A 144,179-nucleotide genomic window follows, 5' to 3' on the forward strand; every position below is an offset into this window, starting at 1 on the left:
TAACTGGTGTGAAACCTATGGTTTTTTCAGTGAATTTCATAGGTTTTTTAAATGCTAATTCCTAACTATATATAAGGCCCCAAACCTATGTTTTTTTCTTTGAATTTCAAAATTTGGTTAATAGCAAATGTCTATAGCTATGAAATGTAATATTTTTGAAAATGATTGAATCCTATATTTTATTTGTATTTTAAAAAAAATATATATTTTTTTTGACCCTGGAGCACTCCCGGGGCGCGCCCCGGTGAGCGCCCCGGAGAGCGTAGTCGTTTGAAGCGCCCCGGTGCGCGAACCGGGAAGCGTCCCGTTAGTGCCAATGTCGTGAACAAAAACATGATCGTGACGTATCGCGTAGCCGCGTCCGCGTGATACGCACGGCGTAAGCGCACCCGGAAGCACTCGAGCGAATACGCTCGCGCAGTGTAAACATCCGGCGCGCTTACGCGACGCCACCCGGGGCGCGCCCCGGGGTCGCGTCGCGTAAGCGCATTGGTCATGTGACCTGAAAATAACACTTTTAATTGGTGCAGAACAGTTTTAGTTTCATAATGATGAAATCCCTGGTCTTGTGACCTGAAAATAACACTTCTCATTGGTTCAGGCCTTTTTTTTTTCCAAATGATGAAAGACCCCACCTTTTTTCCTTATTCTGACTTTGTCCTTTGACTGAGGAAGACCTGATTGTACCTCTCTGTACCTTTTTGATATATATAATGGCTTCAGTAGCAGCAGCAGCTGGTGCATCTGCACCACAACCACAAAGAGGACCACCACAAAATTACATTGGTGGTCAACAAGAGGAGGAAGAGGAGGAGGAGGAGGAGGTGAGGAGAAGATGGCTTGAAGAACACAATACCTCATACCAGCCAAGACCACACATTATATGGGAGTTTTTTTCGATCCCAGAGGGGAAGAAAAAAGTAAATGCAGCCAAGGTGACTTGCCTAATCTGTGGCATGGAACATTCTAGGGGGAACCCTAATAAAAAATATTAATTCGGAAACAACACAATGATTAGACACATGCAGTGCAAGCATCCAATAAACTATTCTGCTGCAGAGATGAGGGAACTGGCCAGAAACCCTCCCCAAACTACAAGCACCACCTCGAAAAGAAAGCAACGCACTCCGTCGGGACAAGAGGCAAGAGAGACGATGCCTTGCATTCAGCCACGGTTTGCGGATTTCCGAATAAACTGTAAATATTGTGGGAAGACCATCTCCTAGGGAGAACAGAGCGTAAAGCTCACGTCCTTGCTGGGGACAACCACAAATGCCCCAATAAACCCTAATTATTTCTTTTCTTTTTTTTTTTGCTCCAGTTGAGCCATTTTCAATTCCCTGTTTTTTCGTTTCTCCCCATGAAAAATACAAAAAAATATAAAACTGTTCAGAAAACCCCATAAAAGTTAAAAATGTTCAAAAAAACAATAAAAAAATATAAAACAATAAAAAGAAGAAAAAAAACAGTTCTTTTTAGAACTACCTCCAATTTATAAAAAAAGGCTACATTTTTTTAAAAACTCTGTCATTCTTATTTCCCCATGGTCCGCTCCCCGGTGCGCCTACCGGGCGCTCCCCCCATGCAAAATTTTTTTTTGCCCCGCTGGGCCCTTTTATGGCCCCCACATCAAACCTAGGGGGTCGGGGGGGTCTATCCCTGCCCCCTTATGGTCATTTCCCCCTTTTTTTTTTCCACCTCTTGTGTCTCGATCCTACCGAGACACAAGATGGCGGCCGCTCCGGACTGTTTTGAATGTTTACAGACACCCGAGAGCCAATCAGCTTTCCGTGCGCACCTCGCGTGGCGCGCCCGGAGAGCTCCCCGGTGCGCGTACCGGGGCGCTGCCATAGATATATATATATTTTTTAACCTAAATTACTCAAAATCCACTGGAGCACATATCTTGAGACATAGCAAAGGCACATCGGGCTACCAGTCCCTACAATTTTGCCAAGTTTGGTGGTAATCCATTCAGCCGTTCGGGCTAAAAGTGAGTTTGACCGCCCTATGGAAATTAACATGGGGAAAACACGTTTTGGAACCCCCCTTTTATCTCGGCCCCCGCTTGAGGAATCCCCCCCAAACTTTCAAGGAAGGACCGGAGCTCCGTGAGGCAAGTTTGAGGCAATTTTCAGGCAGATTCGTCAACCGGCATCAGTGGAGCACCAGACCAAGAGGCGTGCCGGATATGCAGCGCCGACAGCTGCTTAACATCCACCTCCAGTCCTGCCCTCTTAATAAAGGAACAGGTCCGACACATGCATTAGGAGCAATCCAGGAAACTTTATTGGCACCATCAAGAAGACACTGGTAAGTAACACGTGGCAGACGCGTTTCGGCGTTTTGCCTTAATCATTGCCATTTAAGTGTTCGCTGCAGTACTTAGCGTTAGGGGTCCAGGCTGCTTAGTCACACTCCCATAGGAGCCTGGTTTAATCCAGTTCTCGAGGCATCTCTTTTTCACCACCTCCTTTGTAGTCCTCGCAATGCTTGATGGTCTTTGTGGTCCCCACACCACTGTGTAGATTTAAAACATCCGCCAGCAGAGTCTTTTGTGGAAATTCTCGGACCTAGATCCCATATCGAGTCTGGGCACTGACTTTGACACAGATATTCCAGCTCACGAATTCCACCACATACTGAGTGGAGAAGTGTGGCTCAGGGGTTAGAGGCGGCAGACCTGGAGTTTGAGTTCGGCCCTAGACCAGGGTTCAATTCCCCGCCTCGGCGGGTCTTGGGCTCAATAATTCCACGGACTTGTTAATTCTTACTCCGGTGCCTTCTCGACTCACGGGTTCACACTCTGCGACTCTGGGCAATAGCTTGCTTAATCTCCACATCGACCCCTCGCGGTGGGATGCCTGGCTTTCACCTTGTGGATACCCTGCCAGGGTTATCTCACAGGGGAATACCAGGACGGGTTCCCTAAGCAAGCGCGGAGATGCCCCAGGGTAAGTCATGCGCTATATAAGCTTCATACATTTACATCATACATTACTGCTGTGGGATTTCTTCCATGGCGTCAATCGTCTCCTGGATTTAGTCCCAGTCCAGCACAGATTGTGCTGCACTCTCCCCAATACGAAAATTCAATCCTGGGCGGGGGGCGCCACTGTGTGCATTCAGCACGCAACACCACAAAATGATGCCGGCATCAGTGGAGCACCAGACCGAGAGGCGTGCCGGATATGCAGCGCCGACAGCTGCTTAACATCCACCTCCAGTCCTGCCCTCTTAATAAAGGAACAGGTCCGACACATGCACTAGGAGCAATCCAGGAAACTTTATTGGCACCATCAAAAAGACACTGGTAAGTAACACGTGGCAGACGTGTTTCGGCGTTTTGCCTTAATCATTGCCATTTAAGTGTTCTCTGCAGTACTTAGCGTTAGGGGTCCATGCTGCTTAGTCACACTCCCATTGGAGCCTGGTTTAATCCAGTTCTCGAGGCATCTCTTTTTCACCACCTCCTTTGTAGTCCTCGCAATGCTTGATGGTCTTTGTGGTCCCCACACCACTGTGTAGATTTAAAACATCCGCCAGCAGAGTCTTTTGTGGAAATTCGCGGACTTAGATCCCATATCGAGTCCGGGCACTGACTTTGCCCCAAATATTCCAGCTCACGAATTCCACCACATACTGCTGCGGGATTTCTTCCATGGCGTCAATCGTCTCCCGGATTTAGTCCCAGTCCAGCACAGATTGTGCTGCTCTCTCCCCGATACCAAAATTCAATCTTGGGCGGGGGGGCGCCACTGTGTGCATTCAGCACGCAACACCACAAAATGATGCCGGCATCAGTGGAGCACCAGACCGAGAGGCGTGCCGGATATGCAGCGCCGACAGCTGCTTAACATCCACCTCCAGTCCTGCCCTCTTAATAAAGGAACAGGTCCGACACATGCACTAGGAGCAATCCAGAAACTTTATTGGCACCATCAAGAAGACACTGGTAAGTAACACGTGGCAGACGCGTTTCGGCATTTTGCCTTAATCATTGCCATATATATATATGGATCTCGGTCAGCCTCGAAAAGACAAAGTATCCCAGTTCCGAAGCATCGTAGTGGCCACTACGATGCACGCACGGAACCGAACTTCGGAACTGGGATACTTTGCCTTTCCATGAGATGGATTGTGGACAATAATATGGAAATCCTTAACCAATGGAGATAAAATACTTTTACTGGAAATCCAAACTTTTCTTACCTATCTATACATCTGATGAACAACACAATTTAGAAACTTGTCTTCCTACATATTATCAGCCCTGAAGAAGTCCCTGGATGGGACGAAACGCGTTGGGGGTTTCAAAAGCTTTTTAACAAGGAATGATTAAAGGTTTCATCTGAATACAACATCGACTCATCTTTGAAATAACTCTGCTCTTTGATTATCATATCATTGTAATATTTCATGTACAAAAGTGTGCTGAACCATTAAAAGAATACAAGCTTTGTTGTGGTGTGCGGCTAATCTCTCGCTGAAAGGAGGATGTCTGGTGAATATATATATATATATGTATATATAAAGTTTCACAAATGCCCAATGCTGGATTGTTTTAAATAATTGAGAGACATCGCTGCTATATTTCTGAACTGTGAGCAGCACGAATTATGAACTGCGAAGCGGTTCAAGGATTGCTGATACCAGAATGCTTTGTGCCTTATCAGGAAGCCCACTGGGGTAATAAATTCTGGTGTGATTAATCAGCAGTCTGGCTTTACTTTAGCGATGTCCCTGCCTGTGAACAAGGACTGAGAAAGTCGGAAACGCGTCAGGCATCAGTGATTGAAGAACTTGAGTCTGCGGTTTGTGTTGCAGCCTGATGTGAGCTGTTGGACGAGTGCTTCCTATTGCATGGGCATTTGTGAAACTTTATCTGTATGCAGCAGTCCAGCCGCGAGGAAGCACCTCCGCTCTGACAGAAGCGGGCCTGGGGCCTTGTGAGTACGAGGCTCGTTTTGGACCAGCAGCACGGCGTAAGATGTTTTTGCACGCAAGCTACAACTCAAAGTTAGCCCATTAATGGCTGGATTGTTTTAAATAATTGAGAGACATCGCTGCTATATTTCTGAACTGTGAGCAGCACAAATTATGAACTACGAAGCGGTTCAAGGACTGCTGATACCAGAATGCTTTGTGCCTTATCAGGAAGCCCACTGGGGTAATAAATTCAGGTGTGATTAATCAGCAGTCTGGCTTTACTTTAGCGATGTCCCTGCCAGTGAACAAGGACTGAGAAAGTCGGAAACACGTCAGGCATCAGTGATTGAAGAACTTGAGTCTGCGGTTTGTGTTGCAGCCTGATGTGAGCTGTTGGACGAGTGCTTCCTAGTGCATGGGCATTTGTGAAACTTTATATATGTATATATATATAAATCCAACGGTTTAAGAGTCTAGAAACACGCTCTCAGAGTCCCGGAAAACACCACACAATTCAGCAGAGTCCAAGGGTGTTTATTAACACCTACTACATGTTTCGGCTTCCACGAAGCCGTGATCACGTACGTGCAGTGCAAGCATGCAAAACATAAATACATTTCAAAGTGCTGTGAACATAAACAATGGACATAGGACAATAGTCTCAGTCAGAAATGTGGCAGCAATTTTGGAATGGTCAAAATGATCAGTATAAACAGTTGCAAAGATATGCAGATAGCCAGAGGACATATTATGTTGCATGGACCACAGTGAGTATAGAAAATCAGGGCTCAAGTGCTCATAGCGCTGGGAATGGAAAACCTGCTGACCAAGAGATGGTAATCATGGTGTTAATCAGAGCAGGACCCTGTGTCTGGGGGCGCCGCGCAGTGGATGTACGTCAAGGATCGGGTGCTGGATGCAATGAGATCGAACGCGCTGGTGAGGTAGTGGTTGCCATGGTGATGACAAGGGCAGAACGCCGTGTCTCGGAACGCCCCGCAATCGACTGGCTGGCGAGAGAAAGGAAAGAAGAATGTCTCTCTGCGCAAAGGCTAGCCCTCAAATGCCCACACACTTTACCTGTGGAAAGCATTGCGGAATGCAATGGTGTCAAACTCTGGGAAAAGACTTGCATGATGACATTGATGTCAGGTTGGTCCAGTTACTAGGTAAAATACCTCGGGGTGGACCAAACAATTGGAAAGTGGCTGAGACCCGGAAACCAAAGCCATGCTAATGTCTGAAAGTTTAAGGTGTGAAGATACAAAGTGTTACCCGTGATGGGCGTGGTCTTAAGGTGCTAGCAGGAACGTGGTGGACGCTTGGCCTGGCGCAAAGTGCAGAGTGGGGCCATTGTTCCTGAAGTGCTCCTGTAAAATCAAATTACAGAACTTTAAAATCAGACATGACAACATAGTATGCACACTATTAATAAACAAGATTGCTCGACATGACAGAAGAGGTCATATTGCGGAGACGATATTGAGATTGGCAAACAAATCACAAATTAATGTAAATCAGAAAAAATCATCTTTCAAATGAACTGCCAATTCTTCATCGTGGTTCAAGCCCCTGGGGGTCTTGGTTTGAAAATTAATAATGTATCTGAACTCAGTTTGTCTCATCTTGAGCACTCTGTTTCCTCCCCTGGGATTTCTATTTACCTGTTCTAGGATAAAGAATCTCATGAGTGCTGGATCAGAGAAATGATTATCACTAAAGTGCCTGGCCACAGGATACTTAGCATCCTTGTGGATGATGGCATGGTAGTGTTCCAGTATACGCTTTTTGGCATGGGCCGTGGTACTGCCAATGTACCATAGTCCACAGGGGCAGACTATTACATTAACAACGAACATGGTGTTGCAGGTGAGAAAATGAGTGATCTCTTTGGTAATGCCATTATATTCTGCCTTTTTGACCAGGGTGCTGTTTTTACAGGTTTTGCAGTGGCCGCACAGAAAATATCCCTTCAGTCCCAAATTTTGGCTGTTGGAGTATTCCGTAATGTCACTGTGAACACAGAAATCTCTGATGTTTCTCCCTTTCCTGTAGGTAATGTTGGGTCTGTCGGGAATGAGATTGCCTATGATACCATCACTCTTCAGGATGTTCCAGTTTCTGGTTACAATTTTTTGGATCTGTTTAGACTCCTTGTTGTAAGTTAAAATGAGTCATGTGATGCTGTCTTCAGGAGTGCTGTCATCCAAAACTCTCTCAGTTAGAGTGTCTTTGCGATTTACAGCATCCGCCTTGGCTTTGGCTTTTTTGAACACCCATACTGGGTAGTCACGGTGTTTGAAACGATCCAACATTTCCCTGGCGATCTGCTGGTTACTGGCATCTGTGTTACAATTTCTCCTCGCCCTCAGCAGTTCGCCGAAAGGGATGCTCTACTTGAGCGGTTCCGGGTGGCTGCTGAGGGCATGTAGAATGGTGTTACCAGCAGTCTCCTTCCTGAAAAGTGATGTATGTATCTTGTTATCTATTATGTCAATCCTGACATCTAGATATTCAGCCTTGGTTTTACTGATGGTACTGGTCAATTTGATGTCACTATCATTGGTGTTGAGAAGATCAATAAACGAGGAGGCTTCTTCCTCCGATCCCCTCCAAACCAAAAAGAGATCATCAATATATCTCCACCAGGTGGCGATATGACTCACCTGGGCAGCCAACGATGGGTCCGCGAATATCTTTTGCTCCCAATACCCCATAAAGAGGTTAGCGAAACTTGGGGCAAAACACAAACCCATCGCTGTACCAGTCTCCTGTTTGTAGATGATACCATCGAAGAGGAAAAAGTTATTTAGAAGACAAAATTCCATCATTTCAAGGAGTATTTTGCTGTGCTCCCTGAAACGTAATGGTCGTTTGTCCAGGAAAAACTGGCATGCTTCCAGGCCCTGTTGATGATTGATGATGGTATAGAGGGCCTGAACATCCATGGTTATGAGAAGAAAGCCTTCCTCCCATTCGAGATTCTGGAGTATGGCCAGGAAATCTTTGGTGTCTTTGATGTAGCTCGCTAAGACATGGACCCAGTCTCGTAAATAATGATCTACGTACTTAGATACATGTTCAGCAACACTACCTCTCGAGGAGACAATGGGTCTGCCTGGAGGATTTTCTTTGCACTTGTGTATTTTGGGTAATAGATATAGGACTGGGAGGGTTGGGTTGTTGTTCTTTGAATACCTGTACTCCTCCCACTCCAATATCCCCTTCTCCTTCCAAACCTCCAATTTGTCCCATAAATTGACTACACTCTTGTTGTGGGTGCCAAAGGTTTTCATGGTATAAAATTTATCATCAGACAATTGTCTCAAGGCTTCAGCTACATATTGCTCTCTGGCCAGGATGACAATGTTGCCCCCTTTGTCGGCAGGGCATATAACGAGAGATTCTAATGCCTTTCTCTGGGTCATGGAGAGATTGTCCCGCCCAAACTTGTGTTTTTTGGTCTTGGCCCTGTAAGGGCTAAATTGTATATATATATATATATATATTCACTGAAAAAACCATAGGTTTCAGACCAGTTATAGTTAGGAATTAGCATTTAAAAAACCTATTAAATTCACTGAAAAAACCATAGGTTTCACACCAGTTATAGTTAGCTGGAAATTTTACTGACATAAAACCATTGAAATTCCACGTTATAGTTAGTTGGACTTACTATAACTTGCGCGTGTAATGCACTGCTGATGACGTCACATATTACATCACATGATCTTCAAGAAGAGGAAGAGGAGGAGGAGGAGGAGGAGGGTAGTTCAAGATGGCTGGAAGAACACAATACCCCATACCAGCCAAGACCACACATTATTTGGGAGTTTTTTACTCTCCCAGAGGGGAAAAAAAAAGTAAATGCACCCAAGGTCAGTTGCAAAATTTGTGGCATGGAACTTTCCAGGGGAAACCCAAATAAAAAATATTCATTTGGGAACCACACAATGATACGCCACATGCAGCGCAAACATCCTATAAACTATTCTGCTGCAGAAATGAGGGAACTGGCCAGTAACCATCCCCGATCAACAAGAACCAGCTCAAAAAGGAAACAACCCACTGTGTCTGCACCAGAGGAAAGTGAGACGATGCTGTGCATTCAGCCCCGATTTGCAGATTTCAGAATTATCTGTAAATATTGTGGGAAGACCATCTCCTACGGAGAACAGAGCGTAAAGCTCATCGTCCTTGCTGGGGACAACCATAAATGCCCCAATCAACGCTATTTTTTTCTTTTCTTTTAGTTTTTTGCTCCAGTTGAGCCATTTTCAATTCCCTGTTTTTTCGTTTTTCCCCTTGAAAAATACAAAAAAAATCTAAAACTGTTCAGAAAATCAAAAAAAAAAGTACAAAATGTTCAAAAAAACAATATAAAAAATATAAAACAACAAAAAGAAGAAAAAAAACAGTTCTTTTTAGAACTACCTCCAATTTCTAAAAAAAGGCTACATTTTTTAAAAACTCTATCATTCATTTTTCCTCTTGGTACGCTCCCCGGTCCGCTCCCTGGTGCGCGTACCGGGCACTCCCATCGCGCCAAACAAAAAAAAATTTTTTTTTGCCCCGTGGGGCCCTTTTTAAGCCCCCACATCAAACCTAAGGGGTCAGGGGGGTCTACCCTGCCCCCTTATGGTCATTTCCCCCTTTCTTTTGGCCACCTCTTGTGTCTCGATACTACCGAGACACAAGATGGCGGCCGCTCCGGACTGTTTCGAATGTTTACAGACATCCAAGCGCCAATCAGATTTCCGTGCGCACCTCGCGTGTCGCGCCCGGGGCGCTCCCCGGAGCGCGTACCGAGGCGCTGCCATAGATATATATATTTTTTTGAACCTAAATTACTCAAAATCCACTGGAGCACATATCTTGAGACATAGCAAAGGCACATCGGGCTACCAGTCCCTACAATTTTGCCAAGTTTGGTGTAAATCCATTCAGCCGTTCAGGCTAAAAGTGAGGTTGACCGCCCTATGGAAATTAACATGGGGAAAACGCGTTTTGGGACCCCCCTTTTATCTCAGCCCCCGCTTGACGAATCCCCCCCAAACTTTTAGGGAAGGACTGGAGCTCGAAGAGGCCATTTTGAGGAAATTTTCAGGCAGATTCGTCAACCGGCGCCAAAGTATTCCAAACAGAATTTTGAGATTTAACATTGAAAAAAATCCTAACTATAACTACCCACTGGCGACCGCCAGTAGGTAATATATATATATATGTCTACTTTGTTGGAAGGAAGACTGTTTGTGGCATATTAGCGCGGAGCCATGTCGCGCAAGGGAGGCCCTTTCTGAAGCATCTTGCGGAAAATGGCACTTACCCGGACCGCCTTGCATCCCAGAGGCACAGAGACTCCGCTGTCACAAGATGGTCCATGACCACATGGAGAGACACTGCTACTTTAGCGATGTCCCGGAACCTGCTACCTACGGTGGCGACAAGGCTGAAAGCGCGGACTTACAAGCTTCATTGATGCCCAGGATTACACTACGATCCTTACCTGACTTTGTTGTTTAGCCAGCCGCTACTAGAGGTATCAAGAGAATCTGGCTAAGTGGATCGCCTATCGCAACATGGTGAGGAAAACAAACTGCACTCTGGGAGTTGTAGTTTCTACGTGCTGAACTACTGAATCGACCACTCCCCAACGAAGCCCAGGTGTGCAATATTCTCCTTCAGATAAGCCAGAACACTAATACACTTAGAATCGCAGTGGCAGTGGTAACATAGAAGGGTTTGCATCTGAGGAAAGCGAAAGCTGAAACGCGTTATGCCATTCCCGTCAATAAAAGGAATCTTGCTTTTAATCCGTTGTGCCCCCTGGTCTACTTTGTTGGAAGGAAGACTGTTTGTGGCATATTAGCGCGGAGCCATGTCGCGCAAGGGAGGCCCTTTCTGAAGCATCTTGCGGAAAATGGCACTTACCCGGACCGCCTTGCATCCCAGAGGCACAGAGACTCCGCTGTCACCAGATAGTCCATGACCACATGGAGAGACACTGCTACTTTAGCGATGTCCCGGAACCTGCTACCTACGGTGACGACAAGGCTGAAAGCGCGGACTTACAAGCTTCATTGATGCCCAGGATTACACTACGATCCTTACCTGACTTCGTTGTTTAGCCAGCCTCTGCTAGAGGTATCAAGAGAAACTGGCTAAGTGGATCGCCTATCGCAACACGGTGAGGGAAACAAACTGCACTCTGCGAGTTGTAGTTTCTACGTGCTGAACTACTGAAGTGACCACTCCCCAATGAAGCCCAGGTGTGCAATATTCTATTTCAGATAACCCAGAACACTAATACACTTAGAATCGCAGTGGCAGTGGTAACATAGAAGGGTGTGCATCCGAGAAAAGCGAAAGTTGAAACGCGCCATGCCATTCCTTTCAATAAAAGGAATCTTGCTTTTAATCCGTTGTGCCCCCTGGTCTACTTTGTTGGAAGGAAGACTGTTTGTGGCATATTAGCGCGAAGCCATGTCGCGCAAAGAAAGCCCTTTCTGAAGTGTCTTGCGGTAAATGGCACTTACCCGGACCGCCTTGCATCCCAGAGGCACAGAGACTCCGCTGTCACCAGATAGTCCATGACCACATGGAGAGACACTGCTACTTTAGCGATGTCCCGGAAACTGCTACCTACGGTGGTGACAAGGCTGAAAGCGCAGACTTACAAGCTTCATTGATGCCCAGGATTACACTACGATCCTTACCTGACTTTGTTGTTTAGCCAGCCGCTACTAGAGGTATCAAGAGAATCTGGCTAAGTGGATCGCCTATCGCAACATGGTGAGGAAAACAAACTGCACTCTGGGAGTTGTAGTTTCTACGTGCTGAACTACTGAATCGACCACTCCCCAACGAAGCCCAGGTGTGCAATATTCTCCTTCAGATAAGCCAGAACACTAATACACTTAGAATCGCAGTGGCAGTGGTAACATAGAAGGGTTTGCATCTGAGGAAAGCAAAAGCTGAAACGCGTTATGCCCTTCCCTTCAATAAAAGGAATCTTGCTTTTAATCCTCTGTGCCCCCTGGTCTACTTTGTTGGAAGGAAGACTGTTTGTGGCATATAAGCACGGAGCCATGTCGCGCAAGGGAGGCCCTTTCTGAAGCGTCTTTGGGAAAATGGCACTTACCCGGACAGCCTTGCATCCCAGAGGCACAGAGACTCCGCTGTCACCAGATAGTCCATGACCACATGGAGAGACACTGCTACTTTAGCGATGTCCCGGAACCTGCTACCTACGGTGGCGACAAGGCTGAAAGCGCGGACTTACAAGCTTCATTGATGCCTAGGATTACACTACGATCCTTACCTGACTTCGGTGTTTAGCCAGCCTCTTCTAGAGGTATCAAGAGAAACTGGCTAAGTGGATCGCCTATCGCAACACGGTGTGGAAAACAAACTGCACTCTGCGAGTTGTAGTTTCTACGTGCTGAACTACCGAAGCGACCACTCCCCAACGAAGCCCAGGTGTGCAATATTCTACTTCAGATAAGCCAGAACACTAATAGACTTAGAATCGCAGTGGCATTGGTAACATAGAAGGGTGTGCATCTGAGGAAAGCGAAAGCTGAAAAGCGCCATGCCATTCCCTTCAATAAAAGGAATCTCGCTTTTAATCCGTTGTGCCCCCTAGTCTACTTTGTTGGAAGGAAGACTGTTTGTGGCATATTAGCGCGGAGCCATGTCGCGCAAGGGAGGCCCTTTCTGAAGCATCTTGCGGAAAATGGCACTTTCCTGGACCGCCTAGCATCCCAGAGGCACAGAGACTCCGCTGTCACCAGATAGTCCATGACCACATGGAGAGACACTGCTACTTTAGCGATGTCCCGGAACCTGCTACCTACGGTGGCGACAAGGCTGAAAGCGGGGACTTACAAGCTTCATTGATGCCCAGGATTACACTACGATCCTTACCTGACTTTGTTGTTTAGCCAGCCGCTACTAGAGGTATCAAGAGAATCTGGCTAAGTGGATCGCCTATCGCAACATGGTGAGGAAAACAAACTGCACTCTGGGAGTTGTAGTTTCTACGTGCTGAACTACTGAATCGACCACTCCCCAACGAAGCCCAGGTGTGCAATATTCTACTTCAGATAAGCCAGAACACTAATACACTTAGAATCGCAGTGGCATTGGTAACATAGAAGGGTGTGCATCTGAGGAAAGCGAAAGCTGAAAAGCGCCATGCCATTCCCTTCAATAAAAGGAATCTCGCTTTTAATCCGTTGTGCCCCCTAGTCTACTTTGTTGGAAGGAAGACTGTTTGTGGCATATAAGCGCGGAGCCATGTCGCGCAAGGGAGGCCCTTTCTGAAGCATCTTGCGGAAAATGGCACTTTCCTGGACCGCCTAGCATCCCAGAGGCACAGAGACTCCGCTGTCACCAGATAGTCCATGACCACATGGAGAGACACTGCTAATTTAGCGATGTCCCGGAACCTGCTACCTACGGTGGCGACAAGGCTGAAAGCGCGGACTTACAAGCTTCATTGATGCCCAGGATTACACTACGATCCTTACCTGACTTTGTTGTTTAGCCAGCCGCTACTAGAGGTATCAAGAGAATCTGGCTAAGTGGATCGCCTATCGCAACATGGTGAGGAAAACAAACTGCACTCTGGGAGTTGTAGTTTCTACGTGCTGAACTACTGAATCGACCACTCCCCAACGAAGCCCAGGTGTGCAATATTCTCCTTCAGATAAGCCAGAACACTAATACACTTAGAATCGCAGTGGCAGTGGTAACATAGAAGGGTTTGCATCTGAGGAAAGCGAAAGCTGAAACGCGTTATGCCATTCCCTTCAATAAAAGGAATCTTGCTTTTAATACTCTGTGCCCCCTGGTCTACTTTGTTGGAAGGAAGACTGTTTGTGGCATATAAGCACGGAGCCATGTCGCGCAAGGGAGGCCCTTTCTGAAGCGTCTTGGGGAAAATGGCACTTACCCGGACCGCCTTGCATCCCAGAGGCACAGAGACTCCGCTGTCACCAGATAGTCCATGACCACATGGAGAGACACTGCTACTTTAGCGATGTCCCGGAAACTGCTACCTACGGTGGTGACAAGGCTGAAAGCGCAGACTTACAAGCTTCATTGATGCCCAGGATTACACTACGATCCTTACCTGACTTTGTTGTTTAGCCAGCCGCTACTAGAGGTATCAAGAGAATCTGGCTAAGTGGATCGCCTATCGCAACATGGTGAGGAAAACAAACTGCACTCTGGGAGTTGTAGTTTCTACGTGCTGAACTACTGAATCGACCACTCCCCAACGAAGCCCAGGTGTGCAATATTCTCCTTCAGATAAGCCAGAACACTAATACACTTAGAATCGCAGTGGCAGTGGTAACATAGAAGGGTTTGCATCTGAGGAAAGCGAAAGCTGAAACGCGTTATGCCCTTCCCTTCAATAAAAGGAATCTTGCTTTTAATCCTCTGTGCCCCCTGGTCTACTTTGTTGGAAGGAAGACTGTTTGTGGCATATAAGCACGGAGCCATGTCGCGCAAGGGAGGCCCTTTCTGAAGCGTCTTTGGGAAAATGGCACTTACCCGGACAGCCTTGCATCCCAGAGGCACAGAGACTCCGCTGTCACCAGATAGTCCATGACCACATGGAGAGACACTGCTACTTTAGCGATGTCCCGGAACCTGCTACCTACGGTGGCGACAAGGCTGAAAGTGCGGACTTACAAGCTTCATTGAAGCCTAGGATTACACTACGATCCTTACCTGACTTCGGTGTTTAGCCAGCCTCTTCTAGAGGTATCAAGAGAAACTGGCTAAGTGGATCGCCTATCGCAACACGGTGTGGAAAACAAACTGCACTCTGCGAGTTGTAGTTTCTACGTGCTGAACTACCGAAGCGACCACTCCCCAACGAAGCCCAGGTGTGCAATATTCTACTTCAGATAAGCCAGAACACTAATAGACTTAGAATCGCAGTGGCATTGGTAACATAGAAGGGTGTGCATCTGAGGAAAGCGAAAGCTGAAAAGCGCCATGCCATTCCCTTCAATAAAAGGAATCTCGCTTTTAATCCGTTGTGCCCCCTAGTCTACTTTGTTGGAAGGAAGACTGTTTGTGGCATATTAGCGCGGAGCCATGTCGCGCAAGGGAGGCCCTTTCTGAAGCATCTTGCGGAAAATGGCACTTTCCTGGACCGCCTTGCATCCCAGAGGCACAGAGACTCCGCTGTCACCAGATAGTCCATGACCACATGGAGAGACACTGCTACTTTAGCGATGTCCCGGAACCTGCTACCTACGGTGGCGACAAGGCTGAAAGCGCGGACTTACAAGCTTCATTGATGCCCAGGATTACACTACGATCCTTACCTGACTTTGTTGTTTAGCCAGCCGCTACTAGAGGTATCAAGAGAATCTGGCTAAGTAGATCGCCTATCGCAACATGGTGAGGAAAACAAACTGCACTCTGGGAGTTGTAGTTTCTACGTGCTGAACTACTGAATTGACCACTCCCCAACGAAGCCCAGGTGTGCAATATTCTCCTTCAGATAAGCCAGAACACTAATACACTTAGAATCGCAGTGGCAGTGGTAACATAGAAGGGTTTGCATCTGAGGAAAGCGAAAGCTGAAACGCGTTATGCCATTCCCTTCAATAAAAGGAATCTTGCTTTTAATACTCTGTGCCCCCTGGTCTACTTTGTTGGAAGGAAGACTGTTTGTGGCGAAGTGTGGCTCACTGGTTAGAGCAGGCAGACCCTGAAGCAGAGGTCAGACCCGGGACCAGGGTTCAATTCCCGACGCGGCAGGGTCTTGAGCTCAAATGTCCATGGACTTGATAATTCTCGCTTCGGTGCCTGACCTAATCATGGGTTCACACTCTGCAACTCTGGGCATTAAGCTTGCTTAATCTCCACAACGGCCCCCCGCGGCAGGATGCCTGGCTTTCACCTTGGGGATGCCCTGTAGGGGCTATCTCACAGGGAAAAGCCAGGACGGGTTCCCAAGGCAAGCGCGGAGATACCCCTTCGGGGGTCGATTCAGGCGCTATATAAGAAATATAATAATAATAATAATATAATAATAAGCACGGAGCCATGTCGCGCAAGGGAGGCCCTTTCTGAAGCGTCTTGGGGAAAATGGCACTTATCCGGACCGCCTTGCATCCCAGAGGCACAGAGACTCCGCTGTCACCAGATAGTCCATGACCACATGGAGAGACACTGCTACTTTAGCGATGTCCCGGAACCTGCTACCTACGGTGGCGACAAGGCTGAAAGCGCGTACTTTCAAGCTTCATTGATGCCCAGGATTACACTACGATCCTTACATGACTTTGTTGTTTAGCCAGCCTCTGCTAGAGGTATCAAGAGAAACTGGCTAAGTGGATCGCCTATCGCAACACGGTGAGGAAAACAAACTGCACTTTAGGAGTTGTAGTTTCTACGTGCTGAACTACCGAAGCGACCACTCCCAACGAAGCCCAGGTGTGCAATATTCTACTTCAGATAAGCCAGAACACTAATAGACCTAGAATCGCAGTGGCATTGGTAACATAGAAGGGTGTGCATCTGAGGAAAGCGAAAGCTGAAAAGCGCCATGCCATTCCCTTCAATAAAAGGAATCTCGCTTTTAATCCGTTGTGCCCCCTAGTCTACTTTGTTGGAAGGTAGACTGTTTGTGGCATATTAGCGCGGAGCCATGCCGCGCAAGGGAGGCCCTTTCTGAAGCATCTTGCGGAAAATGGCACTTTCCTGGACCGCCTTGCATCCCAGAGGCACAGAGACTCCGCTGTCACCAGATAGTCTATGACCACATGGAGAGACACTGCTACTTTAGCGATGTCCCAGAACCTGCTACCTACGGTGGTGACAAGGCTAAAAGCGCGGACTTACAAGCTTCATTGATGCCCAGGATTACACTACGATCCTTACCTGACTTCATTGTTTATCCAGCCTCTACTAGAGGTATCAAGAGAAACTGGCTAAGTGGTTCGCCTATCGCAACACAGTGAGAAAAACAAACTGCACTCTGCGAGTTGTAGTTTCTACGTGCTGAACTACCGAAGCGACCACTCCCCAACGAAGCCCAGGTGTGCAATATTCTACTTCAGATAAGCCAGAACACTAATACACTTAGAATCACAGTGGCAGTGGTAGCATAGAAGGGTTTGCATCTGAGGAAAGCGAAGCTGAAACGCGCCATGCCATTCCCTTCAGTAAAAGGAATCTTGCTTTTAATCTGTTGTGCCCCCTGGTCTACTTTGTTGGAAGGAAGACTGTTTGTGGCATATTAGCGCGGAGCCATGTCGTGCAAGGGAGGCCCTTTCTGAAGCGTCTTGCGGAAAATGGCACTTACCCGGACCGCCTTGCATCCCAGAGGCACAGAGACTCCGCTGTCACCAGATAGTCCATGACCACATGGAGAGACACTGCTACTTTAGCAATGTCCCGGAAACTGCTACCTACGGTGGTGACAAGTCTGAAAGCGCGGACTTACAAGCTTCATTGATGCCCAGGATTACACTACGATCCTTACCTGAGTTCGTTGTTTAGCCAGACGCTACTAGAGGTATCAAGAGAATCTGGCTAAGTGGATCGCCTATCGCAACATGGTGAGGAAAACAAGCTGCACTCTGGGAGTTGTAGTTTCTACGTGCTGAACTACTGAATCAACCACTCCCCAACGAAGCCCAGGTGTGCAATATTCTACTTCAGATAAGCCAGAACACTAATACACTTAGAATCGCAGTGGTAGTGGTAACATAGAAGGGTGTGCATCTGAGGAAAGCGAAAGCTGAAACGCGTCATGCCCTTCCCTTCAATCCTTCAATAAAAGGAATCTTGCATTTAATCCGTTGTGCCCCCTGGTCTACTTTGTTGGAAGGAAGACTGTTTGTGGCATATATATATATATATATATATATATATATATATATATATATATATATATATATATATATATATATATATTTTTATTCTTTCATACCATGATTCACGATAAAAAACTGTGCTGACTCCGTGAATCTTAATCCAAACTTTTATTCTTGATCAGTTTCTGCTTAGACGCGTTTCGGCGTTACCGCCTTGTTCACTATATATATATATATATATATATATATATATATATATATATATATATATATATATATAGAGATATATATATATATATATATATATATATATATAGATATATATATTACCTACTGGCCGTCGCCAGTAGGTAGTTATAGTTAGAATTCTTTTGAATAGGGAAATCGCAACATTCTATTGGGAATAACTTTGGCGCCGGTTGAGGAATCTGCCTGAAAATTTCCTTAAATTTGCCTCGCGGCGCGCTGGTCCTTCCCTGAAAGTTTGGGGTTGGATTCGTCAAGCGGGGGCCGAGAAAAAAGGGGGGTCCCAAAACGTGTTTTCCCCATGTTAATTTCCAAAGGGCGATCAACCTCACTTTTAGCCCGAACGGCTGAATGGATTTCCACCAAACTTGGCAAAATTGTAGGGACTGGTAGCCCGATGTGCCTTTGCTATGTCTCAAGATATGTGCTCCAGTGGATTTTGAGTAATTTAGGTTAAAAAAAATATATATATCTATAAGCGCGCCCCGGTACGCGCACCGGGGAGCGAACCAATGCGCTATGCGAGTTCGCGCCCGGAAACCTGATTGGCTCTCGGGTGTCCATTAACATTCCAAACAGTCCGGTGCAGCCGCCATCTTGTGTCTCGGGAGGATCGAGACACAAGAGGTGGAAAAAAACAAAGGGGGAAATGACCAAAAGGGGGAAGAGTAGACCCCCCCTGACCCCATAGGTTTGATGTGGGGGGCATAAAAGGGCCCTGCGGTGCAAAAAAAATAAAAATCTTCGATTTGCGCGGTGGGAGCGACCGGTACGCACACCGGGGAGCGTACCGGGGAGCGTACCATGGGGGAAAAAGAATGACAGAGTTTTTAAAAAATGTAGCCTTTTTTTATAAATTGGAGGTAGTTCTAAAAAGAACTGTTTTTTTCTTCTTTTTGTTGTTTTATATTTTTTTAATGTTTTTTTGAACATTTTGTACTTTTTTTGTTATTTTTATGGGGAGAAACAAAAAACAGGGAATTGTAAACGGCTCAACTGGAGCAAAAAAAAATCAGGAAAAAATTATTGTTTTTTGGGGCAATTGTCGTTGTTACCAGCACGGTTGATGAGCTTTATGCTTTGCTCACCATAGGTGATGGTCTTACCACAAAATAAACAAGTGATCTTGTATTGCCCAAACTGGGGTTGTATGTTTGGGACCATCTCCCTTGTCTCTGGTCCCGATGGAATGGGTTGCTTTCTTTTGGAGGTGCTGGGTGAAGATTCAGGAGGGTTTTTGGCCAGTTCTCGGAGCTCTGCTGCATCATAGTTGTTGGGATGCCTGTGCTGCATGTGGCGAATCATGGTGTTATTGCCAAATGAGTATTTCTTGTTAGGGTTCCCCCTTGAAAGTTCCATGTTACAGATTAGGCAAGTCACCTTTGGCGCATTCACCTTTTTGAGGCCACTTGGGATGGAAAAAAACTCCCATACAATGTGATGCTTTGGCCTATATGGGGTATTGTCTTCTGGCAGGAATGTCCTCCTCCCCTCCTCCTCCTCCTCCTCCTCCTCCTCCTCTTCTTCATCTCCACCACTGTGGTGTTGTGGTGGTCCTCTTGGTGGTGGTGGTGGTGGCTGAGATGCTCCTGCTGCTGCTGCTACTGAAGCCATTTTTCAGTCCAAAAAATTACAGAGGTCTTGCAACAGCTCTTCTTCATTCAAAGTACAAAGTGAGAATGAGGAAAAAAGGTGGGGGCTTTTATCATTAAAAAAAAAAAACTGTCCTGAACCAAGGAAAAGTGTTAATTTCAGGTCACATGACCAGGGCTTTCATCATTTGGAAACCAAGACTGTCCTGCACCAATAAAAAGTGTTATTTTTAGGTCACATGACCCGACGCGCTTACGCTACACGCCCCCGGGCGCGCCCCGGGACGGGCCCAGGGGCGCATCGCATAAGCGCATCAGATGCTTACGTTGCACGATCGTATGCGCTGAGTGCTTCCGGGTGCGTTTACACCGTGCGTATCACACGGACGCGGCTACGCAATACGTCACGATGATGTTTTCGTTCGCGGCAAAACGCTAAAGGGACGCTCACCGGTACGCGCCCTAGGGCGCGCTGCAAGACTGCGCTTTCCGGTGCGCTCACCGGGACGCGCACCGGGAGCGATCCAGGGCAAAAAAAAAAAACCATGAACAATATACATAAAAAAATAGTATTACATTAATATACAATATAGGATTCATTTAAAAAAATATTACATTTCATAGCTATAGAAATTTGCTATTAAAAAACCTTTGAAATTCACTGAAACATAGGTTTCACGCCAGTTATAGTTAGGAATTAGCATTTTAAAAACCTATGAAATTCACTGAAAAAACCATAGGTTTCACACCAGTTATAGTTAGGAATTAGCAGTTAAAAAACCTATTAAATTCACTGAAAAAACCATAGGTTTCACACCAGTTACAGTTGGCTGGAAATGTTACTGACATAAAACCATTGAAATTCCCACGTTATAGTTAGTTGGACTCACTATAACTTGCGCGCCTGCAATGCACTGCTGATGACGTCACATATTACATCACTCATGACATGGTCAGTGACCAGTGAAGCTGCTTCACTTCTGGCAGCCACCCAGCAGCATTAAAAGAAATCCTTGGAGGCGCCCTCCCTATAATAGGGGCACCACCAGGCAAAAAATATTATAAACAAAAAAGTCCTTGCCTGGCATTAAGGGGCGTCCATGTCAGATTAGTAAATAGTAAATGAGTGGCTCCTTCTGCTCATTTATTATTCGCTTTGGTATCCCGGTGCCCACCTGGACATCCTTTTCTTAAAACACTACTGGGGAAGGGGAGTACAACCCACCTCCGGGACCTCTATTTTTAAATAAGGGGAGGGGGCGGGTGGCCCCCTCTCTCCTATTCTACTTATGCCCCTGGGATTAAATCCCTTGGGGCTTATTTTATAAATTAACGGGAGGGGGCATGCAGCCCCTCTCTTCAAGTGTGCTTGGGACTGGGGCCATTTTTCATAAAGTAAGGGGAGGGGTCATGTGGCCATCCCCACAAGCACAAGCCTACCTGAGACTCGGATACTCCATCCCCCATGGGCCTATTTTACAAATGAAAAGTAGGAAACACACAGCCCCCTCCCTCACTATCCATGGTCCCTAGGTACCCCATTTCCATGGCCGATTTGACAAATTAAGGGTAGGGGGCACTCAGGCCCTCTCCCGCGCCTTTACAGCCCTGCGGACCAAATCCCATGGGGCACCCACAAACCACTAGTTGGGGTTGCAGGAGAAGCCATAGGTCGCAGGGGCCTATTAACTCTTGGAGATTGGGGCCACGTGCAGCCTCCCTTGAGAGAATTCAGTCACAGGGGAGGGAGTTCCCGGTGCCTTTTAAGGCTCAAGGAGGGGAAACGTGTGCCTCCTCTCATCAATTTATAGAATGGTCCTGGGGGTGGGGTTCCTGGGGCCCCCTGAAGGCTCAGCGAGGGAAGCCATGCAACTCCTGCTCAAAAAGATTATTTTGCGCCACACCTCTGGCCCTGGTACGGTGGCCCATGTTTCTTTAAAACAAAGATTGCCACAGATCGTTGGATCTCCAGCAATTTGCAGCAAAAAAGCCAAATAATTTTTGCCCGCAGGCTGGGCCCCTCTGTAATCCCAACAACAGACCTAGGGGATCAGGATATCCCTACCCTTCCCCCTTATCTTGATTTAAAAAAAAAAGTTTTAGGACTCTGGATTGTGTCCCGATTCCTAAGTTGGCTGCTGCCACTTCCTTGTTGATGTGTTGGCAGCCCATCAGATCTCTCCATGAGTGTGTGATATACACATTGAGGCTTATTTATAAGCCCCTTGTGCCACCCATACATCTCTTTTTCCTATGTTAAATTTGACACACTGGCGGCGTGCAGAAGGAGCCACTCATATATTACAATGACACTTTATTATTAAGAAAAATGTTTTTTGTTAAAATTTCATTGTACACCAAATAAAAACTTCTAAAGGCTAAACAAATAACCTCTTCCATAAAAAACATATAATTAAGATAAAAAACTTCCTATTACTTAGAAATTATGACCAGCATAATTGGGACAGACATAAATGTAAGACACAAAACGTGCCAAATCCTAATATGCATCATGAATCGTAAACAAAAACACTCTGGTTAATACAATGATTCAATCTGTATTTAACACATTTGTGTTGATCCTTTATATTGCACCCTCAATAACGTTGACGAGTTTCAATGGTTTTTCCGTTTACCGCACCATCTTTTTCAAGACAACCAATTTCTCTGTCTCCGTGTACTTTAATAAATTACTCCCTTGTATTTCCGGAGTATTACGTTTCTCCTTCACTCTTTAGCCGTCTCACCAATTGGACATGTTTATTTCTATGTCAGGTAGAGCGTTGCCTTTTCTTATTTTTATTAGAAAAGAGTGTTAGTTCAAGCCGTGCCATAGTCTTTAGCGAATAATCACGCTACTGAGATCTGGCTTCTGTGTACACATTTCCCACTTGTGGCTCCTGCTCTGTATCACTCTCATTTCTGGTATCCGTGTGTTTTCGGCATGCGCTACTTCTAGGAAAAATCTCCTGCACTCGTGCCTCCCAATGGATCCACTAGAAGTTGCTGAATTTTTATTTTCAGTCGTACCCCTTAGGAATGACGATACAAGGCTCCAGCATTCGGGTGTCTGGTATCGATAAAAGCCGCCAATGTATGTATTAAAGTACACGGAGACAGAGAAATTGGTTGTCTTGAAAAAGATGGTGCCGTAAACGGAAAAACCATTGAAACGCGTCAACGCTATTGAGGGTGCAATCTAAAGGATCTACACAATGTGTTAAATACAGAATGAATCATTGTATTAACCAGAGCGTTTTTGATTACGATTCATGATGGACATTAGGATTTGACAAGTCTTGTGTCTTACATTTATGTCTGTCCCAATTATGCTGGTCATAATTTCTATGTAATAGGAAATATTTTTATGTGAATTATTTGTTTTTTATGAATTAGGTTATTTGTTTAGCCTTTAGAAGTATTTATTTGGTGTAAAATGAAATTTTAACAATAATTTTATTTTCTTAATAATAAAGTGTCATTGTAATATATGATGTGGTTTTTATAATTTTGTGCACTGTTAATCATTGTATTTTATTTCCATTTGATTGTTGGGTCAGAGGAATCTTGCTTTAAATTTGGTGTAATTCCATTCAGCAGTTTTTGCTGTAGTCCTGCCTAAAGAAGTCTATGGAAAATGCATGCGGATTTTGCATTTTTGGACAGCCCCTTTTTCCTCGGTCGCAGGTTCATGGATCACCCTGAAACTTTCCATGCACAAACTAGTCAAAGTGTTGCACTTTTTATTTTTTTAATTTCGTGGAGATTTGCCAAACGGGACCAAAGCTATTAGCAACAGAATAATTTTCCTTTTGAACAGCTGACCTAACTGTAACTGCCCAGTGGCAACCAATATATATATATATATTCGCTAAAAAAACAAATTCAGTACATAAAGAAGGATTTTATTGCCATATATGACAATGCTAGCCTCCTGGCATGTGGATGGCTGCAGGGCCTGACTACTAACAATCCCTGGTGGCCAAGTAACCTCCGACCAGTCCCTGTTCCGAATGGCCTTTGACTGTGGGCCGCATCAGGGTGCTAGCAGGGCCAAGTCACTGTAGCGTTCCCCTAACTCGGGAGCATGCAAAACAATACACCACACACAGAGCTCTGGATTGTATGTCTTCATTCCACAGAATACTGAAAAGATTCTTTGTGGGACTCTCTTGTGAGCACGGACAGGGGCCATGCTATCTCCCTTGAGAGTCCAAAAGGATTGCAGCACCGCAAAAAAATATAAAAAATTATTTTGCCACAGCGGAACCACAAGGTCCAGTCCCAAAGTCCTGTAATGGAGGCTGCAACATGTTTCACCATGTTACTGCCAGCTAATCAGAGCGCCAGCTCCTGTGGGATTAGCAGGAGCTTCTTGCTTCTATGAGAGCGAGTCGGCAGATGGCTCAGTTTGCTTTAATATTTGAAGTTGCAAATTTTGGAAAGTTTTATAAAGATTCGTTAAAAGCCTTAAAAATTATAAACAAAATATTAAACACTCTGCTTATGGAAACTGATTTACGTATAAATACACAGTAATAAAACAATCATTTTTACACAATATTGAGTTGTGTTTTTTTGGTATTATGAAGGGAAGTACTTTCTATTTAAATTAATTTTAATATTTCATTTATTTAATCTTTCATTTTGTTATTTTTTTATAAAAAGGTGTTTTTTAAATGTATATAATGTCTTTTTTAAGTTGTTTTTTTATTTATATGCTTTTAGGTGTTGAAATGCTTTTTACACAATAAATATGAGTTGGAATGGGTATATGTAACCCCTCCAGATTACAACACTTTTCCTACTGCTGTGAAGACTGGAGTGAGAATAGTAAATATAAACCCTCTGAACCCCAACACTTTCCCTACTTTTGGTTATACTGGAGTAAGACCAGCAAATGTAAGTTCTTCAAAGTCCAACACTAGACAAAATTATGACACGTATGAGCATGGCACCAGCTACACAATGTTTGAAAAAATTTACATCATCCTAATGGTGAATAAGAATTCCATGTTTTGCAGTTAGAGAAGGGCTAGTTTGTCTTAATTCATGATATTAAGTTCTTAGTTCCAGGTGTACACATAGGTAGCACATCTGAACATGAGGAGACCCATGAACATTTGTCTTAATATATATGCTATACGTTAGTACAGGATTTGGGCATACGGAGCATCCATGTGTACTTTTCTATAAGGATTAAAAAGTTAGGTATATCTGGACCCTTGGTGCAGGATATGCTCTAGTTGGCTAATTTAAAAGGGACTGATTGACTGGCCACAACAAGAACAATGGGTTGTGGCACCCATTACCCTAGTTAGGAACATGAAATTAATGAAAATATATTTATATAGCGCATGGCTACCCGGAAGTGTCCTAGCGCTAAGAGCCAACACGGAATGGGGAAAGCTAGGGAAACAGAAGAGTTTTGAGTTGTTTACAGAAGTTCTGGTGATTGGGAATTGTGCGCAGATGGGGTGGCAAGGAGTTCCAGAGTTTGGCGGCATTGTAGGAGAAGAACCGACTGCCACTTCTTGCCTACTTTATTCTAGGGACCTCGGCCAGTCGCAGTTCATCTGACCAAAGTTTCCTGTTCGCTTTGTAAGGGTGGATCAAGGCTGAGTTAATGGAGGGGCCTGTCCCTGCAGCCTCAAAACCACACAGGGTATGGTGAGCACAAGGGGAATGTGGGTGGGTCCCGAAGGGCACTCTCACCCCTTGATTGGCTGGACAAAATGTTGTGGCAGCTATTACAGGAAGGACTATGTAGTCCTCATTAAAATGTATTGTAGTGCATGCCAGGGTTTGAGGGTCACAAAAAGGAGCACATATAAATTGTAATGAAAGTACATTTTCTATAAGTTCAAAGTGTCCTCCTCAGTCATCCGTAAATAAAATCTGATACGCTGAGAATACATTTTCTCCCAACAGCAGCAGCCTATCAGATGATTCCCCGGGGTATTTTTGTAATCTTACCACAGTGATCTGATGAGGTAGCCGAGAGCTAATATTCAGTTTTTATGACAATAAACTAGACGCCTGAATACCATCTTGATTGCATCAAAGCTACAAAACTGATAGCATTTCCTTTAGAAATTAGCAAAATGAGGGTGCTCATGTCATAGAAATTATGGTGAGTGTCTAGAGAGCTAAACCGAGGGCACATTTTCTAGAAGTTCTCAAATATCTTTCTCACCCATGACAGTAAAGCATTGTGACTTGCAGACTGAAACATGTACTTTCAACACCATGAGCAGTTTGTCAGTTATCTCACGAGTGAACACCTACAGCTTCACCACAGAGTTCTAATGGGCAACTAGAACGCTAACATTCTCTATTTAGGACCAAAGTGTGCCACATCTGAAAGCCACTAAATAGAATCAAAGCTGTAAAACTGAATGCAGATGTACAGAGAAGACTTCAGTAAAATAACAAAGAAGGCTTGTTTTTGTGCTATAAATTATAGTTAGTGGTCTAGAAAGATAAAATGAGAACACAAATTGCTATGAGCTCTAAATGTCTTTTAAGCCCGGGCGTAAAACTGCTCCGCTCACGGAGTTTGAAAATTTTTGGGAACTCTGAATTTCGCGTAGAACGCGGAGTTACCGAAAACTCTGCGCTCCGCAGAGGAGTGGAGTTTGTTTGTGTTTACGCGCTCAAAATGTATGTTTGCGAGCACAGGAGTGACTTACCAGGATGCCTACGATCGCCCAGCAGATTTCCCATCCATTCACGAGCACCACGAGATTTAGTAGTCGGCCTCTCGGTTCCGCGAAAGTATACGATCGCGAACATGTCATTCGGGTACGCTATCAGACTTCCGGCGGAAGTTTTGTGAAGATCACGATCCAAAACACGCAAAATTTCCAATCTGGAGAAGAATATCTCCCAAGCAGCATCAACACCTTCTCAAAATGATGATTTGGATAAAAAAACTGTTCAAATTGACATTTGGCTGTACTTTTTTGTACAAGGAGTCCTTTTTTGTTTTTAAATTTTTCTCCAACTTCCTGTTCATGTTCAGTAGTCACCACCCCGTGCTTTGTCCATCTCCTGTTCACTTTTCATTTGAATTTGGAGCTGGAAGGATCCCTTTTTTTGTCTGCTGCATCACATATCATTGGATTTGAGATTTCACAAGTAAGTTGGAAAATTGGTGTTGTTTGTTTGATTGGGGTATTGCACCTACATCATTTTTTTGTACTTTTCATTGGTTTTTTAAATGTATTGTGGTGGGTGGCCTGTAGTTTAAGTAGGGGCAGAGTTATTTCTTTGTATGTAATTTTTCTTCTAGTTTTCGTTTATAAAGGAAGAATGATGCAGAGTTCACTACATTTTCTCCAACTTTTGAAATCAATTTGCAATATTTATTTAATTCACTAGCCCAGTAGTCTGCCAATAGGCCTTTCAGCCAGTAGGCCCAGAGCTACTCATGATTTGCATGAAACAACTGTTTCTGTGGCGTCTATTGAACTTAAACATCATTTAGGGCAGGGATTGCAATGGGTTGAAATGCAAAATATGTTTTTTGGGGGGTTTACACTTATTTTCATGTGTGTTAAATAAATGCCTTTGTTTGATACGTGTGGTGGTTGTTGTGTAACTTGGCATTGCAATTTGCAAAACTCTTTTAGCCCTGTGGATTTTTCGTTTTTGGCATTGTTGTCAAGCTGAGTTGTTTAGCATTCCTCCTTTGTCTGGCCAGTGTGCGAGTGTGTTTGTTTATAATAGTAGGCCAGCATTTGCCTTGGCTGAGCCTCTCCGTGTGGCCAGAGGTCATTTAGTAAAGTCTGTGCCCATAATAGGCCTGCTTGAGTTCATTGTTTTCCAGGCCTCCCACTTAATATTATAGCTGGCAGCTATTTTGTGAAGGAGGCCAGTGTGCTTTTGCCATAGGCCCACATAGCCTGTCTTCCCTTTCTTGTTGTTGTTGCCTGGCAATGTGGCTGGCGGCCATTTTGTGAAGGCCACCCCGAAACGCACCCAAGGACCCTTCTCCTGCCACACCTGCAACTTCACCTGCAACAGAACCACCAAACCCCCAAGGATTGGACCCAATCACCTCCGCTGCATACTCCTCAACACCCGCCCCGCACGCAAACACGCTGTTGAGCTCTGGGACCTGCTCGTCACCTCCGCCCCAGACGTTGCCTTCCTGACCGAGACCTGGTGGAACGACTCCTCGGCACCTGGCATCGACATAGCCATCCTGGACGGCTACAAGATCTCCCGCAGAGACCATACCAATGGAATGGGAGGAGGAATAGCCATCGTCCACAAGTCCAACCTCCAGGTCCACACCCTCGCAGACGACTCCCTCATCTCCGCCCAACACCTTCACTTCCGGATCCCGACCAACCCAAACACCACCCTCGGAGGAACACTCATCTACAGACCTCCTGGACCCCGGGCCCTATTCAGCGGCTCCATCGCCAGAACCCAACCACGGACCCCACTGATACAGACGCCGCTGCCCGAAATTTCAGACAGTGGATAGACGACTGCGCCAACACCGTCGCCCCGATCAAGAAACCCTCCAGCAACCACCCCAGCAAGAAAGCCGCCTGGTTCACCGAAGAACTCCAGATCTCCAAACGAACATGCCGGAAGCTGGAGAAGAAATGGCTCCACGTCCGCACACCAGACAGCCACGCAGCCCACAAGGACGCCACTCACAGACATCACCACCTCATCAGAACAGCCAAAAGATCGTCCTTCAAAACCAGACTGGACAACAACGCACACGACAGCAAAGAGCTCTTCAACATAGTGAAGGAACTCTCCAACCCCAGCTCCAACACCAACGACATCCAGTCCTCGCAAGATCTGTGCGACTCACTGGCCACCTTCTTCCATCGCAAGATCATTGACATTCACGACAGCTTCAACTCCTCTTCCACCACGACCACAACAAACTACACCCTGAGCCACTCCACATCAACGACGAAGAGACACGCAAGGTCATGGACTCCATCCTCTCAGGATCACCATCAGACCCCTGCCCACACCACGTTTTCAACAAAGTCGAAGTAACCATCGCACCCCAATTGCGGAGGATCATCAACATCTCCTTCAACACAGCGACTTTCCCGGAAAGCTGGAAGCACGCCAAAATCAACGCCCTCCTCAAGAAACCCAAGGTGGACCTTAAAGACCTCAAGAACTTCCGGCCCATCTCCCTGCTCCCCTTCCCGGTAAACGTATTCGAGAAAATAGCCAAAATGCAGCTGAACTGCCACCTCGAGGACAACAACATCCTAGACCCATCCCAGTTCGGATTCGATGCAACCACAGCACCGAGACTGCCCTCATCGCCGCCACAGACAACATCAGGCGCCAGCTAGACAATGGCGAAACTTCAGCCCTCATCCTCCTGGACCTGTCAGCCGCTTTCGACACAGTCTACCACCGCACACTAAGAACACGCCTACAAGAAGCCGGCATCCAGAAGAAGGCCCTGGACTGGACCACGTCCTTCCTCTCATGCAGAACCCAGAGAGTCCGACTCCCGCCCTTCCGATCCGAACCCACCGAAATCATCTGCGGCGTTCCCCAGAGCTCCTCCCTCAGCCCTACCCTGTTCAATGTCTACATGGCCCCCCTGGCACAAGTGGCCCGCCAGCACGATCTGAACATCATCTCCTATGCCGACGACACACAGCTCATTCTCTCTCTCACCAAGGACCCGCACACCGCCAAAACTAACCTCCACGAAGAAATGAAGGCCATCGCCGTGTGGATGAGGAGCAGCCGTCTGAAACTGAACTCGGGCAAGATGGAGGTCCTCATCCTCGGCCCCACCCCTTCGGCCTGTAATGACTCCTGGTGGCCGACAACACTGGGAGCAGCTCCAACACCCACAGACCACGCACGCAACCTAGGATTCATCCTGGACTCCTCCCTCTCCATGTCAAAGCAGGTCAACGCCATCTCCTCCTTGTACAACACCTTCCGGATGCTTCGCTGGATCTACAAGTGGATCCCAACTGAAACAAGAAGAACAGTGGCCCAAGCCCTCGTCAGCAGCAGGTTGGACTATGGCAACACACTCTACACAGGAATCCCAGCCAAACACCTTCGACGATTACAACGCATCCAGAACGCCTCAGCCCGACTGATCCTCAACATACCCCCTGCAGCCACATCACCCCCCCACCAAAGAGACCTGCACTGGCTCCCCGTCAACAAGAGGATCACCTTCAAACTCCTCACCCACGCACATAAAGCTCTCCACAACATCGGACCAGCCTACCTGAACAGCAGACTCAACTTCTACACCCCTGCCCGCCAGCTCCGCTCCACCAGCCTCGTCCTTGCTGCCATCCCGCGCATCCAATGAACGACCTCCGGCCGTAGATCATTCTCCTTCTTCGCCGCCAAGACCTGGAACACCCTCCCCACCCATCTACTACAGACCCAGGACCTGCTCACCTTCAGGAGGCTCCTCGAGACCTGGCTCATTGAGTTATTTCTTTGCGGAGCGCATTGCTGGCTCCAGAAATAATTCAAAGAAAATCTTTACCATTGTTCAGAGTTTCCTTAATCCTAATGCGGAGCGTACGGACCTGCCTGTTTCGGCAGAGTGGTGCGAGAAATTGTCAGGCTTTTTTATCGACAAAATCCAGGCAATGCAGGATAGCAGAACCCCCCCCCCCGCAGCGCCTTGAGACCCTCGCGGGTAAGTAGCGCGCTTTACAAAAAATCTCAGATTGATTGATTGATTGATTTAAGGAAGCCAGTGTGATCTGCATTATTCCTGCATGTCTTTCTCTTTCCTTTCTTCCTCTTGGCTTATTGCTTCTATCCATGGTCATCTGCATCTCCCTGAATGACGTGATGCACAATGAAAAACAGGGTCCGTTACATTTGTATTTTATTGTTGTACTTCTTCTTTCCTATCCTCCCTCAGTGTATTGTACAGTACACTAGTAGTAATACACCAGCCATGAAATCCCTTGTTTTTGTCAGTCTCACAAATGTCTACACTGTATTGTTATGTTTTTTTATTTTAATAACTGAGGTAATACATTTAATAATAATGTTAATAAGTGTGACGACACACAAACTTATATATTATATTTGTTTGTTTGTACTAGTAGTAATTGAACCACAACAATGAATACAACATTGACGTTTCACTGATATTCTTCTTGCTTCTTTGCTTTTAGGTGCATAAAAGAGGAGGAGTAGTCATCTGCCATTGTAATGGCAGACAGAAGTCCTGCTGGGCATGACATCACATGGTGTGTGACCACATACATCTCTTCAACTTGTGCCACTGTGTGCTGCTGACATCTGAAGAAGATGGCCCCAAAGAAAGGTACCAGGTCCTCCAGTACCAAGAAAGTTGCCAGTGAGAAAAAGGAACTGCCTCTTACTGACTGGTGTGCCGCCCAAGATATTTTTTGGGAAAACCAAAATTGCGTCTACAACAGCGGTGTCCGGTGAGAAAGGTGGGAGCAGCACCCCCGCATCAGTGGACTGACCCCACTGACCTAGGTCCAAGCCCATGTCTGTCACAGAGGCAGTCAGTCTAATAACGACAACGCCGACGAGCAGTGATGTTTGAAATTGACTTATCATTATTGCTAAATAGTACCCAATCAATGCAGGGAACTGAGATAAGTGGGCAACAGCCGTAACTGGCCCCAATAGTAGTTGTTCCTCCTGAAGTAGAGGTAGTTCAGGAGATAGACCTTCCTGCAGAGGAAGAAGAGGAAACCATTCTGTAAGAACTGGGGTCTCCAATTCCACTGCGGTAGCTTGGCGCGAGCGGGAAGGCACCCGAAAGCTAGGTGTAAACTTGCAGTGCAGCACACACTCACACTGAGACAGGAAACGCACACAATAAAGTGACACCACACCAGCTAGTCGTGTTCAAACACAATGCTTTTATCTAGATTCATCTCATTGCAGGTAAGTAGTTCATTATGATACACCCAGCATCATTTCATCAGGCAACATTTCATTGTAGAAGCATAAGTAAAACCATTCCTTTAAAACACAGGCAACATTTCATTACGTAGACATAGCATTTTCAGGGGATTAGGCATATGAAGTAACATTCCTCATTCACTGAGTCATCATGGGCAACATGGCATAAGACCTCTTCAATGGAAAGCCTTCCTTATGCATAAAGCGTCTCAAAATAGATCAACCTCTGGTTGAAATGACATAGCCAACCAGGAACACAGTCCCCTGCTGCAGGGCAGGTTATAAAGAACAGTCCCCTAGCCAGGGGTTAACTTCCAGCACCAAAACAGTTAATAAGTGAGGCTAAGGCCCAGTTCCAGGGACCTGTGGCACTTTCCCCCCTCTCACCTCAGCGATGGTGGGCCATCACGGGGTTAATCAGGGCCAACAGGGCCCAGTTGCAGTCTCCGGCGGGGGAGGAGTGGTCACGGGGCTGCCTCTCGGGGTTCTGGGGGCTCCTTGGCAGCCCCGCTCTCCCTCAGTGTTGGGGCCCTCCCCCGGGGGAATATCCACTTTAGTTCGGGCCCCTGCGTCAGGTGCGCTAGTCAGGGGAGGCCCGCAGGGCTCTGGCGCTCTTCCCGGGGCCTTCCGGCTGACCCAGCATGGCTCCAGGTCTTCCGGGACTCCTCACGGCCCGGCAGCTAATCAGGGCGCGCCTATGGCGGGCGTGGCAGCAGCAGCCAATCTGTGTGCGGCGGGCAGGGGGGCGCGGCTGGTGACGTGGCCCGCGCCCCAGCCACGTGATACCGCACTCCTTAGCTTAGTTAGGCCCGGCGTGTGCCTACCGGGCAATCCTGCAGCAGCCGTCCCCAGGCTCAGGGGGCCGCATGGTGGAATCAGGAGGAGCGCAGGTGGTCGGACGGCCCCGACAGCGCACCCGAGGCGCCACGCAGCGGACTTTTCAGGCGTGGCACCCAGGCTGTGGCGGTGTTCTCCGGCCCCAGCGCGTTTAGCACACAGCGCTTCAGGACAGATGACACCGGGCGGCGGCGGTGACGGGGGCAACAGAAGGTGAGCTCTCTGGTCTCCACAGCACCTTGTGGGCACCGCGCTTAAGCGGCAATATCGCTTTACAAGGCAACAGCACCTAGAAGCAACAGGGATGCAATGGGGCAAGGCAAGCAGCGCTTTAGGAATGCAGCGCTTTGGAGTTCCCAGCGCTCGTACAGGCACAGTCTCTTAGCTTCAGGTCAGGCACAGTTCTGGGCAGGACAGCGCATAGAGGTTTTAGCGCTGAGAAGTGGAAGCGCTTAGATGGCAGACAGGGCCGGCAGCAAGCAGTTCTGGCAGTTCAGGGCAAGATAGCTGCGGCAGGACTGCACAGGGGGGCACAGGTCGAGCACGAAAGCGCTTGGATGATGCAGCGCTGTTACCAGGTTGATCCCCCAGCAGTCCACACTGTAGGTAAGTGGTGTCTTGCGGCGCTTGATGGTTTCTGCGCCCTTCTTTGGTAGTTTTTGGGGGGCAAAAGAAGGGGGGGTTGAGTTGGAGGCACAGAGGTAGGATGGTTCCCTTGGCTCACTAGTGGTGGTTTCCTGGGGTCCCCAACGCTGGGCCAGATCAGTGGGTTTGGTAGAGTCCCTCACTCAACTTAGAAAGCAGTGCCTAGGCCCAGTCACTTCCAGTGGTGTAGGTTCCTCCCCTAGGCCTTACCGCCTAAACTCCTGCAGAGGTTCCCCCAGGTCCAGTGATACCCCAACTGGCAAGCAGATTTCCCTCCTTTCCCTAAATACCCCTAGGTCAGGTGACCACTCTCTCAAGGCGGCAAAGTGTAACCCCTCCCCAATTCCGGAAGGTTCCAGGAGCTTCTAAAGTCTAGGGTATGGGCAGAAAAGGCGGGATGGCAGTGCTACAGTATCCTAATGTCCCAGCCTGCTCCTGACTACTAGTGTGGGTTTAAAGAGGCCACTCCGCAGTAGCAGGGGCCTGTGGCAGCCATGTTGGTAGGAGAGAGCACCTGCACCTTAGCACTGATTGGCAGTGGTAAGGCACCCAGAGACCTAGGTCCAACGAAAAAGGTGGTGGAAAAAACAAGGCAAAGGGCGAAAAAAATGGGGTAAAACCACCCTAGGGCTGACAGGTCTAACACATTCTTTCAGAAGATCCATTGTATTCCACATCCCCAGCAAGGAAAAGGAGGGTTAGTCCATCAACTTCTTCAGCAAGCCCCCCTTCTGAAGATCTAGGCACCACTTGGATCCCACCACCTCAGTCTGAGAGTGAGACACGCCACGGGACAATGCTAGGGGAAAGGAAGGTTTCAGAAAGCCTTATAGTTATGGAGGTAGATGTAGAAGAGGAGGATGATGAAGAGCCAGTCATCATCATGGACATTAGTTCAGCCCCAGTGGAGACTGACATTACCCCATCCCAAATTGCTGTGAGGGATGTGGCACAGATACCAACAACATAGAGCATACCTTCAACACCCCCTCCAGCTTCCATATTTCGCCGGCAGCCACGTACATCCACCACAATTACCACCTCAGTAGAAGTAGGTACTGCAGAGTGACAAACTTCATGGCCACCTACCAGTTCAACCAGCATTGCAAGTGGCATAAGCAGCAGCGCCAGAAAGTTGACCTCCCCAACTTGGGACTTCTTTTCTGTTAGCATGAAGGAGGTGAGCATTGCTATATGCTCCAAATGTGGACTAGGTGTTAATTTGGGTAATCTTGGTACAAACTATGGTACCGGAGGCCAAACAACACATCTGAAAAAGCACAACTTGTACCAGTGGGAAGCACACCTTAGTGGCCAGAAAGCTGCACCCATTGCTGTTGGTGGGGATGAAGAAGTAGAAGATACGATAGTGGTGGAAAGTGAACACGAGGGATACATTTTCTCTGGTACACAAAATAGCCCTGACCCCAGCAGTGCAGTGGTATCACCAACATCCTCATCAGCAACATTGCAGTGGCACAAGAGTAAGAGTCAGGCTGAGAAACCAAGGGGTCCCAGGCAAGTGAGTACCGCAATGAAAAAACATGTGTTGAGCCTAACAACATCTGGTGTCAAGAAGTCACCTGCATCAGTGGCACCAGAAAAGAAAAAAATCCAGCCTACCATTTCAGCTTGTTTAGGTCAGAGGGGCAGTACGAATGCAACCACCCTACAGCAAATTTGTACAATGCGAAGCTGACTAAAATGTTAGTGCTGGACCTCCTCCCTTTTTCTTTTGTGGAAGGGGTGGGCTTTTTGAATTCATGACAGCCATTTGCCCAAATTGGAAGTTTTCCCAGACGGTCCTATTTTGCCAGAGTTGCTGTTCCAGCACTACATCACGCATTTCTGGAATTGCTTGGGCTGCTTTGCAGCAGAGTGCTGTTCACTAGCCACCTGACAAGAGACATGTGGACCAATTGCCAAGCCACTGATTACATGTGCATCACTGCACACTGGATCTCTTTTGTGGGGGTTAGAGAAAAGATATCTGCAGCAGGTGTTGTTGACATTTCTGAGATTTTTAATGCCACTTGGAATGATGCAACTGTAGCCATGTTCGCCATGGAGAAATATCATACTGCTGCAAACATTTTGGAAGACTTTGACAGCAAGGTATTTAAATGGCTGCGCACAAGACATTGTTTTTGTTGCCATGGACAATGGCAGTAACATAGTTGAGGCCATGTTCAATGGTGGCTATTTCAGGGTCCTGTGTTTGGCGTACTGCATTAACATCATTGTTCAAGACTTTCAGAGAAAAGAAGAGTCAGCAACTTATGCCACCTGCAGAGGACCCTGCCCACATTGTAGCCATTCTTTTACAGCCCTGAAGCAGCTGAAGATCATTCAACATGAGCATAGAATGCCAGTTAAAGCAATCAGTCAGGAGGTGCCAACACGTTGGAACTCAACTTATTACATGCTTGAGCATCTGTTTGAGCAGTACAGACCAATCAATGAATATGTCATGCAAAGAGGGGAAGTTTCTGTGAAAGGCAATATCATTGAGATGGACCAAAGGGGCCTAGTTAAATGCCTGACAGAGATGCTAATTCCTGTCGAGCTCTTCACATGTGGAGTCAGCAAGGAGGACTGTACTATGGGCCAAGCTATCCCATTGTTGCACCTGCTACAGGAACAGCTGAAGGGTGCCTGAAAGGCACGCAGGTGTGGAGGAACAAAAAGAAGCATATGAGTTGGTGGAGAACCTAACCCTTTGCTTATCTGAAAATACAAGGTGCAAACAGGCATTGTGTCATCCAACCATTACATTTCTGCCACAATTCGGGATCCACAGTACAAACAAGCACTAAACACACTGATTCTTTTTTTAGAAGGGGATGTTGCCAAGTATAAAACTTGGATAGCTGCGGAAGCCAGTTGCTTAGAGCAAGAACGGCAAGGAATTAGAGGCCTGCTACTCCAGGCCACAATAAGCACTGCGGTGCAGCCGGCGTCAAGTTCCACTTCAGAGTCTGAGGGCAGTGCAGTTGGCTCATAGCAGTCAAAACCACCAACAATACCAAGAACAACGTCAACAAGAACAGGAGCATCAGCCCCACCAAAATTGGCACAGGAATGGTTTCTACAGCAAGGGCTTGTTAGGTCTAGTGTTGAGGCAAAGGCAAAAGAGGCTGAGCAAAGGGGAGCACTCCTGAGCAGTGAGCAAATGGTCCAGGCCTATCTGCATAACCAAACAGAGGTCTTCATTGATCAAACCCCATTGCTCTGTTGGTATGGGAAAAGGCACCTATGGCCAGTGCTTATCAGGCTTAGCGATAAACTATCTGGCTTGCCCTGTCGCAAGTGTCTCTTCTGAACGTGTTTTAAGTGCTGCTGGTGCCCTTCTGACAGTGAGAAGGAGCAGTCTATCGCCCCAAAACGTGGAGAGGGTAACCTGATCGAAATGAATCAGCACTTTATATCACCGGATTACACCATACCAGAAGTAGCACAGAAGGAAAATGTTGACGGCAAGTTAGGTCATGGAAGTAGTGTGCTAGATGACCTACGTCTGGGTGAACCAACAGAGTTTGAGAACGAGCTCTACTTACCTGACTACAACTAGGCTTTCCACTTGTTACTTTCTTCGTTGCTTATTTACTTTAATTATTTGTTTGTGTCTCTGTCTTTCTGGTTCAAATTAGAACAAATCCATCACCACCGTCTTACTCTTTCATTGCCGAATTGGAGTTGCAACTGTGTGCAGTCAGTGAAGAAGTAAGTCCACTCCTCCGAGTCCTGCTCCAGTCCACTCCTGAGTCCTGACTCACCCTAAATCCATTTCCCTCAAGTCAGACATTGGATGCAGAATACTAGTACAAGTGCCATGTGTGCCTGCCTCGTCGAGTCCCTCCAAAGAACCTGACTATAGCTATTCTTCTTTCCGAGCCAAGACGGCATGCATTGTACGCTGACTCTGAGTGATTGGAGTTTGTGTTGTTGTTGTGCATGATGTCTACTAGTATTTAACGCATTAACCGCGGTGGCAATTCCACCGCGGTGCAGGCGTTCTAAAAAAGGGGCAGGGCTCCGACAGCTGTTGGCCATTCGCAGAACCAGGGATGGTTAATCTACACACAAAAAAGTGACTCAAGTCAATGTGTCCCGTCTTGTTGTTCAACAACAAATTTGTACTACTGCAGGCCGATCCATTGCATTTTTGATTCTGGACTCACTCGGTACACTACAGAGTTGGACACCAAAATGACTCATAGCCAGTCAGTAGGATCGGAGATTATTGATGGAAGAACTCGGGGTGTTTCATGAAGTGGCCTAAAAGGTAAACAAGTCAACAACAACCAGACCTACATTTCTGTGTAGTGGTGGAGGCGAGTGTAGTGGTATGACTGACAGCAGTGCACTGATTTAGTTACTTAATTTGGAAAATGCTATGTTGCTTCGTATGTGTGCTCAGTGCTGTCTGGCTCAAAAGATCTAAGCTCAGTGGAGGTTGGGTGGGTGCCGCTAGCCTGCTCTGTCCCTTTGTTTTTTAGGTTAATGCTGGAAATAGAGTACACATGGTTTAGCTATGCCGCCTCTGAAAGTGTTCTTGTTGAACTCCTCCATAATTTATGCATTTTTACTTTTCTCCTTGATTTTTCAATATCTCTTTTGTTTTTCTATGTACACTTACAGGCCGGCCTTTACCCTGTGCTATACTGGAAAAAACAACTCACACTTACCTTATCAATCTGCATCTGCCAGGCAGGCAGTGGCACCTAAGATTGAGGGACCATGGAAGGAAGGACTAAGACGAATGCCGAGATGCAACTCCCAATTTGACCATAACATACATTATCATCTTTTATTTTTCATTTGATTTATATTTTGTCTGCAATAATTACGACTGTGTGTTGTTGTTTATTATGTTTGCTTATATATTTGAACCCTACAGCTATTTTTTAAATTTCTTTGCTATCTTTAAAACTTAAGGAAGCCTGGTACAACAGAACACAAAATGTTTGTAATTTGGGACTCTCGACTCTCTCTGGGGGCAGACAGGGAAGGCAATTGCATATTAATAATAATAATATTCTGCTGCCCTGTACTACTAGTCTAGTACTACTCTTCACCATCAAGTCATCATCATCATGCATGCATTTCCTTTTTCTCCCTTAACAGATTTATGATGCTCGTCTGACAAGATTGGGTGTTGTCCATGTTGTAGTGTTTGTCTTTGTGAAACCAATCACTCAAATACCCCTTCCCAACCATTCATCAAACCCGAACCCTCTTCCCCTGGGCTGTGTGATTTATAATATTGATGTGTGACTGAATTAAATTTACACCAATAATTGATCACACACTTGCTGGGGCGGATGTGGTGAAAGCAACACTAACTCAATGCAGAGAGAGGATCTTCTTCTGCTGTAAGTTATACATATATACTGGCACTAGCAACATATAGAATAGATTAAATTGCCCACCCATGCTCAGTATGCGCTATTCAATTTTTTTTCCAGAGGAACATAACTAACCCATCATAATTATTAATTGCCAGCATTAATTTACTGTACTTCCAGCACTAAAGGTTACGCTTGTCTACTTCATAGGTCAAATCAACTTCAGTTTGTAACTTGTACAAGGCTATTCCTGCCACCAATATGAAACCCACAATACCTGACCCACCCCTCTCCCTAACCCCAACCAATGTCCAGTAAATTTGTCCATGATTGTCCAAGTCAAGAAGTTCAAGAAAGCCCAACTTTCCTCAACTCCCAACATCCCACTCACCAAAAACATATAAAAATGGGGCAAGGGAAGAAGACTGAGGTCTAGCGGCGAGGGTGCCGGCTAGTGCGTTCCAGGACCTCCTCCAGCCCGGAAGAAAACAGCCACAGGGTTGGCTCAGTGGAAGTAAAGGCTTCCGGCGTTGTCACAAATGCAAGGCATGTAAGTTTGGGGTAACTACTCTCTGAACCAAACCTGCTCAGGTTCCGGAAACATCTTAAAACTTATCTATTTCCAGAATAATTCCAGATCTGTTCTGCTCCACACAGGTAGCTTGCTCTGATTCTCTATAAGCGCTGGGATGCCTCTGGGTAACCGTGCGCGGTACAAAATTCGTTAATAATAATAATAATAAATACAACTGAGGTATCTCTGCCATTTACAAATACAAAATGGCAGATCCTAAAACCATTGACCTGCAGAAGTGACTATGCCATCTATGCGTTGAGATGCACCTGTCACAAGCACTATCTTAAAAGTACACCAAGGTATTGTGCAGCATATTTGTGCTATTAAGCACAAGGACCAATCATATCCTGTTGCTAGACACTTTGAGCAGGTCCACAATAGTGATGTCAGCAATTTAGACTACTTTGTGTTGGATCAAGTGTTGACAAGACACAGAGGAGGCAACAGAGAGAGGTTTCTGAGGTAATTAGAATCAGAATATATCTTGAGATTTAACCTGAAAAAGCCTCCGAGCCTCAATACTGAGGAAGACCTATATATTAATCTGTAACATAGTGAAGTTTGGTTGCTTATAAGTCAACATTAGAATTAACGATGTCCCACAGTTGCCTGAAAATAGCCCCCGGTGATAATTTATATCAGTAGTTTTTATGAATTTGATATTGATATAACTCTATTTCCTAGAGCAATCCAGACCATGATAAACACATTATAGGTAAATGCTTTCAGATGGTTACATATTAATTTTATGTTTTTTATAAATGTGATTATTGTAAGTTATTTGTATTTTTTGCAGTGAGTTAAAATTTGACATGACATATCTGAGCAATATTTAAATGATTAACGGGTGTACTATACTGGAGATGGTATAACCACTAAAGAGCACTAGTCCTGTTAAGAGTGGGATTCAATGGGCACTTGTCTGGGATTAGCTACATGTAATGATGAAGATACATTATATGCACCATCACTAGTCAATTAAGAAATCTATGTGTGACTATTCCAGGTTTTTTGCCACCTGTTAAGTGACATATTCATTTTAAAACAGTATGTGTGTCAAAGTTGTTTACATCAGGAAAAGATGGAATAGATACAATATAAGGAGGCGTTATGCACATGTTACTTTAATTGGTGTTGCACTATGTCACTTCAAAAGTTTGGGCACTGTCACTATAAGGCCTGTGGGAGGCCCAGGAACATGGATATAAAATTAAAAAAGATAGCAACAGCAATTGGTTTGATAAAGGTAGCCGCAGCTGCTGAAACACGTCACCGTTGTTTCTTTTGTCAATAACCCATATCTAACATCAAACTTGAGTGTGCTGGAGTCTGTTATGTTATTGGAAGACAGGCGTGTGGAGGTATATATATATATATATATATATATATATATATATATATATATCGCAAAGAAAGTAGTCCTTCCACCTCCACCAAAGCCTCGGCGGCGAAGAAAGAGAAACTAACCACTTCTTTTCTCAGGCAAGATGTTTATTTACAGCCTAGCAGCAGTCAACAGATGACGTGTTTCGGGCTTTGGCGCCCTTGTTCACATAAAGGCTGTGAATGAATTTCGCCATTTTAAGTGATATGCCCTTCCCACCAAAGTCACATGTTCCAAAAGTTAATGAAAAACATGGTAAACAGACTACATGATTCGAATACAATCGATATCGTATAAATACTCATTAGTGCCAAAAATTCATATTTGCCAAAAACACCCTCCGCATTTCCCATTATATCGGAAAATTATAATGTTATCGGCTGATGTTAACACAGATAATACATTTTGAAATTACAATTTTATTCCCAAAAAAAAAAAAAGGACTTATTTTTGGCAATCTAAAAATTCCTGGATAAATCCAAATACACATATAAAAAGTGCAAAAATTCATTATACCTGCATGAATGCATGTAATCACTAACAGACCTGTGATTTTAGTTTGGAAGGAATGTGCAAAGAAAATCAAGTGCATAGCAGTGCTAATCATAACAATTATTCTACAAATGTATATTGTATAAATTTGTTAAGTGTAAGTGATGAACAAAAAAGGGTTACAAAAATAAAAAATGCATTTTGCAACCCGACTCCGGCTGAGATATGACACTGAATAACACAGAGAGAAATATGTTGAGGGGGGGCATCCGCTTGTGTTTGAAAGTCACACTGTAACCTTAGAACACATTCTAAGTTTAACACTTTTTTTTAAGTATACAGTCACAACAGCACAACATGCCTTACCTATATTGCAATATCTCTGCCGAAGTATAAATAAGTGAGACCCACTATTAATCACCGTTTTAAAAAAGTTTGTCCCGGATCACTGAACATTCTTATCTTGACCACGGAATTTACCAATACCAACATACTCAAAAAAATATATACAATATCTAGAATCAGACCAGAAAACAAACTCAAGGGAATCTGTACATATCAAAACACACTGCTCTGGGCTACACACAGAATACCTATTTACAAGCACGTGTACATGTCTTCGGGGTTGTTCAGACCATTTGGGCATTTGCTATCGAAGTTAAGGATAAATTTGGTCTCTAATTTTCTAAGCAAAGCCTCTCTATTCCCTCCTCTGCGTAGTTTAGGTACAGCAGATACCACATAATATGTTAAACAAGATAAATTGTTCCCATGAACTTGTTTGAAGTGGCGCGCCACTGGGTAATTGGGATCACTATGCAAGATGGCACGTAGATGTTGAAGGATTCTCTCATGTACCTGTAACTTTGTGCTTCCGATGTAATTGAGCCCACAGGTACAAGTGAGAACGTATACTGCAAATTCTGTTTTACAGTTATAGTTTCCCATTATCTTGTGTGGTGTGGGACTGAATGGAGTGCAGTATTCTGTTGTGTTCACCCCGAACTTGCACGCCCGACAAGATGAGCATTTATAGAAACCATCTTTGGGTTTTAACCAATTGGGTTTAATTCTTATTTCAGGGCTGGTAGGATCTAACACAGCTCCCATGTTTCTAGCTCTGCTGAATGTTATAGTGGGGCTAGATGGCAGACTCATCCTCAGAACGGGGTCAGTGAGTACTATTCCCCAGTTTTTATTGATGATGGATCTGATTTTACGTTCGTTCTCACTGTAAACTGTGATTAATCTAGGACATTGGACCTTATCAATTGTCCCGGGATTAGCTGGAGAATCAGGTAGAACTTCCGGGACAGGCTCCTCCGCTATAAGAGCTGGGAGTAAGCTCGCTCTAGATCTGTAAGATGTTTTACTTAGAGCTGATGTCAAGATTTTATCAGAATAGCCTCTAGCTCGCATGCGACGCATGGATTCTGCAGCACAGTTGTTAAATTCAGTATCTGTGCTGCATATCCGTTTTAGGCGTAGCAATTCCCCATAGGGGATGCTTGCAATCAGATGCCTAGGATGGGCACTGGAGGCATGGAGTGTGACATTGCCAGCGGTGGATTTTCTGAACAGGGTACTTTCTATTCTCCCATTAGCTACATACAGTTTGACATCCAGGAATTCCAAGCTGGAATTGTCTATGTGGTGGGTAAAGTGGAGATTCAAGTTATTAACGTTGATGGTTTCAATGAATTCCAATGCCTTATCTTTACTACCACGCCACACGATGAAAATATCATCGATAAACCTGTAGTAGTGTACGATGTTTTCTTCAAAAATGGAAGAATGGTCCCTTTTGAGCACCTGCTCCTCCCACCAGCCAACGTGCAAGCACGCATAGCTGGGGGAGAAGCAAGCGCCCCTAGCCACACCCCTTAGTTGTTTGAACAGCTCCTTTCCAAATAGAAAGAAGTTGTTATTAAGACACCAACTCATCATGCTGACTAGGGCCTTGTTGTGCTGATAGAATTCGCACGGTCTTTGGTCCAAAAAGAATTTTACAGCCGATAATCCTGCCTGGTGATCTATACTGGTGTACAATGATTCAATGTCTAATGAAATTAAGTACATCCCATCTGACCATTGAATATTTTTGATTTTACTCAGAAAATCACCTGTATCCTTGATGTAACTAGGCAGTGTTTTTACATGATTCTGCAGAAAAAAGTCAACGTATTGGCCCACCTGTTCCGCTGCACTTCCTATAGCGGAAATGATAGGCCTGCCAGGAATAGGAGAAATACCTTTATGTACTTTTGGTATTAAATATAATACAGGTACAATTGGGTTCTCATTGTGCATAAACTTAAACTCATCATTAGAAATGAGGCCATCACTGCGTAGTCCCATTAGCAATTTCTTAAGGGAGTCTGTAGCCACCTTATATTTTTTGGTGTTAGATGGCTCATAACAGTCACTGTTATCCAGTTGGCGTTTTGCCTCTTTGATGTAATCTTCTCGGGGCCAGATTACTAGGTTGCCCCCTTTATCTGATTTCTTGATGATGATTTAATTGTTTTCGCTTAGTTTTTTCATCAGCCTGGCGTAGTCTTTTTTCCTTTGTTCAACATGTTTTCTCTGTTTGAATTTTTTGGACTGTACTTGTTTATTATATTTTTTAATGTCCTCAACCACGCAGTCGTGGAACGTGTCTAACGCATCCCTGGGCATCACGGGGATGTATTTGGATTTTTTCTTGAAGGGGCTGATCCCAGCACCTTTTTTGTAGCAGACTGATGTTGTTAAATCTAGTTTGAGTTGAAATATCACAGTCAATCTCATCACTTGCTGCCTCGCCGGTATTCAAATCATGTAGGTCTAGATAGATTGGAATATCCGCTGCCCTGATGCCTAAACTCTCCACATGATTATTCATTTCATGTTGTGGCTCTTCGTCTTTATCTTTTGCGTTTTTCAAAGAGAAGTGTTTCTTCAATTTGAGCTTTCTTACAAATCTAAAGACGTCAATCCTCGTAGAGCTATAGTTGAAAGTTTGGCCAGGGCAAAAATTGAGACCTAAAGACAGCAACGTCTTTTCAGCATCAGACAAAGGCACATTGGACAGATTGATTTTAGTTTTATCCAAGTCTACTTTTTCCGTGTCCAATTGCTCTTCTTTTTGTTTTTTCCTTTTTTGTTTGTTGACTTTTCTTCTTTCTTTTCTTCGTCTGTTTTTTCTTGTGTTTTTTGCTGTTGTTTGCTGTCCTTCCTTGGTCTCAATGACCTCAGTCTCTCTGCTACTAAAAAATCCAATTCCTCTCCCGCATCAAGTACTATGGCTGGCGTGGGCCTCTCTCCGCTTTCTATGCTGGATTCACTCGAGATGGAAATTGAGTCAAAACTTGCGCTGTCAGCAGTTGCACCCCTGTTGCGGCTGCTTTCTGCACATTAGTCTCCACATTGCTTATGCCCTTCCGTTCCCCAAACTTCTTGCGGTTTTCATTATTATATTTTCGGGCGAATGTGAAGATTTGTCCGTTGTTATAATCTGCTTCATCCCTGGCAAATTTGTGTGCTTTTCGTTGTTTTATTTTTTCTTCATGTTTGCGCAGTCTTTCTTCAATGGCGGTTCTGGCATTTTTGATATAGTCAACTTTGGCAGATTTTTTAAGCTCCTCTTCGATATTTTATATTCTTTTGACTATTTCCACTCGATCTATTGCTGCATATTTAATTAAAATGCGGACTGAGGTCATGGAAGCTTCCAGATTGTTTTGTGCCCACTCTTTTAACATTGCAGGGTTGGTGTTGTCGTAACTTGGGGCTAAAAGGATACGCAGACCCCTCGGGACCCGTCCAACCTCTGCATACTTAGTTAAAGAGCAATGCTCCCACCACTTGGTGATTTCCAAGCGCATGTACTTTTCCAGGTCTTTCAGTAGTGTTTTTTCATTTTCATCTGCCCCTGTCGATGTGCTGGGCATGTACTTTTCCAGGTCTTTCAGTAGTGTTTTTTCATTTTCATCTGCCCCTGTCGATGTGCTTGCAGTGGGTATATATATATATACACACACACACACACACACACACACACACACACATGCCAGTGGTGAAAATAATTATGTCCTAATAGCAGAGTATTTGGAGCAACTGTATTTACTAACTGTACCTAATTATAATAATAACAAACACAGAATCACCCATGTATTACTAGAGTGCAAAGGTCACCACAGTACAGCTTCAGGTCATTGAGAAAGCATTGATTAGTGCCTCACAAATTTCAAACAACAGCCACTTCACAATTTCCAAACAACTGGGGGACTCTCATAAGGCATAGATCTTCTGATTTTTATCTCTCCACTGATATAACCTTTTTTATCTGACTATAGTTATACACCTTTTTTGTGTGTAACTAATGCACGAGAAAAAAAAGACATGGTATAAATCATGCGTGAAGATTGCCAGAGTTTACTATACTGTTCATTACTATTGCTGTTAGATGGGCTTTACCTCTTGTGAGTCATGACCCTTTCCTACACTCAATGATGATAGTAAATAGCATATTGCTTTCTGCCTATTATTCCTATATAGTGTGACCAATACATGTACCTGGCAGATAGGCACAAAGGACAATTTACTATTACCATGTGGACCTGTGCCAGAGGCCAGGTGGTGGGGGACTTTTTGTGTGGGTGTGGATAAAGTGGCTCAACCTCAACGCCACAGGTAGCCGGAACATGGCCAAGCCACCACGTCAGACACAGCATGTGGTGCGCTTCCACCCTTCTGGGCCTCAATAGGTGACAGTAAATCTTTGGGAGGCTATTACTTTTGAGCAGCACAATTAATTAGTCTCATGTAAGAGTCGGTGAAGGGTACACAAAGGAATATAAGATTAGGTGCAGTACAGAACACAAAAGAATTCAAGGGGTATCACTACTAACAGCAGCCAGGAGAACATGGGTGCACACTGCTTATGTAATCACTTCACATGTTGTAGTCTCAAAGTCTTAATGCTTCCAGAGGGAAGAAGTGGTTACCAACCACTCCTCAGCAGAAAGATCCCAAGCAGTTAAAGATTTTTCTTTGTTTTTAATAGGTTTTACATAGTGCTAGCAAGTCATGGGGGTATCAGAGCGCTTTACATACATAGGTGCATTACATAGCATGACAATAAGAATTCTTTCCCAATCATCTAAAGAATTGAAGATTCAGTCTCTGAAGATATATTAGTGTCTTCTTTATTATTATTCAATTCTAGACAACATGTGTTTCGTCAATTCTAACTTCATCAGAGGAAGAGGAGTTGGACTAACGGCTAGGGCGGTCGGCCTCAAATCTGGGGAACTGGGTTTGAGTCTCGGCAGTGATGCTGAACATCTGTGATTCTGGGCAAATCACTCAACCTCCCCGTGCCTAACAAAAATGAATGTGTCCTCATGTAACGCAACTGGTGCTATGTAAAGCGCTCTGATACCCGATTCGGGTCAAGTTTGCGCTATAGAAAACTCTGTATAAAAACAACATATAATACATGTCACAAATGAATCCTTAATAAAACTTTTGTAAACTCCTATACACCAGGTGGCACACTCATAGAGCAAACAAAAGACTATCTCCAAAACCCATATAAAAACATATAACATTTTGAAGTCAGAATTGACGAAACACGTTGGGCTAGAATGGACAAAAAGCAAAGAAGACTCTGGAATATCCTCAGATATTAAATCTTTGATTCTTTGGATGACTGGCAAAGAAGAGTGCTCAAGGGATCATTATTTAAAATTTCATGGGGTAGAGGTAAATGAATGGGACGGACATGAGAAAATGAGACTAACGAAAGGGAGAATTTGCAAGAAAGAAAACAGTTAACTGAAGCAAAACTGAAAGGGGAAATACAAATTGAGAAAATGAGAAATAAGGACATAATAATAATAATAATCTTTATTCAGCAGAAAATACGGCAATTTAAAAAATAGAAGCAACACATTAAATCCATGTAGTGGCTACATAACAGCCATATATACAGATATACGAGATATCCAAAAACAGTGAAAATATTAAAACAAAGGCTGGAGTGCCTTAGGCAGGAATTAATAAACAGAGGGGAACATATAAATGGTCCTCAATAATCAACAGAAGTTCATATCATTTGTAGCAGCATAACAATGTGCAAATATGCAAAGGATCAACAAAAAACAAGAGTTCCCTTTTCCTGGTTATACGTGACAGATTGGACTAACCTTGTGGTCCTTGCTGTCAAATCCTATTTTATGATGGCCTATGAGTATCATCAAATTTGAGTTCCACTCCACAAAGTAACAAATTTACAAAAATATCATCAGTATAGAACATTAGCTTTTCCCACATGAATATTCGTAATTTTATGCAATTTCAGATCTGCATTAAAAGTAAACAAAAGATATAAGAAGGAGTTTTTACAATTTTCATATATGAGGTTTATTATAGCAAAACAAGCCAATGTTTTACCCACATTAACATTTCATAAAAAACGAATGAACACATACAATTTATTAAAAAATATAAATATTACATTCATTTTTTTATAAAATACTTCAAGAAAAAGCACACAAACTGTTGACGCAGAGTTTCGGTGAAAAAAGTTGATCACCTTCTTCAGGACAATGCTTTCTAGGGTTAAAACAATCTACACAGAAAAAAGTAAAAATGTATTACTAAACATTCTTATTAGACAAGTTCTATATCTTATTGCTACTTATTATATATCCAGTATCTGGCTTGCTACATTTCTGTTTAAAATGAGTTAACTCATGAGCTTCATCTTTACTGCTAGTTTCCTTGTTCACACAATGTACATGTTTGCTCCTATTACATCATTTTACACAAGGCTAGTAGAATCATGCGGATGACGATCAAAAAATAATTTTTCTACAAAGAAGGGACTAATACACATGAGCATGGGTATTCCTCTGTTGCATCTACTATTATTTGCTACTATGTGGAATTCAACTCCTTGACGCACTCTGTTGATAGATTAAAACCATATAATTCATGAGCACAATACTCACTGGTGTAATAATTTTCTAGTTTCAGTTCAACTAAGTTTGCCTTTAATTGTGGTACCAGAACATTCCTGGGGTACCAGTTATTCAATTTGACTGTAACATAAAGAAAGATGTCTTTTATTTGCCACTCATGATTTATCTCTGGGCAATCATATCTGAATTACAAGATAATAATCACTTACTAGTTAATATCTAGGGCCGGATTTTATGTATATCCTCTGCTCCTGATAAATTGAAGTAATTTTCATATAGATAGTTGTTGCTGAATATAGTCAACTGTGGGAACAAGGAATATTTGCGTTGAATCCTGCTCCTTATTTGCTACGTTCATATCTTGAATAAGTTGCTTAAAAAAACTTTTTTCCAAACCTGAATTATAAAGAGCTCAGGCAGTTTGGGTCATTAATATCCTCTATTCAGCAGTATGCATTTAATTCGGTTGGTTCTTGAGGGCACTGCAAAGTACAGTCCAGAGTTATAATTCCTACTGTGCAGTACTCTTGATAGTATTAATGTTTATATTAACCCTCTTACCTTAAATTATTCCTGCCTAAGATCTTTATAAAATCTTTCTTTCAGGGCGGTTGTGGTCAAGAATTAAATGTACTGTGGGAACACAACTTTGTTTTAGTCTTTATTGGATTATCAATAAGATTTATTAATTAGGAGTATTAATCATATAGTAGGTTTATGTGTTACCTTAGAGTTATGTGCTGATGTTGACCTCTTTATTTTGTTGTTGATCTGCATCTTTGGATGTCTTGATATTAAATTTTCAGGATATTCTGTATATCATGCAGAAAAAATGGGACAATTATTATAGATAGAGTAGATCTATAAGTGTCAAGCCTCTAGTTTTAGTTATTTGACTATTGGCTGTGCTAAAGGTCTAAAATGCACTCCACTTACTTGTTGGTCTTTGAGCACTGCTTCCACAACCATCCTGTCTCGTGGCTGCAACTGAGAATGAGGCTCGGTTTTGCTCTCCTATTTATATTCCTGTTGATTGGGTAGATTGACCTTAATTGGAATTAATTAAAGGTTTTAAAGGTTTTTACTCAGGTCGATGTGTCTATTTAATTCAATGCGTCGGCCATCTTGGAACGTGTTATTTCTACATTTGAATCCATGTCTTCCTCATTTCCTTTCCATATGAAGAACACATCGTCAATGAAGCGGGACCACCTGTCAACATTTTCGAAGAAGGGGGCCGCTTCATTGAAGATGTGTATCTCCTCAAATGCTGCCACGTAGAGGCATGCCAAGCTCGGGGCGCAAGTTGCGCCCTATACTGGTTCCCTTTGTTTGTTTGAAGAAATCCTCTTTAAATAGAAATATATTATTTTTCAGGATTATTTCTACACAGTTTACTATGAATCTCGAATGGTCAGATAGCTCATCTTGTTGACCTTTTAAGAGATTTTGAATCATGGCAATGGTGTCTTCTTGTGGAATGTTTGTGAATAGTGCCTCAATATCTAAGGTCACTAGCCACTCCATTTCCGCAATATAGAGTGTATTCTCTATTTTCTCTGTCATATGAGTTGTGTCTTTAATATAGACTTTTTGGGCTATCACTAGTGGTTGAATAAACGTATCCACATATTGGCTTAAAGGTTCAGTTAGTGATCTAAGGCTAGACACGATAGGACGCATGGGAGGATTTATTAGAATTTTGTGCTGCTTGGGTAGCCCATACATCACTGGTATTGTCGGTGTGTCATTACGTAGGCAATTGAATTCTTCTTGCGAGATAACCTCATCTTCTAAGGCAAAGTTTAAGCGATTAGTTATAAGCTTGCCTAGGTCCATCCATTCCTTTCTATTGCTCAATGAATAATGGCTGGCATTATTTAGGAGATCTTTCATTCTCTTATCATAATCTGTTGTATCCATGACGACAATGCTGCCACCCTTGTCGCCAGGTTTGATGGTAATGTCCCTACATAGTTCTAGAGTTCTTAGTGCTGTTTTTTCTTTATAAGTTAGGTTATGTGTGATCCAAGTACTAGTGGATAAAATGTCTTCCAATCCGGTTTCTATTACTTTTTCGAATATTTCTACTTCCTTGCCCGCCATAAGAGCTGTGGGGTTCATATTGATTTGGGTCTTAATCCTGATTTATTGTCAGTTATTCTCTTTTCTTTTCCCTTCAAAAAATGTTTTAATCTTACTGAAGAGACATCTAATGTTTTTTTCAAGGTTGAATTTGTCTGGGGGTCCGGATAGAGCACATCCTTAACCTTTTTCTAACAGTTTCATTTCATCTATACTCAACTCTCTACTTGATAAATGTATAACTACATCCTTTGAGGCTAATCCCCATTCTTTTTGGACCGTGTTTTCATGAAGTGACGTTGTTGGCCTTGATTCTGAACAAAGAAACCTCTCCCTCGTCCCCTCCCAGCTGGGGGTTGGTTCTGTTTGCGTCTTTCTAAAAAAGACAGATTGTCTCTATTTGAACTATTGATCACTTCTTTCTCTCTGGGTGCTTGTTTTTCCTGTACTCCTTCATTCTCTGATTCAGTACTTGTGTAGGAAGTGTCAGAAAAAGTAACTCCCTTCCTGGGGCCATTTCGTCTATTGGGTTGCCAGGTTCTTCTATAGGTTGGGTCTTCTCTTTGGTTCTCATAGTAATCTTTTTGTAAGTGGGGATAGGTTATCTCTTGTATTTTTCTAAATATTTTCTTAATGTGTTTCTTTTTTTATTAATTAGATAATCTTTATATCAATTAAGGTCTTCCTGGATCTCATCTAATTTCTTTTTAGCATCTTCAAGTGATGTATTATCTCTTAGTTTCTCTTCCATTTCTCCAACTAATATGCGGTAAAGTATTTCTACATCACTCTGGCATCTATTACAACATAAGTAAACATAAAAAGCTCACTTTAGAATACATTCATAACGTTCCTTCATTTACAAACACAACAGCCCAAGATGGCGGCTCGTTCTTTGGAGTAGAGTCCGTCTTTACAAGCATAACCTAATATCAATACGTAATCTCCTGAATGTTCGTAAATATAAAACCTTTTCGAAATCAGTCAGTGATGTTAACTTTACACACAGGATCAACTCAAAAACACGATTACCAAATAATAGTAGATGCAACAGAGGAATACCCATGCTCATGTGTATTAGTCCCCTCTTTTTAGAAAAATTCTTTTTTGGTCTTCATCCGCATGATTCTACTAGCCTTGTGTAAAATGATGTAATAGGAGCAAACATGTACATTGTGTGAACAAGGAAACTAGCAGTAAAGATGAAGCTCATGAGTCAACTCATTTTAAACAGAAATGTAGTAAGCCAGACACTGCATATATAATAAGTAGCAATAGGATATAGAACTTGTCTAATAAGAATGTTTAGTAATACATTTTTACTTTTTTTCTGTGTAGATTGTTTTTAACCCTAGAAAGCATTGTCCTGAAGAAGGTGATCAACTTTTTTCACCGAAACGCTGCGTCAACAGTTTGTGTGCTTTTTCTTGAAGTATTTTTTTAAAAAAGGAATGTAATATTTATATTTTTTAGTAAATTGAATGTGTTCATTCGTTTTTTATGAAATGTTAATGTAGGTAAAACATTGGCTTGTTTTGCTATCATAAACCTCATATATGAAAATTGTAAAATCTCTTTCTTATATATTTTGTTTACTTTTAATGCAGATCTGAAATTGCATAAAATTAGGAATATTCATGTGGGAAAAACTAATGTTCTATACTGATGATATTTTTGTAAATTTGTTACTTTGTGGAGTGAGACTCAAATTTGATGATACTCATAGGCCATCATAAAATAGGATTTGACAGCAAGGACCACGAGGCTAGTCCAATCTGTCACGTACAACCAGGAAAAGGGAACTCTTGTTTTTTGTTGATCATTTACCCATTCCCTTTTCTTTACAAAGGGTGTCTCCTTATACATTTTTACTACAAATATGCAAAGGAGTCATGACCATTAATCGTCTCAACCGTAAGGCAGATCTTAAAAAATTACTAACACAGAAAAGTGTGTGAACATTACGTAAAAGCTGTAAAAACAATAGGGCAACACAAACATGCCTGAATCTCAGTTCTTTTAAAAGCCCTTTGAGAAACACTTGTCTCAGATGCAATGTATTTACAGAAAAAGTTCGAATGAAGGCACCTCTATCTTCTATGTGTGGAACAAAACCAGAAGGCAAGGCCAATAAGTGGTGAATTTGATTCAATTTAAAACGAGTAATCAAAAATCAATTGTGCGAACTTGTTAAAACATATAAATAGGGCTCCATGCCTTGCATAGATTTTACCAGGATGTGCGCTATAACCAAGGATTTTCTTAGCGCCAGGATCCTAATGGTTAGCTGCAACATAATTAAAAAACAACTCTTTGATAATATCCTTGTCCTGGGGCTTCACATTGTCATAAGTGGAGAACATATCTGCTCTAACCAAGGCAGTAAATGTATCCTTAATGTATTTTAGTCAGGGTATTTGTAGTGCATGGTCAAGTGAGAGGCAGTCCCGAATTACAAGTCTATTAAAACCGCCTCCTCATTCGACCAGATCGTCACCCAGCATAACAAGGGTTTGACGGCAACCATATCCATGATGTACTTAGTCCCTAGTTCCTCATGTATAGAGTATGAGGGTGTACTCGGGGGAGCTTTCAGGATATGTCTGAAATATTAGTTTTCTGCAACTTAGAGTTTGTTAGCCACCGTGTAACCCCAAACCTCACTGCCACATAGAGCCTTAGAAATAAAAAAGGAATTATATAATTTTAAAATTATCTCCGGTGACCAAGTACCCAGTCTGTGGGTGTAATCTGCTATTGCTCCCGTTGATCTAACCACTTCTAAAAGCTTCTCCTCCTGTAGAGTTTTAAAATTGAGTTTCTCATCAAATAATATAGTCCGGTAGGAGAAAGCAGGAACATTCACTAGACTATGTGTGCAAAGTTTATAGGAATTATGTCTACTACACTGTTTACCCATTTACATAACCTATGATTTGGATAGGTTCGGTGACAGATCCATCTCATTAATAAAAAAGATGAACCTACCAAGTAAGGTCTGCAAATCCCTCAGTGTACGCCAAAGGAGGACTGCATCATCCGCATACAATAGAACATGGATCGGCCTCACACCTATCCTAGGGGTATCGACCTGTAGGGCCATCAAGGATGCATCAAGATGATTAATTTACAGTGTAAATAAAAAAGGGGATAATATACATTCTTGTCTGACCCCACTTGAGCATTTAAAATGATCATTAATCCCTTCCTGGTTATATCTAATTACAGTGAATGTATTAGAGTGTAAGGTCATTAACACATTAATTATCGCCGTATCAACCCCAAGGTCCCCAAGCAATTTCCATAACTTGCTGCGGTTCACCTGATCAAAAGCTGCAGTGAGGTCTATAAAACCCAGGAAAATCGCACCTGGTTTAGCTTATGTGTATTTTGCAATTAAAAGATAAATATTAAGACACTGGTCTGTGGTGGATTTTCCAACCCGGAACCCATATTGCACCTCCGTAGATATTCGGTTGGAATCCGCACAATCTATTAAGAAGGACCCCGTCAAGAACATTCACTGTGGCATCTTTAAGGGATATAGGACAATAACTATGTGGGCAGTCCCTGTCTCCCTTCTTAATGATCAGGACAATAATGCCAGTGGACCAAGAAGTAGGGATTATTGATGCTGCTACCACATTTAAAACCATGATTGTAAACTGCATCAAAGTGTTCCTTCCATATATCTGGGGGAACGTTGTGACTTAACGCCAGTTTGTCCGAATCTGAAAAATGGGGTTTATTGATGACCCTCCAGAAACTAGTACAATCCCTTTGTTTACATACCTCTGTGGAGAAGTGTGGCTCAGGGGTTAGAGGCGGCAGACCCGGAGCTTGAGTTCGGCCCTGGACCAGGGTTCAATTCCCTGCCTCGGCGGGTCTTGGGCTCAATAATTCCACCGACTCGATAATTCTCGCTCCGGTGCCTTCTCGACTCATGGGTTCACACTCTGCGACTCTGGGCAATAGCTTGCTTAATCTCCACATCGGCCCCTTGCGGTGGGATGCCTGGCTTTCACCTTGTGGATACCCTGCCAGGGTTATCTCACAGGGGAATACCAGGACGGGTTCCCTAAGCAAGCGCGGAGATGCCCCAGGGTAAGTCATGCGCTATATAAGCTTCATACATTTACATTTACATTCACTCTGCTAGATTTTTCCAACCCCAAGGTCCCCACGCAATTTCCATAACTTGCTGTGGTTCACCTGATCAAAAGCTGCAGTGTGGTCTATAAAACCCAGGAACATCGCACCTGGTTTAGCCAATGTGTATTTTGCAATTAAAAGATAAATATTAAGACACTGGTCTGTGGTGGATTTTGCAACCCGGAACCCATATTGCACCTCCAAAGTTATTCGGTTGGAATCCGCACAATCTGTTAAGAAGGACCCCGCCAAGAACATTCACTGTGGCATCTATAAGGGATATAGGACAATAACTATGTGGGCAGTTCCTGTCTCCCTTCTTAATGATCAGGACAATAATGCCAGTAGACCAAGAAGTAGGGATAATTGATGCTGCTATCACATTTAAAACCGTAACTAGAAGTGGAGCCCACCCCGGAGACTTATTCGAGATAATCCTTTGATTCCTATTCTGACCACAGCCAGAGAAAAAATAATGGGTTCAGACCTATGGAGGAGAATTGGATTCTGTAGGTGTGACTCACTAGGACCATGATTGTAAACTGCCTCAAAGTGTTCCTTCCATATATCTGTGGGAATGTTGTGACTTAACGCCGGTTTGTCCGGATCTGAAAAATGGGGTTTATTGATGACCCTCCCGAAACTAGTACAATCCCTTTGTTTACATGCCTCTGCTAGATCTTCCCAAGGTAGTTTTGCAGTAGGCGCTTCCGACCCTTAACTGCCCCCTTATAAATACTGCGGCTGGCTTGCCACCCGGGCTCTATCTCGAAGAATCTGTTTCAAGGCCATCTTCAGGTCTCTAAGAATTCCGGGAGCACTTGCTATCAAACCATCTTGGGGCTACCGCTTGGGGGAGGCTGCCGGGACTGTTATCAGACCATCAACTGATTGTGCAAGGGTAATAATGCCTAAATAGTTTCTTCGCCCAAGGCTTGCGGGTCTAAACAGATCAAAATCTCCTGCTGACTATTACTGAACAAAGATCTATTAAAAGCAGTAACATCCACTTGTGCCCACCTTAACGCCTTCTTTGGCCTGTGGCAGAAATTGTGCCCCCAGTTAATCTACAGTGCAGATTGATCCCCTGAAACTTCGAGTGCCAGGGTCAAGGGGTTATGGTCACTATATGGGCTGTGTTGGATATTAAACAGAGATATATATAAACTTCCTCAAGGAAGACAAGACAAAAATATAATCAATGATTTTTGAGCTGCCCCAGCCTTTATAGGTCGGGGTAGTGAAAAATCAGAAGGGAAGCGAGCAAATTCAGTTTATGTGTTAAAAAACCATGGGAGTTAAGAAGGGCATTCAATCCCCGCCATCCGTGATATTTTCCATGTGCACTCCCTCACTAATAGTACAGGTAGACCAATGCTGGCGATTCACTGCTAAATTAGGGCATAAGTGGCAGTTAAAATCTCCCACTAAGATTAGTTGAGCCTGCGACAAGCCTTCCCCCTGTAGCTAATCAAGACACCCTCCTAACTCTGCAATGCTTGCCGACCCATGGTGTTGCCTTCTTGCGTTATAAAAATTAATTTGAGCAAATCTATACAATTTGCTGGTTAATGTAAACCCTTGAACAACAAAGGAATCCCATGTCAGGGGCTTCATTGTGCCGTGAATCCTGAGGTCTATAAATATAATTAGGCCCTAACTTGCTCGCACAGTTCTGGAACCCTCTGCGGGGCGAAAGAACATTTTGTATCCCTTGAGAAAAAAAAGGGTTTCAAGCGCCCAAGTTTCCTAGATACAAATTATATGAAAATTCCTGATGAATTCGATCCACTGCCCATCTCAAAATTTTGCATCTAATCCTACCATGTTCCAGGAAACAATGTTTGAATTAGCCCCACTAACCCGTGTCTGGGTATATGGCGTGGCAGAAAAGGCCGCCCCTAGGCCGCTGCTCCATCTGCTACATTGGCACCTGATATTAGGATAGAGGCTCATATTTCCACCCGGGTTTATTTCACCATGCACCGGGCTCTCAATAGACATTTCGCTATTTTCTCCCATACCCACGCCCTCTTGCTGTCGATCTATCTCATTAAGGTCACGCCGGGGAGCAAAACGGTTAACTGACATCAATAATCCCCCTCCGGAGGAAACACACCCTCTTCAGGATTTTTTGTGGTGGCGGAGGGGGAGGTGTGTGAGACTAGTGGTGGGCCTGTAGAACAAACCCAGTGGTAATGGCTTCATACCTGAGTCAGAAGAAAATGGGTGAGAGGTGTGATGTAAGATCTCACGGGCCAATTAGGGAATTCTAAGTGTAATTACAACAGTCACCATCAAATATTTTCCTAGAATGTCTGATCCAAGAGACCCACCTAGCCATCAGGATATGCCTTTAATCCGCCATATTAAACCTGACATGTTTGCTCAGCCAGCCATTTGTAGGTGGGGCTACTTGTATTTGTGGGCCAGCTGTCTGAGAGGCCTATTTGAGGGAAACCAACGTTTTTTCAACACCACAAGTGTAACATTGGATTCTATTAAAATTTTAGTGATTTCTCTACAAAATTTAGACAATAAGCCAGACAAAACTTCCACTATATTTTGCTTTAAAAGTCCCTAAAATTCTTCAGTACCCTTCAAATCAACATTGACCATATCCGCCCCGATCTTTACAGTTTATTTTCTTGGAGACTCTCCGCAGCTTCTTGGGTGCAGGGGGACCTGTCAAATCTGCATTTTGAAGGGAGGAGTTAAGACCCCTGATGTGGGTGTTATGCCCAGGGGTAACTTTACTCAGGCTAGGGCCAGAGATAACCAAACCCTCCTGTGGTCGACCCTTAACTTCAATCAATTTTTTGTCTGATAATTTATTAGTTACTGAGCACGGGGGCTCATATGGTGTGGGAAGCAAAACACCACCTGCGTCCAAGGAAAGGCCCTTCTCCGCCCAGTCTATTTCTTGTGTAATTGGACCCACAGCTTTTGCAAGGAAGGAGTCAATTGTACCATGTTTGGGGCCCTGGGGGCAGCTCACAGGTCCTGCTTTCCTCTTCCCCATTTTATCCTTGATCAGTTTAAGAAACCTCCTACCAAAATCAACGTCAACCTCATAGATGGTGGACAGGTACTCACATGAAGGTATCTGTTGACCGTGAGTAACAACCCAGCAGTGTCCAGTTCCTTGGGCTCAACACAGCTGTACTGTGGCGTCGAAGGCCAAAATCCAAGAGCCGTCGGGTCAGGGGCCAACAGACTGGGCCCAGCCCCGGTCGGCCATGGACGGGCACAGATGGGCCCGCCCTGGTCCGGGCTTTGCCCGGGCACATCCATGAGAGTCCCGCTTTGTGGGATCCCAAACTGGTAAAGAAGCGCCTCCTGGCACACTGGCTTCAGTGGCAGCCACAAGGAAGGCTGGGAGTTGGAGTCTCCTACTCTCCCGGTGGCGAGGACCGGCTCCCGTGCTGGCTGAGCCCTGAGCACCTAAAAAATTGCCCCCTGGCACACTGGTGTTGGTGGCGGTATGGCAGCCATACGGACGGGCACAGATGGGCCCGCCCTTGGCCCAGGCTTTGCCGGGCATGTCCGCACGCGTCCCTTGCTGTGGGAGCCCCAAGCTGCTAAAGAAGTGGGAGTTGGAGTCTCCTACTCTCCCGATGGCGATGACAGGCTCCCATGTAGCTGAAGGCCAGAGCTGCAAAAGAAGCGCCTCCTGGCATACTGGTGTGGGCGGCGGTGTGGCAGCCGCAAGGAAGGCTGGGAGTTGGAGTCTCCTACTCCCCCGGTGGCGATGACGGGCAATAAGGACATGAGGTTTGAGAGATAGCTTAAATGTGAGATAGAGAGTTGAAAGAGAGGAAGCAATTTAAAAACAGAAAGAAAGGCAGTTAGAGGGGAAAGAGGGAGAGAGTGGGATGACTGAAAAGGTGTAATGAGTGGATATAGGGGGCAAGAGGGAAAAAGATATGGTGAATGAGAGAAAACGAGGGAGAAGGGAAAAAATAGGAGGAGAATGGTAGACTAGGAGATGGAACGATATAGAGGGATATGTAGAAGAAAAGGAAAGCCGAGGAAGGGACATAGGAAGAGTAAAATTGTCTTGATAGATGGACAGATGTACCGAAACATGGAAAACCGGGTAGATGAGATAGGTGAGAATGTGAGTAGAGGTAACATGAGGGAGTAAAGAAAGGGGAGAGAGGGATGAGTGAGGAGATTCGGGTTCTTCATACCTGCGGGTGAGCAAAGAGAGAGCAAGGGCACAGTATAAATGTGAAATGAAAAGCAGCAGTAGAGTAATTTCCTGTCGCATAGCAAGCAGATTCATTACATCGAACTGCCCACAACATAAAAGCGATCATGTGCTAAACTGTGTTACACCCCTAAGACATCATATGTGGAGAGGTTTGTGGGTGACATTACCCACAGGATGTTGCACTCCTCTTCACCCAAATGAGAAACTGAAAATCTCTGGAGCAAATAGGGGTTCTAGGAATGCCCAATCCCTTCTCTGGACCCCCCACCCTACACCTTCAGTCGAGAACGATACATGAGACAGTCATTCTCTTGGTAGAGCCGCAAGAATCTCGAACTCTCTGACTCCCTCCCTCCACCTAACCACCTGCCTAGTCACCTTCAAAATGGACCTCAAGCTCCTCCCATTTGACAAACACCATGGTTATGGGACCCACCATCTAAATCGATGCCTTAACTGTGTGCGACTTTGACTGACTGCTGAAATTATCTCATGTGGTAACTCCTGCATGCATCTTCTGATGTAAATGTACACATTTGATTACGGTAACTGTAGCTTGCTGTAACCCATGTATCCTGCTACTGCTATAAAGCTCTCTGATGCATTTTTGGCCATATCTGTGCTATATACAATTGCAAAAATAAAAATCCAAAAGAGGGCTGTATGAAAAACTAAGATGCAAGTCTGGACAGGCCCAACTGGGCACCCAGCGGTTTCCCGGTTTGCTAAGAAGTTGAGGGTGGAGTTCACTGCTTGTGGGGGCCAGTTCTGTTGTGGGGAGGCCAATTGCGTTTCCTACCTTCAATGCTTCAAAAACAAACAATGCAAAACAAATAGTTGTAAAGTGTGCACACTCAGCTGGCGCTCACTACAAATCCATTTGTTTTTGCATTTGGTAGGTTCCTGTCTCCTGTAGGGCCACCACAAGCAGCACTGACCTTCAGGGCTTTAGGTATCTGAGGGTAAGTGGTCTGATGTTGCTTGTTTCAGGGAGTCCAGTAATTCTAATTCAAAACAAAACAATGTATTTCTTTCTAATGCGACCATTGTATCACATTTTCTTAGTATATTAAATTATGCTATTGCATTGAACCGAACTGTTAGCAGTAATAGATTCTAATCATCATCTTAGAATCAGCCATGCCATCACCTCCACTGCCCTGACGTCAAGAGGAAAGTCAGTTGTCTTTTGCCCCATGCCTGGCCTAGTGCGTTACCGTAGATGATGCAACATTATATATTTTGATTTTGTGCAGTGCATACCCCAAACTGATGGATTTCAAGGTGTTTTCGTTTGATAATGAAGGAAAAGGTGGCACTGTGGAAAAAAAGTAATTGCCAAAGATCATGGAGGGTGGTAAACTGGGAGCCCGGTCTGATGCACTATTTCCTGCTTTCATGTTGTGCAATTTGGACACTACATAGTTATCTCTTTCTCTCTTCCATGTTAAATCAATGCCTAATGATTTGTGCCTAATTCTTTCTGGTGATAAATCAGATCACTATGTTAAATACGTTCTGGCTATGCATGTTTCACGAGGATAGGTGGCTGTAGTGTTTGGGTAGGGTCACGTTTTAATGCAGTAGCTGAAATGAGAACCAGAGCACTCATCCTTGGTGAGAGCATTGAGGCCCTTTGGTCCACAAACCTAAAAGTCTTTATTCATTGTTATCTATTCTTGGATTAATCCATCCATCCACTTTTAACCGTCTAACTATTCATTCACTGATCCATGCTTGCATTTCTCCTATCTCCATCCATCCATTCAATGATTGGACATGGTTCTATATTGAACATTTTGTTGTAAAATGCACCATTTTCCAAGACTTTCTAGGAAGGAGAATCCCTCGGTGACCAGGAAAGTCAGTGATATGAAGTAAGTAAGAACTTCTGAGACTTGAAATTCAGGAGGTATTTCAGAAACCTGAGAGGAACAGGAGCTTCATTATTCAATGGCCCGGAGAAGGAGCCTCGGGGCATTGTAGCAAGGCCAAGAGCCACAAAAAATCACATTGAGAAGGCTCCTTGGACATCGTAGGGTGAGCATGAGCTCTAGGAGCAAGGAGCTGTTAAGACTTGAGCAAGAACTCAGAAACTGAGGATGAGCATGAACTTCTGAGACCTTGGGTGAGCTGGAGCCGAAGGGAACCAGAGAGTGGAAATTAGTTTAAGTATCCTATTAATAAGTGGGTAGTTTAGGAACTTGCTGATGGTGAGTAAGAGGCTCAAGGCCTTAGAATGAGCAGCAGCTATGAGTCCCTGAGGATGAACAGAAGACTCCAGAAATGAGGAAGAGCAGGAACCTCTGAGGCCCGGTGGGTTAGTGGCAAGTGAAAATACCTGAAAATGAACTTACCGGCTCTTTACCCTTTAAAAAACTACATTTATCACAATCTTCTTCCCAAATTAGTCATCAACCCGGCCGGTTAAATACCAACATGACCAGTATTTTAATGTCTCTGCTGGAAAGAAAATCTCCTAAAAGGCAGTATTTTTAGGTCGAGCCTAGTAGCGTTCATGCGCTGCTCTGCGAGGCATGCTGTATCCAGTGTATGAGCATTCAGCAAGCCCATCGCTTTTACTTGGTTCCTTGATGTGGTTTTCAAAAATCCTTTGTTTTAATTGTTTTATAGCTTACATTTGTCCCTCCTTTTGCTTATTTGGCCAGGCCCTGGAGACTGCCCCAGTTACATGCATTATTTTACATTGGGTCTGATAGGTAAGTGTCAAGCTGAACAATGGAGGCAACATCGCAGCGCACTCCCTGCAGTGGCTCTTCCACCTGCTGCCGCTAATTCGTTGAAGGTGGATGAAGGTTTTATATTGCAACTTGCAGCTGATGTATGTTCACAAAGCTCCCCTATCCTTAATCTAGCCCAGGGCGCCCCGTATGTCGCAGCTGTTGGGACAGGGGAAGCCTCTATCATTGCTACCCACAGGACTCAAATTGACTGCTTCTGTCCTGGGAACCAGGCATCACATTAGGCTAATTGCAGCTCATAAATTGAATGTGGGCTGTGACTATGCCACAGAAGGCCACATTGTTGCTGGTAAGATTAGGAGGGTCACGCTGACGTCACAGTCCTTCTAAGTGACTTCTGTCTAGCATGATTCCACACTGCTTTAGAGACACGGCTGTCCAGGGAAGAACAGGTACAGCATCGCCACTTTGGGAACTGTGATGGTATACCACTGTGATGCCTGTGTTTATAAAACAGCCTTTCAAAATGGCAACTACTTTGTTCATACCAATCAGCTCCATCAATCAATCGGGGGTCGTAAAGCGAGGCTAGTTACCTGTGGGGGTCTCAAGGCGCAGGTGGCTGGGGGTCTGCTGATCCGTCAGGTATGGAGGTTCAGTGGAAGAGCCAGGTCTTTAGGTATTTCCTGAACTTGGTGAACAACGCGGATTGCCTGAGGTGAAGAGATAGAGTGGTCCAGGTCTTGGCGGCAAGGTAGGCAAACAATCTTCCTCTTGTTCTGGTCTTGTGGATTTTATTGGGACGGAGGCTAGGGCGAGTTGGGCAGAGTGGCGTTGTCTGGCAGGTGTGTGGAAAGCGAGGCGGAGGGCCTTGAAGGCATGTGTGAGGAGCCTGTTGGTGATTGTCTTGTTGATAGGTAGCTGGTGGAGCCATGTGGCTGTGGCGGGGGATGTTGAGGACCAGTCTGTGTGCGGCATTTTGGACATTCTGTATTTCCTGAGCTGTTTCAGGGTGACACCGGCATAAAGTGCTTTGCCGGTGTCAAGTCTACTGGTGATGAGGGCATCGGTGACCGTCGATCTGGATTCTGTGTGGAGCCATCTGAAAGTCTTTTGAAGCCGACCCATAGCGCCTTTCACATGCGACGCCCATGTCACCATGCCTACATCCTGCATCAAATCGCCCTATGCAGGCTTCCTTCATGCCCTGCACAAAACGGCAGGGAAACACACCTGTTCCCCATTTGCCCCACCAAACTGATATGGGCCACTCTGCAATCTCCCTCTCCCCCACTGCTGCCCTTAGACGGCGTTGGACACCCAGTGGTCGCAAGGTATGCATTTCCAGCGTGTGAGGAACACGAACAAGCATTTGCAATGCAATAGGTCTCGCATTTGTCAGAGTTAGAGCTATTGCCGTTGTAAATGACAATGTCTTTTATCTATGTGTTTTGGTTTGGAGTGTAGTGGATGTATGAATAAAGACAGGTGCAGTACTGTCTAGAGGACTTAAAATGTGGAATAACTGATAGGACCAAAGATGCAGCTGCAGCATTGCCTTTGGACTTAGAATGAGGAATTACCGATCAAACCAGAGAAACAGCTAGCAGCACTGTTTAGAGGACTAAGAATGAGGAATTACCACTATGACCGGAGACACAGCTGCAGCACTGCCTAGAGGGCTAAAAATTAGGAATTACCACTATGACCGGAGACACAGCTGCAGCACTGCCTAGAGGGCTAAAAATTAGGAATTACCACATGACCGGAGACACAGCTGCAGCACTGCCTAGAGGGCTAAAAATTAGGAATTACCACTATGACCGGAGACACAGCTGCAGCACTGTGTAAAGAACTAAGAATACAGAATTACCAATGGGAACAGAAAAACAACTTCTACATTGGTAGAGGGAGAAAGGGGAATGGCTATTTATTTCCCTGGTCATTTATTTACCCAAAGGTGTCCATGAGCAACTTGTTCACAGCTTCGATCTTTTATAACGTTCTCTTGGTCATGCTTGTAAAATAGAAATTTCAAAAATTCGGCTGCGATGCTTTAATTAACAAACCAGGCTTAGAGTACATTCCTAAGCTTCTAATTTATTAACACCACTTGGGATAAATAAACAAGCTAACTACACCCACAAGCTAGAGTTGACGATTGACTGAGCAAAATAAAAAAATATATAAATAAAAGGTTGCTCTGAAGAAATAACAGATTGAGTATTTTACTCCTCCTCAAGAAAGTCGCTTTTTCACACTGGGCAGGAAAGCCACTTTAGGGTAGTTTTAGACCACACCTTATAAATAAAGGCTTAGCAAGACATACAATACAGTTATTACCTTTCCTGGTGGTAAAGGCCAGGGTGTTGTTATTATGAGGGAAGCATGTGGAGTTGTACTGTGGCGCAAGATTTTGAGGGCCCTCCATTTAGCCTAATTACACGAATCAGAGGTCAGGGTCTAGTTTTGATAGCACATATGAAAGAATCAACTATTGAAGAACTATTGTTAACAATATACTTTTTTTTTTTTTTAAAACTCTTTATTCGTGACTGTTACAGGATGCCTTACATTTCTGTACATTTTCTTATCGTAACATACATCAGTCTTTTCCGTTTTCAAACCCAGAAACTTGTGGGATCAGTGCATTTCAGTTTCAAATTGCTTATCAGAGCATCCCCAGGATGATTCCCATATGTACTCCGTACCCTCCAGGATTGTGTCCGTCATAAGTAGCATACCCCAACTGTCCCTTCCTCCCCAACCGCCCGCCCACCCCCTGTCTCCTGGTCGTCCTCACTCGTACACTCCACATCCCGGGTCAAGGTGGCACTATGTATGTCTGAAGTGGTAAAAGCCGTAGGTCTGGTCTAGCCCATGTGAGTCACATTGGTGCCCTGTAGGCCTCGTCCCCCTCCCGCCATCTTTGCGAGTTCATCCCACCGGGCCTCCCGAGCAGTCCAGGTCTATCTCCTCCAGGTCTATCATCATTAAGTCCCATTCCTGAGCTATAGGATATTTGCGCAGGCCCTTGCTCTCCTCGTCTCGCAGCGCCGCGGATTCTGCCTTGCCCCACTTCAGCAAGTCGCTGCGCCACGTTTCTATCTGCGGGGCCCTGGGTGACTTCCATCTCATGGTGAGCACCCTGATCGCCAGCACCAGTGCCAGGTCCGTAAACCTCAGCTGTGCCTTGCATGTCTTGGGCCGCTTTCTATTCCCCAACAGGCATGGTAACGCTCCCTCAGGGATTCGGAGTGTTGTTATGGAGTGTAGTGTATGTTTGATCGTTCCCCAGTAAGAGTGTAACTTCGGGCATGTCCACAGCATGTGGAGAATATGTGCCTCATCCTGGTAACATCTCGGGCAGCAATGTGCGGTGGCAGGGAACATCCGATGCAGCCTCTGGGGTGTAAGGTAAGCTCTGTGGAGAACCATGGCCTGTATGAACTGAAACTTAACATTCCTAGACACCCGTCTATGATGGCCTAAAATAATTTTCCACTCCCCGTCTGTAATGTTTTCCCCTGAGTCTGCAGTCCAGGACTCCCTGAGTGTAGCAATCGGTGAAGGTACATGTTCCCTGATGCCAGTGTATAGCCATTTCACTAGGTGTCTCCCCGCTCCCATGTAGTGTAAGAGATGTACTAATTCATGCTGTTCCGGTTTCGTCCTTTGCGGGGCCCAAGCCCGTCTGACATAGTGCGTCACCGAGGCGTGTAGTAGGTAGAAGCGTGAAGGTGCTCCCGTGGCCTGCACACATGAGTCATGGTCCAGCAAGGTGTCATCGCCGAACAGGTCTCCCACCCTGTCCACTCCTGTCTCCGCCCAGGGTCGCAATCTGCGCCGTGTTAAGGTCCCCTGCGGTGTCGGGAGTCCCAGTAGTGGTATATTGTCTGCATATGGGGGGGTCCCATTCGAGTACGACAGCGCTTTCTTCCAGCAGGTCAAGGCCACGTGCAGGAGGGGGTGGCAGTCCCCAGGAATTCTAGCATTGGGCAAGAGGAGGGAGTGCAGGTCTCCCCGCGCCAGTTTGTCCTCCGTGTAAGCGATCTCATGCAAGTCCCTGCCCCCCACCCATCGGGTCAGCCATTGGAGTTGGCTGGCATAGTAGTAACTGCGCAGGTCCGGCACTCCCAGTCCGCCCTGCCTAGTATTTAGTTGCAGTTTTTTAAGGCTGATCCGCCTCCTCCCCGAGCCCCAGATAAGGGTGATCAATAATGTATTCAGTGAGGTAAATATCTGACGCGGCAGCAGAACCGGTAGGTTCACAAAATAATACAGAATGCGGGGAAGAGGACCATCTTCGAGACCGCCACTCGTCCCATTACCGATAGGGGCAAGGATGTCCAGAAGCCCACGCTACCTCGTATGCCAGTAATGGCCTTACGGATATTACCGTCAATCTGGGCCTCCGGGTCCCGGTAGACCTGTATTCCGAGATACTTGAACGTGGTCGGTGCCACTTGTATGTCGTAGGTCCCGAACTGTATGAGGGGAGGTCGTTGGCCATCTCGAAAGAAGAAGCCCAGGGATTTCCCTGGATTTATAGCCAGCCCAGATATGTCCTCAAATCGCCTGAAGATATCCGCCAGAGACGAGTGGTCTCCTCGCAGGTTTCGGAGGAACACCAGGATGTCGTCGGCATATATTGAAGTCATGTGGTCGGTGCCCCCCACCGGTATGCCGTCCTCCGCAGCTCTGTTGCGAAGCGCAATAGCCAGGGGCTCCAGCGTCAACACAAACAGTAGTGGCGACAATGGGCAGCCCTGACGGGTGCCCCTGTGGACTCCATAACTGTCCGAAGTGTGCCTTCCTGTGCGCGCCCTGGCCGTCGGACCCGTATATAATAAACGGATCCATTTGATCAGGGCTTCCGGGAAACCAAAGCGGTGTAAGACTTCGAACATGAAATTCCACGTCAAAGAGTCAAACGCCTGACGGAGGTCTAGGGCTATGCAGCCCGCGTGTGGCAGATTGTGGGGTGTAGTTGTCATGAGGGCGTGGAGTCGCCTCGAGTTTTGGGAGGTACTCCTCTCTGGGAGGAAGCCGCATTGATCGGTATGGATCAGGCCAGGGAGGTGATGTTGGATCCTCAAGGCAATAGCTTTACTGAGAATCTTATACTCCGTGGAGAGCATAGAGAGGGGCCTGTAGTTACCTACATCCTGAGGGTCCCTACCGGGTTTCGGGATCGAAATCACCAAGGCCTGCATGGTGGTAGCCGGGAGATGGCCAGCCTCGTACGCAGTGAGGTATATTTTCTCCAGAACAGGGGCCAACACATCAGTATATGATTGATAAAATTCCCCTGGTAGGCCATCCATACCCGGGGTTTTACCCCGGTTAAGTGAGTGGATCGCTACCTTTATTTCCTGCTGTGTTATAGGCCCGGCTAGAGCCGCCTGGACTCCCGGGGCCAGCACTGGGAGCGTCAAGTCATCCAGGAATTCCGTCATTTCGTCCCTGTCCTCGACAGAGGGGGGAGCATAGAGGGTCTCCAGGTGTGTCTTAAACACAGTATTAATACCCATTTGAGTGTGTATCAGATCACCTGCCGCGTTCCGGATAGACGTTATTGTAGGGCTCTCAGGGGCATCCCGGACCAGCCGGGCGAGCAGAGCACCGGACCTATCTGCCTCTGACTGTTGCCGTTTCAAATAGGCTCCGTAGTCCATCACCCTCAGGGTCTCCAGTAGTTCAGCATGTTCGATATTACACTGCTGCAGATCCGGTCGGCGGTCAGGGTCCTGCCCCACCGCATTTTCCAGGTCACTTAACCGCGTCTCTACCTCGCACAGTTTACTATGGATCTCCTGTCTGGCTCCCACCAGGCGGCCTATAGCAGCCCCCCGAATTACGGTTTTCATTGCGTCCCACACCACTAAGTTCGAGGACGCAGAGTCCCAGTTTGCATCGAAGTAGCCAGTTAAGGCCTCAGCTATATATGAGTGAAACGGGCCATCCGCAAGCACCGCAGGGTTAAGCCTCCAGGTAGGGACAGGCGAGGGTATTCTACCCCAGTGTAAGTCGAGTGTCAACGGCCGGTGGTCCGAGAACGTTTTAGCCAGATAATCTGCTGCGTCGCATCTGGCCGCGAGAGAGCTGGAGCATACAAATCTGTCCAGTCTGGTGTGCAGGTTGTGTACAGGGGAGTAGTATGAATATTCTTTATGTGTCGGGTGCAATGTGCGCCAGGTGTCAACCAATCCCCAGCCCCGAAGCCATGTTCCAAACAATTCAGATAGTTTATGTGTTCCCGCTGCCTGAAGGGGGGGGTGTGACCTATCAAGGGTCACATCTAAGACCATGTTCCAGTCACTTCCCAGGATCCAGGGGACGTCCGCCCAGTCCGCCAGAGCCCGGCCCATCTTAGCTAAAAACTTATCTTGGTCGAAATTCGGGGCGTAGATGCTGCCCAGCACTACCACTTCCCCGTCTAGGGTACCTCTCACTAGTACGTAGCGTCCTTGGTCGTCAGTCCGCCTCTCCAGTTCCACAAAAGGAGTACCATGACGTACCCATATCGTGGCCCCTCTGGAGAATGCAGAGTACGTGGTAGAGAATACAGTGCTTCTCCATTTCTTCCGCAGCAGGAGTGCTTCGGAGTGTGTCAAGTGTGACTCCTGTAAGAACACTATATGTGCCTTTTGTCGCAGCAGGAAAGCATGCACCCTGTGTCTCTTCTGCACTGCCCCCAGCCCTCTCACATTCCAGGTGACCAGCCTATACCTACCCTGTACGTCAGCCATAACCCCGTGTAGGTGTCGCAATGAGTGTTCCCATATGTCCCAGTGAGTGACTCGCCCGTGTCAACCAGGAGACAGTACCCACCCTATCCCAAACCCCAACTGTGGAGGCGCAGCCTCTGAACTCCGCTGTGCCGAACAATAAACTGTGTAACATAATAAAACAGATAACGTTGCATACGCTAGTGGGGGGTCGGCCAAGCTCTGGCCGTGTCCTTAGTGCCATGCCCGATCAAGCCGCCGGCTCAACGGCGCCGCTGGGAGAGTTCCATCAGAATTATTCGACAAGTGTAGCCACATCTCGTGGAAGGGGGGGGAAAGAGGAAGGGGGCAGGGGGGGGGGGGGGAATACAGGGGTGGCCCCATACTGGTGGAGCCAGTGAACAGCTGCCAAGCGCCACAGGATCATAGGAGATACAGGGTTCATATCTCGCAGTCTTCACACCCGAGGCTCCCACCCCACCCAAGGGTGGGGCACGTAGTGTCCGCCATCAGAGAAGGGCCACACATATTGCCAGAGCAAACACAGTCCACCTCTCTCCCCCTCCCCCCACCGCCCCCCCCAATCTACACATAAAAGGATATTGTGGTGTACTCAAGCTTTTTAGGTCTAGTCCACAGGAGGTATTACTCTTGGGCATTGTCCATGAGGTCGTCCGCGGTTCTAGGTGTCACCGTCGGGAACAGGACCATACTATTGTCCGAGTCCGAGTGGACTGTGCTATCTTCGGTATCCGTATGAATTGCCTCCCGGTCCTCCCTGAAGGTGCCCACCGCTGCCACTGCCTCCATCTGTCCCTGCTTTTGCTGATGGGCAGTCGGTTTACGCTGTCTTGGGTGAGTGCGTCGGGCGCCGTCCCCGTTGTCTTCCTGATTCTGGCCATCTTTGGACCCAGCATCCGTAGAATCCTGTGTCGGGTCCAGCCGTTCCTCAATGTCCATCACCTCCATCCACTCTTCCACATCTGTGGGACTTTCGAAAAAGTGAGTTCTCTTGTCATGGATCACCTTCAGGCGCGCAGGGAACAGTAAGGCATACCGTAACTTCGCCTTTTGGAGTTTCTGTTTCACCTCATAGTATGATGACCGTTGTTTTTGCACTTGAGTGGTGTAGTCTGGGTATAATGATATTCTTTTATTCTCCCACGGTATGACCGATTTTATTCTGGCCTGGTTCAACAGCATGTCTCTGTCCCGGTAATTCAGGATCCGGACAATGAGCGGTCTTGGCGGTTGGCCCGGTTTAGGTTGTCCTGTTGGGATCCTATGGGCTCTCTCGACACAAAAGAACGGTGAAAGGCCTTCAGGGGCGACGTTATCTTGGAACCATTGTTCCATGAACTCCGCCGGACGGGATCCCTCGCTTCGTTCCGGCAGGCCAATAACGCGGATGTTATTGCGTCGATTACGCCCTTACGCATCCTCCACGCGTTCCATCAGGGTCTTGACTTGACGCTGAATCAGCTGGATGGAGTCCGTGTGCTCCGCCACCGCCGGGGCAATTTCAGCCAGCGACAGACCATGATCCTCAACTTTGTCCGCTAATTTCTCATGGTCCGCCTTAAGCAAGGAGAGATTAGTGGTGAGGGTACCCATCTGCGTCTCCATCACAGCTCTGGAGTCCCTGATCTCTTTAAGTATAAGGTCCAGCTTATCACCTTGCTGACTCTCTGAAAGGGTGGAAGCCAGCGTCAGCGGCGCAGAGCCCCCGGGGTTCACATCTGGAGCAGGGCCCACGCCTGGCCCCTCCTTGCCCTCCGCGTTCTTCAAGCCTTTGCGCCCCATGTTAAGCGCCCGGTGTCCAGACGGCGGTAGGGTCGCGTCCACAGGCGATCACCAGCCGTCCGAGGTTCGTCTGTTGCCCCCCTGCAGGTCGCCCCCAGCATCCACTACCTGGGGTAGCCGGCGAAGGCCGCCTTGGCCCTGCTAAGGGGGGGGGGGGGGGGGGCCGCTCAGCTAATAGGGGCGTCGGGGCCCACCGTAGCGCCGCTCACCCTGAGGCGCTATCTCCTTCTCTCTCCTGCCAGCTCACAGCAAGGGCCCAAGAACAGCAGCAGGATCTAGTGGGTGCCACCCCGTCCGAATCAGCCACACCGGTCCGGTGCCTCGTGACTAGGGCCCAGCCGGCAATGGAGTAGTTATGTCGCTCCGGGGGTAGGATCAGCTCCCCTCCAGGCGTCCCGGTCTCCAGCTCGCCCCAGGGGGAGGCCCAGACACCACCTCGCTGCAGCCGGGCTATCAGGGCGTCCCGGCCGGACCCGATCCTCAGTCCAGGGGTCCCTGCCGAATGTAGTCCGCCCTCAGCTGGATGTGGGGCAGCAGCGCCACACCTGGCCCCTCCGCACCTCCCCGGACCTCTCACCTTCGGCCCTCGCGGGCAGGGGGTAGCTCAGCCGGCGGGAACACACGGATCACAGCACTCCGGCGCCTCAGTCCGCCGCTCAAGGCCGTCCGCAGTCTCCGTCTTTTCCCCCGGCACCCGGGGTCGCAGGGTGTCGCCTGCCCTTCTCGGCTGTCGCGGGGTCGGGGTTCCCGATCCAGGGGTGCACTTCCGGTCACGGGGCCCCCGGCGCGCCGCCACCTTCCAGCCCTCGTCCTCCGGGCACCGCTGCTACTCGAGTCCCCCGGTCCGCAGCGTGACACCAGGCCTCACCCCCGACCACGGCGTAACTCCGAGGCACCAGCCGCCAGAGCCTCAGGATTTTCAGCGAGGCAGGCGGGGTGCAGGATCTGTAGGACACAGCTGCACTCGGACGGAATCGGCCCCTCGGCGTGGGCGACAGGATCGTTTCTCCCCCAGCGGCATCGGAGCACTAGCAAACTCCGTCCGCCATGTTGGCCAGCTAGCCACGCCCCCCCTTGTTAACAATATACTTAAGAGGCTTTTGGTACACCGCTTTCAAACCTTGACTTTATGTGATAAGCCTATTCCTGCCACGGACCAGAAGAATCTGTAGCAAGAGCTTTCGAATTTGCCAGTGCTTATTCTTGGTTGCATTACGACTCATGACATACATTCAATCAGAAACAATGGTTGGACATACCGTGGAATGCTGAAGATGAGTCCGCTTTAATAAATGTGTGCGTTTTGGTCGTACACTGTGTTCTCATGCTCCCTCAGTACAATTTTGCAGCAAATGCTTCTGCGTCGAGATGGCATAATTTTATGAATTTCACTTAAAAAGCACAACTTGTCATTCCGGAAATTTCATCTGGGAGTACCTGTTATTCACCCACATAAGCGCCTCGATACAGTGTCGGAGTATGAAGAAATTAATAAAGGCCAATACAATAGATCAAAGCTAAGACTAAACCGCAGTGTTACCACCGAAAACAACTTGTGTGCATTTGGTCCTATAAAGGCCACGTCTGGTATGCTTGAGGGCCATGCGAGGCTTTGGTCTTTCATGTCTGCTAATAAGAGGGGTCAAATCTGAGAACCCTTTTTACACACCTATGTCCTCTGTGATTTAAATTGTGCCCCACCATTAAGATTAAATGTAGTGCAAACAAAGCCCACAGACATAATGAGGCTGCAATTCTGTGTGTGTAGGATGGAGGCTGACGGAAATACCCTTTTGTAACATTCCCAAACAGAACACCCACCTCCCTACGAGTGTGCATGCACTGAAAGAATAAAAGTATTCAAATACAGCAAACCACTTCTACGCGCTTTTGTACGACAAAACCAACACCAACCACAGTCCACTAGGTGTTCAGTGCTGTTTGTAAACCGAGGTACATTATAGAATATGGAATACAAACTCCTCTGCTGTTTCTGCCTGCAGCACAGAAAAAGACTAAACTGTTATAGAGGAGGTGAGGGGAGGTGGCTGAGGGGCGGGTGAGGAGAGCTGAGAAGAAGGCTGACCCAGCCCTGCAGCTGCCCCTGGTTAAATGCTGGGCTGGGAAGATTTTGCTGCAAGCTTGGGGAGCGAGCCCCTGGCCCTGCAGAGCACTCAGTGTCCAGGAAGTGCCTGCACCGAACATGCCGTGAGAGGGTACAGGATGGAGGGCAGGCGCCAATTCTAAAATACAGCGTTACTCCCAAAAACTCATAATGGTTATATATAAGTGCAAAAACCTCTTTCGAAGAGAAGGGGTTGGAGCCCAAGTCTGGCATGTGAGATATGCCATGACATATGCCACAGCATGTCACATTTTTCGGATATGTTGTTTCAGGAATAACTGTGTTAGCACCCCCCCAGAAGTGGTAGTGGGTTATTTTAAAGACATATCTTTTATCTGTGTTGATTAAGAAAAAAATATATTTAAAAAGTACAAAAACATATATTATTTTTTATTTGGAGGGTCTTGAACCCTTGCCCTAATGTATGACTACGTTATGCACTTATCACTACACCACTTGGTACCTTAGTCATTCACTGTGGCTAAACATTTTATGAGACTGTGCACAACACAGACCGTCTTCCATTTCCATGCTCTTTTGCTTTTACATGCCACAAATCTACACTTGATTTTTGTTATTTATACACAAATAGCCACACTTTTCTTCCACTGTAAGACGACTTGCCCCATGCATTTCTCTCTCTTACCTAACCATTCCCAAAGTCTCATTCCACAAATAAGTGATTTCCTTAATATCAAGCCTTGCCCCCCTTCAACATGCCATGGCATGTCACAAATGTATGACATGCCCTGGCTTCACTAGAAAGGCCACAAATCTCACAGACACTGCTAAGGGTGATTTACAATAGGGCATCTTTCATTTGGGTAAAATAGAAGAAAAATAGAAAAAATTATAAATATCGAATTTTCCAGGCTGGGGTTTGAACCCTTGTCAAAATGCACTGAGCACCCCTGTTAGTTACCACGGGACCATCTGTTCTACACAGAAACATTTTGTCCAAAGCGTTTGAGTAATTGAAAAAGGGTGCTGTCCTTCTTCCATGTCCATGTAGTTTTGCTTTCACATGCCACAAATCTACACTTGATTTTCGTTATTTATAAACAAATAGCCACTCTTTTCTTCCACTCTCAGACTTGCTCTCTGCATTTCTCTTTTTTACCTAACCATTCCCAAAGTTTCATTCCACAAATTAAGGGATTTCCTTAATAGCAAGCCTTGCCCCCCCCCCCCCTCCACAAGCCACAGCTTTGCACAAATGTCTGACATGTTCTGGCTTCACTAAACAAGCATTTACAATGCAATGGTTTCGCCTTTGGAAAAGTTAGAGCTATTGGCATTGCTCACGACATTTTTACTTATAAATAAATGGCATTGTTATTTACATTGCCAACAGCCCACACAGCTCTCACAGCCCACACAGCCCTCACAGCTCTCACAGCCCACACAGCCCTCACAGCCCACACAGCTCTCACAGCCCACACAGCTCTCACAGCCCACACAGCCCTCACAGCTCTCACAGCCCACACAGCTCTCACAGCCCACACAGCTCTCACAGCCCACACAGCCCTCACAGCTCTCACAGCCCACACAGCTCACAGCCCACACAGCTCACAGCCCACACAGCCCACACAGCTCTCACAGCCCACACAGCTCTCACAGCTCTCACAGACCACACAGCCCTCACAGCTCTCACAGCCCACACAGCCCTCACAGCTCTCACAGCCCACACAGCCCTCACAGCTCTCACAGCCCTCACAGCTCTCACAGCTCTCACAGCCCACAGCTCTCACAGCCCACACAGCTCTCACAGGCCACACAGCTCTCACAGCCCACACAGCTCTCACAGCCCCCACAGCTCTCACAGCCCACACAGCTCTCACAGCCCACACAGCTCTCATAGCCCACACTATGCTGCTGTCTCTAAGAGAAGCACTTCCCAAATTCAAAACAGATCTCAGTTTCAGAGATTCATTCCCCAAATGCAACTACAGACATGTGCTTTCCCAAGGAAATATACTGCCAAAATAAAACAAGCATTTACAAGGGGGGCCGGAGACACGGACAGCGGGAGGGGGGGCAGGAACGGGCACACGGACAGCGGGAGGGGGGGCGGGAACAGGCACAGGCACAATCAAAAGGCAGAAGGCAAGAAAAAACAAAACAAAGTTGTATCTGTTATTTTGGTGCAGGCTAGAACTCACTTGCATGAGCTAGCTGCACCAAGGCGGAGTCTCATTTCAGGCCTGGAGGGACTCCCTGCACAGGGAGGGAGACTGGGGACAGGCCTGAAGGGACTCACTGCACACAGAGGGAGACTGAGGACAGGCCTGGAGGGACTCACTGCACACAGAGGGAGACTGAGGTCAAACATGGGGGGACTCACTGCACACAGAGGGAGACTGAGGACAAGTCTTGGGGGACTCACTGCACAGAGAGGGAGACTGAGGACAAGTCTTGAGGGACTCACTGCGTCAATCTTTTTGGTGCCACCCCCATATGTCCTCCTCCTTGGATCCCCTCACTATCACCTGGGCAAAAGTGCCCCTCCTCCTTTCTCCATAGGCCTCTCTCACTTACATTTCATTTGCTTTAAAGCCTGGTAAAGGCTAGATTTACTGTTCCTCTTAGGTATCCACATAAAAAATAGATCTGTTCTTTGCAGCAGGAACATTAACCCTTTGTGCTACTTTATGGCAGCCAAAACTGCCTCAAGCCTCCCTGTGGTAAGTGCCCCCCCCCCCCACCCTTCAAGGTCAGCACCAAGTGCAACCTCACTGGTAGCACCTCCCTAAAGCCGGCCCTGACCTAATTACAAGTGCATAACATCCTAAATCATTCCTAAAATCTGCCAGAATTGTGCCGAAGTACCCGTCATACAAACTGTAAATCAGGAGCTTTGTACCTCCCCAGCCTCCCCAGCCTCCTCTGCTCCCTATGTTTTCCTTTGTCTGGTTCCCACTTACTGTTTCTTTCTATGTTCTTCCTCCACTCTCCATAACTTGTTTCCTGTTCAGAGCTTCTCTCGCTCATCTCTTGACTTGGCCACTACTATGCTACCAGACACCCTATCCCATGCCCCCCATGCTCCTGACATCCCTCCCCCTCCCACAAGATTGGGAGGCACATAGAACTAGGATCTGCTGATCAGTGAGGACACACACCCCCTACTTCCGCCTACCCTGACTGGACCACATACCATGCAGATCTCAAATAGCACCACCACCACACCTTCAGGTTAAGAAGGCGGAGCAGGGCGCATGACATTGTGTGTATGTGTGTAAGTGTGCATGTATGAGTTGTCATGTATGTGTGTGTGAAGCATGGGTTTGTGTGTGCGAGTATGAGTTTCTGTGTGAAAGGAGCTGGAAAACATGTAGTGAATCCCAGGCATAATATTGGCCTTGACTTGCTTTGATCATGATGATGATCAAAATGATGCCAGACACCCCTTGGCATGATGGGAGCCCGTCATGCTACAGAAATCCTTGACATTATAGTCGCCCAGCAAGAGTGATCCTGTCTGGAATAACTGCGGCGCATCTCCAGCATAATGTTACCCTTGGATAGTTTGCCTCTGCTTGACATTATTCAGATTAAAATTTCGTTTGTTTAGAAAAAATCTTCCACTTAAGGCAAGATCTTAGGCAGAGTGGAGATGGGGGGGGAGTGGTAGTAGTGTGCCCCCTCCACAATATACTGCAGAGCAGAGTAAAGGAGGGATTATCAAGAGGACTCCCTCAGCCTCGCCTTATTCAGCATAACTCAACACTAAAAGCACATGGTGACCTCAGGATATTGTGACCCTCATGTTTTATATGTAGGTAGAAGATCCGGGCAACTCCACAAGATTGGGGCGCAATGCTTAACAACCTTGAAGACACGAGGGCAGGCAGTGTACGCACGGGAAGGGTAAACAGATAAAGAGGTGATGCAGAATATATGCAGTTTAACTTCCAGCCATTTGTACAAACACGTTCGGAACCACAAGAGCAGCAAACACCAATGTGGTGCAAGTGGCTTTTGCAAATGGAGCAAATCATGCCCACCACTAGCAGAAATTGTCTGCCTATATCATGACACGTGATCTGATTCCTCATACCATCGAGATGCAAAATAAGAAATAAATCAATGAATGCACAGTGCATGTGTGGATTATTTGAGCTCGCTTGTTTGCTTGTCTTTTTGAGCATGCCCTTAGCACCAAATACCCCCTGGGGGCGTGTACGTGTTCACAGGAGAAGGCAATTTGTGCTCAGCCCCAAACAGGCACTATTGCTAAAACTGGAGCAAATGCTATTAAATCGTCCTGCAGATCTGTTAATGCCATCTACTACTAAAATATATACTTGTTTAGAGGACATTTCAGCCAATCCGGCAGTAAAGCAAACGTGTAAAGTTATAACTAAGCCTACAAATAAGGCATTTCCCAAAAACCAAGTACAGCTGAGAATATGCCACAAACATTAATAAAATGACTGAAAAATGCGCTGCATGCACAACATAGAATGAATAAAAGCATGCATATGCTTTGCAAACTGAAAAAAGCAATGTATTTGTATGTGCAAGCACAGAGTTCCAGAAACCAAACGAAAATATTACGTAGAATAAGATCCTTCACCATGAAATGAACAGCGGTATCCCTGCATTGGCCATCACATCTGGACAAACAGGAGGAAGCAGCCAAACGACACGCATCCACATAGGAACATGCTCTCTCTGACAAAATGTTACGAAGTTGGCCCCAAAAACGTATGCCGGTGCGGGAATACGGTCCATATTACCAGCTAACGTTCATGAGTATTCCCTAAAAGGTTAGGAAGAGTACGGGCTGCGTCTTACCTGCCCCGCTGAACTGGCTGCTCCTGAGGGTAGTGGGTCTTGTTTTCCCACTGATGACAGGCGGGGAAAACATCTGTAAAACCCCAAATAACACGTTTTTAAAAGTTATGCAAACCTCAGTTAAAGGCAGAGTTAAGCGTTCACTTAAAATGTAGATTCGTGAATTAATTGTGGGGGGACATTTTTTTTTTAAGTTTAAAAAAAATGTGCGATTCCCCCAATCCTCATGAGATTATCAACAGACTGAGGAATGCCCTCGACATCTCTTGCCATGACGATGCTGCGCCATCAGAAACAAAGTGTGCATACAGTGAGCATAACCCAACAGGAACACTATGACGTTCAATGTTTTCTTTACAGGTGTCTATATTTAGTATAACGATTATGCATGAAAATACGCATACGCTGCCACACTTAATGACATAAAATTAAATATGTTCATGTGTTGCTGCAAAACGGGGTCATGTTATACACGTAAACACAGGTATGACAGGCAGCCCTTATATGCCGCTGCGTTTTTTGAGACATTTACACCAGTAAAATACATTTATTGTGCTCAGCCTTCTAAACAGAGGCGCCTCAGCTGCAGACTGCCTTCGCGCCTGCTAGATTTGGTCGGTTTTAAGCACTTGCATGAAAACAGCATGAAAACAGAAAGAAAAAAATAACGATACATCGCTTCGAACACCTTAAGAAGTGAGAAGGCGCTATATAATTTTCAATACAATAAAAAGGGTGATTTAACACAAGCTAGCCAATGAGATTATTTTATCTTGGGGTCAGACGGTCCTCCCCCAGCCCTCCCTTCTAAACCGATTGACCCCGGCAGTGCTAAAGGCATTAAAGTGTTGCAGTCTAGACATGAGAGGGGAGGCCGGGGCAGGCCCCGCCGGGGTGCTCGCTTTACCGTGCAGGAGAAGCCATAAGCAGAAGACCTCAAAGAAGGATATCGTACCGCACTGAAGTCCAGCAGGTCACTCAACTCCTTGTCCGTCCCGATGGCGGCCATCCGCTGCTGCTGGGAGTTCATGTCAGCCACTCCGCGAGGACTCTGCACACAGCAAGCGAGAGGGGGACACTTAGGGAGCTCGCGGGCACCGCCTGCGCACTGTAGCTCAACACAGACTGAGGCACCGGCGACACACCCCCCACACGGCCCCAGCGGGCTCTGCACGCGGCGGTGGCACAGAGGGGCACTCACCCGTGCTGCCATCCTGTGCCTCTCGTTCCTTACGCCTATGCCCGCACAGCCACTTTAATGCATCCGCCACCCCATTCCATTCCCCAGCTGCAACCAGGCGCACGGGGAGGGGGGGCACAACGCACCTCATAGCTTCCACTCACAGCACAGCCATAGGGGGCGGCTGATCATTCATCCTCTTACCGTCTTCTCTCTTCTCAGGCTGGCGGTGGGGACGGAGGCTGCGACGGCGGTCTTCTTCTGGAGCCTCCAAGGCTCCCTCGCACTCCGGTCCTTCAACCAGGCGAGCCGCAGGCACTTCCGAGTCGCGCTGCTGAGGGCAGCTAGTAGCAGCGCGGCCCTGAGGACGGAGAGGCGGCACTTCCGGGTCGCACTAGGCAGCGGCCCTGCAACGAATTCAATGCCCCTGGGCTGCGGCGGTGATTTTCGAGGGGCAATGCCGGGTGGGCACCGGCTGATTTAAAATCACAATAAATCGAGGTGGGCACTCGATATTAGGGCGGCAATGTCCCCTGCAGGGTGGGCACCTGCTAGGGGACTTTCAGATCGGCACAAACGCGTCCAAGGGGGGGCGGGGGCGGGGAGGTACGCGGAGGGGGGCGGGAATGGACAGCGCATCTGAAATCACTTTCAGTGAAAGGGGAGGGAACGGGAAAAAACGAAACTCTGCCCATGGAAAAAATCTCGGGAACGCCCCCGAATCAGGTCCGGCCTTGACGGACAGATCTCTGTTCCAATGGCTAGCCTCCATTTATGGAGCTAGCCAATGGAACAGAGGGGCGTATTCAAGTCCCCCTTACTGAAGACTAGAGATTTCTCCTGGGGGCGGAGCTAACGCTCCGTGACCCAGGCGAAACCTAAAAAAGGCCACAAATCTCACAGACACTGCTAGGTGTGATTTACAATAGGGAATCTTTCATTTTGGTAAAATAGAAGAAAAATAGAAAAAATTATAAAAATAGAATTTTCCTAGCAGGGGTTCGAACCCTTGTCAAAAAGCACTGAGGGAACCTGCTAGTTACCACTTGACTATCAGTTCTACACAGAAATTGCCTGTCCAAAGCTTTTGTGTCATTGAAAATGGGTGCTGTCCTACTTCTGTGCCCATGTCGTTTTGCTTTCACATGCCACAAATCTATACTTGATTTTCGTTATTTATTAACAAATAGCCACTCTTTTCTTCCACTCTCCGACTTGCTCCATGCATTTCTCTTTCTTCCCTAATAGCAAGCTTTGTCCCCCCTTCCACATGTCACAGCATGTCACAAATGTCTGAAATGCCCTGGCTTCACTAAAAAGGTCACAAATCTGACAGACACTGCAAGGGGAGATTTACAATAGGGCGCCTTTCATTTGGGTAAAATAGAAAAAGTTATAAAAAGCAAATTTTCCTAGCTGGGGTTTGAACCCTTGTCAAAGGCACTGCAAGCACCAGCTTGTTACCACTGGGCCATCAGTTCTAAACAGAAACTTTCATTCCAAAGCTTTTGTGTCATTGAAAAAGGGTCCTGTCCTACTTCTATGTTCATGTCGTTTTGCTTTCACATGCCACAAATCTATACTTGATTTTCGTTATTTATAAACAAATAGCCACTCTTTTCTTCCACTCTCAGACTTGCCCCATGCATTTCTCTTTCTTACCTAAGTCTCATGGGTAAAATAGAGCAAAATGAAAAAGAATATAAAAATCGAATTTCCCAGCTGGATTTTGAAGCCTTCTCAAAAAACACTCATTTTCTCTTTGAGCTACTGCTGTACTATCTATTGGATTGTGAGGTTTAAGTGGCCCAAAGCTATTTTATGAGGAAAGGACTGTGCCCACCTCTCTTTTCTATCTATGCAATTTTGTTTTTACATGCCACAAATTCTATGTCGGAGGCTCTGTTTATTCTTCTCATATTTTTACTACATTACCCATGCTTTCCTGTACCTCCCATGTCACATGCTCTAATTATAAATGAACTACCCATATAACTGTAGAAGTCACCATTTTGTTTCCTCTTTCTTTGTTGCTTCACAGTCAGGTAAGTGCAGTTTAATTCTTTATGCTTGTACTGACGTAATTATAGATATCTCATATCTCTATTGCTTAGAATGTTTCTTTTCTATATGCTTGTAATGCCACAGTTGTAGGTATTTCCTACCTCTATTTGCTGTTCATGACATGCTTTCTATGGGTTGCGGATCTATGAGGGCAGGAGTGGTAGGTTAACCGATCACCTACTGCATGCACTACAGCGCTGGAATTCCGCCTTCATTTTCTGAACACTTACGGCGGTCGGAGTCCGACGCTGCTTGCTGCCTCAGTGGAGCGGGGAGCAGACAGCGCACATCTCGCTGATGTGCATAGTCCTCTTTTACTTACAAACAAGGACAACACAAAGCGCATGTGTAGAAATTGAACGCAACACTCAGGGATATTGATCTGAGCATTTGCTGATTTTTTCAACAAGTAACATGACTTGGCTCTGTATGTGGTGCCAGGGGTGAATTCTCCCCCTACTCTTTGTCTCACTAGTATGTGCTGGGTTGTATACATTTGCATAGGCTTTGCCTCAAGTGGGTTTTTTGGTCCAGGCATCTCCCTCCACATTTAAATTAAGGCATAATCCTTGGCCTTACAGGGTTAGTTCCACTCCCCCTTACTCTCTCAACTCCCAGTAAATTGAGTGTGCATGCAGAGAGAATGGCACAATGGGAGCCCTATAAGGTGGAGGCAGACAACTACCATGAAGAAGGTGTTGACCAGCTAGAGCGAGATTTGGTGGATGAACTGGACTGCAGTGTACAGCAATCTGTGAATAAGGCCCAGATACGGGCGCAAGGTCCCTTCGCGGGGCAGGTGTGTGAGCTTGCATGCCATAAAGGCTGGCAACCCCAACTTCCTCCGGCCAACAATGAGGTAGGCCCATCAAAAAAGGGCAAAGTCAAGAGTAAATCACAGCCAGAGGTACAGGGAGAGGCTTTTGCAAAGCTGGGGCGCAAGAAAGAGACTGAACACGATTATAGTGCCAACGCAAAGGGAGAGTCCTCTCAGTCTCACAGCTCACAGCATGCAGAGGCCCTAGACTCAGACTGCTCTTACCACACTGAGGACAGTGATGAGGCTGAGAAGTCAAGACTCAGTAAGAAGAAACGGGCTCCAGTCCATATCCTTCGGGTACTCCAATTCAAGCCCACCCAAATAATTCTCCCCTGAGAGTCCAATTGGGTGTCCCCTCTAAGTGGTGCAGAAGACCTTCAAACCCATCTATGGCGGGGCTTTGATAAAGAGGTACGTGCATGCCTCTGCATGGAGTGTCCCCGCCCAGACCTGGTGGGTGAGATTGCAGATACGCCAGAGGTAGATCCCGTCATGGTCACTTTTATATAGAAATACGCAAGGGACCCGAAAAAGGGCCTGGTTCGCTCATGTTGGATGTGCCAAGATAAACTACATGACCTGACTGGAACCTTGACTAAGATCTTAGTCTCAGCATACTAAGCCAAAGAGTCCAACACCCCAGTAAATACTGACAATCTGATTGGCTGGGCTCAGCGAGCATGTTAGGGAATATCAACTACACTATCTCTACAGAGCACCGGAGATCTATCCTGATGAGATTAGATCCTACACTCAATGATCTATCCAATGTGGAAGCTATCTCAGTGGCTGACAGCCTATTATTCCGTGGCTCTCCGGATTTTGTGCCACCTAGTCGACTATATGCAAGGCCCAAATGAAGCTAAAATGAGTATTCTGGAGATACCATTTTTGTCAGGGACGGGTGCCATGGAGGGTGCAACAGGCCGTGGAACCCACCAAAGCTCTCAACAAGGCTATTATGCATGTGGGAAAGGTGGTTGGTATGGAGACCAACCAGATCCCACCTACTATCCCACTCAACCCAGAGGTGGCCGCCCCAGATTCTGCCGCAGATCCAGACACGGATAATAGAATGCAATCCAGGACACAGGATCTACTGGTATGAGCTATTCCCTTCTCGGAAGTGATATTGGGATGAAGAGTACTGCTGTTCATAACAAATGTAAATGCATATCCATGGACCCTTGTGTACTGGAGACCATTCAGGGATTCAAACTGGAATGTTATGAATCTCCAACTCATTTGGCCACTCAAGACAAATGTATTTTTCCCAAACACAACAAGTTTTTATATTCAAACTCTCCTAGCCAAAGAGGCAATATGCCTGACAACTCCATAGCCCAAAGGGTTCATGAGACCCACCTTTCTGTTTGAAAAGAAGGGCAAAGGTCACTACTAGTCCTAAACCTCAAAGATTTCAATGTCTGGATAATGTACAGACATTTCAAAATGGAAGAAATTATCTTGCCAAGAGATATTCTACAGGAATGCGAATAGATGGTGCGTCTGGTCCTGGAGGATGCCTACCCCTCCGTCCCCATATTCCCACCTCAACAATGGTTTCTTCAGTTCACATAACGGGAACAGCGCATGGAATTCAAATCCCTTCCATTCAGTCTCACTTTGGCCCCGTGGTGTTTCACTAAATTGATGAGACCAGTCATAGAAGCACTGAGGGCTTGAGGAGTATGTCTAATTGACTAAACAATCTCCTGTTGATGGCCCAGGACCTTCAGACACTCAGGACTAATATATCATGGACTATACAACTTCTTCAGAGTCTGGCATTCCTGATCAACTTCCAGAAGTCAGTCTGGTCAGCAGTCCAGCAATTGGCATTTTTGTGTTTCCAGATAGAATCAGTACGAGCACAATTTCCTTCCAACGCCAAAGATACGCAATATCAAGAGGGAATTGAGGTCTGCGTTGTGCCAACAGACTGTATCGTTGAGGTAGACTGTCAGAATTGTGAGACTCCTGGCCTCATCGATACAAGCCATATTTCCAGGCCCCCTCCATTATAGAGCCCTTCAGAGATTGAAAATCCAACACTTATGGAAGGGTCTATCTTACACAGAACAAGTTCCACTGATGGGCAAAGCAAGGACAGAAATAACATGGTGGTTGGACCACATGGAATCCTGGAATAGTCGTGCCATTTTCGGCACCTCACCAGAAATAGGGATCAAATTGGATGCTCGCCAGTTGGGTTGGGGAGTGAGGTGCAGGACAATGTCGACAAGGGGTCAGTGGTTGGAGACGGAGCTCAGGCCCCACATAAATTGCCTGGAACTCCTGTCAGGCTCTTTCGCTATCAAGAGGCTCTCCCCGATAAAGATGGACTATTATATCTTACTGAGAATGGACAACATCTCAGCAGTCCGGTACTTCAACAAACTTGGGGGGACGAAGTCCCGTCTACTAGCAGAGATTGCCAGGGACTTCTGTCACTTCTGCCTCGATCATTGCATCTCCCTCATAGTGGAGCATCTACCACACGAGGAACACCATAGCCGACTAGAACTCCAGACACTTACGAGATTTCAGCAACTGGAAACTTAATCACTCAGTCTTCCCAGATATGAACAGATCGTGGGGCCCATATGAAATAGATCTGTTAGCATCATGACTCAATCGGCAACTGACACATTTTTTGAGCTTGCACCCAGATCCGATGCCCAGGCGACAGATGCATTTATCCAGGGCTAGGATCAGTTCCGAGGCTTTCCCTCATTCCTGATGAATCCTGGTGTACTGTCACAGATCAGTAGACAAGCAGCAGAAATCATTACTGGAGAGCATGACCTTGGTTACCAGTAGCTCTAACTCTAGCGAGTGCGCCTCCAGTTCTACTCCCAGTTCAGCCGGATCTCCTCTTAGACCTGGAAGGTATTCCTCACCCATTAAATCTATCAGGTCAACTCAAGCTGATGGCTTGTGTGGTTTCAGGCAAAGATGGCATACCCAAGGCATTTCGCAAGAAGCTGCATCCTTCATCAGGCAGACCTGGTCAGATAACACCCATTAAAGATATTCTTTAGCTCAGAGGAGATGGTTTGTTTGGTGTAACACATGGAGTGTTGATCCCGTGGGGCCACAACATTGTATAGTAATAAACTTTCTATCAGAACTAGCATCTTCTAGTTTAGTATACCGAACAGTCATTACTTCAGAACGGCAATCTCCGCAGGACACCTCCCAGTAGAGGGTAAACTATTGGATGAACACCCTCTAGTCTGCAAATGGATGAAAGGTATCCATATGGTCAACCCTCCGAGACCCAAGTATACACCCATTTGGGATGTGAATGTTGTTCTCAAATTCTTGGAGCAATGGCCTACCAGCAAATACTTGTTGTGCAAACAGCTTTCGGGCCAAGCTCACAATGTTATTATGTTTGATTTCCTGTAAGAGGGTATTGGACTTACGAGTATTGGATCTATCAGGTAGAGTATTCTCTCCAGAAGACATTTTCTGTACTATCACACGCCGCACCAAATCGATTTTCATGTTGGTAACCTATGCAAGTTTCCCAAACAGTAGTAAATTATGTGTGGTGCAATGCTCAAAGGATTATGAAATCACTACTTGTGATATGAGATAGGAGGCTGGAAGACAACTATTAATTGCCTTACAAAAACCCTAAAAACCAGTGTCTGCAGCTACCTTAGCCAGGTGGATGAAATGACTACTTGCAGATGCTGGTGTCAAAATTTCTGTCTTTGTGGTGCATTCTGCGAGAGGAGCCATGGCATCCTAATCATATGCTCTCGTGTAGAAGACATCATAAGAGCGGCAGACTGGATCTGAGTCTACATGTAAGAAGTACTATTATAAACCTATTGTAGATGTGGCATCTGTGGTGTTAACACAACTTTAAACTAGCATAATCAGAGCCCCCAGTCCTGACATAGAATGAAAATGTGTCTAGCTGACGCATCAAGAATTTCCAATTTTATTAAGTACACAGAGGTGAGGCTCACCCTTTAGATGCAATTGTCTTTGAACTATAATTCAATTGTTAAAAGTGTAAACTAATGTTGATAAAAAATTTAGTTCTTTCTGTCTTATTTCTCCCACCTGATGATTTTTGGCAATAGTCTATGCTTTATATTTATGATGCCAGATTTTACTTTGGGATCTCTCTCCATTTCAGGAAATGCCCAGAACAGCTGTGAGATGCACTCTGCTTTGGAATTATTTCCCTTGAGAGGAGTTATATCTGGCGTGTTGACTCGCTGCAATTTTAATCCCATTGCAGAGTTCAGTCACGGGCTGTGGTTGGTGATACACATCCCTGTTTGATCAACTGGAATTTTTGAGTCCACGTTGGGCTGTATGGATCTTTGGTGACTTTTACCCTGTTTCCCTTCGGAATATTCGGTTCTTACGGACTTACCTAACAAAGAAAGAGGACACAAAATTATGACTTCCACAGTTACATGGATAGCTCATATGCGATTGGAGCATGTGACATGGGAGGTACAGGGAAACATGGATAATGTAGTTTGTGTTTTACTTTATTGAGATTGGCTGCTGAAATTAGTAGTAAAGAAATGAGAAACATATTCCTCGCGTTGAGCGCTGCCTTTGATACGATATCCAATTCCATTCTGGTATTGTAGGTGTAGCCTTGCAGTGGCTGATTTCTTTTTTGGAGGATTGCTCCTTTCAAGTCTTTTCTCACACCATGAAATCTAACCCCGTTGCCTTGACATCTGGAGTTCCGCATGGCTCGATCTTGAGTCCTCTGCTTTTTAATCTTTACTTTAAGAATTTGGCAGCAGAGCTTCTTGAGGCGGAAAGCCGGGGAGTCTGCGGCGCTTTCTTTGTAAAAATTGCGGTTTTAAAAATTTTAATATTTACACTTTGGTGTTTCAAATTGTATTTTAATTATACAACCTACTTGTAGGGACATTCTGTTGGGCCGCACTTGTACCCTGGACACCGCGCAGCCGATTAGGCGCTTTCGCGGAGGTCCAGAATTGACGAGCTGACATCTTGGGGGAACTGGAGGGTTGGCGCTCCAATAGCCTGGCCCCTCCTACCCTCCCCTCCCGCCTTTACATCCTAGAAATGGCTGACTTTGCTCGCCCGCGCAGCGGGCGGGCGCAGCGGGCGCGCCAAAGGCAAGCCCGTCTGCACCCGTCCGCGCCGGGCCCAGGGCCACAACCCCTGTGCAATCTCCACAAATTCAGAGGAAGTATAGGTACTCTAGCCATGAACTTCGCTCGATGAGACCTAGAGTCAGTTGTCCCCTTATTGAGCTACACCAGGTACCCAATAACTGTGTTTGTTGTTCTCAGACCTTTTCCTTTTCACATATCGAGGGGTTGAATGTGCCTCACATTCAGTCTAGTAAATCTGACTGGAAACTTACTATTATCAAGGCCGGTCTGATAAACGCAAGGTCACTGGCAAAACATAATACTCACACGGCAGAACTAATTGATAGCCAAAACCTGGATTTACTGTTTATTACGGAGACTTGGGCTGATGTAGCCTCTGACTCTGATCTGGCTTTGGCTGTCCCAGAGGGTTTCTCTATATACAGAGCGGACAGAAAAGGAAAACGTGGAGGTGGTCTAGCAATTATAGCCAGAGATAGGTTTAGGGTTAAGAGTTCGGATAAAGGCAGCAATTCAAATTGTGAAACCTTAACCACATCAGTGCTAAGGGAATTCCCCTCCTGTGCTGTAACTCCAGGATCCCCATTGTTCATGACGAGCTCAGCTCGTCATGAGCACATGACCAGTGTACTGCATGACGAGCTGAGCTTGTCATGAGCAGCGAAGGGGTTAATGTTTCAAATTAAGACCACTAATAACTTCACTTTTAATGGCCTATTAATTTACAGGCCCCCAAGTGCAAAGATACCATTAATTGAGTTACTCAGTCCTTTCCAAGAATCAAGTGTGATAGGTCCCGATTACACTATTTTGGGGGACTTTAATCTACATCTGGAGAAAAATGCCGATCCCAAGGTAGCTTCCTTTAAGGACGCTTTGGCTGGTTTCTCTTTAGAACAAAAGGTTTTTCTAGATACGCATTTCGCCGGCCATTCCTTGGACGGTATTTTCACCTCTTGTCAGGGCTTAAATAAAGTTGCCACCCTCCAGGTCCCATGGTCTGACCATAAGGTGATTACTTTTTCATTAGAAATTAAGGAAAATACTGGAAGACCCGTGGAAATGCTGAGGAATGCCACCTATCCTGACTGGTCAAAGATTAACTCAGACTTTCCTACATAATCTTCAAGTATTTTACCCAGATCTTGTCTCAGACAGCAATAGAGCCTGTGAACAACTTAACAAGTGGATAAATGTTGCAGTTCAGGTGGCTGTCCCTTTAAGGAAAGTCACTTTTAAAAGGAAAACCCCCTCACAGCCATGGTTTTTGGAAGCACTTAAGGCTCAAAAACAGAGCTGCAGAAGAGCCAAGAAAAAATGGAGATCAAACTATGAGGCTAGGCTTAAAGAAGAGTACAAAATCGCTTTAGGTACCTACAAAAAACTATTCATTACGGAAAAAAGCAAATATTTCGTGCAAAAAATCAATGATTCAAAGGGATCTAGCAAGGCACTGTTCTCCACCGTTAAGAAACTAGTAAAAATTGATAATAATAGTTCAGAGACAATGACATCAGAATTCTGTAACACATTGGGTGAGTTCTTTGTAAACAAAGTATCCTCGGTTTTTAATTCCTTTAGGAGTCACCATTCAGGTAACTTAAATCAGGTTTCTTCGGACCCAATAAAAGCAGCTGAATGGTCGACGCAGATCCCACTGTTGCAATTCATTCCACCCACAATAGAACAGATTGTGCAGGAAGTAAACACCGTTCACTCAGGTAGTCCAATGGACCCATGTCCACCCAAAGTAATGCAGCACTTTCCTGAGTAACTGAGCTCACTGTTTGAGAAACTTTTTTCACAAATCCTAAAATCTGGGATCTTTCCAGATGTATGGAAAATTATTTCGGTCAGACCGCTCCTAAAAAAAACAAATTTGGATAGCGAGGAACCTGGCAGCTATAGACTTATAGCCAGATTCCATTTGCAGCAAAAGTCCTGGAGAGACTATTAAACAAACAGTTGTCCAGATATCTGGTGGAAGGAAACTGGTTAGTTATTTGGATTTGGATTCCGGGAGGGTCACGGGACGGAAACAGCTTTATTGACCGCGGTGGAAGAACTCAGGAGTGTGCTGGATGATGGAGGGAAGGCCGCCTTGGTACTATTAGACATATCGGCGGCGTTCGATATGGTCAGTCATGAGACACTCCTGATCCGTCTGACAGAAACAAGGGTCCATGACTCGGCTTCAGCCCTCCTTGCCTCCTATCTGTATAATAGAACTTTTTCGGTTGAGCTGGGAGAGGCAAAGTCCAATTCATTTAGCTCACCTTGTGGGGTACCCCAGGGGTCCTCCTTGAGCCCTACCATTTTTAATTTATATGTGGCTCCTTTGGCTGAAATTATAAGGGAATGTGGTTTCACTCCAGTGTCGTATGTCGACAACACCCAGATAGTGGTGTCCATCAGTAAGGAGGTGAACGAGACGGCTGAAAAATTCAAATACTGTATGTCACAGGTCAGCCAGTGGATGCTGGATAATTGCTTGAAGCTGAATGGGGATAAGAGCAAAGTGATGCTGCTGGGAGGAAATTCTAACATCTGGTCCCCAGCCTGGTGGCCCGACAGCTTGAGCAGTTGTCCAGATCCAGCAGAAAAAGTGAAAAATTTGGGTATGATCCATGATACCAAACTCTCATTTGACGCTCAAGCTAGCAAACTGACATCCTCAGTCTGGTTTATTCTGAAGATGGTTAAAAAATTACTACCTAATATACCAGATGACACTCGAAAGACGGTAGTCAGGGCATTAGCATTATCTAGATTAGAATATGGGAATGCTTTATATGCTGGGGCAAGAGTACAGACTTTATCTAAGCTACAATGCCTACAAAATGCAGCTGCAGGGTTGGGACTTGGTATTCCCAAACATGAGCCAATTGCACATAAATTAAAAAGCTTACACTGGCTTCCAATTGCAAAAAGAGTGCAATTTAAATCACTGTGTTTGGCATACATTCAGGGATCAGGCTCAAAGTTCTTGAGAACTAATCTGAAATTGTATGAACCTTCCAGATTGCTCAGATCGAGCCAATTGAAATTAATTAGAGTCCCGAAAATCAGACGGGCCAATTGGGGTGGAAGGAGCTTTTTTGTACATACAGCACGGGCTTGGAACCTGCTGCCACTCACTATAAAAAATAGCCCATCTCTAGGCTCTTTTAGAAAAGCAGTGAAAACTTGGCTTTTTACTGCGGTCTGTTAGGTGCCCGTTTCAGAGAGGACTGCTGTCTGTCATAAGCGCCAAGACGCCTTCGGGCATTCGCGAGCTATATAAGTTGATAAATCAAATCAAATCAAATCATACGTTCGCTCTTTGACAGACATTGCAGAAAATCTGGGTTGACCATCTTTTCATACGTTGATGATATGCAGATTTTTTTTTTGTTTATCATCTGCTCACCATCAAGATCCTTCTTCACTTACACATGGTCTGCATAACATCTTCTTGTGGATGTCCAGCAATGCTTTAAGGCTGAATGGTTCTACAACCGAGGTGATCATTCTTGGGATCAATCCTGAGCTTTGGGGGGCCAACCACTGGCCTGTATCTCTGGGACCTTTACCTACCCCGGTTCCTAAGGTTAAGAACCTGGGATTTTCCATCAATAACAAGCTTTCTCTCATTGCTCTGGTCTCAGGAGTCACCTCGGCATTCTTTGTGGTCCTCAAGAGGTGAAAGAAAATTCTCTGGCTAATTTCACCTGCTGCTCAGAGGACTGTCCTGCAGTCTTTGGTGATCTCAAGGCTTGATTACGGTAATGTATTGTATCTGGGTGCGGACAAGACCTCTGAACGCCGTCTCCAGCTCATTCAGAATGCAGCTGCTCGTCTACTTTACAGGTTGCCTTGTCACACCTCTTGTCTCCACTTTGCTCTATCACCTCCACTGGCTCAGGGTTGGCAAGCGTATCGAATTTAAGGCTCTCTGCTACTTGTTTAGAGCTCAGCACGGCCTGGGCGCCGCATACATACCATATCTTGTCAAGCCCTATCGACCTTCTTGCAATCTAAGATCTGCTCATCTTTTGCTTTTTTCTCAGTCCCTAGAGTATAGCTGGCCTGAATGGGTGGGCGTTCATTTCCCTTCCTGTGGGCTGGGTATGCTCAGACGTGAGTCCCAGGCTCTCCACATCACTGGAGTCAAGCTATCCAGGCTGAAGAAGGATGATAGCCAGAAACCGGTCCTTGGATGCTTGATTGCGGTCTAGGAAAGACATGGCTTGCTAGTTCGGGCTAGACTGTTCCCATGAGGCACAGGGTCAAGGCTGATTTGCATATAGCCATTGTCTTGCCTAGGGTGGTGTGGAGTGCAAAAAAATGATGGATTTAGGCCCAGATCTATGTACTGGGGTGAATGTAAGACATTGTTCTGCATTCTGTCCATCAACTGTGTTTTGTGCATTTTTCTAAAAGTGGCATTTTCAAAATTGTAACTTAAAATCTGAATTTACCATTAAAGAGGATTTTAAATTATATAATTCTGTTGGAAATGAGGTCTCTGATTGGCAGAGGTTAGCACCCTTGTCAGATCAGGGACCACCACTCTATTTAGGTTAAGTTCCGAATCCCCCTAGGGAATTGTGTACCCACCCTCTGGTAGCTTGGCGCAGAGCAGACAGGCTTAACTTCAAGAGGCTACTGGTAAAGTATTTGTATACAGAACAAGTCACAGAGGACACCACAACAAATAGACTCCACAGAGTGGTAGAAAAATATGGGTGATTTATATGCACGTAAAATAAGACAGTACAATACATCTCTTCTTAATAAGGATATGAGTACATTTACGAGATTACAGGCAGACAGTGCTGAACGGATTGGGCTTCCTTCAGGAGCATTACGGTGATTTTAGAATCCACTGCATTTTCCGCGAGTGAGACTGGGTCTTTTGGGGCAATATTTTAGCTGTAATTAGGTGGGGGCGCCTTTTTAGGCAGTGAGACGCAAAGCACCAAAATATTGGAGACTGGTCGTGTCCAAGATGGCAACGAATCACACCACTGCTGCTGAGGGTCCATGGAAGTCAGCCTGGCAGTTAGGGAACCTGGAGAACTTCTGAGATAGACAGTCATGGGACTGGTGTTACCGTGGCCGTCCTCGCACACAGGCAGTGGGGGAGAGATAATCAGCTGGCAAATTGGTGCTGGTTGGAGCCCAAGTCCTCGGAGCCCCGCCGGTGTTGCGTGGAACGCCCATGGCCCAAGTATACGGTTGCAGTGTAATCCTGACAACCACGTAAAGGGAGGCACCCCGTTCCCGGTTGGCAATTGATACAGTCACAGGGCAAGGGCACGCTCTTGAGGGGATTCACAGTGCACTAGGCCCCTGGCATCTGGACAGCATGGGAGCTGACGTCACAGTGAGGACCTGCGAGGCTGGTGGGGCTTTGAAGCCCTGTAGGGTCAACGGGGAAGTCGACAAGCCCCCAAGCATCCCTCTGGAGGCAGTTCTTGGTGCATTGGTGGCAGGGTTGAGGTCAGCAGGCGGGGGTAGCTTAATAAAGCAGGACAGCAGTTCCTGGGACCAGCCAGACACAGCATAGAGGCAGTCCTTCCTATGCAGCATCCTTTACTCCAGCTTCGTGCAGGTCCACTAGTGTCACACAAATGTGGGGCCAGGGCTCTATTTTATACCCTGATGCTCGGTTACTAGAAGGGGGCAGAGACTTCTAGAGAGGTCTTTGAAATTTAGGGGGTTTCCTGTCTCACCTGATCTGGTTCATTGCTGTCTGCACTGACAAAGCTGAGCTGTTCAGCCTATTGAGGGGGGGCCTGATCAACCTGTTCAGATGTTGTAAGTGCGAATCACTACTCCATCCTCAAGAAGGCCATCAGTATGTAGATGTGGCAGCCCTTCCTGTGTTTGGGGGAGTCTAGGGAGTATGCAAGTGTGGGGCTGCCACCTTGAACCATATGTGGATTGGGGCGGGCAGCAGATGCACAGAGTTTAGGTGTTATGTAGTTCCGTAGGACCCCCAGGACCTGCACGTTTTGGATGACCTAAACGGAGGGCTTGGTGTGAAGACAGACTCTGGACAACCCCAATGAATGAGTCAGCCGTTAGACCTGTTAGCTCTTCAGTGCCACTGTCACCCCCTGTACTAAACAGTGTAGTAGGTAGTTTCTGGCAACCACTGAACATGACAACTCTGATTCCTCAGATATCTTGGAAACAATACAGTATCTTTCGCTCAGTCACTCGTGCTTGCTTTTCTCAGAATACATAGAATGACGTTTGGTAGGGTTTCAATAATTATTTATTGGCCAAGTGTAAGTCTAGTGTGCGACAATCAATAGACAGGGGCAGACAAATGTAATGGCTTGAACCAATATTGTAAAAAGTAGATACATTTCTATCATAGTGCTAATAAGATGAATAAAAGCATATTACATAAAACAATAGTGTTGGCGTAATCCTATGATGCGTAGCCTACCTAACCGCGCCTAGACTAGAGGTGTATGTGAAGCATATATGTGTAAGTGCTAGGATATGTTCTAATGGAACCTGATATAGCCTAATTGAGCCAAGAATTTCCCGGAGAAGTGCTAACCCCTGACCTGATGGTTCTGAATGAAGGACCCCGTCTCTGCGTCAAGGATGGCACAATGCTCGGGATGTCGAATTTCTGGTTTTCGAAGGCTCAGTCTGCAGAGTCTTGGTTCAGCCTTGAAGGAATTTCTCCTCTGTCTTGGTAAGGGGGAATGATGGTCTTTTATACTAAAGTGGTCACTCCGGGGATTTTCTAAAATAGATATGTTTTGAAAACATTTTCTAACCCCCTGCTAATCCTTTTCTAAACAAACATGAGCACATGCAGCTGGATTTTGGCCATGAATGAAAAAAAAGTGGTGACCCTTGTACAGAATATATCTATCATGCCTGGGGACATATTTTGTGTACGTCAGGTACAGGGATTAAGATATGGTACCAAGAGCCTTTTGTCGGAGAGACAGAAGGAAGCTACTGGGTAAAAGGTCACCAATGTAAGACTGTTATGTCGAGTGGATGGGACACAATGTATGGAATCGTTATATACATGATGGAACGAACCAAGGTGACATGACATAGGGAACGACAGAGACATGTCCACTTTCCAAAGGTGGCATTTCTGCAACAGAAAGGGTAAAACCCAATACATCAACAGGGGGGATTTCTCATGACCATTCCACCCATTCCAAACATGACATATCTACTCCTTCCTATGCAGGAGTTATCACTTAAAGGGATATACGGGAATTCCAAATGCTGGCCTACGGAGGGGTAGGCCTCACTGCAATGGCAGAGGCATGTCTGGGGTATTGTCGAACTACAGACCTATTTCTTTATTGCCGGCGACAGTCAAGATGCTGGAAAAGGTTGTCCAGTGTCAATTAGCTAAATTTTCTGAGAGCAATAACATTTTACATGATACTCAATCTGACTTTTGTGCCAGTTTTAGTACAGAGACGGCCCTCGTAGAGGTGGCCAAATCAATGAGGTTGGCGGTAGACTCTGGGGCATCAGCCAGGCTGGTGCTCCTGGATCTATCTGTGGCATTTGACATGGTAGACCATGATATTTTGGTTTGACGCCTCCAAGACTTCAGCATTATGGAAACCGCCCTTGAGCGGGTGAGGTCATTCCTCCACAAGCAAACTCAAAGGGTGGCTTTACAACCTTATGAGTCCGAGCAGAAGCGCTTGTGGTGTGGCTTCGTGTCAGAGGAGACCTGGAGAGAGCTGTGGTGAACGTGCACCCGGAGTAACGTAATCTCAGAGGAGTGGGGTACGTGTACCCTGTGGCTGCCTGAGACCTTCCTAACAGTTGCGGCCCGGACCGGCAGCCCCGGAGGAGCTGAGCTACCAGGCCGAGCCGCTGAGGCCCATTGAGAAAGTTCTGCAAGGAAAGCACAGTTCAATGAAGGAGGAGAGGAGAGTGGGGTCACGCCCCCAGGTAACGTGAATCACTGCCTGGTTGGGGTGCGGGCTCAGAGGGACACTCTCTTGGCCTCTCAGTCCTTCTGGCGACATGAGCCTTTGTTTTGGCTCAGATTGGGGCCCATACTGACCAAAGGAGAGGCAGTACTGGGGCCAGAGTGAGAAGCTGTACTTTATGTCATCGTTGATACGTGTGGGGGGCAACTGTTATCGAAGAGGCTGACTGTTGTAATACACATTGTCAATGTTGCTGCTAACGAACTGCCGGACTGTTTTATGACGCCTGTCATTATTTCTGCATAAGAAAGTAGGCGATTGTAGCGCTGTGCATTACATTATTTCTCCATTGCAAAGTACAGGGGTGTATCGCCCCCGCATTGTATTATTTCTTCATTGCAAAGTACATGATTGTAGATACGCATTGCATTATTCCATAATTGCAAAGTACATGATTGTAGCGGTGCGCTTTGCATTATTTCTTCATTGCAAAGTACGTGATTGGGGTGTGACTCATTGCATTATTCCTTCATTGCGCATTACATGATTATAGCAGTACGCATTGTATTATTTCTCTTTTTCCCAGCACAGGATTGTATTGTTACACAGCGCACGATTGTTTGTCCATTGCAACGTGTGTGATTCTAGCAGTGACCAGCACAGCATTTTGAAAGCGGTGGTTGGGATTCAAACCTACCAGCCAGCAGGAACTAATATTACCCTTTATTATATGTTGGCCTTTGTATCATGTGGTCTGATCGTATATCTTTTTATTTAAAGTTTATACTCGTTTTATCAAACTCGTGTGGAGTCCTTTTGTGGTGTCACCAGTGGGTTGCTGTGAGTGTGATTGCACATACTGTACACTCGTGCCTTAAAGATAGGCCTGGCTGCTCATGCCACAGTACTAAAGGGGTGAGCAGGGCTATCTCAAATGGTGTCCTTACTTGGCCTAACGTTGAGGGAGGAGTCCCAGGTCTTGCATTTGGTGACAGTGGTGCGGGACTGGGACTCTGGCTTCCAACACCGACCATACGGCAGCTTTATCCATGTCAGGAATGGCTGGGAAAGGCCCAATCTACCCAATATTATGAACATGTAATCCCATTCCAGGGAATCAAAGGCTTTAATGGCATCTAAGCAGATACCTGGTGCGCTGATCAAATGAACCGGATTAAGCTATTCGTCCGAATGCGATCGCAGCAAGCGATGGGTGCCGAAGTCACAGTGAAAATGATTAATGAAACCTCGTGTATGTTGCTAGCAACTGACGTACTGCACGTACACGAGGTTGTGATTGTGTTCGGACGAATAGCTTAATCCGGTTCATTTGATCCACACGGGGTTTGACCTATTGGCTACCCATCAGGCTACTATATCTCCACCTGTTTCCCATACTGTCCCCTGTCTTGAAAAAGACCCGCCGCGGCCACCAACTGGGGCGCTTTAGGGTCGAAACGTCGACGCTTACCATTGCTCAAGATAACTCCAGGAGCTTGTACAGTTACCCCTTGTCTCCTTGGAGTACTAATTCAACACTCTGGCCTTCTTACTTCCCCATGTATAATTTGTATAAATGTGTCACTGAATTTAATGCACTGATCACTTTGTTCACCAACAGTCACGTTCATCACATGTTTTCCTAACGGTTTACCATTTATTGAAACTTGTGGCATCACAGAATGAAGTAATTCTTGTGTATCGTGATTGTTTTTTACTCATATAAAGACTTGATTCTCAGTTGTTTTCAGAGAGGTTTAGTCAATGTGTAATGAGCTGATCTAGCCTTTCTTTAAAGTAATTTCTCATTACCCAACAGAACCACTTTGTATTTAACCACACTTACCCAGGTTCTGAGGGACACAGGGTCACCCCTTTTATGTAAATCATAGGTCTATTCAGGACCAGCTGGAGTGCACGCTAGAATAGAAGATGCCCTCCCCTCGTGGTGGATGGAGGGACCTCCAGGCGTCAAAGAGCTGGTGATCTGTCATGATGGCCGTGAGGTGTTTGGTTGAGGATTGATGTGAGGATGAGGTGCCATGTGAGCGATCGGAAAGAGAGTCTAGTGCTAAGTTGAAATCAGCTCCCCATATAATGAAAGTGGAGCCTTTTGCTAATATGTGACCCCATGCTGTGTCAAAGTAGCTGGCATCATCAATGTTGGGGGCGTAGCAACTAACAAGGGTTACTGTGTGTCCCTCTAATCTGCCCCACATCACGATGAATCTGCCCTGTGTATCTTGTAGTATCCCTAGCGGGCAGTATCTTATGTTAGCTTTGATGAAGATTGCTGTGCCTCTAGCATATGTCGAGTAGGAGGAGAAGCAGCTGTGTGCTGCCCATTTCTTTCTAAAGGTGGGTGCTGCTTTAAGGTCCAAGTGTGTTTCTTGCAACATAGCCACCTGCACTTAGTGTCTGTCTAAGTATCCTATGATCTGCCTGCATTTGCGAGGGTCTCGGAGTCCTCACATGTTCCATCTAAGGAAGGTGTAGACGTGGGTCTTGCATGCTCTTGGCTCCGCTGTATCTGTCTTGTCCTCTCTGAGATCGGAAGGGTCAGTGTGTTCTGCCATGGTGAGTTTGTATGGATCATTCTCTATGCTTTCCTAATTGTATGTGCTCAGTATTAATCCGTGCAGCAACGCTGTGTGTATCAAAAGTAAGCCGCCCCCCCACCAGCCACCACACCTGTGGCCCAAATCCGTAGGTGAATAGTATCCCTCCCAACTTCCCCATTATTATTAAATCTGCCCGTCGTGTTGTGCAAGGATGGATGTTGGCACCTCCAGGAGAATAGAATCATTAACAGTTTAGTAACATCCAGGAGGTGTGTCTTATACAATTACTAAAACTGGTAAAAGCAGTATGCTAACGTATGAGTCAATTAGTAACATAACTTCAACATAGTATATCATTCAGGGAATTCCCACTAGGGTAATACACCAGAGAGGCTGTCAGCGCACCTCGCAGGAGCGAAGGGTGGCGGGGAGTCATTATTGCTTGGCAATTTCATTAGTTCCGGCAGTACCGCCCATGCAGGCTCTGTCAAGTTCCGTGTGTGGTCATTCCCTTCAGGGCCGGCGCATATTTTCAAACCGATTAGCAATGAAATAGGGAGTGCATAGTCTTACAAGTGATGCAGGAGACTGATTCTATACAATGACCCGGCCTTAGTCCTCTTCAGAAGCAGGTGGCGTCCGTAGAGAGCCAGGATCATAATCCCTAGTTATGGATGACCGTCTCTTAACGGTTTTTAGGAAATCTTAAGCTTGTTGTGGGGGTTTAAAGATGTGTGTCATCCCACGGTAGGAGATTGGCAGTTTGGCGGGGTAGAGCATCGAGTACTGTATGTTGGTTTGCTGGAGTTTCCTCTTGACCAGTAAGAACTTCATGCACGCTTCTTTTACTGCCATGCTGAAGTCCGGGTAGATCAAGAGTTTATTCCCTTCGTAAACCAGTTCTTACTTTTCCCTTGCTAGTCTCGTCACTGTGTTGTGTTCATTGTAACTGAGTAACTGCGCCAGTATGGGTCGGGAATACGTTCCCCGTGCCAGTCTGGCTGAGAGTAAGCGATGGGCTCTCTCCACCACTAGAACTCTGGAGAGTGCCTCCACGCCAAAGATCTCAAGCAGCAGTCATTCTAAATAGTCCTCCATGTGGCCAGTTGTGGTATACTCAGGGATCCCCACTAAACGCATGTCGTTCCTGCATGAACGCGCCTCCAAGTCTTAATTCTTTGCAGCAATAATTTTTAACAGTTTATCCATCTCTTGGAGTCATTCAAGGCACTCAGAGGAAGAGTCTTCGAGGGTGGATATGCGCTCTTCGGTTTCGGTAATGTGGCCATCATGCTTCTCCAACCTTTGTGTGATGTAGTCCATGTGCGTATTCATGGCGTCCATTTTGGACTTGATGGAATTAAGGCTTTGACACATCATGAGGAGAAGTTATTTTATATCTGTATCTTGTGGGGTAGTTGAAGTTGTGCTTTCCTCTTCCCGGCATGAGTCTGTGTCTTCAGCGGTATTGGAAGTGTTTTTCCAGACTGGGCAATTGGAGTTTGGCCTGTTTGCCATCCGTTGGACCCATGATTCTCCCCTCTGAGTGGTATGGGCGGGCACGGTATGCCTCTCTGGAAGATGAGGATGGAGCGGCTAGCTCCGCTTGTCACTTAGGGTGTGCAGATCCCACTCAGGTCAACAGGCGCCAGTTTGTGCCTTCGGGAGGTTATATAAATCAGTTTGTGCCTTTGTGCGGTTATTTAGGTGAGTCCTGGCTCTGCCATGGCCCAACTCTTCACCCTCCACCCTTATTGTTATGTCGCTGAAGAGGGCACGGGCCCACAAAAAGCAGCGTGTCTTGCTTGGGATTTTGCAGGTAATGTCCACTTCAACCTGTCTTACCAAGTATCACAAGGCAGCAAGGCCACTCTGCGCCCCAGGATCAAGGCCTCACCATTCCACCCGCTGCCTCCCTGTGCTATACAGGTCCCACAGGTCTATCAGCACACTTCTAGCAGGGTTCTCCTCTCGACCCCTTCAGGCCCCAGGTGAGTGTGCGAATGGGGATTTGGGAGCCAGCCGCATCAGCAATCTCACAACTCGCATCAGGGTGGCCCATCACCTGAGCCGAGGCTCAAGGTTGCTCAGGGGAAGCAGTACGGCCTCAGCCTGGCTCACCTTTAGCGTTGGTGCAAACCTACCTCAGCCGGTCCCGATCTCACTCAGTGGGCAAACCTCTCCCCATAGTGTAGCTCTGCATTGGGCATCTCCTGGTTCCTGGCAGTGACGGTGGCCGGGGTCTGTCCACTGCAATTCCGAACAGCAGGGCCAGGCGATGCAGACCCGGCAAGCTCAATCCCGTTGCCGTCATATTGAACTTGTCGGCTGCAAAACAGGGATGCGCTGCGTGGGTTCACTTAGACAATGTCAGTGAGACCGCACTAGGCCCATTAGCTCTCCGGTGAGTCGCGTTGGGCATAACATGTTTAAAGGCAGTTTTCGCCACTTTAGGAAGGAGGATTCTGGCAGATTATGGTCCTGGGCTAACAGACCCTCGTGGCAGTGCGGCCATCTTGTTCATTGGCTCTCAAGCTCCCCCCAAGTCATGCCAATCCATGTAACATGGGTGACATGTTGTGGTACACAGGAAGAAGAAAAAGTGTGGTGTAAAAAGAATCATGTGCAGGATACTTAATCATGGTTATAAATGGTGCAGTGGTCATTTCTTGGGGAAAAACATATGTTTTGACAAGGGTTCAAACCCCAACAGGAGAAATTCGTTTTCATAATATTTCCCTTAATTTTTCTATTTTACCGAAATCAAAGATGTCCCCCCCAGTAATGTCGAGGGAGATTTGTGGCCTTTTAAGTCATTGTGGAATGAGACTTTGGGGCTGGTTGTGTAAGAAAAGGAAGTACATGGGGCAAGTGCCAGAGTGAAAGAAAGGAAGGGCTATTTGCTTATGTAAAGCAAGTGTGGATTTGTGGTATGTAAAAGCAAAAAAGAATGAAAATAGACGGAGAACCAGCACAATGTTTTTATGATAAAAAAACTTTGGGTTAAAAAAGTCCAGCGAAACAGATGGTACAGTGGTAGCTCACAAGTGTCATGGGTGCTCTTTGTCAATGGGTTCAAACCCCAGCTGAAGCAAATTGATTTTAATATTCTTTTCAATTTGTGTTCTATTTTGCACAAATGAAAGCTGTCACTTTGTGAGGTGTGGCCAGGCTGCCAACCAAGATGGCCACGCAGCGCTGAGGCTCCGCCAGCAATACCAACATCTGAGCCCAACCCTCCTTCCATCCTGGCCGCTTTCTGTGCGGGAAAACTGGCCTAAATGCACAAAAGTGCACACATGAGTTGGAGCAGTGCAGGGCAACTGAGGGTCTGAAATATCGAATACGGTTTGTGGCACTCCGGCAGCCTTACCTGACGGAGAATCAATCAGATGGGCCCCGCTGGCCATTAGGTGAGCATGCTCTGCTTGCGGCCCTCCCCCCTACTTTCAGCCCTTCCTGCACCTACAACTGCATTCCAGCCCGCCGGCTCCCGGAGGCCCCGCAGTGAGAGGGACCACGGGTGGGTCTGGGGGCCAGCTATCCAGCTGTGCAGGCCAGCCGGGTGGTCCACGGGGTTGTGCCTGCTGGGCTGTGCATGTGCATGCCAAGTGACGTTTTCTATAATGGCAATAAACAATGAAGTGCACAACTCCGGCCTAGCATCCTGGGGGTGAGAGTTCCTACCCACCGATGCTCCTTGATCCACCGTTAAGCTGCTGCACATAATTCTGGGCTCAAATTGGGGTGAGACTGTACTTGTAAGGTGCTGTGTGGGTTGTTTCAGAGCTTTGGGGCCTCGTGACCCATAAGTGGTCGCCTGACACCCTGTCATGCGGGGCTGCCTGTTGTGGGGCCCGAGAAGGAAATTGGGTCACAGTGGGCCAAGCTTACACACCAGTTTGGTGACTGAAGGCTCCGGGTCCTGAGGGCCAGCTGGCGACCAACGAAGCCTTGCGGGGATGTAATGGGGCATAAAGACCCCAAACAATGGCTACTCCAATTTGGTAAGCCTGCTCAGCAGTCTGTGGAGTCTTGTTGTAACATGGTCGAGGGGGGTTCCGAGGAAGCCACCCTTAGCGATGCCCCTGCAGGGTCGTAGTACTGCTCCTTGAAATGAGAGCAGGCTTCAATGTCCTCGATGGCCGCTTCAACACCCTCGAAAAACACTTGGACACTATGGGCGCAAACTTGGACAGACACGAGAAGCGTCTAGATACTGTAGAGAGCAGGGTGTTGAACCTAAAAGATGGCATGGCACAATCCACCAAGCACATGCATCAAAAAGATTCTCAAAGACGTTGCAATAAAGAACGAGGATTTGGAGGCGCGCAATAGGCGTACTAACGTCTGCATTTTGGGCGTCCCTGAGTCATCCATCACAGGGAGTATGGACCTATTCGTGGAAACCCTGCTTACAGACATCTTTGGTAAACAGGCCTTCACCTCCACTTTTCTTGTAAAAAGAGCTCCTTGCTCGTTTGGCCCCCGCTCCAACCTGGGTTGTTCACCTAGGCCCATCATCGTCCGCCTTTTAAATTTGCGAGACAGAGAAACAGTGCTAAGGCTGATGAGGGAGCCTGGTTCCATATCCTGGCATGGTTCAATGTTGGGGCTGTTTCCAGACTTTACTATCATGGGGCAGGAGGCCAGGCGAAAGTACACCAGCTGAAAGCAACACTGCGCAATCTTGATCTTCAATATGGCATGTTATATCCAGCTTGCCTCCTAGTGGATGTTGAGGGTCGTTCTCACATATTTGATAGCCCCACTGTGGTGCAAGAATTTTGGAGCGACAATAAAGGAAGCAGTAGCCACAAGAACAAGGACACCTCCAGGGCCTCCCCCCTAACAGTGGTTCAGTGGCCAGCGTGGACTGATTCTCCAATGAGTAATCAGTGCAGCCTGCACTGAAGAGCTGCAGCTAAATTTTTGAGTGACCTTTTATTTTTGGGCAAATGATGTGACTCTAATGATCGTTACAAAGTTGGGTAACTAGCATGGCGTTGCCACAACCCAAATGTTGATCACTTTGTGTTTGTTTCAATTGTGGAAATGTATCTAGTTTTGCTCCTTCTTTATTTGCTAGGGTGTTTACATGATGCATGTCTTCACGTGTTAACTGGGGATATTCCCTGCGAAATGGTGCACTGGGATGGGGGGGGAGTTAGGACGGATTGTCAGCATTTTTGGATTACCATTATTTCTAACCTTCTTTATTCACTGTAGCATGGTATGCTAAAACTGCGACGCACACTTCAAATCACTGTTACTATGCTACGATGTTGGAGCAGGTTAGGTTGTCAACATTTTCAGATATGATACTGATCGCCTCGAATGTCCAGGGGCTTAACAATGCTAGGAAGGGGAAGCAGGTCTTGCATTATTTACAGTTTCCCAGGGTGGACATTGCTCTTACAGAAAAAAACACCTGCCCAAAGCTGCCACCATCACTTTGCGTCAGGCTGGGGACCGCATTACTACTTTGCAGGGTATAGCACATATGCACGGGGCACAGATGTCTTGATTCATAAACTTCTGCCCTTCCAACTTTTAAAAGCACACATTGAGAATGAGGGTCGCTACACGATGGTGGCGGCTCATTTGATGGGACACCAAAGGGCGTTCATCTGCGTGTACATGGGTAGTGTGGACAGCCCAGGGATCATCCAAAGCCTTCACGCACAGCTCCATCAATTAGATGCAGAATGTACATGCATTGGCGGAGAATTTAATCTACTGTTGGAACCTGCGCAAGATAGTACGTCCAACTCATCGGACAGCAAACCACACGCATGCCAAGTTTTGCTGGTTATGTGCAATTCTTTTGGCCTGGTAGATGTGTGGCATCAGCGCAACCCGGAAATGCAGAGTACACACATGACGCTGCCCAATATGGTACTTGGACCAGATTAGATTATTGGTTTGTCTCCCCCAACTTGGCAACGTGGTATAGGGCATCTCAGCATCTCCTCAGCAAATATTCTGACCACTCCCCAGTGGTATTGCAAGTACGCATCCCTAGCCCAGAGGGGCTGTGAGAGGGTGTGTAGATTCCCCGGGCAGGCACTGAGGGATGAATTGTTTAGTTAAAACTTTGGGAGGCCATAGTTGAATACTTTGAACTGAATAAAGGATCAGTGAGCTTGTGAGCCATACTCTGGGAGGCATTTAAAGAGTATACAACTCTAAGCATTCTGTGGTTCTAAAAGATTTGCGTGATACGATTGCGCATGTTGAGTAGCAATTAGATATGCTAGATAGAGATCAGGTTGCAAGGCCTGACACCCTCTCAGCTCAGCCACATCTAACAATCTTGACAGAGTTCAGAGAAGCAGCGGAGCGTGAGATTCATTTTGTTAGCAGGTACGCTATTGCAAGGCGCTATGGGGAGGGTGATAGACCTGGCCACACATTGGCGCGGCTACTGAGACCCTCGGCCGGGCGTTCATACATCACCTGCATCCGTTCCTCACCCGGACAGACCCTAACTGATACCCCAGATATCCCAGATTAACTTTTTGCAAATTATTCCACATTATATGCAACACGGGTGACGCATAGCCTGGGAGACCTTAATGTCTACCTTGCAGAGATTGCTATGGTGGGGCTCACAAAGTTTATGCAATAGTTTCTGGAGGAGCCATTCTCTGCAGAGGAATTTAGTAGCCCATAGATGCCATAAATGGCTCGACGGCCCCAGGCTTGGATAGTTTTACTGGTATCTTTCATAAAACCTATAAGAACTTATTAGTGCCTACCTATTTCAGGTTTATAGTGAAGCACTCCAACGCAAGGAACTTCCCACCAGTTTGCGTGAGGCTGTAATAATCCTCCTTCAAAAAGCCGGGAAAGATCCGCTTCTATAAGGCACTTACAGGCTGGTATCACTTTTAAACCTCGACTACAACATTTTGGCTGAAATGATTGCGCTAAAATTGGCCTTGTTGCTGGACCACATTATCTCCCCGACTCACTCTTGCTTTGTCCCCAATAGGTTGACTGCTTTAAACCTGCGCACATTATTTGCAGTAATAAATAGGATCGCTCGGGAGGTCTCTGCGGCTGCTGTCCTACTCGATACCGAAAAGGCCTTTGACTACTTGAGGTGTCCCTTTTTCATAGCAGTGATGAGAATGTTGGGTATCATTGACCTTACTTTGTTGCTTTACACTGCGCCCACCGCTAGGCTTCGATTGAATGGCACACTGTCCCCTTCATTCGATCTCACTCGTGGCACCAGACAGGGTTGTGGGCTCTCCCTGCTGCTCTTCATATTGGCGCTGGACCCTCTGGTTTACCATTTCCAGGAAAGACACCTGCACAGAGGTCACCAGTTCAAAATGGGTCCTCTTTTAATTTACCTATATGCGGATTATATCATCCTATATGTCCGAAACCCCCAGGAGAATTTGGAACTGCTCAGCAGAGAGATTATCCGGTTTGGCGTTTTTTCAGGGCTGGGTATTAATTGGGGAAATTCCGCCAAATATATGGGTATTCAGAGCCACAGAGAAACCAAGCAAATTATCAGACTAAACTACAGCCCTGCGGCGCATAACCTGGAGCAGCAGGTGAGCGTTGGTAGAGACTCCCACTTCACCTTGCTGATCGAGTTGCACTTGTGAAGATGATAGTCCTGCCAAGGTTTTTGTATCTGTTACAGAACATTGCTATCCCACTCCACAACACTTTTTTACGTACTTTGCGTTCTTTTTTTAAAATAAATCTTTTGTATTAAACATTCTCGACATAAAGGTACAGATTCACAAAATCAGTAAGGGGATTTACAGCAAAATCAAATCTACATACAAATACAGCAGCATAATTCAGTGGAAATCACGGGGAGGGGGATCATCACCACCAGCATCACAGGCAGGGGTATATATGTCGCCACGGTATGCATTCTAGAGGGCCCAAATCCTAGACAATTTTCGGGGGCACCCACGGGCCACATAAACTGTCTTTTCTCTTAGCATGCACCAGTTGAGGTCTCTCTCCCAATCTGTGACCGTGGGTGGATGTGGGGCTCCCCAAAGCTGCGCAATATTTCTCTTGGCGTTCACATAGCCAAGTGTGACCCATTGCATGGTATAAGTGTTGAGGTCGGTAGGTTCCCAAAGAGATTAAGGAGGCATCTGGGCTCTTCTGGTTTGACATCTACCCCCAATGCTTCACTCATGATTTTATGTATGTTGCACCAATATTCCTGGATCGGCCATAATATGTGTATGAATATGCCCATTTGTGTGCATCCCCTTCTACAAGAGCCATCCGTCAGCCCACCCATGTGTACCAACTGAGGACCAGTTATATAGATTCTGTGCAGGATCTTAAGTGGCACCAGTTTTAGTCACTCCGGGATCGCAACTGTTTTGGGAGAGGAGACCGCTTCCTGCCAAGTTTCATCGTCCAATTCGATTCCGTCCTCAGTCCATTTGTCTCGTAGTGCCAGTAGGGGATTTTCGACATTGTTAATGAGTTTCCGGTATGTTAGGGAAATGGCTTTGTCAGGCAAGTGGCCATCCTCTCGTGGGGAGGTATCTGGTGGAGTAGAGTCGCTAGGAAATACTGTTTGCAGTGAGTGTCTGAGTCGAAGGTACCGATAAAACTCGGAATCTGCCAGGGCATACTGGGTTTGGAGAGCGTTAAAGGGCTTCATGCCCTCTGCGCAACAGAGGTCCTTAATATGGGAGATGCCTATTAGATCCCATTTATCACAACCCTTAGAATTTCCCAAGTATCCAAGTTTCTGTGAGTCTCACAGACGTGTGGTGAGAGTCAGCTTATTAAGCCAGCCGAGCGACTTAGCTGCAGAGTGCCAGATTTTGACTGTGTGATTGGTGGGGCAGATGAGCAGGTATTTGCCTGGTATTGAGTATAGCGCACGGGAGAAGGTCCCATTGGGAAGAAGTCAGCGATCCATTGGGAACCGCGGGTTGTCAGGGCGACCTTCAATTTCGCCGTCATACCTGCTGAGTGTCAGCTTTTTCAGAGCAATAAGCGGCCTCCACCCCCCACTTCCCCCCCCAAGAAGGTATCGCAGGAGTCCTTCAAGCTCTTAAAAATACGAGTTTGGGACAGGATCAGCTGAATTCTGCAGGACGTACAGGAAACGGGGTAGAGACATCATTTTAAATAAAGCTGCTTTGGCCAATAGCAGAGCGGGAGTGACTTCCAGTTTGCTATGTCACTTCTGAGTCTCTGCAGTGGGGGACTAAATTACGGGCGTATTGCACGGAGGAGTCGAGAGAAATGAATATGCCTAAGTATTTGTAGCCTTCTGTGACTATTGGAATCGGGCAGTTTCGGGGTAAAGGGGGGGTTCCCCCAGAGAACATACAAAAGCGTTTTTTGCCAATTGACACGAAATCCAGAATACCTGCCAAAAATGTCCAATATGTCGTAGACTGCTATCAGGGATCCCCTTGGGGACGTGAGATAAAGAAGAATATCATCCACATATAAGGAGATCCGATCCTCCCATTCTGCCGACCAGCGCATGCCCAGATCATTACATCCTTACGGATCCATGCTGCAAGGGGTTCGAGGACCAAAGCGAACAGTAAGGGCGAAAAGGGGCATCCCTGACGGGTCCCTCGGCTGAGTGTGAAGGGCTCTGACTTCCTGTTGTTCATGACTATCTGAGCCATCGGCGCACTACATAACGGTCGCACCCAGCACCAGAAATTCGGCCAAAAACCGAGTTTGGCAAGTATTGCGAAAAGATAAGGCCATTCCAGTGTATCAAATTCCATAGAAAAAGGAAAATATTAACAAAGGTCCCAATTCAAGGACAAGATAAAATCCACTCAGCCTATCCAGCTAAGTGTAGTATATAAGTAGGACAGACGGCGATCACAACATCCCGCTGTTTTGAACGCCGGTATACCGAGACGAGGACAGGCTGCCAGATGAAAGGAGCAGGGAGGCCGTAATAAAAGACATAGGTAAGCATTAAACAAAAAACAGGGGGAACCACGTAGTAAATTGTATCGACGACCCCGTATTTGGAACGGTCTCAGAAAGCACTAATGCCCAAACAACCACAAGAAGGGAAGGGTTAATATAAGACATAGTAGTAGCACTTTTGTTCCAAAAATGAAAGGGTTAATGCTCAGTAATGATCAGTGAAGCAAGCAGTAAATATTTGGTTAAAAACTGATCAAATGTACAAGAATAGGTTGTATGTTAGTAGAGAACACGAGCTAAATCTATGTAAATTAAAACCCTAACAGCCTACAACACCCTGTGAGGCGAACCCCAAGTGTGTTGATGGTCACATTACGAGGCAAAGACCCAATTGAAAAAGGTCCCCGACTGTAATGACCGACCCATTAATCTTATGGTGAGTGGAATTTTGATGTAATCTATAGAACAGTTTCATACTTACCTGCATTTAAGAATTATAATACAGAAGGCAAATGTAACCCTACAGGTAAAAAGTCACGGAAAAATCTTCAAGCTAACGGTGGCTCCTCCTGGCAGCTAACATCTGGCTGTATTTTATTCAGGTACACAATGTATAATATTAAAAAACAATCAAGATAATATAAAAATAAGCGGAAAGGTAATTCAAAACAACCGTCGCTTTTTCTTTCTTTAATCACAGATGGATATATAAAAAATCAACAAATAAGACCAAAAAAGGAAATTGAGATTACTCCTTTGGTACTAGGTACGTAATAACAAAAGCGTTGACCTAGGAGAAAATAGGGAATTAAAAAGAAGTGATTTAATATCATGTAAAAAAAAATTGTGTATACACCTTATGTCTACATATAGGAATCGCACACTTTACAAATTGATGCAAGTAACTTGCGCCCAGTTGATGGTCCCAATCTACACAGGACCTTCGTTCAAGCAATAATCTCCATATGGACAATAACTCCATCTGGATCAATAAGGTAAGCATGTACGATAGCACACGTCATGCTTGTTTTAGTGATGGTACTAGGGTTTGTTTAACCAGGGATATGTAAATTAGAGGCGCAATATGTCATACATAGATTTTGAAAAGATTATGGAAACAGTATCTAACTGTGAAAGTGTAATTTGAAGTGAGAAGTAACAGTGTGATTAAAAGAAATGTGTTGATGTACAAGACCTAAATCCTTAGCTGAAATTGTTTGTAACATGATACATATAGAATGTGACAAGAGAACTATTCTGAAAAATTTTGGAGATAATATCTAACTATCAGGGTGCTTTTTTAAGTGAAAAGAAATAGTGCGATCGAATGAAATGTGTTCATGTATAAGACTTAAACCCTTAGCGGAAACTGCTTGGTAACTCTATGTTTTCAATGTTTTTAATTGTTTAGAATCAGTCCTGAGGAAGGTGTACAAAAGAAAGCCGAAACGCTGCGTCGACCTTGTGATTCTTTGTTTTAAAATTTTTTTTTTATTGATACACAGATTACAAATCTTTTATGATGTTTTTAAATGAATTGTAAATTGTCATTTGTTTATGTGAAATAAAATCTAAATGTTAATGTTACCAAGCAGACACTGTTAGAAGTCTTATTTTCCATAATCGTGTTTTCCATAGTCTTATTTTTATAGTCTTGTTGCACGCACTGTACCAAACCAGCCTCAACTTAAGGTTGTGCCGAACAATATAGGGTGTAATTGATAAACAAACAGACTCCATTGTACGATTGTCTTTTCTGTTTATTGGTAGAAATGTTAGTAGATGGCCCTGAGTACCAACACTAAAACAGAGTGGATTTTATCTTGTCCTTGAATTGGGACCTTTGTTAATATTTTCCTGTCTCTTCCCCCGGTCCCTTATAAACACTGTGTGGGGTCCTCCTTTTTCTTCAATTTTCAAATTCCATAGAGGCATTAAGGGAGACTATAATTGCATCCTCACGTATTGTCGATACTCTGCCCAGGACCCCGTGCAATCTGCGCAGGTTAAGAGCAGTGTTTCTTTTAGGCATGAACCCTGATTGATCTGGGTGTACGAAGTCCCCTATCACCTTGATCAGCCTTGTGGCGAGCACTTTAGCTAAAATTTTTGGTTCCGCATTTAGTAGCTGTTAGACCTGGCACCATTAGTGTGGGTCTCCCTTCCATGTTTCGCTGTTGTCTCCTCTGTTTTTGCTGGTATTAGATGCTCTGGGCGCTGTGTCACTGCCATTCAGTGCCACAGCGCAAATGTTCCTGTGTAAATATGACTGTGAATTGATATCTCCCTGATTGGCTATTTGGTTTACCTGTTAGTCCCTAGTAGTGTGGCCTGTGTGTGCCCAGGGCTCGTAACCCAAATGCTGCTGGTGGGCCTGCAGTGCTGGTTTGCGCCACCCACAGAAGCAGCTTGTAAAGTGTTCCTCAGACCTGCCACTTCAGGGACTGCGTGCAGTCCAGAACTGTCATCTTGGCTGTGAAGTGCCCACACTTCCCAGCCCTGAACCTTCCCTTAGCCTCATGTCAGTCACCCCAATGGTAGGTGCATTGTGTGTGTAAGGTAGTACATGGCTTGATATGTGTAGCATGTACTGGTAGTGAATTACCCTCCGTTTTGTTTTTCACTGCTGCAAGGCTACCTGTTCTCCATAGGCTATAATGGGCAGACTGGCTAATACATCTTATAGTCCTATCTGACTCAGGGAACATGGTAGAAATTTGAGTTTAGTATGTTGCGGAAAAGCATTTATTGTTCAATTATTTAAAATCATTACAATATGCTAACTGTATAAAAATAATTATCTAAAAAAGAAGTGTAAGTTATATTCCCTTAACTTTTTCCTCCGGTCAGTTAAACGTGAAACCTTCCTAAACTGACATATTATGACTGTGCAGTTTAAAAACAAAGTGCATTAGTGTTTTTAAATTGAAGGTGTGTCCGCCTCTCTCCTCCATCCAGACCTTCAGTTTCCCTTTTGCAGGGCAGCGTTTGCGGACAGTCCCGCGCGAATTAGGTCTGTAAATATCCCCAGCCATGCTACTGTTTGACTTGCTGTACACAAAAAACACAAGTCCGAAATTTCGCAGGATCGGTGGAGGCCCTGAGCTCTGCAAATTGGGATAACCAAACGTTGCCTCTCTCTAGCTAACTTTGGGCAGCAACACAACAAGTGATACCAGGATTCATGGTGGTAGTCACAAAGTCGGCATGTTTAGTATGCCTGAACTCAGAATGATTAAATGCATCTTTTAGTGAAGTTGGTTTTAACATTCTGTGTTTGAAAATACCACTTTTAGAAAGTAGATATTTCTTGCCTAAGCCTTCCAGTGTGCTCTGCTGTTATGTGTATTGGCTGTCTGGGTTTAGAGGGGCAAGGCAGGCTGAGTCAGACCTGGGTTGAATAGAGAGATCTGCATTGAGTACTGGGGAGGGGTAGCTCCTTGACCTGAATAAGGCGGTGCCTGGCAAGGTGAATGCTGGCTCCACCTCCTACTGTGCGTCTGATGGAAGACCTCCTCTTTCTGAAAGGAAGGATGCAGCCTGGTAAACAAAGTGCTCCAGGCCTGAGCAGAACTGGTTCTGGCTGGGTTCAGTGACTAGAGACTTTTGAGAACAAAGACCTTTGGGGTCTAAATATCTGTGCCCAAACGCCTGATTTTTGTATTGCTCCTGGATGTCAAGAGGAACTTCTGTCCGTGTTACTGAAGGAATCTGCAGGAGAGGACTGTCCTTGTGTTTGTGTGCTGTTTCTTGGATTGGCCTGTAGTAATTCCCCTTGGACTTGGAAGAAGAGGGAAAAGGACTTTTGAGACACTTTTATTTTGCTAAGCAATCACCCAAGGGCAAGAAGAGAGCTAGCCTCCTGCTGGAGTCACAGGCACAACTGACTCCCCCACCAGCCTCCTGATTCCTCCCAGCGGGGATTTCTATCTGCAGGTGAGGCCCCTGTGAGTTCCAAGGCCCCTAGTTCTACTACAGAGAAGAGAGTGCTGAAAATCGTCGCTAACGCCGCTTGCGAGCCGCCGCAGCTGAAGAGCGTAAGAAAAATCATTGCGCTGCTACCGCTGAGCGCTTGCAAACCGAAGATCATCGCATCACACGCTTGCGGGCCCCAAGTCCTCGCTAACCCCAGAGGTCATCGCATCGCACGTTTGCGGGCTTGTCAAGGCTCGCTAACCCCAGATCATCGCGTCAAGATCATCGCAGAGTGGGCGCTGTGCGTCCGCCATTTTCCTTGCATCGCACCCAGATCGTCGCTCCCTCACGGGGGACTATTTTCTTTTGTCACAACAAGATCGCACACGCAACAGGATCAGCACATCATATTCCCTTGCGGCAAGGATTCAACGCATCGCTGGCCTAGCATGGAGAAGTCTGTCACTTTGTCCCGCACGCACCTGCAGACCGGCGCATCATCCTCCCTTGCGGCAAGGATTCAACGCACCGCCGGCCTAGTGTGGGAAAAATCATCGCTACAGCTCGTTTGCGACATTTTGCTTGGTTTGCTACGAAATCCAGGTACTTTGTAAGTAAAAGGGTCGCAGAGACCCCTGCCTTGAACTGAACCCCTATTTGAACACTTTGAACTTGTTTTCCAGCTTTTCACAGAGTACCCCCCTTTTTTTCAGTATTGTGGCTTTTTACCGTTATTGGTCTTGTGTTAAGTCTATATATAAAGATACTTATTTTTTATAACTACTTGTGTGGTGTCGATGACCAAACAGGTCAACGCCGTTTCATCATCTTGCTTCAACATCCTTCGCATGCTCAAAAAAACATTTCGCTGGATCCCCACCGAAACTAGAAAAACAGTCACCCACGCACTGGTTACAAGCCGCTTGGACTACGGAAACACCCTATAAGCCGGCACCACCGCAAAACTTAAGAAAAAACTCCAACGCATCCAGAAAGCATCAGCCAGACTCATACTAGACATTCCGCGTAAAGACCACATTTCTGATCACCTGAAAAACCTCCACTGGCTCCCCGTCAATAAGAGGATAACATTCTGCCTCCTAACCCACGCACACAAAGCACTTTACGAACTTGGACCCGAATGCCTCAACACACGACTTTCCTTCTACACCCCCTCCGGCCAGCTACGCTCCTCCCACCAAGCCCTTGCTGCTATACCTCGCATCAACAAAACCACCATGGGAGGAAGATCCTTCTCCTACCTGCCAGCCAAAACCTGGAACTCACTTCCCACACACCTTCGCCTCACTCAGAACCACCTAGCATTCAGAAAGCAACTTAAAACCTGGATATTCGACAAGTAATTCCCCACCCTCCCCCAAGCGCCTTGAGACCCTCTGGGTATGTAGCGCGCTATATAAATTATTTGAATTGAATTGAATTGAATTGTTACCGTGTATGATCATAAATGCTTTACACACTGCCTCTGAGATAAGCCAAGCTACTCGTGCTACTTTACCACAGGGTTGAGCAGGGGTTATCAAAGGGAGTAGCCCCCTTACTCTGACTTAGGAAGAAGGGTCCCTACTTAGACTGTGGCCAGCCACTGCCAACTAGAGACCCCATTTCTAACAGTAGCGATATAGGCCGATAGGGGTTCCCTTGCTTGTGGATTGTAACAATAGTGGCAATCCTCTGGTCATATGGCAGTGAACCCTGCTTAAGGCTGTCCTCGAACATGGACTTCAGATAGGGGGCCAATTTATCTGGTCGAAGTTTGTAAAGTTCGATTGGAATGCTGTTTGGACCTAGGGCCTTTCTCGAGTGTAGTGCTCTTGTTGCCGTTGCGATTTCGTCAGCGGTTAGGGCACTGTCCATAGACATTCGGTCTGTGTCCGATAGTGTGGGAAGAGAGACATCTTTAGCACTTTGCATTATTATCTCGTCAGATTGGTCAGGGGGAGGAAGACCTAGAGTTAGCTGGGACACCATGTCCTTACCATTTCAGGGAGGTGGTTTTGGGGTCCCCAATCTTCAGATCTACTATTTGGTTGCGCAGTGCAGTTTCGCACACTCCTGATATCACCCGGACATGCGGATCCACTACACTAGACCTCAGCCTGACCTGGTGCTCCCAGCGCCCCTATGTACGGTGCTGTTGCGGGGTTTGTGCGGGATCCCCGGGATATCCAAACAGTTTGCACCAAGCTGGGCCTGGCATAAGTTGACAAAAGTGACTGGTGTTGGCGCTCTATACTCATTGGAGATCCCTGTCAATAAATAAGATTGGGTATGCCAAGTTACGGGAGGCATGGGAGCGGGACCTTTGGCACCCAATTCAAGACTCTCACTGGTCCTTTTGTTGTGCACAAACGATAGAGGTCTCCTTAAACAGCTTATGCCCTTCAAATATTTGTGGAGGGTCTATATGACCCCAGTGAAGGTTCACTCCATTGATCCCAGTCAACCACACACTTTTGTCCTGAGTGTGGTGGCCCACAAGCCGATTTTGCCAGCCTGACTTGGAACTGTGCTAAGATTGGGGACTTCTGGAGATTCATTTTCAGATTAATAACACAAATGACCCACCTTAAGATGGTCCGTACCCCTGAGGTCGCCTTGTTGGGCTATGTGGGGAAGTTGTGGAAATTCGCAGCCATTGTCCTTTTGCTAGCAAAGAGGGAAATAGCTTTCAAATGGGTAAGTAGGGCATCCCCCACAGTGAAAGATTGGCTCAATAGCCTCACATACTGTAATACTAATTGTGACCTTCATGCTACGAGTCAATCTTCGGCATCCAGGCAAAATTACATTTCGGAGCCTCTTAAAAATTACTTACCGGAGATTAGTGCCGCCCCTATTTCACCACAGCCTACTGGGATAGTCCCATCTGGGGTGGCATTATTCATGTTCCACCCAACTGCTCAATTGTTGTGTTTATTATGTCAAGGAAAGTACAGGCCGGACAATGAGGGAGAGCCCGCTGGTCCGGGTTGGTCAGATGTTGATATCACAATTTATTATATATATATGCTAAATTGAGACATTGGTACGTTGTACGCTTGAGTATACTTGTTTTGCAAATGATACTTGTCTTTATTCTTACTCGATTTCTATGATCACAGTGAATGATCATGCAATGTTGTAAGCAATATGAAAATGATAAATAAAGTTATTTAAAAAAGCTGTCACTTTGAAAATCATCCCCTAGCAGTGTCTGTGAGATTTCTGGCCTTTTTAGTCAAGCCAGTGCATGTCAGAAATTTGTGACATGCTGTGGCATGTGGATTGGGGGCAAGGTTTGCGATGAAAGAAATACCTTCATTTGTTAAATGAGACTTTGGGAATGGTTATGTAAGAAAAAGAAGTGCATGGGGCAAGTCTGAGAGGGAAAGAAAAGAAGGGCTATATGTATATATATAACGAAAATCAAGTGTAGATTTGTGGCATGTGAAAGCAAAACGACATGGACATAAAAGTAGGACAGCACCCTTTTTCAATGACACAAAAGCTATGGACAAAAATGTTGTGTGTAGAACTGATGGTCCTGTGGTAACTAGCAGGTGCTCTCAGTGCTTTTTGTCAAGGTTTCAAACCCCAGCTAGGAAGATTCTATTATACCAAAATGAAAGATGCCCTATTGTAAATCACCCCTAGCAGTGTCTGAGATTTGTGGCCTTTTTTAGTGAAGCCAGGACATGTTAGACATTTGTGACATACTGTGGCATTTGGAAGGGGGGGCAAGGCTTGCTATTAAGGAAATCCCTTAATTTGTGGAATGAGACTTTGGGAATGGTTAGGTAAGAAAGAGAAATGCATGGGGCAAGTCTGAGAGTGGAAGAAAATAGTGGCTATTTGTTTATAAATAACGAAAATCAAGTGTAGATTAGTGGCATTTGAAAGCAAAACGACATGGACATAGAAGTAGGACAGCACTCTTTTTCAATGACACAAAACCTTTGGACAGTAAATTTCTGTGTAAAACTGATGATCCAGTGGTAACTAGCAGGTGCTTTCTGTGCTTTTTGACAAGGGTTCAACCCCAGCTAGGATCATTCGATTTTTATAGTTTTTCTATTTTTACCCAAATGAAAGATGCCCTATTGTAAATCACCCATAGCAGTGTCTGTGAGATTTGTGGCTTTTTTAGTGAAGCTAGGGCATGTCAGACATTTGTGACATGCTTTGGCATGTGGAAGGGGAGGCAAGGCTTGCTATTAAGGAAATCCCTTAATTTGTGGAATGAGACTTTGGGAATGGTTAGGTAAGAAAGAGAAATGCATGGGGCAAGTCTGAGAGTGGAAGAAAAGGGTGGCTATTTGTTTATAAATAACGAAAATCAAGTGTAGATTTGTGGCATGGGATAGCAAAACAACATGGACATAGAAGTAGGACAGAACCCTTTTTCAATGACACAAAAGCTTTGGACAGAAAGTTTCTTTGTAGAACTGATTGTCCAGTGGTAACTAGCAGGTGCTCTCAGTCCCTTTTGTCAAGGGCTCAAACCCCAGCTAGGATAATTCGATTTTGATAATTTTTTCTATTTTTACCCAAATGAAAGATGCCCTATTGTAAATCACCTCCAGCAGTGTCTGTGAGATTTGTGGCCTTTTTAGTGAAGCCGGGGCATGTCAGACACTTGTCACATGCTGTGGCATGTAGCAGGGGTGGCAAGGCTTGCTATTAAAGGAATCCCTTATTTTTGGTAATGAGACTTTGGTAATGGTTGTGTAAGAAAATAAAATGCATGGGGAAAGTCCCAGAGTGAAAGAAAAGAAGGGCTATTTATTTATAAGGCATGAAAATTAAGTGTGGATTTGTAGAATGTAAAAGCAAAACAGAATCTAAACAGAAGAAGGACCAGCACTCTCTGTCTATGATAAAAAGCTCAGCACCCAATGTTAATACAATAAAACAGATGGTACAGGGGTTAGTAACAGGTACTTGCAAATATTTTGACAAGGGTTCAAACCCCCACCCGAGTAAATTCCTTTTTATATTGTTTTTCTAACTTTATTTTTTTTAGCCGAGTGAAAGGTAGTCCTTTGGAACTCACCAACTGGCATTATCTGCAGTTAATCATGAAAGAGCATGTCAGAAATCTAGGACATGCTGTGGCACATGTCAAATAAGCTGTGGCATATGCCACATGACAGAGTGTCACGTGTGACATGCCAGGAATGGGCACCAACCCTTACTGCATTCGAAAGGGAAATGCGGAGAAAGACATGTTTACGCCCTGTGATGTCCTTCACAGCAGGCAATGGCAACTTTAGCAACAGCAAGATTAGAATAAGGAAACATTAAAGCAGCATCCTGTTTACATATTGTGCAGTGTTCTTTATGGTGAATTGTGTTCACAGTTCAGCTGCAGGCCAAAAATTACTTGATATGAGCGTATGATGTTCCCATGTTCTACTCACACTACAAGAAGTAGGAGTACCCTTCATCCAGGGGGTGTTTTGCCAAGAAACTTCACGCGCAGCCGCAATTAGCGTGATGTATTTTGAGAACTCCTTATCAAGCTGAGGCAACTGACCGGTCCCATCCCCCTGCTTAAAACAAAACGTGCAGACGCTATTCTTATAGCGTTCTGCGCTGTGGACAGGAGCACAGCAACCCAGGCTCTCCACTCCTCAAACAGTAAACAAAGCCCAGTGCCTCTGCCAGAGCTCATTCAAAACTTTCATTTACCGGGCAGTAAACTAGCAATATGAGGAGCCTGGAGACTGCTGCCACGTAAGAGCACAATGTGCCTAACATTCAATGTTGGAGAAAACAAACACATTAAAGTGAGCATGTCCACCCACACATAAACCACAATATTAAGCGGCAAAATAGAAATTACACTGCAACGTTTAAACACTGCGTTTTTATCCGTGGGAGGACGGAAGCAGCGACGGGAGTAACGCAGCTTAACAAAACAAGCATTAACACAACAAAGTAATATAGGGCAACGCATACAGTAAAATATGGCATCACTAATTAAAACATGTGCTGTGTACTCTTGCTGTGTGCTTTATGTATAACATTGCAATAGGAAACCTTGGTGTACTTACACATTCTAGTTTTAAGCCATACATTTAAGTAGCTCACATAAGAGCTACATTGGTACCCAGACAAGCCTGCCACTCATACTCCCGCCCGCTGTGTGCCAATTTCTCCCATTCCTTGACCGCTTGCTCTCTGAGACTCATCTTGTGGTGTCTCACTCTAGGAGGCCACTGTACTTTTGCACTGGTTTGGCTTAAACGCTCCTCAGAGCGCCACCACGGGGCCATACATGTGCACTTTAAGTGCATAAATATAAACAATGCAGACAAATTTATAAATTAGGCTGTACTGTTGAAATTGGGAGGGAGGGGTGAGGGGGGGTGAAGCAGACCACGGACAAAGGAATATGTGGAAAAGGCCACTCTATTGGAACAGGTGCACATCACATATTAAATAAACCTCAGCAAAAAGCCTTCCAAAACTAAGGGGCCCATTAGGATGTCGGGCGGATTGCCCCCGCCAGGCTGGCGGTAGCCCCCCGCCAGCCTGGCGGGGGCAATCCGCCCCACATCCATACTCGTTTCCCCCCCGCCATATTAGTATGGCGGGGGAACCTCGGCGAACGGAAAGTCTATTAGACACCGCCAGCCATATTATGATGGTTGTTTACAGGTGCCTTTCCGCTGCGGCGATGCCGTCACGGTAAGGCATGCGGTCTTCACTCTGGGGGCTCCCTGTGGTCCCCCAGAGTGAAGGAGAGGTGGGAGGTGCACCCGGGGAGTACCTGTGGTACGCGGTGCCTGCCGCTTTGTAAATGCAAATGTTGAAATGCATTTTTAGGATTGTGGCGGGCGGTGCAGAGAGTACTGCCCGCCACAATGGTAAAAATACAGAATGTGCCCGCCACTGCGGCGGGCACATCCTAATACCCCCCACAGGACCTCCGCCCTTATGGCGGGCGGTCCCGCATACCATCCGGATGGCGGGCGGACAAAGTCCGCCCGTCATCCTAATGACCCCCTAAGCCTCATCAAATAAATCACATACCTAACCCCGCCCCCGCCCCTTCCCCTAAAATTTCATGACCCCGCCCCCACCCATACAATACAACATTTCAAATATTGCAAAACATTACATCACCATATCAACCAGTATAAACCTGTAAATATACGCCCTCCATTAACCAACTCCCCTGCCTGCCCCTTCACAGCTGTCAATCCCCCAAACGTGTAACCAAACTAACAAGCACTGGCGTTGCCAATAGGTCTCGCAGTAGGAAAGTTGGAGCTATTACAATTGCAAATAACAATGCCTTTTATTTTTGTTTTCATTTTAAAAACATAAAGGGCTTTGTCATTTACAAAACCAATAGCTCCAACTTTCCTACTGCGAGACCTATTGTGCACTGCACAGTGTGGGTGTGAGTGGTGTTGCGTGGGTAAGTGGCGTTGCATGTGTGAGTGGCGTTGCGTGGGTGAGTGGCGTTGCGTGGGTGAGTGGCGTTGCGTGGGTGAGTGGCGTTGCGTGGGTGAGTGGCATTGCGTGGGTGAGTGGCGTTGCGTGGGTGAGTGGCGTTGCGTGGGTGAGTGGCGTTGCGTGTGTGAGTGGTGTTGCGTGTGTGAGTGGCGTTGCGTGTGTGAGTGTCGTTGCGTGGGTGAGTGGCGTTGCGTGGGTGAGTGGCGTTGCGTGGGTGAGTGGCGTTGCGTGGGTGAGTGGCGTTGCGTGGGTGAGTGGCAAGTTGGAAGTTCGGTGGTATTATATTTACATAAGGCAGAGTGAAGTTCCCTCCTAATTCTGGCATATAAACATATATATATTCCCAGCTTAGGTTTTATTTCAAATGCAGTGCTACGATGAATGAGCGCCAGGTCTGCTGGTGTTTCGAAAACACTGGCTGATTGAGTCTTGGTGTCAAAAGCAACTGTGTAAGATGCTAATAATTTAATTCACTTGTGGTGGGTGCTGCACAGATGATGAGACAACAACAAATACACGTCTGCGAAGAATAAAGCTCTAGAAAGACCCTGAAAAGAGAGGCGGCCCTGAGTCAGCTTCTTCAGCACAGCAAAGGACAGTTGACTTACCCACACTGGCAGATCTTCAGGCACCGCCGACTAAGGGGTCATTCAGCTGCTGCTGCAGGATTATACGAAAGACATCCCTGCCTGCTTCAGAATACTACCAGGGAACCCTTGTACTCGGATCTCTCTTTGGAGAAATCAAAGGCACAAACTGATCACGGTGAAACATCCTTGGCGAGCACGAGAACAAGATGAAATCGAGTCAGAGACCTTGGGGAAAACAAGCTCTTGGCATTGCTAAGATTAGGGGGGGGGGAGAAATGCGGCTCGGGAGCAAATGGCAACAAGCGTGTGAATGGGAAGAGCTGTGGGAGGTGGGAGGGGAAGTCAGAAAGTGCGAAGTGCAGGCGGGGGGCGGGGAGTGGAGCCTTTGAAGTGTGTGTGGCTTTCATGTGGAGTTCTGGGTGGGGTGCAGCCTGCGTGAGGAGGTGGTTGGTGTGGTTGATGCATAGATACCGGCCTCTATCTGGTTGGTAGGTATGCGGGCAGGTGTCATGAAATCGTATGTGGCCGTGTCCCTGCCTACCTACTCTGGAAATCGGAATGGCCCGAGGGTGCGGAGTGTGGGCCTGGTGGGGTTTGCCGGTGATGGGCAGATGAGTCACTGCTGTGGATGAGCTGTGCCAGCGTCCCGGAGATAAGCATTAACCCTTCACTGCCCAGGGCTGCACGAGGAGGATACTGCCAGTGGCGGGAGGCTGCGAGAGTGGATAGCAGTAGAGAATCGAGGTCTGCTGCGGGGGCACTCAGTGGTGGGCGAGGGGAAGTTGAAAGTTCTGCGCAGCACGCGTGCCTCCGCCTCGAAGCGCTTCCTGCCCTCGGGCAGGCTGTGTTTTGTCCCCGTTGCGCGCTCTGGCCTGGTCTCGGGAAGGCCCGGTATGAATGGATAGGAGGAGGGCACTGTCACAGGCTTGTGAATGGACCTATCGATTATCAGTGACGCTGCGTGTGCTGACGTCTGGCACCGCTTCATTCACCCTGTAGAGCGGTCTTGCGGCTCGACGTGGTGCATCTCGCGCACTCACGTCTGAGGAGCGCCAAGAACAGTCAATCAATGCGAGCTACGGAAACCCTGGAAGCAGCAATGATCTAGTTATTGAGTCTGCACTACACACACGCAGCTGTGCGCGCAGGAACAATGCCACAGTCCTGCCCACGCCCAAGTCTCTGATGGTAATAAAGAGTTGAAATGAATCCATATTTCTTTAGTTTTCCATGCCCGTCTTGCATGGTAGGGTGGTGATAGCTACACAGTCCTGCCCCCGCCCAAGTCTCTGATGGTAATAAAGAGTAGAAATGAATCCATATTTCTTTAGTTTTCCATGCCCGTCTTGCATGGTAGGGTGGTGATAGCTACCCATTCCCCCTGACGGTTGTAAGTCTGAGAACTGTGCTGGCAGAGGCTGACGGGTGACATATTCTGAACCCCAGGAAGCCGCTCTCAGGGCAAGGCTGTGTTTGCGGGGAGAGAGAGGGGATGTGCTGGTGTGGGAGGGGGGAGGTGCTGGTGTGGGAGGAGTGCTGCTAGGGCAAGGCTGTGTTTGCGGGGAGAGAGAGGGGAGGTGCTGGTGTGGGAGGGGGGAGGTGCTGGTGTGGGAGGAGTGCTGCTAGGGCAAGGCTGTGTTTGCGGGGAGAGAGAGGGGAGGTGCTGGTGTGGGAGCGGGGAGGTGCTGGTTTGGGAGGAGTGCTGCTAGGGCAAGGCTGTGTTTGCGGGGAGAGAGAGGGGAGGTGCTGGTGTGGGAGGGGGGAGTTGCTGGTGTGGGAGGAGTGCTGCTAGGGGAAGAGAAGCCCTGGCCGTGAATGCGCGTGCATGTTTGCTCACGTGATTCACGTGAACTGCAAGAAAACCGTGGGGCTGAAAGCCCTTGGTTTGAAGAGGATTTTGCCGACTTGAATTCTCCCCATTTCCCATTCCTGCGGAATGGTAAAGGCGAGACCTAAAAATGACCAACCTATCCTTTCCCTGACGATAAGACAACTTAACCATTAATCAACAACCTCTGCCAAACCAGCCGAAAAACAAATAGTCCCCGCACAGCAGGTGCTCCAAGCAACAGAGTACAGCAAAAACCCTTGCTCACCTGCTCCAAGAAAGGCAAACCAAACTAGAAAATAAAAGAAAGAACAAACCCGCTAAAAGAAGAAAACAAACACTAAAAATAATAAAAATTGGGGAGGGAGGGAGGAGAAAAAAATCCAGCCTAAGCTCCCAGCCACCAGGTCACCAAACCTAATATGGTGGCTGGGAGCAGGAGCCCAAAGCATTTATGCTTGGGCTCCTTTTGGGCTACTAACTGAAACAAGCCCAAATCTAAAATGGCCGTGACCAAGCTTCCAGCCCCCCCTCGCACATCCTCCCAAATCGCCCGGGGGGGACCTCCCTGCAGTCGGCTGCCCCCCCAAACTCCCTCAGAGGGAGGGGTGAGGGGGTGAAGCAGACCACGGACAAAGGAATATGTGGAAAAGGCTGCTTTATTGGAACAGGTTCACATCACACATTAATCCCCAAAAAGCCTTCCATAACTAAGTCTCACTAAATAAATCACATACCTAATCCCGCCCCTGCCCCTTCCCCTAAAATTTCATGACCCCACCCATACAATACAACATTTCAAATATTACATAACATTACATCACCATATGAACCAATATAAATCTGTAAATATAAGCCCTGCGTTAACCAACTCCCACCCCCACCCATACAATACAACATTTCAAATATTACAAAACATTACATCACCATATGAACCAATATAAATCTGTAAATATAAGCCCTCCGTTAACCAACTCCCCTGCCTTCACAGCTGCCAATCCCCCAAACGTGTAACCCAACTAAAAACGACCAACCTATCCTTTTCCTGATGATAAGACAACTTAACCATTATTCAACAAACCTCTGCCAAACCAGCCCAAAAACAAATAGTCCCCGCCACCCAGAAAGATGGGGGAAGGGGACTACCCCCCCTTTCTGCCCCCCAAGTAGGAAAAACCCCTCAAACACCTAACCTCTGAACATTCATGCATCGGAACAACACTTTTCTGATCTCCAGCAAATAGAGGTCCATACCAAGCCTTGATAAATGCACTCCATCATCCAGGAAAAACTCTACTGACTCAAAACGGATATCCCTGTGTGACACTCTCCCGAAACCCAATTGACGGCAAAACCTTGAAATTTCCGAGTTCACCTTCTTCCTTGCCCTGTCAATGGCTCTGGGGTTCACCGCCTCTCTCCAGATCCTCCGCGGAACCAACTCCGTCCACAACACATGGCAACCAGACCAGCGTTCCTTAACCCGTTAACCGCGGCGGTGCGGGTGTTTTCGTGCGCGGGTGGAATGGCCGACGGCAGCACTGGGGAGGTAGCGTTGCCGTCGGCCGTTGGCCGACGGCAGCGCTTAAGGGGTTAATTAAAGACAAATCCCTCTTCATTGCCCTCAGCAGGACCGCACCCTTTACCCCACAAAGATCGTTCTCTCCCAGGTGTAACAATAAAATATCCGGGCATAGGCCCTTTACCATCGCCTTATTCAAAGATGGTGTGAGTTCCCTCCAAAGCATACCCCCTTTCACTTCCACACAATGTTAAACATTTGGTCATTAAAACCCAACATTTTCCCAAAATATTTCTGGACCGCCTGAACCTGCGTCGATTTGATGAACGAATGCTCCACTATCCAAACCGTCAATTCCTTAGACTGAGGCCCAGCCACAGAACCTGTAAAGAGAAAAATACAATGAGTCTCAAAGCAAGGAGGATGACGCATGCGCCTCCCCCGCGTTTCCCCTCAAATAGCGCTGAAAACAGTATGATGACCAGCGCCCTAACCGCATAATTTCCTCCTGAGACCAGCCCCTGTTATGCGCTTCAGTCGCTGCACCAATCCTAAAAGAGTGAGTTCCATACTGCTCCCAATCCAACCCAATCTTCAGCAAAGCTTTACGCAAAACCATGCACAATTGATATGCAGTTACTCGCGCCCCATTGATATGCTGAAAAACGAAATCACACTCTGACCCCCCTGACAAAGTCTTCCAGCGACGGGCCAAACGCAGGGGGCAAGTAGTCTTGGTAGTCCTCGCTTCCAACCAAACCCCTTTTCCGGTTTTCCTCTGATTGGTTTCAGAACTAGACAGCCAAATGTGCAAACTTTCTTCTGAGAAAAATACTTCCTGCCAAGTGATTCCCTTCTTTAATTTGGTACCCAATAGCTCTGACACTCGAAAGGCCCCAAAAAACATAAACGCCATCAGAGCGGCAAACAAACAAGCTTCAAAATCATCCCTGCAAACCAAAGGTAAAACTTCCAACAAATGAGCCAAATTCTGCCACGAGAGAGGAGAACGGGACAACTGAACAACTCCCCGCTCCCTAGCCCAACCTTCGAGAATTCTCTTCCCTACCTCACCAGCAGAAGGAGAATAACCCCATAAGAGTGTTCCCATAAAAGAAATACCTGCTAATTTCCCAGCGATGTTAACCCGGGAAAGGCCTCTCTCTCTAAGGTCCAAGATAAACTGTACTACATCTTCAGGACTACGCCATACTTCTTCCCACCTACATGCCCCAGACTCCAAAAATTCCTTCCATGCAAGGGAATATGCTGTTCGAGTGGACGCACACAAAGAACCTACCACCACTTGTAATACCCTACGTTTCCTACATACCAAAGATGCTCCAGCATTGGGGTCAGTGTCCTGTCCTCCTCCTTGGCCAGCCCACGGAATCTCGCCCACTGCGAACGAGACAAAGCATCGGCTATGTCATTGTCCACACAAGGAATGTCTAAAGCACGAAATGTAATGTCATGTTTTAGGCAGCCTAGCACAAACACCATCATCAATTTCAAAATCTGTTCATCTCTCGCCGACTTTAACATAAGACGTCTCTAATGTGGCAAGGATGAACTATGGAAAATGTGGAATTTTGGATTAAATCACAATAAATAATGATTAATGTGAATGAATTTATGGCATCAGCTTCATGCTTGAATTAACGCATTGCGTCCGAATTGGAGTGAGAGGTCGCCCCATCCTTTCAAATGTTCAATTTTGCACGAGGTTTAGGGCAGACCACGTTTTCGGACTTGCACGCAAACAGACTAAAAAGAGGATAAAAGTGAATAAAAGGAAGACATCGGTGTGCACTCTGACACAAACCTTTTTGCTTGAAACATCTCTCGCCGACTGCCTGTTGACGATCTCGACCACTGCTAAGTTGTCCAAACGAAAAAGAATCTTCTTGTGTGCTAGTTCCTCCCCTCAAAGGGTCAATGCCTCTAGCAATGGGAAAAGCTCCAGAAATGTTATGCTCCTCCTTCCATCCTTCCAATCTTGTGGACACTTCTCTGCACACCACATGCCCTGCCAGTATAAGCCAGAACCGTCACTGCCTGCTGCATCCGAAAACATTTGAACATCCCACTGTACATCCTCTTCCCTGTCTAGTGGCACTCCATTAAAAGAAGTAAGAAAAATGGACCACATACGCAGATCCTCCTTCACTCCTGCTGACAAGCGGACATGGTGTTAAGGCAAATGCTGACCGGCTAAAGCTCTGCCCAATCGGCTACAGAAAGTTCTCTCTGCCCTGACTACCCTGCTAGCGAAGTTAAGATGTCCCAGCAACACCTGAACCTCCTTTACCTTCACCTTCTGTTTTGACAGCATACTGTCCAAAAAGTCTAGCATTTTCAACTTTTTGTCATCCGGCAAGCGAGCCCGCATTGCCACTAAATCAATTTCAATACCCAAAAAGGATAACACTGTAGAGGGTCCCATTGTTTTTTCAGGAGCCAAGGCCGCTCCCAGGTCCTCCATGAGCTCATGGAAAGTGTCCAGAGCTGTCTGGCACTCGGCGGAGCCCCGGGAAACAACAAAGAAAAAGTCATCCAGTGTGTTACCAACTATGACCTGTGTGGTGCGTGAAATGCCATTGCAAAAAGGTGCTGAAACATTCAAATAGAGAACATGACATAGAGCAACCCATCGGTAATCCTTTGGCCACATACCATTTACCCTCAAAATGGATACCCAGAAGATCCCAATCATCTGGATGGACTGGAAGCAACCGAAACACAGACTTAGGGGGTCATTAGGATAGCGGACGGAAGTGCCTCCGCAGACCCAGAGTATGCGGAATAAGCCTATTTTCCGTGCGCCCGTCGCGGACACTCCGTCCTCCAAATCAGGATACGAAATACGTGCCAAAATCCGTCCGCGGCGGTAGAACACGGTCCGCCGCACCACCACACCCAACCACGCGGCGGACGTAACCTTTCCAGAGACTCCGCCGTACGGACTGACGACTAGGACCGTCCTCCAAATCAAGATGGCGGAAAACACACATAAAAGCGCCGCGGAAAAACAACCTGCCTGAACACGGCGGATGCTCCACAGCGACCATACCCACCACGAGCCGCACGCCGACATGGACCCTGCACTACAGGCTTACCCGATACTCTACGCGATCCAGTACGTCCTCGTCTTGGCCCACCATCGACGACGACGCAGGTAGGCAACAAAGCTTTCGCTGTCTGGAGAGGAGTACCGGCAAGGGCGGTGACGTAGGGAGGGGGGAGTGACATGTCCCGAAATGCACATATGCCTGTGTACGCCAACGCCTCCAAGGGCCGTGACCCAGGTAGGGGAGAGTGACACGTAGCAGAACCCACCCCCCCCAAGAAAATACCAATCCACACCAGCATCACACACGCAAGAATGACTCTGACAAACCACGACACATTAATCCCAATTTTATTTACGTAGATTCGGAGCAAAGTCACAGTCTAGGATGGAGCATGGCCACAGTGGACACCAGAGCAGGAACATCAGAGGCAGTACATCAGTATGAGAACAGCAACAGGGCAGCAACAGGGCAGTGTGGACACCAGAGCAGGTACATCAGATGCAGGACATCAGTATGAGGATAGCAACAGGGCAGCAACAGGGCAGTGTGGACACCAGAGCAGGTACATCAGAGGCAGTACATCAGTATGAGGATAGCAACAGGGCAGTGTGGACACCAGAGCAGGTACATCAGAGGCAGTACATGAGAGGGGCCAAGTGCTCCAACAGTCCATTGCACTGAAAACGTCCATCAGAGGCAGTACATGAGAGGGGCAAAGGGCACCAACAGTCCATTGCACTGAAAACGTCCATCAGAGGCAGCACATGAGAGGGCACAATGCAGTATCAGAACAGCAACAGGGCAGTGTGGACACCAGAGCAGGTACATCAGAGGCAGTACATCAGTATGAGAACAGCAACAGGGCAGCAACAGGGCAGTGTGGACACCAGAGCAGGTACATCAGATGCAGTACATCAGTATGAGGATAGCAACAGGGCAGTGTGGACACTAGAGCAGGTACATCAGAGGCAGTACATGAGAGGGGCCAAGTGCTCCAACAGTCCATTGCACTGAAAACGTCCATCAGAGGCAGCACATGAGAGGGCACAATGCAGTATCAGAACAGCAACAGGGCAGTGTGGACACCAGAGCAGGTACATCAGAGGCAGTACATGAGAGGGGCCAAGTGCTCCAACAGTCCATTGCACTGAAAACGTCCATCAGAGGCAGTACATGAGAGGGGCTAAGGGCACCAACAGTCCATTGCACTGAAAACGTCCATCAGAGGCAGTACATGAGAGGGGCAAAGGGCACCAACAGTCCATTGCACTGAAAACGTCCATCAGAGGCAGCACATGAGAGGGCACAATGCAGTATCAGAACAGCAACAGGGCAGTGTGGACACCAGAGCAGGTACATCAGAGGCAGTACATCAGTATGAGAACAGCAACAGGGCAGCAACAGGGCAGTGTGGACACCAGAGCAGGTACATCAGATGCAGTACATCAGTATGAGGATAGCAACAGGGCAGTGTGGACACCAGAGCAGGTACATCAGAGGCAGTACATCAGTATGAGAACATCAACAGGGCAGTGTGGACACCAGAGCAGGTACATCAGAGGCAGTACATCAGTATGAGAACAGCAACAGGGCAGCAACAGGGCAGTGTGGAAACCAGAGCAGGTACATCAGAGACAGTACATCAGTATGAGAACAGCAACAGGGCAGCAACAGGGCAGTGTGGACACCAGAGCAGGTACATCAGAGGCAGTACATCAGTATGAGAACAGCAACAGGGCAGCAACAGGGCAGTGTGGACACCAGAGCAGGTACATCAGATGCAGTACATCAGTATGAGGATAGCAACAGGGCAGTGTGGACACCAGAGCAGGTACATCAGAGGCAGTACATCAGTATGAGAACAGCAACAGGGCAGCAACAGGGCAGTGTGGACACCAGAGCAGGTACATCAGATGCAGTACATCAGTATGAGGATAGCAACAGGGCAGTGTGGATACCAGAGCAGGTACATCAGAGGCAGTACATCAGTATGAGAACAGCAACAGGGCAGCAACAGGGCAGTGTGGACACCAGAGCAGGTACATCAGATGCAGTACATCAGTATGAGGAAAGCAACAGGGCAGTGTGGACACCAGAGCAGGTACATCAGAGGCAGTACATCAGTATGAGAACAGCAACAGGGCAGTGTGGACACCAGAGCAGGTACATCAGAGGCAGTACATCAGTATGAGAACAGCAACAGGGCAGCAACAGGGCAGTGTGGACACCAGAGCAGGTACATCAGAGGCAGTACATCAGTATGAGAACAGCAACAGGGCAGTGTGGACACCAGAGCAGGTACATCAGAGGCAGTACATCAGTATGAGAACAGCAACAGGGCAGCAACAGGGCAGTGTGGACACCAGAGCAGGTACATCAGATGCAGTACATCAGTATGAGGATAGCAACAGGGCAGTGTGGACACCAGAGCAGGTATATCAGAGGCAGTACATCAGTATGAGAACAGCAACAGGGCAGCAACAGGGCAGTGTGGACACCAGAGCAGGTACATCAGATGCAGTACATCAGTATGAGGATAGCAACAGGGCAGTGTGGACACCAGAGCAGGTACATCAGAGGCAGTACATCAGTATGAGAACAGCAACAGGGCAGCAACAGGGCAGTGTGGACACCAGAGCAGGTACATCAGATGCAGTACATCAGTATGAGGATAGCAACAGGGCAGTGTGGACACCAGAGCAGGTACATCAGAGGCAGTACATCAGTATGAGAACAGCAACAGGGCAGCAACAGGGCAGTGTGGACACCAGAGCAGGTACATCAGATGCAGTACATCAGTATGAGGATAGCAACAGGGCAGTGTGGACACCAGAGCAGGTACATCAGAGGCAGTACATCAGTATGAGAACAGCAACAGGGCAGCAACAGGGCAGTGTGGACACCAGAGCAGGTACATCAGATGCAGTGCATCAGTATGAGGATAGCAACAGGGCAGTGTGGACACCAGAGCAGGTACATCAGAGGCAGTACATCAGTATGAGAACAGCAACAGGGCAGCAACAGGGCAGTGTGGACACCAGAGCAGGTACATCAGAGGCAGGACATCAGAGGGCACACTACAGCAACTTACAGCACACTATCAGGTGGATTGCGTGAAGTACCCGCATCGGACACACTGACAGCACCAGAAACCGGAGTGTGACACACAGCCACAGATGTAGTGACTGACACGTGAGCCACAGACCCAGATACACTGCCAGCACCTGATACATGAGTGTGAGACACAGCCACAGACCGAGTGACTGACACATGGCCCATAGACCCAGATACACTGCCAGCACCTGATACAGGAGTGTGAGACACAGCCACAGCCCGAGTGACCTACACATGGCCCATAGACCCAGATACACTGCCAGCACCTGATACAGGAGTGTGAGACACAGCCACAGACCGAGTGACTGACACATGGCCCATAGACCCAGATACACTGCCAGCACCTGATACAGGAGTGTGAGACACAGCCACAGACCGAGTGACTGACACGTGGCCCATAGACCCAGATACACTGCCAGCACCTGATACAGGATATGTCTCGACTGATACCCTGCCACTAACAGACACATGCGAGTCAACAGCACCAACGCCACTGTGACCACTGAAATGATGAGCCACAGGGCTGTATGGTCCAGGAGGCAGGGTGGCTCTGGGAGCGGGGGATAGTTGCAATTGGCCGACATCGGATTGGGCATGTGTCAATGCTGTGTGTCTACGCTCCTTTTGGACATGTGCCTGCACCCTGGACAGGACAGGACTCACAAGTCGACCGGACTGAGAAGCAATTTCACCCACCATGGGAGGTGCATGTGCTGGGGGGGGAATGGTCTCTGGGGACGTGCTGGAGCCTGCTTGTCGTTTGCTGTGTGGCTGCCTTGTGGCCTCTGTAACATGTGTCATGGGGGATGCCACTACAGGGTCCACCTGCATCCGTCCCTGACGGGCCATGATGGGAGTGGAGGTAAGGGGTGACTCCACTGCGGAGTCTTCTGTATTCCGTTTCCCAGAAAACAGCTGTCTCAGTGCAACAATGGGTGATGTATGCCTGTCCCTGACAGCGCCACTGTTCATGGGCGAGTCCTTGGGCCTTGGATGTTCCATTTCCGTAGGAGTACTGTAGTCTGCGGACTTGCCCTGTTCCCTGGATGGTGCCCTCTTCCAGGCAGCAGACTTGTCGTCTGTGGTGTACATATCCCCAGGACACCCCTTCTGCCCGTGTGTGTCCCTGCCCCTGGGACTGTCCGTGCTCCTCTTAGGTGCGTTTGTCTTGTGACTGTCCTTGTCCCTGCCCTTGGGAGTGGCTCCTTCCTTCGTAGTCTCCCTGCCCTTGGGAGTGTCTACATCCTTCCTGCTTTCCCTGCCCTTGGGAGTGGCAACTTCCTTCGTAGTCTCCCTGCCCTTGGGAGTGCCTACATCCTTCCTGCTTTCCCTGCCCTTGGGAGTGGCACCTTCCTTCATAGTCTCCCTGCCCTTGGGAGTGCCTACATCCTTCCTGCTTTCCCTGCCCTTGGGAGTGGCACCTTCCTTCGTAGTCTCCCTGCCCTTGGGAGTGCCTACATCCTTCCTGCTTTCCCTGCCCTTGGGAGTGGCAACTTCCTTCGTAGTCTCCCTGCCCTTGGGAGTGCCTACATCCTTCCTGCTTTCCCTGCCCTTGGGAGTGGCATCTTCCTTCGTAGTCACCCTGCCCTTGGGAGTGCCTACATCCTTCCTGCTTTCCCTGCCCTTGGGAGTGGCTCCTACCTGCCTAGTCTCTCTGCCCTTGGGAGTGTCTACTTCCTTCCTGCTTTCCCTGCCCTTGGGAGTGCCTACTTCCTTCCTCGTTTCCCTGCCCTTGGACGTGGCTCCTTCCTTCCTAGTGTCCCTGGCACTGGGAGTATGCGAGCCCTCAAGAGATGTATTCGTCTTCTCACTGTCCTCGTACAGGGTAGTGTCAATGGAAGCGGGAGTGAGTCTTGGCCTGGTAGTACCTTGTGTGTGGGATGGCTGTGCAGCATGTGTAGCCATTACACCCAACCACTCTTTTGCTTCACGTGTGTGTACTCCACTATATCTGACGCTGTCCTTGTGAACAGATTTACCTGACCTAGGGGATGGGGTCTGAGGCCTCCGTGCCTTGACGTGCTGGCTGACGCTGCTTCTAGTGCAATAACCTGTATTAGAGTCCAGGTCAGAAAATTCACTCCCCCCTGACACATCCAGAGTTGTAGATGGTGGAACAGAAGTACCACCCAGTCCATGCGACTGTGCAATGGCAGACGACACACTGTTAGACAATGACTGCAGTGTCCTGTGTACACCAGCCAGATCACCATGCATACCTTCCATGAATGCCACCACCTGCCCCAACTTCCTATCGTGGTCTTGGAAAGCATTAATCATATTGGTCTGCCCCACACACAGCTGTCGCAGCAGATCAACAGCCTCTGCACAAAGTGCATTTTGGCTCACCGAGGCTGGGGCAGCGGTGCCGACACCGAACGCCACTCTGCTCCCCCTACTCCTGCGTGCACGAACAGTACATGGTGCAGTTGGCGGTAGGGTGGGCCCTGTGTGCTGTGTCCCGACCGAAGGTGTTGGTTGCCCACTCCCAGTCTGTGACAACAGTGCTGACTCACCAACACTGTCGGAAGATGATGACAATGTTGTCTCCACATGCGAGTCCTCCGGGACGGTCCTGTCCCCCTCTCCGGCGCTGGCCCCTTCGGTGTCAGTCTGCGTGTGCGCGACGTCTGATCCGGATGCATTGCCTTCTGTCATCTCCGCCGTCTGTGGCTGAGTGCCCTCTGCCAAAGCTGAAATGCACAGGAAATGGGTGTAAGTAATGGGCACACACACGTACAGTACTGCTGCGGAATCCCTAAAGCCACTGATGACAATGTCCATCGATCCCCCAACCTGCACACGGCCCACCCCAAGCAGTCATCCTCACAGGAATTCTGTGGCGTTGGCATACATGTACAGCATGCACACTGGGCATGAGGAACTACATCAGCACACAAGTGTTGCCAAGGGGTGACGGAGCACTACAGCATGTGCATGACAACTGAACAGCTTAGCAGGTGGCGTCTCAACATGCCGCATCTGCAAGTGAAAATTTAACTGTGGCAATGTCACCAACATGCCATTGGAAAGAGACTCACGATCGACGGAAGACCCTAATGTGTGTGGGCAACCATACATGCATTGCACTCACAAGCAACATACACTGACAGTATGCTTACCGCCACGTTGCTGTTCATCCACACGCAACCGCTCGGACAGGTCAGAATGCGTCACAGCTATGATACGGTGCATGAGAGGGGTCATTGAGCGTCGGGCCAGACGTGCCGTCCTTGGAATCATCCCTAGTGTCACTTCCGCTACATTCTTGCTCAGTCTGGAAATGTCGTCCCAGCGTTTGTGGCAGTGTGTATGTCGTCTATTGGACACCCCCGCTGCTCGTACTTCACGTGCAATGCTCCTCCACACGTCCTTGCGAAGGTGCAGCTTCACCTACCATGATGGGAGACAAAAGGGTGGAAGTCAGGGGACAGTTGGCCAGTCACACAGATAGGAGCAACACATTACTCTCAGCAGCCATGCACATATCGATTCTTTAGTTGTTCACACATCACACCGCCAAGTTTCCAGAGCCCAGGTGCCATATGACACCTCATGCACTACAACTCATCCCCCACAGCACTTACCGCCTGTCCGGGTGCGCCGTACAGGCGTCCGTAGTTGCGTAGCACAGCGTCCACGAGGACATCCAGCTCCGCGGCGGTGAAGGGATGTTAGACGGACCGGGAGGGTCGGCCGAGATTACGGGGAGAGGTCTCCAGGGAGAGCCGTCTCCAACGACTGTACAGACAAGTAACTTCCCCCCCACAGACGGACACCACACAAGATTGAAGGTTAACGAGACTTTATATGCAATTCTTAGGTTACGTTGGTATGATACAAGGAGGTCTGGACTCAGGGGTCCCCTCGATTCTAGTCTTTGGTTGAGGAAAGGGGTAGCGGGACAGTCTTAGTTACCAATGAGTACAAAATAGCTCTCAATCCTCGAGCTCGGCGTTCTAGATGATCGGGCCGTGGAGGAGCCAAGCAGGTCCCGAGATGGATGAAGGAAGGACGACGGTCCGCGGCGGAGCCTGCAGGTCCCGGTGAAAGATGACGGTTACAACGGTCCGCGGCCACGCCAGCAGATCCCGACGACGATGAAGGATGAAGGTTACGACGGCTGTGGCAGCGCCAACAGGCAGGACGATGGTGCACAGGACAGAGCTACGGCAGCGCCAGTAGTCCGTCCAGGATGAGTTCCTCTTTACGTCTCTCGACTCCAAGATACAACTGCCTTCCTGCTCTGGAGCTGCCCCAGTTATAGGGCTGGCGTGCTTTGATGTCCGGACCCTCGCACTTGGAGGTCGGGAGGTCCGGGATGAGGGAGTCCAGACACCCAGCAGGGGGGTGGAGCCAGCGCCCGGGGAGGCGATGGGCGAGCGGCACTTGGCGGGGGAGAGCCATCGGCACATCTTTCTCCCATTGACTTGCCAAGTAGCCCGCTCACCTCCTGGGTGGAGGGTGGTGCCGGAATGTCTGAGGCCGGCTAGGCCCAGGGTTGAGGTCGATCGGGGGCCAGGCGGCCTCGTGGTGAAGTGTCCAAGATGGCGGCCCGGGCTGGGCGCGTGGGCCGGCAGTGGATCGGACCCACGAGGTTAACGTGCTCGAGGGCAGGGGTCCCTGAGGGGACGGAGGACGTGCAATGGTGGTGTGTGGTACTTGCGAGACCGGGCTCGGGCCTGGTTGAGCTGGGGGAGAGCGGCCCTTCATGTGGCCTGTCCAACATGCGTCCCCCCCAGCTGAAGGCGGGGAGAGTTACCCATCCTCTTGGGGACTCTCCTCGTCGAGGCGGAAAAATCGGGACAGGCCATCCGCGTTGGCGTGATCTGGCCCAGGCCGGTGTTCGACTGTGAAGTCCATACCTTGTAGGGAGATGGACCAGCGTAGCAACTTTGGGTTTTCCCCCCGCATATGCATCAGCCACTGCAGGGGTCGGTGGTCGGTCTGCACCCGAAAGTGGGTGCCAAAAAGGTAGGGCCGGAGCTTTTTGAGGGCCCATACTACAGCGAAGGCTTCCCTCTCTATGGTGCTCCAGCGTTGCTCCCGTGGTAGGAGTCTCCGGCTGATGAAGGCCACCGGTTGATCAAGGCCTTCGGTGTTCACTTGAGACAGGACCGCCCCAATGCCCTGGTCGGAGGCGTCCGTCTGGACGACGAACTCCCGGCTGTAGTCTGGGGCCTGGAGCACAGGAGCGGAACACATGGCGGCCTTCAACTGTTCGAATGCCGCTTGACACTCTGGGGTCCAGTTCACCTTCTTGGGCTGATTCTTTGACGTGAGTTCGGTGAGGGGCCCCACTATGGTACCATAGTCTTTCACGAACCTTCGGTAATAGCCCGTGAGGCCCAGGAAGGCTCGTACCTCGGTTTGGGTGATAGGGGGCGGCCAGTCCTGGATGGCGGCAATTTTCAGCTGTAGAGGGGCTACTAGGCCGCTTCCCACCTGGTGTCCGAGGTAGGTCACAGACCCTTGTCCGATTTGACACTTGCTGGCCTTGATCGTGAGGCCAGCTCGCTGAAGGGCTTGCAGCACTGCTCGGAGGTGGTGGAGGTGCTCGGTCCAATGGTGGCTGTACACAGCGATGTCGTCTAGGTAGGCGGCGCTGAACCCTTCGAGCCCCGCCAGGACCTGATTGACGAGCCGTTGGAAAGTCGCTGGGGCATTCTTCATGCCGAAGGGCATGACCGTAAAATGGTAGTGGCCATCGGGGGTGGAGAAGGCAGAACGTTCTTGTGCTCGGGGTGTGAGGCCGATCTGCCAATAACCTGCTGTCAGGTCGAAGATGCTGAGGTAGCGGGCAGCTCCCATTCGGTCGACCAGTTCATCTGCCCGGGGGATGGGATGTGCGTCCGTTCTGGTGACTTCATTCAGGCCCCGGTAGTCGACGCAGAACCGGAGTTCTGGTGTGGTTCCGGGGGCGGCTGCTTTGGGGACCAGTACGACTGGGCTGGCCCATGGACTGTCTGAGGGCTCGATGACCCCGAGCGTGAGCATCTTGGCCACTTCCGCCTGGATGCAGGCCCGTACCCGATCAGGTACGCGGTAGGCCCGGTGGCGGATAGGAGGGCTGTCTCCGGTGTCCACATCGTGCACACACCAGGAAGTGACACCTGGGGTGAGGGAGAACAGACTGGCGAACTGTGACAGGAGGGCTTGGCACTCTTGGCGTTGTTCTCTGGTGAGGGTCTCCGAGAGTCGGACCCCATCCACGGAGCCGTCTTGCTCCTGGGTCCGCAGGAGGTCAGGGAGAGGCTCGGAGTCGTCTTCAACCCCATTGTCTGTGGCCATCAGTAGGCTGAGTTCTGTTCGTGCAAAGTGGGGTTTCAGTCGGTTGGTGTGGAGGACTCGGAGTGGGTTCCGGGAGGACTCCATATCGATCAGATAGGTGGCCGGACCCTTGCGCTCGACTACCTTGAAGGGCCCCGTCCATTTGTCTCGGAGAGCGCATGGCTCCGTGGGGGACATCACCCATACCTGTTGCCCCGGTTCGAATTCAATGGATGAGGCGTTCTGGTCATACCATTTTTTCATGTCCTCTTGACTGGCCTCTAGGTTGGCTTTTGCTAGGTCTCTGAACCGCCGGGACTGGTTGCGGAGGGTGAGGAGGTACCGGAAGACATCTGGAGGGTTCTTGGCCGGAGGCATCTCCCAGCCTTCTTTGATCAGGCTGAGCGGCCCCCGCACTGGGTGCCCGTATAGCAGTTCAAATGGGCTGAAGCCTAGGGATTTCTGTGGGACCTCTCGGTAGGCGAAGAGGAGGCACGGCAGCAGCACATCCCACTGGCGACGGAGGGGCTCTTCCAATCCCCCGATCATCCCTTTTAGCGTGCGGTTGAACCGCTCAACAAGTCTGTTCCCTTGGGGGTGATAGGGGGTCGTGAATCGGTAAGTGACCCCACACTGTTGCCAGAGGGATTTCATGTACTTAGAGATAAAGTTCGTGCCTCTGTCGCTGACGACTTCTCGGGGGAAGCCCACACGGGAGAAGATCCCCATCAGAGCCCGGCCGACCACTGGGGCTGTCACGGTCCGGAGAGGAACAGCCTCAGGGTAGCGGGTGGCGTGGTCTACTAGCACCAGAATGAAGCGATGGCCTTGTTTTGTACGCGGGTCCAGGGGTCCTACAATGTCTATTCCGACCCTCTCAAATGGGGTCGTGACTACCGGAAAAGGTTGCAAGGGGGCCTTTAGTTTGCGGCCGCTCTTCCCACTGGCTTGGCACGTGGGGCAAGATCGGCAATGCTGGTGCACATCGTTTCTCATTTTGGGCCAGAAGAAGTGGGTCACTAGGCGACTGTAGGTTTTATCTTGTCCCAGGTGCCCTGCCAGGGGGACATCGTGGGCCAGGTTTAGCAGGAAGTCTCTAAAGCGGAGGGGCACTACTAGTACTCGGTTGGCCCCCAGCTCGGCGATTCTTTGCTCGCTGTACAACAGATCATTGTCCCAGTAGACCCAATGAGTTCCGGAGGTATCCCCTGCGCTTTGGGCGAGCGCTTGTTGGCGGAGTCCCTCGAGGGAGGGACAGGTCTTCTGTTCCTGGCGAAATTGTTCTTGTGTGGGCCCCCCCTCTTGGGCCCACTGGTCAAGGTTAGCGAGGTCGGAAGGTTGGGCAGGTTCGAGGGGGGTGTCATGGTCGGTGGTCTCGGCTGGGGCGACCGGAGGCGGTGGCACCGGCCATTCTGGTTCTTCCGGGTGATGGTTGGCACGGGCGGCCATGGACCGGGTGGTGACGCACGCCCAGTCCGGGACGCCCAACATCCCCAAGTGTTCTTTTCGCTCCACGGCTGCCCACGGGGAGCTCTCCAGGTCATTTCCGAGGAGGCAGTCCACGGGGGCGTCGTCTCGGACCGTCACCTTCAACATGCCGGAGACCCCTCCCCACTCAAAGGGGACGCAGGCCATCCGACACAGACTTTCCGAGTTGTCGGCTGATCGCACAGGGCAGAGGATGTTCGGTAGATATTGTTCTGGGGTCACCAGGTGACAGCGGACGGCTGTCACACTGGCCCCGGTGTCTCGAAGGGCTTCGGCCCGTTGTCCATTGATGCTCACCCATTGGCTGTACTTCTGGGTGTTAGCGGGTAGGGGGACCCGCGGGACCATGTCTCTTCCCCCTAAGCACGCGAGAGTCATGGCGGCTGGCTCCCACTCTTGATACTCTTGCTCGTCTGTTTCTTGTTCCTCGGGGATCTGTTCTTCCCCTAGTGCCGCGGCGGCCACTTGGCGGGGTTTTGGACTCTGATACTGCGGGCAGCTTGGGTCGTTCGCATAGTGGCCGACTCGTTGGCATCGGTGACACGTGACATTGGCTCTGTACCCCGGTCGCGCCGGGGTGCTGCCCCGGTTGGCCGGGGGGGTGGTGCTGGTAACGGGGGTGGCCGGAGTGTTGTCTCTTCCTCGTCCTTGGCCCCCTCCTCCTCCTCTGGGTCGGTGGTGACCATTGTTGTTCCTGTTCTGCTCGTAGGACCCATTCCGGCCCACTCTGGTGATCTCCCACCGGTCAGCTTCGGCTGCGAGCTGCCGGGGATCGGTTAACTTGCTGTCGAGGAGGTGTTGGCGTAGCTCAATGAAGCAATTGTTGGACAGATGCTCCCATACCATCAGATTGAACAGCTGCTCGTAGGTCGTGACGTTGTTCCCTCTGATCCAGCCTTCGAAAGCTCGGCTAAAGTACGTTACATAGTCCACCCAAGTTGTACCCGGGATGCGTGTGCAGTCTCGGAACCTCTGACGGTACATCTCGGGCGTGAGGCCATAGCGGGTGAGGAGGGCCGCTTTCATATGGTCGTAGGAGGTCATCTGGTGGTCTGGGAGCTGTAACAGGGTATCGCGGCCCTCATTGAGGAATCTGCCCCATAGGCCGGCTCCCCAATCGTTTCTATCGATCCGGTGCGCAGTCATAGCGATTTCATAGGCCTTAAACCATTGCTGGATGTCGTCCTCTCGGAAATATTCTCGGACAACATCCTTGGGGATGTGTACTTTTTTCTCCGTGGCCCCTGGGGTGTGTGGTCTCTCAGGCACCCCTAACTCTTTATTCTGCTTGCGCAGGTTGATCTCGGCTAGGTTTCGTTCGTGCTCGTACGCCAGTTTCTTTTCCTCGAGCTCCCTTTGTCTCTGTTTCTCCTCTCTTTCTTCTCGGAGACGTAGGTGCTCTAAGTTGATTTTTTGTTCGGCCAACTTGAGTTCTACGTCCATCTTGAGTCGGGCCATTTCCAGCTCGTGTAGTCTGGTTTTTTCTCTTTCTTGGATCTCGTCTTGCGAGAGACCGGTTCTTTGCCCTTCAGGGGCCGTGTTGGTTTTTTTCGCGGTGCTTTGCTCAGGGGCTTCGACATCCCCGGTCTCTGCCCAAGATTCTAGGGCATGCTTAAAATCGTCCTTGGTGCTTAGTCCGGTGGTAGCGATACCTAGTTCGATGCAGAACTGCTTTAGTTCACGATGGCTGTACTCCTCTAGTTTTTCCATTTGGAACTTCTCAGTTGATCCGCTTTCTTTAGTTGTCATTGTGGTTCGTTGTGGGGTGAGCTACTCTCTGTACGTTATGCGGTGATTCGGATCCCACCGCTGCCACCAATGTTAGACGGACCGGGAGGGTCGGCCGAGATTACGGGGAGAGGTCTCCAGGGAGAGCCGTCTCCAACGACTGTACAGACAAGTAACTTCCCCCCCACAGACGGACACCACACAAGATTGAAGGTTAACGAGACTTTATATGCAATTCTTAGGTTACGTTGGTATGATACAAGGAGGTCTGGACTCAGGGGTCCCCTCGATTCTAGTCTTTGGTTGAGGAAAGGGGTAGCGGGACAGTCTTAGTTACCAATGAGTACAAAATAGCTCTCAATCCTCGAGCTCGGCGTTCTAGATGATCGGGCCGTGGAGGAGCCAAGCAGGTCCCGAGATGGATGAAGGAAGGACGACGGTCCGCGGCGGAGCCTGCAGGTCCCGGTGAAAGATGACGGTTACAACGGTCCGCGGCCACGCCAGCAGATCCCGACGACGATGAAGGATGAAGGTTACGACGGCTGTGGCAGCGCCAACAGGCAGGATGATGGTGCACAGGACAGAGCTACGGCAGCGCCAGTAGTCCGTCCAGGATGAGTTCCTCTTTACGTCTCTCGACTCCAAGATACAACTGCCTTCCTGCTCTGGAGCTGCCCCAGTTATAGGGCTGGCGTGCTTTGATGTCCGGACCCTCGCACTTGGAGGTCGGGAGGTCCGGGATGAGGGAGTCCAGACACCCAGCAGGGGGGTGGAGCCAGCGCCCGGGGAGGCGATGGGCGAGCGGCACTTGGCGGGGGAGAGCCATCGGCACATCTTTCTCCCATTGACTTGCCAAGTAGCCCGCTCACCTCCTGGGTGGAGGGTGGTGCCGGAATGTCTGAGGCCGGCTAGGCCCAGGGTTGAGGTCGATCGGGGGCCAGGCGGCCTCGTGGTGAAGTGTCCAAGATGGCGGCCCGGGCTGGGCGCGTGGGCCGGCAGTGGATCGGACCCACGAGGTTAACGTGCTCGAGGGCAGGGGTCCCTGAGGGGACGGAGGACGTGCAATGGTGGTGTGTGGTACTTGCGAGACCGGGCTCGGGCCTGGTTGAGCTGGGGTAGAGCGGCCCTTCATGTGGCCTGTCCAACAAGGGACGAGACCGGACCTCTTTGACTCCCGACATGGCAAGGTCACGGAGTATGGCACTGGAGCGGCAGTCGGTGGTCAGCTCCACAGCAGCAGGTGGAGGTGATGGTCACAGGCAGCAGTCGGTGGTCAGCTCCGCAGCAGCAGGTGGAGGTGATGGTCACAGGCAGCAGTCGGTGGTCAGCTCCGCAGCAGCAGGTGGAGGTGATGGTCACAGGCAGCAGTCGGTGGTCAGCTCCGCAGCAGCAGGTGGAGGTGATGGTCACAGGCAGCAGTCGGTGGTCATCGTAGAAAGTATGCTTTTGCACATCACACATATATAGGGCCCTGTGGCCATGTCAGTGGCATACAGCGCCAGCCATTGGTCCGCCGTGAGAGCGTGTTTGGAATTGGGCCAATGATTGGCCCTGGTGTTGCGGTGAACAGCATACGGTACTTGCAATTGGCCAACCGAGGCCCATGTCCACACCTCCCATTGGCTGCAGGTGCACAGACCGTCACGCTCACACACCGGCAAGTGCACGTGCTAGACACCGGGACGGATGCATCATTTGCAACAAAGTTGTAACAGTGGCGCCACCATGGCGGGGCACGTATTCGGCGGGGGAGGTGGAGGCCAAAACATCCATAAGCTGATGTCCATGCACATGGCAGTTCATGACCCCCCTTACAGTGACATTGCATCAGCCAGCCTACACCGGCCGGCCCAGCTCTACCCACTACCGCCGTGCCAGGCCCAGCCCATGACCGCCGTTCCGGCCGTGCCAACTACCGCCGCTTCAGGCCCCCTCCACAACCGCCGTGCCAGGCCCAGCCCATGACCGCCGTTCCGGCCGTGCCAACTACCGCCGCTTCAGGCCCCCTCCACAACCGCCGTGCCAGGCCCAGCCCATGACCGCCGTGCCAGGGCCGCCAGGGCACGGCGGTAGTGGAGGGGGCCTGAAGCGGCAGTAGTTGGCATGGCCGGAACGGCGGTCATGGGCTGGGCCTGGCACGGCGATAGTGCAGGGGGCCTGAAGCGGCGGTAGTTGGCACGGCCGGAACGGTGGTCATGGGCTGGGCCTGGCACGGCGGTAGTGAGTAGAGCTGGGCCGGCCGGTGTAGGCTGGCTGATGCAATGTCACTGTAAGGGGGGTCATGAACTGCCATGTGCATGGACATCTGCTTATGGATGTTTTGGCCTCCACCTCCCCCGCCGAATACGTGCCCCGCCATGGTGGCGCCACTGTTACAACTTTGTTGCAAATGATGCTTCCGTCCCGGTGTCTAGCACATGCACTAGCCGGTGTGTGAGCGTGATGGTCTGTGCACGTGCAGACAATGGGAATGTTGAACGCAGGCCGCGTATGGCCAGACGTCAACAGCGGAAGCAGTGCACCGCCATGGCGGCGTCAATGAGTGCATGTCAGCTGACGATGCACCTTGTTTAATTGTCTGCAGCTGCATGATGAGGGTTGTGTGCGTGATTGCGTGACTCCACACTTCATGCTCTATCCCATGTTTTTCCATACCATGCCCATCGGTGTGCCACTAATGACCGTCACGTTTGGGTCATGTCACATGTCTTGTTGGCAGTGATGTTGAGGTGAGTCAGAGTGCATTGGACATGTTGCAACACATCATGTAGCTGGTGGGTGCACATTGCTACGTCAATCCATGTTGTTGTGACAATCAGAGGTGTCACACATATGCAAATTGTACACTGCCTATTACATGTTGGATAGAGTGCGGTGACATGTGAGTGAGTTGCACAGACATGCGTTGTATGTGAATTGACTACCATTCCATTAACTCCCACACAGGAGGGCTCAAAATGTCCATCGCCCATACACTGTGCTGGAGGATATGGTGGACGAGGAGGTGATCCCGAAATTCAGGCTTGATCGACGTCGATTGCTGGAGCTTGTGAACAAGTTGTCTCCTCACCTGCAGCCGCGGAGAACTTATCCAGGCTCAATTTCACCCACCCAAAAGGTGATGGCGGCACTCCATTTCTTTGCAACAGGCACATTCCAGTACACTGTAGGACATGCCGGGGGAATGTCACAGGCCATGTTCAGCACGGTACTTAGGGATGTACTGACAGCCATGATGCAGTACAAGAATGACTACATACATTTTCCACAGGCGGCAGAGTTGGCAGCGGTCAAAGCAGACTTTTATGCACTGGGTCGCATACCACACGTTGTGGGTTCAATTGATGGCACGCATATTGCGATCATTCCGCCACGGGCACGTGAGCAGGTGTTTCGGAATCGGAAGCACTTCCACTCCCTTAACGTGCAGGTGGTGTGCCAGGCCGACAACATTATCTCACATGTGTGTGCAAGATTTCCTGGCTCTGCACATGACGCCCACATCATGCGGAGCAGCATTGTCCCCCAACTGATGGAAAATCTGCGTCCGGCACAAGCCTGGCTTGTTGGTGAGTATGCTGTGGTGACTGGAGTGATATCTGGGTGGCTTGGTGTGGCCACATGTTCAGGTAGTGATGTTTCTCTCTCTCTCTAATTTCCACATACACAGGCGACTCAGCTTACCCAAACAGGCCTTGGCTTCTAAGTCCAATTCACAATCCCACCACAGCAGGAGAAATGCGATACAACGATGCCCATGGCAGGACACGTCGAGTGGTGGAACGAACATTTGGCCTGCTTAAGTCTAGGTTTCGGTGCCTGGATAAGACTGGAGGGGCCCTGCCTTACGCACCAGGCAAAGTATGCAAGATTGTGATAGCCTGCTGCATGCTCCACAACCTGGCTGTGCGAAATAACATTGAACTGATCTTGGACCCAGATGAACAGCAAGTTCCTCGCCCTCCCGACCCACCCATGTCGACTGATGAGGATAGTGGTGAGGAGGAAGGTGTGGACCAGAGGCGCCAGCTCATTGAACGCTACTTCCCTTGATTGTGAGTGTGCCCCTCTTGTGCTGCTTGTGTATGCCCTGTGTAGGTTTGCTGCCCTTGTGTCATTGTGTTGTGCATCATCTATGTGTTTTGTTATGTGATGTATGCATGTGTGTGTGTGTCTTCATTTATGAGTACATGCACTTCTCCATGATGTGTGTAGTGTCATCTCTTCGTGTAGTGATGTGTGTGGTTTGTTGTAAGTTGCACTGCAGTGAGTTGGGATGAGTGTGATGCTGTTTCCTAACGTCTGTTTGCGATTTCTATGTTTCCCTAGGTCACTCCCTTGCGGCATGAATCTGTACCTATTGGATCCCTGAACCTGGTTACGTCTGTTTCTGATGCAATCATGTGAATAAACATGGAGGCAACACATCATTGAGTGAGTAAGTGGTATTTATTTACAGATTGTGCATAGGTGTAGGTGCATATTTACAAAGGAGTGAAGGGGTGGGGGAGTGACAGTCCAAGGTAATGGAAGATGAGATGTCCGTGCAGACACCACATAGGGTGGTGTGTGCCTAGTGCAGCAGGCCTGTGGCAGGTGGGACCGGATAGTTGCCAGGATGGATCGGAGGCTCAGGTACTCCAATGAGTCAATGTCGGCTCCTCTTGGAGCGTGTGGCATGAGCTCCGACACTGCTCTCGCCCACTTCTTGCCTCGGACGGCCCCTCCGTCTTTGTGTCGGGACGGAGTCAGCTGGGGGCGCAGGCTGATCCGGTACCACATCCGCCGCGAGGGGCGCAGGTGGCGGTGTTGTGGCCGGTGCCGTTGTTTGAGGGGGCGGGGGGGTGGGTGGTGTTGGCGGATGCCCTGGTGCTGAAAATGTCCACGAGTTGGCCAAGCCGCTCTCTATGGCCCCCAACATCGCGGTGTTGTCCACAAAGTCCTGGTGGGCCCGGTCTGCATGTGCCTGGCTACGTGCATAGCCCGCCTCCACCCGGACTAGTGCTTCAAGACACTGTTGCACAGCATTCAGTGTAGTGTCATCAGGCCTTCTTTCCGCCGTGCTCCTGCCTGCAGGATCTGCCCTTGCATTGGTGGTTTGCCTCACTGTCTCCCTGCGTGGCTGGGATGGCGCTGCCCCAGCGTTGGCCGGTGGGTTGGGCAGGGTGGCAGGGGCAGAAGTGGTGGTAGTAGTGGTGGTGGAGGTGGTGGTGGTGGAGGCAGCTGTGCAGGTCACAGTAGCCGGTGTTGTCGTGATGCCAGAGCCCGTTGTTGTTGTAGGTGCAGGTGTGACCTGCGTGCCAGAGGTCCCTGGCTGGCTGCTTGATCCGGCACCATCCTCTGCCCCGGAGGTGGCTGGACAATCGTCCCCTGAATGGTCAGAGTGTGGGGATGCTGGAGGCCTGGTGTCAATTGCAGCAGTCAGATTTGGATCCCCTGCAAAACAATAATGTGAGGATGAGTCATGTTGCCTATACGTGTACATTTATTTATGTTTGACATTCAGTCGGCATTGGCACACACCCCACCCAGCCACCACCACCCTCTCTATGGACATGGGGGCCTGTTGGGAGTTGTAGTTCCGTCCCCTCACACACCCCACCCACCACCACCACCCTCTCTATGGACATGGGGGCCTGTTGGAAGTAGGACTAGTGACCCCTCACACACCCCACCCACCCACCACCACCCTCTCTATGGACATGGGGGCCTGTTGGGAGTTGTAGTTCCGTCCCCTCACACACCCCACCCAGCCACCACCACCCTCTCTATGGACATGGGGGCCTGTTGGAAGTAGGACTAGTGACCCCTCACACACCCCACCCAGCCACCACCACCCTCTCTATGGACATGGGGGCCTGTTGGAAGTAGGACTAGTGACCCCTCACACACCCCACCCAGCCACCACCACCCTCTCTATGGACATGGGGGCCTGTTGGGAGTTGTAGTTCCGTCCCCTCACACACCCCACCCACCACCACCACCCTCTCTATGGACATGGGGGCCTGTTGGAAGTAGGACTAGTGACCCCTCACACACCCCACCCAGCCACCACCACCCTCACTATGGACATGGGGGCCTGTTGGGAGTTGTAGTTCCGTCCCCTCACACACCCCACCCACCACCACCACCCTCTCTATGGACATGGGGGCCTGTTGGAAGTAGGACTAGTGACCCCTCACACACCCCACCCACCACCACCACCCTCTCTATGGACATGGGGGCCTGTTGGGAGTTGTAGTTCCGTCCCCTCACACACCCCACCCACCACCACCACCCTCTCTATGGACATGGGGGCCTGTTGGAAGTAGGACTAGTGACCCCTCACACACCCCACCCACCACCACCACCCTCTCTATGGACATGGGGGCCTGTTGGGAGTTGTAGTTCCGTCCCTTCACACACCCCACCCACCACCACCACCCTCTCTATGGACATGGGGGCCTGTTGGAAGTAGGACTAGTGACCCCTCACACACCCCACACACCACCACCACCCTCTCTATGGACATGGGGGCCTGTTGGGAGTTGTAGTTCCGTCCCCTCACACACCCCACCCACCACCACCACCCTCTCTATGGACATGGGGGCCTGTTGGAAGTAGGACTAGTGACCCCTCACACACCCCACCCACCCACCACCACCCTCTCTATGGACATGGGGACCTGTTGGAAGTAGGACTAGTGACCCCTCACACACCCCACTTACCCACCACCACCCTCTCTATGGACATGGGGGCCTGTTGGAAGTAGGACTAGTGACCCCTCACACACCCCACCCAGCCACCACCACCCTCTCTATGGACATGGGGGCCTGTTGGGAGTTGTAGTTCCGTCCCCTCACACACCCCACCCACCACCACCACCCTCTCTATGGACATGGGGGCCTGTTGGGAGTTGTAGTTCCGTCCCCTCACACACCCCACCCACCACCACCACCCTCTCTATGGACATGGGGGCCTGTAGGAGTGCTTTAGAGGTTGGTGAGTATGTGGACTGCATGCAAGGCTGGGGTATGTGGGATGTGTCTTCAGAGTTGTGTGAGGCACACCGTGTTGTTGTGTTTGTGGTGCTTGGTTGGTACTTACCAGCCTCTTCTCCATCAGGAAGTCCATCGAGGGTCTCAGGGTGCAGGATGGCCAGCACCTTCTCCTCCCACTCGGTGTATGGTAGGGGC

Source organism: Lissotriton vulgaris, chromosome 1_1 (genome assembly GCF_964263255.1).
Source record: "Lissotriton vulgaris chromosome 1_1, aLisVul1.2, whole genome shotgun sequence".
NCBI lineage: Eukaryota > Metazoa > Chordata > Amphibia > Caudata > Salamandridae > Lissotriton > Lissotriton vulgaris.